Source organism: Ovis canadensis, chromosome 1, assembly GCF_042477335.2.
Source record: "Ovis canadensis isolate MfBH-ARS-UI-01 breed Bighorn chromosome 1, ARS-UI_OviCan_v2, whole genome shotgun sequence".
Lineage (NCBI taxonomy): Eukaryota > Metazoa > Chordata > Mammalia > Artiodactyla > Bovidae > Ovis > Ovis canadensis.
Window position 1 is genome coordinate 271362768 of NC_091245.1, and position 142540 is coordinate 271505307.

At 46.3% G+C, this 142540-nt stretch overlaps 5 protein-coding genes and 1 pseudogene across 12 annotated transcripts; 5 read left to right on the forward strand and 1 right to left on the reverse strand.

Annotated features, from left to right (window-relative positions):
• Positions 1-35214: 35214 nt before the first annotated feature.
• SETD4 (SET domain containing 4) lies at positions 35215-64870 on the reverse strand. Of its 8 annotated transcripts, none has more exons than XR_011252177.1 (11): positions 64394-64849; positions 61698-61867; positions 59305-59400; positions 54765-54802; positions 52311-52399; positions 50340-50769; positions 49367-49541; positions 47587-47668; positions 46252-46701; positions 36336-36459; positions 35215-35485 (listed from the first exon to the last, which is right to left on the reverse strand). XR_011252177.1 is itself a non-coding variant. In XM_069567683.1 (11 exons), exons 2-11 carry the CDS (start codon positions 61768-61770, stop codon positions 35354-35356), a joined length of 1320 nt encoding a protein of 439 aa, XP_069423784.1. In that variant the 5' UTR covers positions 61771-61867; positions 64394-64870; the 3' UTR covers positions 35215-35353. The 8 variants fall into 8 exon arrangements, 7 of the variants coding, with proteins under 7 accessions (XP_069423784.1, XP_069423802.1, XP_069423811.1 ...); XM_069567683.1 differs by having other exon boundaries at positions 46621-46701; positions 64394-64870; XM_069567701.1 differs by having other exon boundaries at positions 46621-46701; positions 64592-64852.
• A 4126-nt stretch (positions 64871-68996) lies between these two features.
• On the forward strand, positions 68997-89141 carry LOC138427788 (carbonyl reductase [NADPH] 1). The gene is made up of 4 exons (XM_069567758.1): positions 68997-69258; positions 82588-83122; positions 83634-83741; positions 88463-89141. Exons 2-4 carry the CDS (start codon positions 82834-82836, stop codon positions 88897-88899), a joined length of 834 nt encoding a protein of 277 aa, XP_069423859.1. The 5' UTR covers positions 68997-69258; positions 82588-82833; the 3' UTR covers positions 88900-89141.
• A 780-nt stretch (positions 89142-89921) lies between these two features.
• Positions 89922-91763, forward strand: LOC138444853 (carbonyl reductase [NADPH] 3-like). Its single transcript, XM_069598458.1, has 2 exons — positions 89922-90299; positions 91657-91763. Exons 1-2 carry the CDS (start codon positions 90014-90016, stop codon positions 91761-91763), a joined length of 393 nt encoding a protein of 130 aa, XP_069454559.1. The 5' UTR covers positions 89922-90013.
• A 2282-nt stretch (positions 91764-94045) lies between these two features.
• On the forward strand, positions 94046-98947 carry LOC138427791 (carbonyl reductase [NADPH] 1-like). Its single transcript, XM_069567774.1, has 3 exons — positions 94046-94577; positions 95065-95172; positions 98269-98947. The coding sequence occupies exons 1-3, from the start codon at positions 94289-94291 to the stop codon at positions 98703-98705; spliced, it is 834 nt and encodes a 277-aa protein (XP_069423875.1). The 5' UTR covers positions 94046-94288; the 3' UTR covers positions 98706-98947.
• An 881-nt stretch (positions 98948-99828) lies between these two features.
• Positions 99829-106247, forward strand: LOC138427800 (carbonyl reductase [NADPH] 1-like; annotated as a pseudogene).
• A 24002-nt stretch (positions 106248-130249) lies between these two features.
• Positions 130250-132533, forward strand: LOC138436545 (carbonyl reductase [NADPH] 1-like). The gene is made up of 3 exons (XM_069582219.1): positions 130250-130876; positions 131552-131659; positions 131857-132533. Exons 1-3 carry the CDS (start codon positions 130588-130590, stop codon positions 132318-132320), a joined length of 861 nt encoding a protein of 286 aa, XP_069438320.1. The 5' UTR covers positions 130250-130587; the 3' UTR covers positions 132321-132533.
• The last annotated feature ends 10007 nt before the right edge of the window (positions 132534-142540 follow it).

Sequence of the window (142540 nt, forward strand, 5' to 3'; positions counted from 1 at the left end):
AACCGCCAAAGGAAGAAAAGCTTCTTAAACTTCTCATCTTTTGCATATAGTCACTTTGATAATTCTATTTTCCAGTGTTTTTTTTTAATTATTCAAATGCAAATTACTGAAAGGAAAAGACATTTCCAGTAGGATAGGGGACTAGGTACTTGAATTGTGGCTTTGATCTGTCGGGGCATTTCCTGAGTCCTGATCCAACACTTATTTCCTTAAAGAGAGGACCTATTAGCCTGCTAGGTCTGCCATAACAAAATCCCACAGCCAGATGGCTTAAACAACAGACATTTATCATCTCACAGTTCTGAAGGTTGGACCTCCAAGATTACGGTGTTGGTAGGTTGGGCTTTTCCTATGGCCTTTCCCCTTGGCTTGCAGACACCTGTCTCCTCCCTGCGTCTCACATGACCTCTCTGTGTGCACACATCCCTGGTGTCTTTACCTCTTTTTAGGAAACCAGTCCAATTCGAATAGGACCTACCCTCCTGACTCTATTGTATTAGTGGAGCTCTACAGGGAAACAGAACTAATAGGATAGTAGCAGAGAGATTATAGGAATTGGCTTATGGTTACGGAGGCCAGAAATTCCCACAATCTTATCTACAAGCGGGAGAACCAAGAAAGCCAGTGGTATAATTCTGTTGAGTTCAAAAGTCTGAGAATCAAGGGGCTGGTGATCTGAGTCAGAGAACCAAGAGTGCCAGTGTCCAAGGTCAGGAGAAGATGAACAGAAAGTGAATTCACCCTTCCTCCATCTTTTAATTCTATTTAGGCCCTCAGTGAATTGGATAATGTGCACCCATGCTGCAGAGGGTATCCGCTTTACAGGGTCCACCAATTCAGATGCTAGTCTCCTCTAGAACACTCTCACACGCATCCAGAAAGAATGTTTTACCACCTATGCCTTCACCCAGTCAAGCTGACTTACAAACTTAGCTATCACACTCATTTCACCTTAATTATTCACTCAAGGTCCTATCTGCAAAGGCGGTCACATCGAAGGTTAGAGCTTCAACATGTGAATTTGTGGGAACATAGTGCAGACCATGACAGAGGATATGCCAGAAACATTAGCAGAACCAACTGTTAGAACTCTGTAGAGGGTACTTCGCTGGTGGTCCAGTGGGTAAGATTCTGCACTCCTAATGCAGGGAGCTGGGAGTCGATCCCTGGCTGGGGAACTATATCCCACATGCTGCAACTAAGACTCAGCACAGCCAAAGAAACAAATAAAAATATATTTTTTTAAACTCTGTAGAATGATGGAAAAGTTTAAGGTATTACTCTCTTTTAACTTGACCCATAAAATCATTAATGTACAAATACCATGAGTTAAACCATACCGCTAAAATAAATATTTATCTCTTTGTTGTTTAGTCACCAAGTTGTGTGTGACTCTTTGCAACCCTGTGGACTGTAGCCCACCAGGCTCCTCTGTCCATAGGATTTCCCAGGCAAGGACACTGGAGTGGATTGCCATTTCCTTCTCCAGCGGATCTTCCTGACCCAGGGATCAAACCCACGTCTCCTGCACTGGCAGGCGGATTCTTTACCACTGAGCCACCTGGGAAGTAAATTTATGATAATTTATTTATTATCTATCTATAATAAAACAAACACTGGGAAGTAAATTTATGGGAAGTAAATTTATGGGAAGTAAATTCTATTCCTAACCTTTATCTTTTAATATAATTTAAAGGGGCTTCCCCTCAATCAGAAACCCTTGGACATTCATTTCAGGTCAAAATGAAAAAATAAGTCAAAATAAATATCTTAGAAATCATCTGTAGTTAGCTTCTGATGGGGAAAAAATGTGGCTATAGCATTTAATAAATAAAAGACAACAACTTTTCACTCAATGTCCTTATGATCTGAAAAACCACTGTTGTTAAACTTAATGTCCATTACTGTTTCAATTAGCAATGAGACACAATCAAGAAGGGATTTAACCCAAGATCGTAAAATCTATGCAAATCATCAAATATGCGTAGCCAATGAGGGAGTTACAGCTTCCAGCACTGCAACACTATTGGCCCATGGTGTTTATTATTTTTCTTCACAAAGTGCCTGACTTTACAACTCCCTGAGGACTGGCACGTATCTGTTCTGTAAATGAACAGCCAAGGGGTAACTTACAACATGGGAACATTGAAAGGAAGGGTAAGGTCTTGGGAACAGTCTTAGGTTATACCAAACAGCATCTTAAAACACATTTAACCAAAACCTACAGAAAGAATTTTTCTGAACCTCAGAGTAACCAACATTTTTGGCAGCTCATGAAATTTCTATTAGCTGCCCCACACCTGACATCATCAAAGTAAAAATGCACCAGTGTCTTCTTTGCCTAATCAATATAGTTAGTTTAAATTTCCCATTTACTTTTCATTGTCATTTTCTGCCTGCCTCCAGCATTAGGTTCCTTTTGGTTAAGTCCCAAATCCATGCTATTATGTATGACTAAATCTTCAGGCAATGTGTCCAAACTTCCATGGAGGTTCTCTTTCAACTTCTCTGGTGCTGGAATACTAGAGTGATGAAGGCCTACTAATAATTATTAGCAAAATGGGATGGATTAGATGGTAGGATGGCATCACCGACTCAATGGACATGAGTTTGAGCAAACTCCAGGATGTGGTGAAGGACAGGGAAGCCTGGCGTGCTGTAGTCCATGGGGTTGCAAAGAGTCGGACACGACTGGGCGACTGAACAACAACAGCAAGAGAGAACAGTGCAACTGAGAAGGAAACGCAAGAAGGAATAGCCAGAGAACAGATTTCTTTGTAGTAAATGTATTTGTAGATTTATAACATATTTTACCATTAAGGTATTAATATCTGATTCAACACAAATATGGCTGATAACAGTGTCAGAACTGAGGAAACTCTCATTTTTGACACTTCCTCTAAAGTGAGAAGAACCAAGGCCAAGTTCTTTCTCTCAATGACACCAAAGTTCTGAAGAACTTCCACAGATAGGACTTACTATGGCCCATTTCTTTCCTGATTGCTGCTCCCAAGCCCAAAAAGTATACTATAGGTCAGGACCTATATTCTCCCATTGCTATAAAATAGCAAATTGTATGTTACTTCAGTAAGGAATATTAAAGATGAGTAGTACAAAGCATTATATTACATTAAATTCTCAAGATGGACAGGGAGGCTCAGCATGCTGCAGTCCATGGGGTCACAAAGAGTTGGACACGACTGAGCTGAACTGAACTGAACCATCTTCTCACTTGGTTTAGAGTAAAGATGGCCCTATTGGTCCCCCTAGCTTGACTTAAGTTTAGACAACCTAATTCTCCTTTCTAGCACTTAACTTCCTTTTACTTAGAGCATTTTTTTGTAGAAGGCTTGTCATCATAAATTCTGTCTGCCACTTTGAGATGTATATAAACTGTTATAAAGTCTACCGCTAGCTTTACAACCTAGGGGTGTCTTTCTCAAGGACATGGGAACCATGTTCTTAAAATGTAATCATCAAGGAAGAGAGCCCCCTATCTCCCAGTCCCTATAGGATGGTAGGAACCTAACTTGATGACCTTAATCACAGAGATTAAAATTAAGTATTTGCAAATTCAGGAAATAACTCCATGTGCTCAACACATCCCACTGATCAACCTCCCCTACCATCCTCCAGTATTTTTCCACTAGCTCCTCCCAGCCCTTAAAACACTCCCTGCCCTTTGCTACAGTAGATTTGAGCTCAAACTTTGTTCTAGCCTCTCGTTGTCCTATTGCAATAGCCTTCAATAGACTTTCCCTTGCCTGTTTAACTTCGACCACTGCAATTTCTGCTTTGGCAAGGGTTTATCATTTCCACAGCTCTGCCCTTCAAGGAATAAAAGGTAAAAGATCCTCTTCCTTCAGCTTCAAAGAGTTACTTTTTCACAATTATTCATAACAAAGGACCCACAATTCCTTCAGGGTATAATGTCTATAAGATATCTGCTGCAAATTGCTAGTGCTTGTTTATAGGGATTTCTACTAGTATTCTCCATCATCATCATTACTCAGTTCGGTTCAGTTCAGTTCAGTCACTCAGTCATGTCCAGCTCTTTGAGACTCCATGAATCACAGCACGCCAGGCCTCCCTGTCCATCACCAACTCCCAGAGTTCACTCAGACTCACGTCCATCGAGTCCGTGATGCCATCCAGCCATCTCATCCTCGGTCTCCCCCTTCTCCTCCTGCCCCCAATCCCTCCCAGCATCAGAGTCTTTTCCAATGAGTCAACTCTTCACATGAGGTGGCCAAAGTACTGGAGTTTCAGCTTGAGCATCATTCCTTGCAAAGAAATCCCAGGGCTGATCTCCTTCAGAATGGACTGGTTGGATCTCCTTGCAGTCCAAGGGATTCTCAAGAGTCTTCTCCAACACACAAATGCTTATTGGATTTTGGCCAGAAACTGCCTGGTCCTGGGAAAGCACTAGGAAGCATGCAGACACAATCCATGCTGGAAACTTTAGTCCAACATCAGTGTTACAAGGATAGACGTTTGCAAAGCATTAATATGCTTTTCTCTTTTGCTCCAGTCTTTGGAGACATGCCTTGGCTTGGGAGGGGAAAATGAGAATTATATAAGGAAAGCAAAGAGATAGACCAAGGTAGTATCAACTTCATGCAACTTTAGTCTGGCATCAGTGTTACAAGGGTAACCATTTGCAAAGCATTAGTATGTGTTTCTCTTTTGTTTTTCTCTTTGCTCTGATCTTTGGAGACATGCCACTGCTTGGAAGGGGAAATGAGAATTATATAAGAAAAGCAAAGAGGCAGAGGAAGGTAATTCTCACCTTCACGCACTAACAATAATGGTTTTTCAGCAAGAGATAGTCTTCCAGGCTGGGCTGGTGACCAGAGAAAGGATGCCCAGCTTTCCTTGTCTCTCCATTAGTGTATAAAAAGCAAGGCCTGGAAGACTAAACCATGTAGGGTTCATACAGGAGGAGAAGGGGACCCAGAGGCGGGAAGGAGGTCAAGACAAGTGCTTTGGGCCATTCTGGCTACTATGACAGAAATACCATAGACTGGGTGACGTAGTGAAAGTGAAAGTCGCTCAATTATATCCAACCCTTTGTGACCCCATGGACTATACAGTCCATGGAATTCTCCAGGCCAGAACACTGGAGTGGGTAGCCTTTCCCTTCTCCAGGGGATTTTCCAAGCCCAAGGATCGAACCCAGGTCTCCTACATTGCAGGTGGATTCTTTACCAGCTGAGCCACCAGGGAAGCCCTGGGGGGCTTAGGCAACAAACATTTAAGGCTCACAGTTCTAGAGGCTGGGAAGTCTGAGATCAGGATGATAGCAGAGTTTCTGGGGAGAACCCTCCTTCTGGTCTGCATCCATCATCTTCTTGCGTGTCCTCACATGGTGGAGGGAAAGAGAGGAAGCTCTGATCTATTGGTCTTACAAGCACACTAATCCCATTATGGGGGCTCCGTTCTCAGGACCTCATCTAGACTTACCCACTCCTCGAAGACCCAAAACCATCACTCTGGGGAGGTAAGGTTTCAACCTATGAAATTTGTGGGGAGGGACGCAAATATGCAGTCCAAACCTACAAGCCAACAGGTATACAATATTTCAAGTGAGGATACCCACCCAGGATGGAGTTCTGGCCTTACTACTGGGTCAGGATATGACAGAGTCAGCTTACAGGCTACTCCATATTCCAATCCTGGGTCCAGACACATGCTATAAAATTTGGTTGCACAAAAACATGGTCATTCTGAAGGACGCCTTGAAGGTCAGGTTTGTGGGGCCAGGGTGAGAATCAGGCTCAGGGATCTGCAGACAGCAAAACAGAGAGAGCAGATGTATCCCAGAGGTACTGCCTGGGCATGAAGAATAGACTGCCACTTTCCCAGTTCCAGGCCAGAGAACTCACAACCCAAAGCCATCTTAGGGGAAAAGCCAAGAGAGGCTATTGGAGCAAATTTCACTTTAAAGGAGTTATTTCAACACAACTGAGGCCTTTTCAACTAAATTGGATGGGACAAGATTTAAACTGGATAGAACCGGAAGCCAAATTTTGCCTAATAACCCACAGGTGGGTCCAGAGAAGGATCAGGTCACACAGCCGAAATGAAGGCATCACATTTTCTCTGCAGCAGGGGTTAAACCGATGCTGCTGTCCAGCAGCCAAGCCTGATTGCACACAGAAGTATGTTTCATCCTGACAACAGCTCTCAGGCATCAGTGCTTATCCACATTTACAAACGCGGAGGAGGAGGTACAAATAGATGTAAACTTTCCGTGGTCACAAAACTAGTGAGTGGTGGTGTACTAGGACCCAAACCCAGGTCAAGTTCAGTTCAGCTGCTCAGTCATGTCCGACTCTTTGAGAACCCATAGACTGCAGCACGCCAGGCCTCCCTGTCTATCACCAATCCCCGGAGTTTACTCAAAGTATGTCCATTGAGTCAGGGATGCCATCCAACCATCTCATCCTCTATCATCCCCTTCTCCTGCCCTCAATCTTTGCCAGCCTCAGGGTCTTTTCCAATGAGTTGGCTCTTTGAATCAGGTGGCCAAAGTATTGGAGTCTCATCTTCAACATCAGTCCTTCCAATGAATATTCAGAACTGATTTCCTGAGCTTCCTAAGCCTCTTATCAGTCTCCATCAGAGGGCAGACAGAATGAAAATAACAATCAAAAAATCACAATCACAGGTCAAGGTTAGGGCCCAATCTAGAACCCATGCCTGTAATCCATACCCCACATGGTCCCTGATCAGAGTATCAAAAAGCCCACATCATCAGGAGCCCATTAAAAATTAAAAGGAAGATACCATGTGAAGCTTCAGTATCAGAGTGTTGCAGGAAGGGGGACTCCCTTCCAGGGCCTGAGAGTGGGTCTTGTCTAACACATGGAGATGAATTGTCTGAGGAGACACACAGGCTGACATAGCAAGAGACTTTTCTGGGAAGGGGCACCCAGGCAGGATAACGAAACCCAGGAGAGCTGCTAGCCACGTGACTCACAGTCTCAGGGTTGACGGTATTGGGATTCGCTTCCAGGTTGTTTCTGGCCAGTCACCTTGCTTGGCCCACGTTTGGTCTGACTCAGGGTCCTTACTGGCGGCTCAGGCATCTCTCAGCAAATATGGATTCCAGCTTGAAGGATTCTGGAGGGCTGGTAGGACGTATGGACTGGTGTCTTCCCTCCTTGTGGCCCCTCCCAAATTCTCCCAGTTAGTTTCCAGTTGCAGCACCATGTTCGGGACCTCTTTTGGCGAGATAACTCATGCAAGTGGTTGTCATTGTGAATGGCCAAGGTGGGCAGTTTCAGTTCAAAGTTTCCCTAACAAATTTTCAAAAATACACTACCGGCTAGCAAAGCTACATAACTTCAAAGTGCCTCATGCCTGGTGACACAATCCAACCTAAGAACTGAAAAATTAAAACAAACCTAAAAAAAAATATATATATATATATTTATATATATAAACAGTGACAAAAATTAAAGATGAAATGAGAACAATGCAGAGAAAAGGAATGCTGGAAGAGGTTGCCTGCGAGAGTTGTATTTTTAGGGAAAGAAAGGGAAAATGATTTTTCTTCCCAAGACTGGATCAAACTCTGAGGTTTGAGTTAAGAAATGACCTTCAGCCATAGCAGAGAATAATAAAAGACAATTTCCAGTAAGTATGCTAGCTCGAATTAATGACTTACTTTTTATTTTTAAGCTCAATTCAGTAGAGATTTACATGCATTAGGTTACAATGATTAACATTTGAAATCTGACCTTGAAATAATCTTTACATTGTAAATTCTTAATGATCAAAACAATGTTCTCAGTGATTAAAACATATTAGAAATTAATTATTAAAAGAGAATAATTGCAAATACACATTCCTAAAATCTCAAGGCTTTTAAACCATTTATACAAATGACTGAACATTTTTTACATTTACAAAAAAAAAGCCTCCATCTGATTCTCATTTTCATTGTCAATCCAACAAGAAAAATAGTACCTCTCTGCCTCTTCTTTTCTATCATCTTGCAAACTAGAAATGAGCACAACTACTTTTGATCCCATCAAAGCCAAGGACAGAAAATTGTTCCATAAAAATCTGTAACATTAAGGAATAATCCCCAGAAGTTTCTTAAGATTAATAAAAGGTCAGCAGTCTTGATGATCATTTGTCTTTTTAATAAATCACTTTAAAAAACAAACAGTTTAATAACATACAGTCAGAACACAGTCTTCCTGCTATCAAACAACCACGATTGAGGCTCAAACTGGTAACAGAACAAGTGGAATTACTTAGCAAACTGCATTTGCCTGAACACTTTTTTCTAAGTAATAAGGTTTCAAGAAATAGTTATATCTCATTACACAGAGAAAAAAAATTCAACCAGATATTGGTTCCATGTATTTTAAGCAATCTTTCCCAATGCCATGGCTTTCCTTAACTTGAATATGCTTATCCCATATGGATTTCCTTTTGATAGAAGGAACCCCCGAATGTGTACAAACTGGTGCTGACTGTGGCTTCCACTGGCCAAGAACCAGAATGAGGGTCTCTCAGATGCGCTGACCTCCCAAGAGCTAGTCACACCTGGCCAACTCTCCTGGGGAGATGCAAGAACATCCCTTACACTCTCCTTGTCCGTGGGATCCCATCAGAAGTGACGAAGTTTAATGAAAAAAAAAAAAGAAAGAAAAGGTAATTTGCTGGGGCATTTGATATATGCCCTTTCCTGAGTTGTTAAACATTACTTTTAGTAGTTTACTTTATACTGATCATTAGCATATCTTTTCCAAAATAAAGGAGTGATATTTAAAATGCTACCTTTATTAATTTTTTATTGCTAAATAACAAATTATCCAAGCTTAGTGGCTTAAAGTAACACAGATGTATTATTTCACGGTTTCCATAAGCCAAGATTCAGCACATTTTAACTGTTTTTTTTTTTTGTTTTTTTTTTTTTGCTCAGGATTTCTGCTATGGACTGTTTCTGCCAGCTCAAAATTAATATGTTGAAACTCTAATCATCCGAGTGCTGGGATCTTTCTGAAGTAATTCGGATTAGAAGAGTTCAAGAGGGTGGGCCCCCATGACAGGATTAGTGCCTTAAAAGAAAAGGAAGCCTCTCTTTCTTGTGATAACACAGCAAGAAGGCAGCCACATGCAAACCAGGAACAGGGTCCTCACGGAATCCACCAGCACATGGATCCTGGACTCCGAGATCTTGAACAGTGAGAAACAAATGTTTGTTGTTTAAGCGACCCAGTCTCTGGTATTTTTGTTATAGCAGCGTGAGCTGACCAAGACAGCCTCGCAAGGCTGAAACCAACTTGTTAATTGATTAACCAGGTGCATCCTCATTTGGAGGTTCAGTGATGGAAAATCCACTTCTAAGCTACCACAGTGTGGTGGCAGAATTCATTGCCTTTCGGGTGTAGACATAAGGTCCTCATCTTCTTTCTTACTGCCAACTGGGGGCTACTCTCAGCTACTAGGGGCTATATTCAAGCCCTTGCCATGTGGCCTCCTCCACAGGACCCCTTACACTTCAAATCTACCTCTTCAGAAGGACTCCGTCCCCAGGCCTGATTAAGTCAGGCCCACTCAATAAGTTAACTGATTTGGAACCTTTAAAATTCCTTCACTTATGTCATATAGCATTACCCAACATGACATTCCGGAGAAGGCAATGGCACCCCACTCCAGTACTCTTGCCTGGAAAATCCCATGGACGGCAGAGCCTGGTAGGCTGCAGTCCATGGGTCGCTAAGAGTCAGACACGAATGAACAATTTCCCTTTCACTTTTCACTTTCACGCATTGGAGAAGGAAATGGCCACCCACTCCAGTGTTCTTGCCTGGAGAATCCCAGGGTCGGGGGAGCCTGGTGGGCTTCCGTCTACGGGGTCGCACAGAGTTGGACACGACTGAAGTGACTTAGCAGGAGCAGCAACATGATATTCATAGTCTTGTTCACACTTAAGAAGAGAGGGGTATTGGGACTTTCCTGGTGGTCCAGTGGCTAAGACTCTGCACTCCCAATGCAGAGGACTTGGGTTCAATCAACCCCTGGTCAGGGAACTGGATCCCACGAGCTGCAATTGAGAGTTTACATGCCGCAACTATGACCCAGCAAAAAGGTAATTTTTTGAAAAAGAGAGAGAGAGGGAGAGGGCTTGCCTGGTGGCTTAGCATTAAAAGAAAAAATCTGCCTGCCAATGCAGGAGACGTGGGTTCAATCCCTGGGTCAGGAAGATTGCCAAATAGAAATTTAAAAAAACAAAGAGAGAGAGAAGAGTGTTATATAGATTATGTACATCAGGGAGCAGGAATGTGGGACTGCCTCACAATTCTATGGTTTAGATTCTCTGGAGAACCTTAACTAATACACATGGTCATTGTATGAATTACAACTCAAGCCCCTCTGTATGTCACTCCAAACCCAATCAGTAACTTTATATTATCCACTGTCTTGCGGTGAGCAAAAATGGCAATCCCTTGAGGGTTTTTTAATGTCCATGACAGCTAAAGGGCCCCAGAAGAGCTATAGTCCACGTAACCTTGAGGCTGTACTTGATTTGTTTTACGCAGAATGCAGTGAATGTGTAGTCTCTCTTATGACACCTTACTATAGGTGTTCTTTTAGCCTGATGACATATAAAGTGGGAAAACAAGAGAAAACAGGGAATGCTCCTGTTGCAGATGATACAATAACTATCAGGTAGAAATTTTCGGCTGCAGATAACTGAAAACCTAGCCAAAGGGGCTTAAGCAATAATAAAGACGTGCGTTACTTCATATAATAAGAAACCTGGGGAGAGAAAGGGAGACTCCAGGATGGATCATTCAGTTGCTCATATGAATGTGGGTTCTTTCCTTCTTTATACTCTGCCATCCTCAGGGTGTTGACTTGGAATGACTCCCCTCACAGTCCCAAGGAAGTCGCATAAATCCAGGCATCATGCAGAGATGATAACATCTAGAAGCACAAAAGGACTATTCCTTCTTACTTGCCTCTTGTAACATTTTAGAATGAAAGCTGAGGAGATCTACATTCTGCTACAAATACAGTGAAAAGCACCCAATACTTTACAAGGTCTTAAGTTTTCCTAAGAAAAGAAGAGCAAACATTTCCAAACTCATTCCATGAGGTCAGTAGTACCCTGATACCGAAATCAGACAAAGATATTACAAGAAAACTATAAACCAATATCCCATACGAACAGAAAAACAAAAATCCTCAATAAGATATTAGCAACATATAAAAAGTATTATGCTCCATGATCAAGTGGGACTTATCAGGAAGGCAAGGTTCAGTTCAGTTCAGTCGCTTAGTTGTGTCTGACTCTTTGTGACCACATGAATTGCAGCACACCAGGCCGCCCTGTCCATCACCAACTCCCGGAGTTCACTCAGACTCACGTCCATCAAGTCGGTGATGCCATCCAGCCATCTCATCCTCTGTCGCCCCCTTCTCCTCTTGCCCCCAATCCCTCCCAGCATCAGAGTCTTTTCCAGTGAGTCAACTCTTCGCATGAGGTGCCCAAAGTACTGGAGTTTCAGCTTTAGCATCATTCCTTCCAAAGAAATCCCAGGGCTGATCTTCTTTAGAATGGACTGGTTGGATCTCCTTGCAGTCCATGGGACTCTCAAGAGTCTTCTCCAACACCACACTTCAAAAGCATCAATTCTTTGGTGCTCAGCCTTCTTCACAGTCCAACTCTCACATCCATACATGACAAATGGAAAAACCATAGCCTTGACTAGACGGACCTTTGTTAGCAAAGTAATGTCTCTGCTTTTGAATATGCTATCTAGGTTGGTCATAACTTTTCTTCCAAGGAGTAAGCGTCTTTTAATTTCATGGCTGCAATCACCATCTGCAGTGATTTTGGAGCCCCAAAAAAATAAAGCCTGACACTGTTTCCATTGTTTCCCCATCTATTTCCCATGAAGTGATGGGACCAGATGCCATGGTCTTTGTTTTCTGAATGTTGAGCTTTAAGCCAACTTTTTCGCTCTCCTCTTTCACTTTCATCAAGAGGCTTTTTAGTTCCTCTTCACTTTTTGCCATAAGGGTGATGTCATCTGCATATCTAAGGTTATTGATATTTCTCCCAGCAATCTTGCTTCCAGCTTGCGCTTCTTCCAGCCCAGTGTTTCTCATGATGTACTCTGCACATAAGTTAAATAAGCAGGGTGACAATATACAGCCTTGATGTACTCCTTTTCCTGTTTGGAACCAGTCTGTTGTTCCATGTCCAGTTCTAACTATTGTTTCCTGACCTGCATATAGGTTTCTCAAGAGGCAGGTCAGGTGCTCTGGTATTCCCATCTCTTGAAGAATTTTCCACAGTTTATTATGATCCACATAGTCAAAGGCTTCAGTGTAGTCAGTGAGGCAGAAGTAGGTGTTTTTCTCTGGAATTCTCTTGCTTTTTCTGTGATCCAACAGATGTTGGCAATTTGATCTCTGGTTCCTCTGCCTTTTCTAAAACCAGTTTGAACATCTGGAAGTTCATAGTTCACATATTGCTGAAGCCTGGCTTAGAGAATTTTGAGCTTTACTTTACTAGCATGTGAGATGAGTGCAATTGTGCGGTAGTTTGAGCATTCTTTGGCATTGCCTTGAAGGCAAGATTAGTTGATGTGAAAACCAATTTGTGATCCCATGGACTGTAGCCTGCAAGGCTCCTCTATCCATGGAATTCTCCAAGCAAGAATACTGGAGTGGGTTGCCATTCCCTTCTCCAGAGATCTTCCCTACCCATGGATCAAACCTGGGTCTCCTGCATTGCAAGTGGATTCTTTACTATCTGAGCCAGTAGGGAAGCCCACAACATAATACACACTATTAAGAGAATAAACGGATTGAAAGCAGGAGGAAAAGGGGGCAGCAGAGGATAAGATGGTTGAATGGCATCACCTACTCAATGGACATGAGTTTAAGCAAACTCTAGGAGATAGTGAAGGACAGGGAAGCCTGGCGAGCTGCAGTCCATGGGGTCATAAGAGTCAGACACAACTTTAGCAACTGAACAACAACAAGAGAATAAAAGACAAAAACCACATGATTAGACACGGGAAAGGCATTTGGAAAACCTTGATACACTTTTATAATAAAATCATTCAAAAATGTAGGAACAGAATGGAACTTTCTCAACCTAATAAATGCTCTATAAAAACCCATAGTTCACGTCAGGCTTAATGGAGAAAGACTGAAAACTTTGCCACTAATAGCAAAAACAAGTCAAGAATGTCCCCTCGCCACTTCTATTCCACAATGTACTGGAGGTTCTAGCCAGTGAAATTAGATAAGAAAAAGAAATAAAAGGCATCCAGATTAGAAAGAAGTAAAACTTTCTTTGCAGATGATATATAGAGAAAATCTTAAGAAATCCACAAAATAAACTGTTAGAGTTAATGAAGAGTTCAGAAGGCTGTGGGATACAAGATCAGTTTACAGAAATTAACTGTGTTTCTGTATATACAGGGTGATGAACAATCCCCAAAAAACCTTCCACTTGCAATAACATCAAAAAGAATAAAACAGGCAGGAATTAAATATAACAAAAGAAGTATAAGACATATACAGTGAAAACTACAAAACATCATTGAAAGAAATTTTTAAAGATCTAAACAAATGTAAAGACATTTCATATTCATAGATTGGAAGACTTAACATAGTCAAGATAGTCATAACAGTCAATCTTATGTGTCAGTTTGATCAGGCTATAGTTTCCACCTATTAAATCAAATAATAATCAAGGTGTTGCTATGAAGGTATTTTTTAATAAATGTGATAATTATCTATAAACAGTTAACTTTAAGTAAAGGAGATTATCTTAAATAATTTGGTGGGCCTGACTCAATCAGTTGAAAGTCCTAACAATATAACTGAGGTTTTCAAGTAGAAAACTGATTTCCTGGTGGCTCAGTGGTAAAGAATCTGTCTCCCAAAGCAGGAGACGAAGGTTCGATCCCTGGGTTGAGAAGATCCCCTGGAGAAGGAAATGGCAACCCACTCCACTATTCTTGCCTAGAGAATCCCATGGACAGAGGAGTCTGGTGGCTCCCAGGGACAGAGGGCTACATTCCATGGGGCTGCAAAAGAATCAGACATGACTTAGTGACTAAACAATAACAACATTCCAGGTAAAAAATATTCTACTGTGGTCTTCAGTTTCTGCTCATGTCCCAGGGTTCTACCCTGCCCTTTAGACACCCTGGCCTACAGATTTCAGATTTGCCTAACCAGCCCCAATTGCATGAGTCAATTTAGGGCTGTGTGTGAGTGTGTGTGCATGTGTGTGTGTGTGTGTGTGTGTGTCTTGTCAGTTCTTTTTCACTGATAGAACCCTAACTGATATAATGGTTATACCTCTTAAATTCTCTACAAATTCAACACACTCTCATTCTAAATCCTGGCTGGCTTTTTTTGCAGGAATTGACAAATTGATCCTAAAAATCATATAGAAATTCAGGAGACTCAAAATACCCAAAAAAATCTTGAAAAATAAAAAAAATTTGGAAGATTCACATTTTCCAATTTCAAAATGTACTACAAGGCTACAGTAATCAAAATAGTGTTATATTGGCATAAGGATAGACATTATAGATCAGTGGGAAAGAATTGAGAGTCCAGAAGTAGACCCATACACTTATGAGCAATTGACTTCCAACAGGGTGCCATGGCAATTCAACAGGGAAAGAACAGTCTTTTCAACAACTGGTTTTGAGACTGTTAGATATTCATACCCAGAAGAATGAAGCTGGACCCTTGCTTCACACTATATACAAAAAATTAGCTCAAAATGGATCAAAGATCTAAAAATAAAAGCTAATAAAACTATTAGAAGAAAACAGAGGTGTAAATCTTTGTGAGTTTCAATTAGACACTGGTTTCTAGGATATGGCATCAAAAACACAAGCAACTAAAGAAAAAAACTGATTGAACTTCATCAAAATCAAAAACTTTTGTGCTTCCAGTGAAAGCACTCAGTCATGCCCGACTCTTTGCGACCCCGTGGACTATACAGTCCATGAAATTCTCTAGGCCAGGATACTGGAGTGGGTAGCCTTTCCCTTAACCAGGAAATCTTTCCAACCCAGGGACTGAACCCAGGTCTCCTGCATTGCAGGTGGATTCTTTACCAGCTCAGCCACAAGGGAAGCCCTTGTGCTTCAAAGGAAAGTGAAAGTAGAATGGGAGAAGATATTTGTAAATTACATATCTGCTAAGGACTGAGTTTACAGGATATACAAAGAGAAGACTTATAGCTCAACAATAAAAAGACAAACAATCCAATTTAAAAATGGACAAATGACTTGAATAGATATTTCTCCATAGAAGATACACAATGGTCAATAAGAAACATGAAAATTTGCTCAACACCATGGTCATAAGGAAATGCAAACAGAAAGTACAATGAGATACTATTTCATATTTACTAAGATAGCTGTAATCAAAAAGACAGACAAAACAAGTGTTGGTGAGGATGCAGAGAAACTGTAACCCTCATACATTGCTGGTGGAAATTAAAATGATGCAACCACTTTTGAAAACAGTTTGGCAGCTCTGCAAAATTCCACTCTTCATATATATACCCAAGAGAATTAAAAACATATATTCACATAAAATGTTGTATGGAAATATTCATTGCAGACATATTCATAACAGCCCCAAATGAAAATAATACAAATGTCCAATTGATGAATGAATGAATAAACAAAAAGATGGTATATCCATCCCTATAATGGGATACTCTTCCACATAAAAATTAATAAAGTACTGTGTGTGTGCATGCTCAGTCACTCAGTTGCGTGCAACGCTTTGCAATCCTATGTACTAAAGCCTGCCGGGCTCCTCTGTCCATAGAATTTTCCAGACAAGAATACTGGAGTGAGTTGCCATTTCCTCCTCCAGGGAATTTTCCTGACCCATGGATTGAACCCTCATCTGCATTGGCAGGTGGGTTCTTCCCACTGACCCACCTGGCAAGCCCCAATGAAGCACTGATATATGCTAAACCATGGATGAACTTTGAAAACATTATGCTAAATAAAAGAAGCCAGTCACAGAAGGCCAGCTGCTATACGATTCCATTTGTATGCATGTCCAGAATAGGCAAGTCCATAGGAACAGAGCAGATTAATGGTTATAAGGGGCTGAAGGGAGAGGAGTGGGGAGTGACCGCTAAAGGACCAGGTGTTTCTTTTGAGGGTGAAGAAAACTTTCTGGGATTAGACAGCACTGATAGTTCTACAGATTTTGAATACACTAAAAACAACAGAATTGGATATTTTTAAAGGGTGAATTTTACACGTGAATTGTATCTAGTTTTTAAAAGTACAGCGAGAATTTGAAGTTCCTAAGAGTGTTCCCCCAAAAAGATATAAGGGGAAAGGGGTGGAGAGGACAAGTGTTGCTAAGGTAATGAGAAGCAGGGGCTTCTGTGTGGGTGTGGGGTGATGGGTGAGAAATGTTTGTTTTGCAGGAGAACTAGTGAAACGGAATCCAAGACAGAGGTCACAGAGAAACCAGGAAGGGGCCTTGGGGAAGGAAGGAGGAGTGGAAAGGTGTGAAAGCAACTTAGAAGGAAGAGAAAGGCACTTCTCAGAAGGGACAGGACCCTGGGGAGGGATCTGGTGGCCCAAGGACTCAGACCGGATAGAAAGCATGTTTGAGGAAGACAGTTCTTCTGGGCAAAAGAATGAGAGAAACAGATTTTTCTTAGGAGCCACCTTGAAGTATATTCTTGTATCCATTTAAGATTCTTCCAAAAGCTCTAATAAAGACACAAAGCCCTTTTGGGGCTGTGCTTCCTTACACAGCACAACTCAGGCCAGGATGTGAATACAAAGCTCCTCGAGGATGCACTCTATCTAAACTATTATGAGTCATAATTGATGGAATTTTACTGCACAAGTCATTTAGAAACAGTTTCTGGACTCACTGCTCTTCTGAAGGTGAGCAAATCAATCTCACTTACTAAATGTGTCAGATGTGCAAAATGACAAAATAAGAAATACAGATGAACTGACTCCCCGACAGGCCTGGCTGGGAATTCAATCCACGGTCTCTCCATCCTAAATTCATTGCGTTTCCACCCACTCTTTCTTTAAAATTGCTCAGTAAAATGTAGGACAACATTCCCCAAAGTCTCAAAGGTCTGCACACTCAACATCCATTTTAAAAATATGTAAGACATGGGCCTTTTTCTTTTCCTGTATTCAAAATATAGAGTTTATGCTCTTTATATATGGAGTCCAGAAAACCTGTACAGATGAACCTCTTGGCAGGGCAGGAATAGAGACGCAGATATAGAGAACTGACATGAAGACACCGTGGGGAGGGAAGGGTTAGACGGACTGGGAGAGCAGCGTGGACATGTGTACACTCCCATGTGTAACACAGACAGTGAGTGGGGAGCGGCTACACACCACAGGGGGCTCAGCTCGGGCCTCCGCGACGACCTCGAGGGGCGGGAGGGAGGCTCACGAGGGAGGGATATATGTATACATATAGCCGATTCACTTTGCTGTGTAGCAGAAACTGATGCAACACGGTAAAGCAGTCATATTCCAAAACAAAAGAAAACAAACCATGAAAGTATGCTCTTGCAATTAGAGGACTCAAAAAAGCGTGTTTCTCCTTGGTAGTCGCAGCGTCAATCCTGAGAATTCACACTTTTGTGTGCAAGGGTTTCTCATACGTGACAAATCACTTCATTTTTGTGTATTACTGGTTATTTTTTAGATACATTACAATGGTGGGAAATATCCATTAGTCAGTATTTATCAAAATTGTGTTGGAAAGGCTGATGCTGAAGCTGAAATTCCAATGCTTTGGCCACTTGATGCGAAGAGCTGATTCATTGGAAAAGACTCTGATGCTGGGAGGGATTGGGGGCAGGAGGAGAAGGGGACGACAGAGGATGAGATGGCTGGATGGCATCACAGACTCAATGGACATGAGTTTGGGTGAACTCCGGGAGTTGGTGATGGACAGGGAGGCCTGGGGTGCTGCGATTCATGGGTTCGCAAAGAGTCGGACACGACTGAGCGACTGAACTGAACTGAACTGAACTGAAGAGAACAGTAAACAAGAATTTGGGGCCACCTACTCCAGTCATTTGTTTTCTATGAGTTTACCAGTCAACTCCTCACTTTTACCTAAAAGCGATTCCAAACGCTGAAACAGTCATGGGGGAGTATGAATGCACTCTAACGGTGCAATAAAGATTGCCGCTTAGATTGTGCCTGTGGCCCATCTTTGCTTTTGGTTCCATCTTAATCTTTTCACCGGTGTCAGCACGCCTTTTCTAGGTATTCATAGTAAATATTTACTGCATTTACTGCTGAGCTTTGCAGGCCTGCGGGCCTTTGTTGCAACAATTCAACTCAGCCATTGTAAGAACAGTGCAGCCACAGACAATATAAAAATGGATGGGTATAGCTGTGCTCTTATAAAACATTTACCAAAAAACGAGCAAGAGGCCAGATTTGGTCCATGGCCCGCGGTTTGTCAGTCACTGGTTTACACTATGTTGTTGTCGTTCAGTCACCAAATCGTGTCCAACTCTTTGCAACCCCTTGAACGGCAGCACACCAGGCCTCCCTGTCCCTCACCGTTTCCCGGCAGAGTTTGCCCAAGCTCATGTCCATTGCATCGGTGATGTCGTCCAACCATCTCATCCTCTGTCACCCTCTCCTCCGCCTGCTTACGCTATACTGGAATCAAAAGTCATGATTTATGCTTTACAGTTGAGACAGCTGTTGATGAATGATTATATTTCATATTTCTCCCAGTTCAGGGAAGTCATTTTTTTCTTTTCTTTGCACATTGCCAAGTTATGTGGCAATGTTATGTCCCAGATTTGAAGGTGACACGTTTTAATGGGAAGCAAACATGGTGATATAAAGATAGACATTGCTCCAACTCTCCCCAACTCTGTACTACCAGCTTTCTCTGTCCCTCCAAGCTGTAGACACAGAGTTGAGCTCCCACAGAAATGAGATGATGGGGAAGGGTAGAACCACTTTTGGGTGGAAGCTGAGACATGATGATCCAGACCCTCCGCTTCTCTTCCGCAGTTCTTAGCTTCTGAGAGGATTCGGCGTGGTAAGATCTGGGGAGGCGTGTTCTGAAACTGAGTGTGCTTTGGATTGGGAGCCAAGGCGGGGACCCAGGACATGATGGGGGTGCTGGTTTCCCCCCCGTGTGATAGCAGGTCACAGGTCACAGGCCCTTCCCGTGTGCCATGCCATTTGGTGTGTGCTCGCCCCGCCCCTCCCTGATTACAGATGCTGGAGAGCCTGCTAGTTACCTTGAAGTCTTCTTATCCTAATCCTAACCTGTTCTCTTTCTCCACGATCCTCTCCAAAAGGCTCACCTAGAACTCCTGATGCTTGCTTTCCACCTCTCACAGGAAAGTCCTCTCCGCTTTGTTCTGCTCTCCCATCTCCAGAAAATGTAGCTGTAATTCCTGTTCCCACAGCTGTCTCTGGCTGGAGAAGACCCTTATTTTTCAACAGGGAGACGATCTTGCATATTTAAGTTCAACCTTCACATTATTCCAGGCAGCTCAAGTTGTGCACAAATAACTTGTTATTAATAAAAATTTAACAGCTCTGATATATAATTATTTTTCCATAATTTAGAGTGGACTTAATGTTAGCCCTGAAATACTGTCTTCTGGGTATTTTTGGCCATGCAATGTGACATGTGGGATCTTAATTCCCCAGCCAGGGATTGAACCCAGGCCCCCTGCATTCGAAGCAGGGACTCTTATCCACTGGACCACCATACCTGGTCCAATGTCAATTTTTTTGATCCCTGGATGGGGAAGATCCCCTGCAGGAGGGCATGGCAACCCACTCCAGTATTCTTGCCTGGAGAATCCCATGGACAGAGGAGCCTGGTGGGCTACAGTCCATGGGGTCGCAAAGAATCAGACACAATTGAAGCAACTTAGCATGCATGTGCGACCTTAAAAAGCCTCCAAACTATGGTGTTTACACTCTGCTGTGTACCTAAGGGAGCCTGTCTAATACAGTGTGAAGACTTACAGTTTGTGAGCTGGTGAACATTCATTTCCGGGCCCTCAGATGGTTCACTTCTGCTCTCTGGGCCCCAATGTGATCAGATGATTCTCATTTGCTAGTTACAAGACGCCCTGTACCAGAAAAACACATAGCCGCCAACGAGCCCTCAAGAGAGGGCATTCCTGCATACTGACAGCCACCACTATCCTCAGGCATATTTTCACCCAGAGGAATAAACATCCTAGTAGGAAGAGACATGAAATGTGAACCTTGAAGTCATAATTCAACGTCTAAGGACTCACAAACCAGTTCAGGTTTATTAGATGGCTAATAAAAATAAATCATGGTCATGTTTTTAAAATGACTTCCCATGTGTTGTGGTTACTTCTCAGGCACACTGTAAATTAGCTGTGAAGGGCTACTTCCTGCTGGGACATTTTTTTTTTTCTCCCTCAAATATAAAGGGTTATAAGGCTAAAGAATGCAGACGCGCATCATGTCTGCAGAAATCATTTAAAAAGATCAAATGTAATATGTACTTTCAACATGGACAACGGGCTTTGAGATTTTCCATTCAGGCATCCTCGAACACCGCCTCCAGCGTTTGCCAATTACTTCTGACAAATACCATTTGGGCCTGAGTGATGCTGTAAGTGAAATAAAACAGTGGGAGGAAAAAAAAAAACAGCATGATAAAAGGCATTTTTTTTGGTCTGCTGAGAACTTACTGTAAGTTATCCATTCACGGGGGAAGGCCTTGCTTCCTGCCAGGGACGGGCCCCATGTGATCCAGAGTTCTAAGGTGACTTTTGTTTGACAGTAATAGGAAGAGAAGACAAAACTCAGTTTTCAAGTCCCTTGAAAGGGAGTTCGCTCTTTTTTTCCCCCCTCACAAAGGAAAATATGTCTATAAACAAAGGAAGGGACGGCAGGCACTGCTGCAACCCCCATACTGCACAATATGAGCTAATGGATGAGAACAGTGTTGTGAAATCAACCTGGCTCGGATCTGAGAGTGGAGCATGTCAGAACCTGCAGGGCACCCAGGTCGGCATTTAGGGGGCAGCTGACTGGTCCTACCTGCAATGTATCCCTCCTGAAAGCTCCTCCACTTCTGAGGTCTTTCTGTCCCAGAACCCACGGGTGGCCTCTGACACGTGAGGACCACATCCACCCCCATGACCACCATCACCTTGGTCTTCAAGACTCCAAGGAAAGTCGACCTTAGCGCTAAGGGGAATCAGAAAGTAGCTCGTGGAAATGGCCAGAAAGAAGCTGGACGGATATAAAGGCTACCTGAAAGGGACTTCGCCTCCTACTCCCCTGGGCTGGGCTTTCCCCATGTATCAGAAGAACAGTGTCCGGTGGGGAAGAAATCCATTCACACGTGGCACCCGTCTGGTGCGGTGCTGGCCCCTAGGAAGCTTGCACTCCCTGGAATTCCTAAGTTAACGGTAGAGCCCAGTCTGAAAAATCCCCGGACTCTTCTAGTCCAAACCCCACAGCCCCCAGGCATCACAGTGGCTCAGTGAATTCAGAAGCACACCGCTGCACTGGGATCTATTTTTCCCCTGAGAAAGTGAACCTCAGAAATGTAAGAAAGGGAGACTGGGGTTCCGAGGCTGATTGCCCAGCTGCCCCCAGCAAGGGGTGTGGGTGAGGAGCTGGGTGGCTTCTATCAGGCCACCTCCCCTGGCACTTCACAGGTATTTGAGAACCTCCATCCCTCAAACTCAAAGGGGCAAAACTGTGATAATCACAGGAAATCTGGCCTCCGGGGTCCTCCCAGCAGAGTCCCAGGCCCCGCCTTACTGTCTGTAGGTGAGTGACTCCAACGGCAGCCTCGTGTCAAGGATGGGCATCCCCCAGCTGTGCCAAATATCTGCTGATGGTCAGGCCAACTGGTCCAGGAGACTGGGAATTCTCTACCAAAATGGGCTGAAGTCTGCATACAGCCACACTTCTGCTTTTGTTCTGGGTTTTTTTTTTGTTTTTTGTTTTTTGTTTTTTAATGTATTTATTTGGCTCTGCGGCATGTAGGGTCTAGTTCCCTGACCAGGGATCGAACCCAGGTCCCCTGTGTTGGGAACCCAGAGTCTTAACCACTGGACCCCCTGGGACGTCCCCAGTCACACTTTGAGGAACTGCTTCTCTAACTCTTAGTAGGTCCAGGGCAGGATCTGAGACTGAATTTCTCAAAAGCTCCTTGATGCTGTTGATCGGCAGATCACCTTTTAAGGAGCAGGGTCCTAAGGCAAGCAACCCCAGTAAAAGACGCTGAAAGAGCTTCTTTAGCTTCCTGAGGGACATTTTTGGTGGCAGAAGCCTCCCCAATAGATTCCTGCCAACAAGTAAACTATAAAAGATGATGAATCCCAACAGCTGCTCACTGCCAATATTTTGCTTCTACTAGAATGCGAGATGCTGCCTTCTAACTATAAGGGACAGAATATTTCTTCTTCCATACAATTTCTGCTGATGGCTGTGTCCATGTGAACCACAGCTCCCAAGCTGGGATACAGTGGGGCTCCCTAACCAGCGCTTGTCATCCCAACCTGAACACTGGGTGCAGGATAGGTTTCCCAAATAGCCAGCTACCTCTGATAAGGAAACTCCAATCAGAGACACTGTCATCTATAGTTTTCTCCACTCTTCCAATTAAGGGGGAAAGCTTCAATACCACAGTAAAGGCCTCACCAGGTCATGCTAGCATGCTGTAGGTGAAATGCCCAAGAGAAAGCAAACACCCACTCAAGACAAGGCTGTGTGTGTTAATCACTCAGTCCTGTTCAACTCTTTGTGACCCCATGGACTGCAGCCCACCAGGCTCCTCTGTCCATGCAGATTCTCCAGGCAAGAATACCGGAGTGGGTAGCCATTCCCTTCTCCAGGGGATCTTCCCAACCTAGGGATCGAACCCGGGACTCCTGCATTGCAGGCGGATTCTTTACCATCAGAACAACCATATACCACAAGGCTGGTATATGTATAAATAGCAAGGGGGGTGGAGGGAAAGAGGAGAAGGCAGAAACCATGACGATCGGAGCTCCCCTGATCTGCAAGTTGGATGAGTCTTGATGGAAGGACAGGTCATGGGTGCCCTAGGAAAGTCCAGCAAACCAAAGAGCTCATTTCAAATGAGACATTCCCTCCCCCGCCGCACCCCACCCCCACTGCGCAGTCACTAGGCGACGCTGTGCTGGGTCACGTCCCATGCCCGGCCTTTCGGGGGTCTGGAACCTGTCGGCCACCTGCAGACTCAGCAGTTCAAGGGCACCCTGGCGTTGTTTTCATTCCACTTTGAAGCTCTGTCCTCAGATCAAACGTGGGCCTGTAACAGCAGACGGGCAGCCCTCCCCTGCTCTGGGAGAAATGGCTCCTTTCCAGCTCTCTACCGAAGGGACCGCTTTCTAATTCGAGAAGCATCTGGCAGAAGAGGAGACACAGGAGTCACCATCGCCCTCCCCTTCCTTTGTGTGGGTGGTCAGCTTAAACTCCTTCAAAGGACCCTTGCTCTGTTGGGCTGCATGTCAGGACCTGTCTACCAGCCACCAATGATGGAAATTAAAACCTGTGACCCGGTGCATGAAAGATTCTTTCCTTCTCAAAACAAGTCCCAAATATCGACCTCTGTTTATAGCTTGTCTGTTGGCAGAGACCGGGCAGTTCCTGCCTCTTATCACAGGCCCCTCCTCTCACCCCCACCTGGCCAGGTCCTCTAGCAGCCCTCACCTTGAACTAAAGCTTATCTGCCTGTGTTTCCTCACCCAAGGAGATCCAGGGGCCCACAGGAGAATATGAAGTCTGACTTTATCCCAGAAGCAACGCACAGAGCAGTTTTTTGCTTTGTCTGGATCCTACTAACATCTGAGAAAAAAAAACACACACACACACATACAAACAAACACTGTTGCCCGATTTCCACGGTTGCCTCCATGACCTGAGTCAGCATTCTCAGTTGGGTGGGCCTCGTGTGCCATCTAGTGTTCAAAGATAGAAGTGTTTCAAAGTCATCACAAAGTCCCCTAGAATCAGAGATCCGGTTCATATTTTTCAGCCACCAACCACAACACTCGGGACCCTCACTGGTGTAGCTTTCTTTTAAAGGAGACGTGTGAAAAGAACTAAAGTGTACTGAGCGCTTGTTCTGATCTGACCACCCTATTTAACCCTACTGACTGAACCAAACGCTAAAACATTAGTGCTTTGGATCCATCTGCACTCCACGTGGACTGGTACTATATTTAAAAAATACTTAGGCAGCATAAACTTGTATAGCAGTACAGCAATCGGTACTCTCTGTCCTGCCTTCCCAGACTACTGCGGTTATAGGTTTGAAAATCCAGAATGTTCCAGCTGGGAGAAGTTGAAAGAGTTTGGTCCTGTAGCCAGCAGACCGAGGAGGAAGTTTGCTGACCATCAGAGCCACCTGGGAGCTTTAGGACCCCGAGGATCTCGGCACACTCCAGGCCAGTTTAGCCAGACCCTCTGGAGTGGGACCCCAGCCTCTGCAGTACTGAAAGGTCAACATGTGAGACGGCGGTGACATCAGCAAGAGGTGGGGCTAGGAGGCCCCAGTGTTTATCTCTTCATAAAAACAGTAAACAACTGCAAACCGACTAGCTCAGGAAAGCTCTGGAGCACAATGACAAAGCAGACAAAAGCCTGCAGAGCTCAAACACTGGGATGGCCACATGGACAAGAACAGGAAGTGTTTCATCTGTGTCACCCCATGCTCAAGAGCTCGAGTGCTCACCACATGCAGGACGGGAGCCACGGCGGCGCGGAGCCCTGCCCTCAGTCTCGGCCCAAGCCTTGCGCTGCCACGTCCAGGTCAGCCTCTGGGTCCCAGGTCACACATGACCATTCCCAGTCCCGCCCCGCTACGCCCTGGGCCCCACGCCCAGATCCCCGATCACCACTCTGAGCCATCACTGCCAAGACACACTGTCCATGCTCCCAGCCCTGCCCCTGGGGCCCAGGTCAAAGCTCTGAACTGTCCTTGCCAGAGGCCAACTGTCATTGCCCTGAGCCCTGCTCCCCGGATCCTACCGCCAGGTATTAACGGGCCAACACAGGTAGGTAGCCCTCCATGGCATGGTTTAGCAGAGACATCACTTTGCCAAAAAAGGTCCATCTAGTCAAGGCTATGGTTTTTCCAGTGGTCACGTATGGATGTGAGAGCTGGACTGTAAAGAAAGCTGAGCACAGAAGAATTGATGCTTTTGAACTGTGGTGTTGGAGAAGACTCTTGAGAGTCCCTTGGACTGCAAAGAGATCCAGCCAGTCCATCCTGTAGGAAATCAGTCCTGAATACTCATTGGAAGGACTGATGTTGAAGCTGAAACTCCAATACTTTGGCTATCTGATGCAAAGAGCTGACTCATTTGAAAAGACCCCGATGCTGGGAAAGATTGAAGGTGGGACGAGAAGAGGACGACAGAGGATGGGATGGTTGGATGGCATGATGGCATTATGGACATGAGCTTGGGTAGACTCCGGGAGTTGGTAATGGACTGGGAGGACTGGTGTGCTGCAGTCCACAGGGTTGCAAAGAATCAGACATGAGTCAGACACAACTGAGTGACTGAACTGAACTGAACTGACCCAGGTAGGTGCAATCACCATCCTACGACTGCCTCCCCAGCTGGAGCTAAAGCTGGGACTTTGACCCACCACCTGGAGGCTGGGTGGTGACCGCACCCTGCACCCCGGGGCCAGGGACCAAGCCACTGCTGCACCTTGTCACTTCAGGTGCTGAGCCTCTTCTGCACCACCACTACCACCCCTGCCAGAGTCACTGTGGTGAGACCCCAGAGACCCGGACTTGGGTCCACAGGTGATCTGCACACACGCCCACACCTTAGACAGCAGCACCTCTGCCTCAGCAAACGGCCCCAGGGCTCCAGGTCCACTCCAGGTCTGCCAGCACACCAGATCACAGCCAAGAGGGACCCTACTGGCTAGAAGTTCCTCCCAAGGGGAAAACAGAACAGAAGACCCAGCAACCTTCACCTCCAAGGCTCCCAAAAGCCTTCGTTGCCAAGGGTACCCGTAGGAGGACTTTCGCACAGAGGACTCTGGCCATTCGCGCCTCTCTGAACTCAGCCGACAGAGCTGCACAGGGATGACGCAGCTGGGCCCTCCAAGAAGGACAGACGCTGCAGCCTGCCAGGCTGGCACCCTTCCAGCCACCTCTCGGTGAAAGTCTTCTCCCACTAAAGGCAGTCCAAAAGGTGATGCGTGTGTGCTAAGTCACTTCCGTCGTGTCTGTGCGACCCCATGGACTGTAGCCCACCAGGCTTCTCTGTCCGTGGAATTCTCCAGGCAAGAATGCTGGAGTGGGTTGCTATTTCCTTTTCCAGGGGATCTTCCTGACCCAGGGATCGAACCCAGGTCTCCTGCACTTCAGGCAGATTCTTTACCATCTGAGTCACCAGGGAAGCCTTTAAAAAAAAAAAAAAAACAGAAACTCTGGAGCTGAAGACCATGAGTGAAATGAAAAAGTGCATCAGAGAGCTTCAGCAGGAGGCTCAATTAGGCAGAAGAAAAATATCCGTGTAGAAGGAGAGAAAAGTTCAATTGAAAAAGAGTGAAGAAAACGTATGTGAATCATGGGCTGTTGTTTTTGTTTAGTTGTTAAGTCATGTCCGACTCTTTGAGACTCCATGGACTATAGCCCACCAGGCTCCTCTGTCCATGGGATTCTCCAGGCCAGAATACTGGAGTGGGTTGCCATTTCCTTCCCCAGGGGATTTTCCCGGACCAGGGATTGAACCCACATCTCCTGCATTGGCAGGCAGATTCTTTATCACCGAGCCTGGGAAGCCCTCTACAAGGTGCAGGTATCTCAAGTCATCATGCTGTACACTTTAAATATATACAATTTATTTGTTGATTATTCCTCAATAAAGTTTAAAGCACACACATACACACACACAGGATTCCCATGAATGACTGAGGCCTTGAACCGCTGGCCCCACCTTCACTATCTGAGGCTGGGAGGCGGGCCACTCAGGACACTGGGTCCCAGAGATGACCTGAGGATTAAAGGTGTGCTGCCCGCCTCCAGCACACCCTGTACTTGACCTGTTTCCCTGGGGCATCCTGAATCCCACTTTCCTCTTCGTCAGCTTTGAATCTCCGTTTGTGAAAAGGGCAAAGTTAGAAATACAATTGTTTACTGTCCTAATAATTGCTAAGTACATGCTTTGCCTTCCTGGGTTTCGACCTACCTTCCGATTCAGCTAGTAAAGAATCCGCCTGCAAAGCAGGAGACCTGGGTTTGGTCTATGGGATGAGACGATCCCCTGGAGAAGGGAAAGGCTACCCACTCAAGTATGCTGACCTGGAGACTCTCACGGACTGTATTGTCCAAAGAGTCGGACACAACTGAGCGACTTTGACTTTCACTTTCCGATTCAAAAGGCTTCCAGGAGTTGGTGGCCAGAGCTGCAGAGCTGGACAAGGACCCTTAAGATCAACAGGGACCCCCACCCCCACCCCAAGACAAATTCCTCCAGGATGGGATAAGCCTGCCTGGTGGGACTACCCTCCCCTCCTGCTCCTCTGATCACACCTGCTGCCCTCCATGGAAGGTGGGTCTTCACAGTGCCTGGGAGGGGCTGGAAAACTGAAACTCCACCATAAAAAGTGAGGCTGCGGGGAGAGGGGTTGGCCCATAGGAACTTCCAGGCAGGCCTTCTCTCTCCTCAAACCTTGGTGCTGCCTGGTTCCTCATGGCCAGTGAAGTCACCCATTAGAACCCAAAAGCGAGACAAAACAGAACCAGCTGCTGAGTTGGCCCATCCCCACCCTGTCCCCTAGGCTGCCCATCTTTGGTGGTAGAAACATGTAACTGACAAGTGATGGCCTTGAACTCAGATGCTCCTGGGGTCAAACCCCAAGTCCCCTGGCCCTGCTACATCCCAGTGTCTTCATGTCTCATAAAGACGTAATATGTGCATCCGTGTGGCGCTGGTGGTGAGGAATCCACCCGCCACTGCAGGAGACGTAAGAGGTTCGATCCCTGAGTCAGGGAGATCTTCCGGGGATGGAAATGGCAAACCACTCCAGTGTTCTTGCCTGGAGCATCCCACGGACAGAGGTGCCCGGCAGGCTACAGTCCACGGGGTCCCAAAGAGTCAGACACGACTGAAGAGACTTAGCATGCACACAAGTGCGTCCAAGAGCAGAGGAGGGGCTGGGATGAGGGCAGAGGCCTCTGTGAGTCCCTGGACCCTTCAAGGCTGACGCTACCAATCCCCTTTCTCCTCCAATGCCTGGCTCCTCCTTTCTGGTTCTTCCCAGAATAATACAGTTCGGGGAGTTCCTCTGGGGCTGTGTCTGATCTGATACTCTGGAGGGAGGATGCAGGAAAGGGGAGAGAGCCTGCTAGAAATGACAAGAAAATGTGGCTGCAGATGCTAAGCCCACGGCCCAGAGCAAGCTCCTCACTGCTTGGGGGCTCCACCCACAAAATAAGGGGTCAGAGTGGATCACCCCGAGGATGTGTTGCACCCCAATCCCCTGATGCAACACGTATTCAGAGGCTCAGTGTTGGAGACACCCAATTTAGGGTCAGGTCTGCCCAACACAGGGCTTCTGTGATGGCTCAGATGATAAAGCATCTGCCTGCAACGCAGGAGACCCGGGTTCGATCCCTGGATCAGGAACATTCCCCTGGAGAAGGCAACGGCAACCCGCTCCAGTAGTCTTGCCTGGAAAACCCCGTGCATGGAGGAGACTGGTAGGCTACAGTCCATGGGGTCGCAAAATGTCAGACACGACTGAGCGACTTCACCGCCCAACACTTCACATCAGGAGTCCATAGAATGAAAACTGCAGGAAACCCTGGGAAGACCAGGGCTCAGGGTTAAGGGCACAGGCCTCCTCTGGTGTCTCAAGGTTAGCACTTTGCAGCCAACACCCCCTGAAATCCCCCAGGGGCTCAGCAAATACACATTCATGGAACCGCAACCCCTGGTCTCCTCGAGACTGACTCAGTGGGTTTGGGCTGGGCTCCTGCCCCCTGACTGTTCCTGACGTGAGTTGGGGGACCCATGCTGACAAATATGAGCCTCATAAAGGCCCTGCCTGCCTGTGGCGGAGGGCACATCACCCCTCGCTAACCTGTCCTCTGTCACGATCCTACTCTCCGCAGAGCCTGTTTCCTTTTCCATAGACGAAGCTGTGCCGTGTTCAGTCGTGTCCAGCTCTTTGCGATTCCCATGGACCATAGCCCGCCAGGCTCCTCTGTCCATGGAATTCTCCAGGCAAGAATACTGGAGTGGGGTTGCCATTTCCTCCTCCTCCAGGGGATCTTCCCGACCCAGGGGTGGAACCCGCATCGCCTCCATTTCCTGCATTGGTAGGCGGATTCTTTTCCACTGAGCCACCGGGGAAGCCCAGGTTTTCTAGAAAATGTGGCTCGTAACACACCCTCTTGGGGTCAGTGTGAAATCAGGGGCTCTGGTCTGAGCTTTCTTGTATTCAGGGCTCTCTGTCAAGGGGAAGTGGTGGTCCAAGCCAGGAGGGAAGGTGCTCAACGGCAGAACCGCAGGACCCAGCCATCCAAGTGTTCGTTCCAGGGAGACCATTCCAGCTGCACTTGGCTTGCAGGAGGTTCTGATCGGGCGAGGGGAGGTGCCCACGGAAGCCAGCCTGCGTCTCACCAACAGTCGTGCAGCAGGAACCTTAGGAGGGCGGGGGTGGAGGGACTCCTAGCTGTGTGACCCCAGCTGTGACCTCTCTGAACTTCCGCTTCCAGATTTACAAAACCAGGAAGGTATTACCTCACAGACGGTTTTAAGGATTAAAGAGGCTGGTAAATGTCACGCACGGGGCACAGGGCCTAACACTGCCAGGGGGTCACCATCATCCTCAGCTTGACAGGCTCTAGGCCTGGCTTCCCAGGTGGCTCTAGTGGTAAAGAACCCGCCTGTCAATGCAGGAGATGGGAGAGATGGGTCGGGAACGTCCCCTGGAGAAGGAAATGGCAACCCACTCCAGTATTCTGGCCTGGAAAATGCTATGGGCAGGGGAGCTTGGCAGGCTACAGTCCATGGGGCCTCAAAGAGTCAGATAGGACTGAAGCAACTTAGCACACACTCAGTCCGGCCTGTGAAAAAGTGTTAGCTAGGCATGAAAAGACGGACAGAATCTTCCAGCCAGTACTAAGCCTATATATATATGTATTGACTGTGCTGGGTCTGCATTGCTGCCCACGGGCTGCCCACAGCTCCAGCTGGGATGCTGCGGCTTCTCCCGTTGCAGAGCAGGCCTCAGTCACTGTGATGCACAGGCTTAGTCCCCTGGCACGTGGGATCCTCCCAGACCAAGGATCCAAAGTGTGCCCCCTGCATTGGCAGGCGGACGCTTAACCAGTGGACCACCAGCGAAGTCCCTAACCCTACATTTTTAAAAGTAGTTTTATTGAAATAGATAGCTTACATGCCATACAATTCACCCATTTAAAGTTTATAATTCAAGGGGTTTTAGTATATTTAGTTGTGCAATGATCACCACAATCAATTTTAGAATATTTTCATCACTGCAGAAAGGAACCCCGCACTCTTAGCTGTCGCCCTCCAATCCCTCCAGGACTCTGCCCCCGCCTTCAATCACTAGTCGACTTTCCACCTCTAGGTGGTGGTTTAGTCACTAAGTTGTGTCAAACTCTTGCGACCCCATGGACCGTAGCCCTCCAGGCTCCTCTGTCCATGGGATTTTCCAGACAAGAGTACTGGAGTGGGTTGCCATTCCCTTCTCCAGGGGATCTTCCTGACCCAGGGATCAAACCTGGGTCTTCTGCATGGAAGGCAGATTCTTTACGGAGTGAGCAACCAGGGAACTGCCCTCCACCTTGAGACTTGTGGCTGGATTCTTCTCTTCAGCATGATGTTAAGGTCCATCCATGTGGCCTGCGTGTCAGTGCTTCCCCACTTCTATGGTGAGTAACGTTCTGCTTGACGGGCAGGCCGCCTTTGTTCATCCATTCATCCACTGATGGACATTTGGGTTGGGGGCTGCTACGAATATTCATGCTCATGCTTTGACATAGACATACGTTCCCAATTCTCTTGGGTATGTACCTAAAAGGGGAAGTGTTGGGTCTGTACCCCTTTCCTTTCCACCAGCAGCGTACGAGGTCCCGGCTTCTCCACATCCTCCACACCTGTTGCTACCCACCCTTAACACTGCTGTGCTAGAGGGTGTGAAGCAGCACACTTACATTTTTACTAAACCGTACTCTACTTTTGTGAGCAGTTTCATTTTTAATTTAGTCATAGCGTAGTGTTAAAACTACATGGAACAGAAGGAAATTAAACAAGAAACCAACTCCTCAAGGAAAGGTTACAACAGAATGATAAAAGACAGAAATGTCCTCGGCAAGGTGAGAGGGAACAGTCCTGGAGAGAGCAGATGGCACTGCTGTACAGGGCACACCACACTGTTCCCTGGGGACCACACTCGTGTGCACGGCACACTGCATTGCTGTCTGTGGTGCAGTCACACCGGTGTGTGTGTGTGGCACACTGCATTGCTGTGTGTGGTGTCACATTATTGTATGTGATACGATGACACTGGTGTGTGTGGCACACTGCATTGTAGTATGTGGTATGGCGTTTCCCGTGGTACAGTCACACCGGTGTGTGTGTGTGGTGCGCTGCACTGCAGTGTCTAGTATGACATTACTGTAGGTGACACCGGTGTGTGTGTGTGTGTGTGTGTGTGTGTGGTGCACTGCACTGCAGTGTCTAGTATGACATTACTGTAGGTGACACCGGTGTGTGTGTGTGTGTGGTGCGCTGCACTGCAGTGTCTAGTATGACATTATCGTAGGCGACACCGGGGTGTGTGTGTGTGTGTGTGTGTGTGTGTGTGGTGCGCTGCACTGCAGTGTCTAGTATGACATTATTGTAGGTGACACCGGTGTGTGTGTGTGTGTGTGTGTGGTGCGCTGCACTGCAGCGTCTAGTATGACATTACTGTAGGCGACACCGGTGTGTGGCACACTGCTTTGCTGCCTGTGGTGCAACGACACTGCTGTGCGTGGTACCCTGGCAGGGATATAGAAAAGAACACCAGGCCTTCCTCCTAATCTCATTCCCTGTAACTCACACGTGACCTCCTGCATCTGCAAAACAAAGCTCTTTTCCAGTAAACTCACACGGTGCATTCCTGACAAAGCTCTACATTCAAACATCAGCTGATAAACCAGAGTAGGTTTTGTTATTCTTCCTCCTCAGGAAACTTACGCTAATCTATCACAGAATGTAGCTGCTGTTTACCAACCGAGGGGCTAAAATAAACCCCTCACTTCTGTGCCAACGGCTCCTTCGAGGGGGTGTCCAGGTGCTTCGACAAAAGCCGTCTTCAGGGAATCACAGCCCTGGTTTCCTGAAAGGTCATTCCCAGTCTCACCTTCAAGCAGCAGCAAAGTGCCCTGGTCTGAGGCAAGCCTCCTCTACATCTAGCTTGAAAGATTCGAGCAACGTCTCGAACCATCCTTAACCTTTCGACACCTGTCCCCTAGGGCCAGTCAGCAGCTGGAGCTTTACCAGCCACAAACTCTGGAACCAGACACCAACAAGGGCGGGTGTGTCAGGAACCTGAGGCCAGCCCAAGGTCTAGGAAAGAGAAAAAAAAGGGGGGTGGGCAGGAGGGAAATAGCGACAGGGGAGGGGCGGTGAGTGAGAGAAAGGCCCAGACAGCACCGCTGGTAGGAGACCCACCTGCTGAGGCCCTCACGGAGCCCAGCACGGTCGAGCCCAGGGAGGTGGTGCGTGGCCTGCCTGCGATCCACCCTGTGGGCCGCACTGTCCACAGGAGCCACTCTTGCAAGGGGTCGGAATACATTTACACGCCAAGCATCACCTGCAAACTGAGAGTCTTATAATACTGGGGTTTTTTCAATTACTTTTCATTGGAGTATAGCTGGTTTACAATGTCATGTTGGTTCCTGCTGTACAGCAAAGCAAACCAGTGACAAGCATACATGCATACATATATGTATTCTTTTTTTTAAGATTCTTTTCCCGTAATAGTCAGTACAGAGGATTGAGGAGAGGTCCCTGTGTCCCCAGGAGGTTCCTATTAGACTACTGTTTTCTTTTCAAACAAGGGTAGATCTGTTGCAGATGATGAAACAGTTCTCATTTGCAAATGTTTGAGTGGTTATTTCTTGTCACTGTCCATTTTTTCTAATCACGGACAACGAAAGCACACAATTACCACATGGGTCTATCAAGTTTTTCTTGTCAAGGGGAGGCTTTAGTTTCAAAAGGTGTAAAGCATCTACCAGCAGGAATTAACATGTGTGCGCTCACTCACTCAGTCGGGTCCAACTCCTTGCAACCCCATGGACTGCAGCCCAACAGGCTCCTCTGTCCACGGGATTTGCCGGGCAAGAATACTGGCGTGGGTTGCCATTCCCATCTCCAGGGGGGTCTTCCCAACTCAGGGATCAAACCCACATCTTTTATGTCTCCTGCATTGGCAGGCAGGTTCTTTACCCACTTGGGAAGCCCAAGAATTAACATATTTAGGTCCTAAATGTCCATAAAGATGGAACAGGAAAATAAATGATGGTGCAGCGCAGGGTCAGTGCACCGCGCCCCGTGGCCTGAGTGGTGAATCAAGCTTCACCAGGACACACCATGCATTTCTGTCTGCACACCGTCTATGACTGCTGTGTCCTACAGCTTAGACAAATGCCCCGAAAGCGTAACTATTTACTATTTCACAGAAATATTTACAATTTTACAGAAAAAGTTGGCAAATGCATGGTAGAGCGTGTCCTGAAACATGCTGCAGCTATTAAAAACAAACTCAACACCAACATCTATGAACAGGGAAAGGGGTTCACGATACAACAGTGAAGATGTTTTATTTCTAACGCTGACTCCCAAGGTGCCCGGCACAGTGGTGGCAGAGGTGGGTAGCGTCCCTCCCCAACCTCGGGACCCCAGCTTCTCTGCATGTCCCCCCTCCTCTGACTTATCCAGGGCTCCCTGAGACCGAAGACTGCCGAGGCCTGAGGAGGAGATACGTCCCCTTCCTACCCCAGTCCTAAAAAGGCTAAGAAATACTGTTTGGTAAGGATTAAGGCTAAAGCATGCCCATTTTGCCCTAGGTCAGTCTCCCTACTCAGAGTCCCAGAACCAAGCAGAGGGCCCCACTGAGGCTGGGCTGTGCTGGGTGGGGCCGGGACCCCCAGGGAGAGCTGCAGAGGGAAGATCCCGGGAGCAGAGCTTAAAGAGCTGTGTGGGGTGAGCCCCAAGCACAAAACTTGATCTCTGATTCCTCGCAACACCCCTATTACAACGAAGAAAAGCAGCAGAAGAGTCAAAACCCCACCGCAAACAATGGGCTTCCCTGGTGGCTCAAATGGTAAAGAATCTGTCTGTGTTGTAGGAGACCCGGGTTCAACCCCTGGGTCAGGAAGATCCCCCGGAGAAGGGAATGGCCACCCACTCCAGTATTCTTCTCGCCTGGAGAATCCCATCGACAGAGGAGCCTGGTGGACTGCAGTCCATGGGGTCACACAGAGTTGGACACGATGGAGGAACTGACACACAAAGGATGGCGAAGGGAGGACACGGGCTGAGCAGAAATTCAACACATTCTGGAAAAAAACTGTAAATAGAGGGAAGACTGGAGAGGGGGAGGGGAGAGGAGGAGGGGAGAGGGAAAGGGGGAGGGAGGGGGAGCACCCCGCGCCAGCTCCTCCACCCCACTGCTCGGTGGCAGCACAGGGAAACCACCTTCCCCATCCCAGTCCAACAACCTCATTTTCAAATGTGCAATCAAGGGTGAAAAACTCAAAGTGAGTCATTCCAGCTCAAGGCGGCCAAGACTTGGGAGGGCTGTGCGTCCCCCACAACCCCACTTCAAAAGCCAGAATGGTGAGGGGGTGGTGGGGGGCTCTGAGCATAAAGCAGCACAGCCTCTTGTTACCACACACAGAGCCCCGGGCCGACCCTGGCCCCGTCCAAGCCTCCCCTCCCTATTCCAGGTCACACTTTGCTCAGACTCCTCCTCCAGGACTGACTGCAAGTTACCCTGAGGGCATAAGAAGGGCTGCTGGCACCGACAGCTCCAGGGTCCCCTGGAACCACCTGGCCTGTGCAGAGCGCCTCCACGTCCCCAAGCAGCCACCACTTGCCCCTACAGACAGACAGAAGCAGAAGGATGGGACTGAGCAGATAACTGTTTAATAGAAACTCTTCGTTGACTCTCAGTGAGTCCATATAAAATAAACCTGAGTTTAAAAATGTTTAAAGAAGCCACACCCACCAGAGGAGGTGACCTTACGCACTTGGTGAAGTGCGTTACGTAAAAGCTGTCTGCAAGGCGGTCAGGGCCTTGGCAGAGGCCTGGAGAATCTTCAGCTCTTCCGTCCGCAGTGTTTCTACCAAAGTCAACTGGTTCATCAAAGCCACTTCATCCTTCATGCGAGAAACCTGCAAGTTATTTTTAAATTTTTTTTTTTTCAGTGTAGTAAAATACAGCTAAGATTTAAGACTCTGACTGGTTTTAAATGTGCAATTCAGTGGCACTAAGTACAGTCACAGTGTTGTGAAACCACAGCCACCACCAATCTCCAGGACTTTTGCATCTTCCCAAAGAGAAACCGCACCCATTAAACATTAACTCCCCACTTCCCCCTCCCCAAATCCCTGGGAACCTCTAGTCTGGAATACTAGACTTCTCATTTAATTTGAATCATGCAGTATCTGTCTTTTCATGTCCTGGTTTATTTCATGCAACACAATGTCTCCAAGGTTCAATAAAATCATTTATTAATCCCAGTAATGTTTTCATTCAAATGAGCTGAACCCTCATTTAATTAAAACATTCACTACACAAACGGGGAAAAAGTACCTTAAAAATCTATGAAAAAGAATTCATGCACTAATTTACCTACTAAAAGGTGTCTGTGTGCTGTGTGCTAAGTCGCTCAGTCATGTCCGACTCTGTGACCCTATGAACTGTAGCCTGCTAGGCTCCTCTGTCCATGGGAAGAATATGGGAGTGGGTTGCCAGGCCCTTCTCCAGGGATCTTCCCCACCCACGGGTTGAACCCGTGTCTCTTACATCTCCTGCACTGGCAGGTGGGTTCTAAAACTAGGGCCACCTGGGAAGCCCACTAAACAGTATAAACACATGTTAATAGTCAAAAACACAGATTACGTCAGTGTTTATTTATTAAGGCATTAACAGCACCCCAATAAGGTGGACTATTCCTATCCAACAAGTACAAAACAACTTCTCAATCAAAACACTTAAGAATGAGATATTCTAGAATCATACCTTTCGAAGCACAGCATGAGTCTCCTCTATGAAATAACAGCATATTTTCTGGGCTACGTCCAAACTTGTCTTCTCATTTGTATCAGAAATTATTTCCCCAAGAAGTACTTTTTTCCAGCACATACTAGAAGCAAAAACGTTCAAGAAGGTCATTTCAGCTGGTTCTCAGAAATAAAGGCTTTTTCCACTTCAACACAACACTTGTCCTATTTTTCCAAAAACATAATAAAACTCATTCCATCAGCACATTCCCTCAAACCTCCTGCCAACGTGCAGGTCCTGTGCTGAAGCAGACACAGCAGACAAGATGGAAGGAACCCTGGGGATGAGAAGCAAGGGGCTGAGTTTTCTAGCATCACAGTCCTTTGGCTCACAAGCAAGCGGAGCCACGGCCACCGACCACAGGGAGGGAACAGAGGACAGACGAGAAGGCAAGCCCACAGCCAGAAGACCACAGACTAAGGAGTAAAGGCGGCGGGTTTTGTTTTCTTCAAATAACAGCATCTCCTTTAAAAAAAAAAAAAAAAAGACAAACGCAACACAGGACGTGTTTCAGAAAGTCAAGTGCTCTACAGATGGAAAAGCAGAATCTACCATGAAGTCTTTTTCATCATGGAGGTCATGCCAATTTATACAAGAAAGTCTGTAGGAACAGGGACTCCATGGGCTGGTGGGAACAACTTTCTGCAGGCACAACAGTGCTGCTGTGCCCGGGTAGGCAAGACGCCGAGCAGGAGGGGGCCAGGCCAAAATCGACACAAAGAGGAAGGAAGCGGGGTGGAGGACAGGTCTGGATGCGGAGAATGTGGATGTCGACTCGGCCGAGGAGGAAGAGGCAGGCGAGGACTGCACCTTCTGAATGCAGGGCACAGAAGTCGATGAGAAATTCCCCACAGCCCCCAAGCCACAGCGTATAAAGTCTCAGACGTCTCTAGCTTTAGAGACGACGGTGACAACCTCAGGAGCAGAAGGGTTCTTAGGAAAGGAGGGAGGGGAGGGAGAGAGGGGGAGCAAAGAAGAAAAGACATTCCTTTGCGCTGGGCTGTTTTAACGGCTATCTGTTTTAACCCACACGACTGCCCAGCAAAGAAAGCATTATTATCCCCACCTTTTAGACAAAAAGAAACTGAGAATCCGGAACAGTGAAGAACTGAGCCTAAGTGAGAGAGCTAGTGAGAGGCAGAAATAAGTGTGCAAACACCAGTCAGGCACAATCCCAAACGCACGCTTCCTCTGCCACACCGCTCCAGTCAGAAAGAACTCCAAGGGAGGGCTTCCCTGGTGGTCCAGGAATTAAGAATCCGCCTGACAATGCAGGGGACATAGGTTCGATCCCAGGGCTGGGAAGATCCCACGTGCCTCTAGGCAGCTATGCCTGTGTAGCACAACTACTGAGCCCACGCTCTAGCGCCCGAGTCACAACTGTTAGGGACCAAACGATGGTCTCTAGGACCTGAGTCATGTTTACCAGAAAGAGACAGGATATGCGCTCATCCTGCCTGGCCAATCATGTAACGCCAGCTACTCCTGTAACTGAGACAAAGAACTGCCTGTATATAAGCCGCCATACTCCTTTGTTTGGGGCTCTTGTCGGATTCCCTTGTGTGGGATGAGACTTGAGCCCTAGCGCGCTAGAGATAAACTCCCTTCTTGTTTTTGCATTACTGTGGTGGACTTGCTCTGTCAGTCGGTTTGGAGATACGGGCTCGGAGCATAACATTTGGGGGCTCGTCCGGGATCTCCATCCCGCCGGGGAGGACAACTCTCCTGGTAGAAGGGAGTAACCTCGTTAGGAGATAAGAGCTCTGAGCACCGGTGCTAATGTTGCAGAAGCCCAGATTAAGTCCGGGGCCGGGTATCATACTGGGGAGGCATCTGGCTATAAAGTGCAGAGGCAAGTCAGCGTAAGGCCGGGGCCTGGTTTTGTGCTGGGGAGGCAGCTGGCTCTGGTTACTGGATTAAGTCAGCGTAAGGCCGGGGCATGGTTTCATGCTGAGGAGGCAGCTGGCTCTGGTTACTGGATTAAGTCAGCGTAAGGCTGGGGCCTAGTTTCATGCTGGGGAGGCAGCTGGCTCTGGTTACTGGATTAAGTCAGCGTAAGGCCAGGGCCTGGTTTCATGCTGAGGAGGCAGCTGGCTCTGGTTACTGGATTAAGCCAGCATAAGGCCGGGGCCCAGTTTCGTGCTGGGGAGGCGGCTGGCTCTGTGAACATCCTGCAGGTAAGATTGAGTGCATTGTCGGGGGCCACCTTGTGTTTGTTCTTTGTTTGTCTATTTGTGGTGTCTGCGTTGCTCTTTGTGTGCTCTGTTGGCTCCCAGTGTACTTTTCTGTGATCATGGGACAAACAACTTCTACTCCTTTATCTCTTATGATTAACCACTTCTCTGATTTCAAGTCTAGAGCACAGAATCTATCATTGCTGGTGAAAAAAAGCAAGTTAGTAACTTTTTGTTCTGCCGAGTGGCCTGCTTTTGATGTCAGCTGGCCACAAGAAGGCACCTTCAGCCTGCCTACTATTCAAGCGGTCAGAGAGAAGGTGCTCACCCCCTACCCTTCAGGACACCCAGCCAGACCAAACTCCCTACATTTTAGACAGGACCTGGTGGAAAACCCCCTGGCCTGGCTAAAACCTTTTGTTTTTCAGCCCCTCACTTCCCTTCCCTCTTCCCCGCCCTTGCTTCCACAGGTTCCACAGGTTTCATCGGGAGAAGCCAAAAAGAGAACCAAGCCTTCAGCTCCTCCCAGAAAAAGGGGCCCCACCTAGGGAACTCGGAAAAAGGCAAAAAAAAAAAAAAAAAGGCCGGCGTAGCAGAAAAAGACCCGGAGGTTCCCTCCTCCACCATTCATGTGTTTCCGGTCCGGGCGGGGCCAGCCAGAGAGGGTAGAAAATGGACATATCAGTATTGGCCCTTCTCCACTAGTGATTTGTACAATTGGAAAACCCAGACTCCCTCCTTCTCTGAAAAACCGCAGGGTCTTATTGATCTTTTAGAGTCTATCCTGTTTACTCACAATCCCACTTGAGATGATTGTCAGCAACTGTTACAGGTACTTTTTACTACAGAGGAGCACTAACGGATCCTGTCAAAAGCCCGGAAAAATGTGCCAGGGGTGGATGGGAGGCCCACAATACAGCCTCACCTCATTGAGGAGGGGTTCCCCTTGGTGCGACCCAACTGGGACTTCGAATGCGCTGAAGGTAGGGAGCGTCTCCGAGTGTACCGTCAGACTCTCATGGCTGGCCTTAGAGCGGCCGCCAGAAAGCCAACTAATTTGGCCAAAATAAATCAGTGAGACAACAGCCAAATGAGAGCCCAGCAGCCTTCCTGAAAAGGATAATGAAAGCTTTTAGACAGTATACCCCTATAGACCCACAGGCAGATGAGTCATGAGCGGCAATTATGTTAGCATTTGTAAATCAAGCAGCCCCCGATATTAAAAAAAAAGTTAAAAAAGATAGAGAGGTTAAATGAACAATCCTTGCAAGATCTAGTGAGGGCAGCCGAGAGAGTTTTTAATCATAGAGAGACCCCAGAAGAGAGAGAGGACCGCATGAGGAAAAAAAAAAAGAAAATTTAGAGCTGAAGAAAACCGTAAAAATCAAAAAGAGCTGGCCCAGATATTTTTTGCTGGGGTTAAAAACAAAAACAGGTTCCAAAAAGGGGAAAAAATTGGACTCAAAAACTAAAAAAAAAAATGACAAGGCGTAAGCTTGAAAAAAACCAATGTGCGTTTTGTAAAGAGTTTGGACATTGGAAAAATAAATGCCCCCCAAAAAATCTAAGAGGGGCCCAAGAACCCCAAGAACGAGACTCCCTCTCCAGACAGTCATATCCTCTATGCGGGTGAGGATAGCGACTAGGGGGGTCAGGGCTCAAAGCCCCTCCCCGAGTCCTGGGTAACTATAAATGTGGAGGGGAAACCGGTTGGCTTCATGGTGGACACGGGAGCCCAATACTCAGTCTTAAACCAAAAAGATGCACCCATGTCTAAAAAAAGTAGCTGGGTGCAGGGAGCAACCGGGACTAAACGATATGGATGGACTACAAAATGGCATGTGAACTCGGGGGCCCACCAGGTGACCCATTCTTTTCTGGTGATACCTGAGTGTCCAGCGCCCTTGTTGGGGAAGGGATTTACTGTCTAAAGTAAATGCCCAAATTCATTTTGACCACGGACAAGTGTCGGTTTTAGATGGGACCGGGCATCCTCTTCAGGTCCTGTATCTGGCATTAAAAGATAAATACAGACTCTACTTGCCAGAGGCCCCAGCGACAATAAGCCCCAAAGTACAACCATGGGTTCAAAGATACCCTCAGGCCTGGGCTAAAACTGCAGAAATGGGACTAGCCAAACAGAGGCCCCCTATCATTGTGGAACTGAAAGCCAGTGCTTCCCCGGTGAGGGTACGACAGTATCCCATGAGTCAAGAGGCTCGACAAGGAATTACTCCTCCTATACAACGCCTCATAGATGCTGGGGTCCTGAAAAGGTGCCGGTCCCCATGGAACACTCCCCTGTTGCCTGTGAAAAAGCCTGGGGGAACTGATTTTAGACCGGTTCAGGATCTATGAAAAGTCAACAAATGGGTGAATGATATTCATCCTATGGTTCCTAACCCTTATACATTGCTAAGCAACTTGCCTCCAAACTACATTTGGTACACTGTTTTAGATTTAAAAGATGCCTTTTTCAGTTTGCCTCTTGCCCCCGCAAGCCAAGAGATCTTTGCCTTCGAATGGCAGGAAGACGGTGGTCAGACCCCTGTGCAGCTGACATGGACTCGCTTACCACAGGGTTTCAAAAACTCGCCCACGTTATTTAATGAGGCCCTGGATGAAGACCTCCGTGAGTATCGGGTTGAACACCCTACCATTGTTTTATTACAATATGTTGATGACCGTATGCTGGCAGCGGCTACAGAAAAAGAGTGCCAAGAGGCAACAGGTGACCTTCTCCAAACCTTGGGGACTTTAGGTTACCGGGCTAGTGCCAAAAAGGCCCAGATTGTCAAGCAAGAGGTTACATACCTCGGTTATAAGATAAAACAGGGCCAGAGGTGGCTAACACAGACTATGAAAAAAACCATCCTCCAGATCCCTGAGCCGGCTAGCCCTAGACAAGTGAGAAAATTTCTGGAAACGGTGGGATATTGCCGGTTATGGATCTTGGGGTTTACAAAAAAGGCCAGACCCCTATATGGGGGGACCAAAAAAAAAAAACAAAGACTGAAAATGGACTGAGCCAATAAAAGAGGCCTTCCAAGAGCTCAGGCGAGCCTTGCTAGAAGCTCCTGCCCTTGCCCTCCCTGATCCACCTAAGCCTTTCCAATTATTTGTAGATGAAAAGCGGGGGATAAAAAAAGGGGTACTAACACAGAGATGGCGACCATAAAAGCGACCTGTAGCTTACCTTTCCAAGAGACTGGACCCAGTGGCAGCCGGATGGCCACCTTGCCTCCGTATCACTGCGGCCACCGCGCTCTTAGTCCACAATGCTGAGAAACTGACTTATGGACAGAGACTCTTGGTCTACACTCCTCATGCCATAGAGAGAGTTTTAAAGCAACCCCCAGGTAAATAGATTTCTAATGCCCGCTTGACGCACTACCAGGCCTTGCTACTTGACACCCCACGGATTCATTTCCAAACGCCCTGCACTCTAAAGCTGGCCACTCTTTTGCCCAATCCGGAGAAAAATAGCCCCCTCCATGATTGTGATGAGATACTGGCCGGGGTAACAACAATGCGAAAGGACTTAACTGATACTCCACTGGATAACAGTGAGCTAAAATGGTTCACCGACGGCAGCAGTTATGTAAAAGATGGACAGAGAGGGGCGGGAGCCGCAATAGTAGATTACTCTGGACAGACGATATGGGCAGAGGCCCTTCCCCCGGATACCTCAGCACAAAAGGCAGAGTTAATTGCCCTGATTCAAGCATTAGAGAGAGCCAAAGAAAAAAAAATAACTATTTTCACTGACAGTCGCTATGCTTTTGACACGGTACACATCCAGGGCCCAATATATCGGGAACGGGGGTTTTTGACAGCTAAAAAAAAAAAAAAATTAAAAACTTGCCTAAAATCCGTAGACTTTTAGAGGCTGTACAGATGCCTCGGGCTGTGTCAATAGTACACATACCTGGACATCAGAAGGGTGACAGCCCCACGGCACGAGGAAATCGTGCCACAGACCTGGCAGCTCAAAAAGTAGCTGATGAAGATTTCATCACCCCTGTGTTGGCGATCGGACTTCCACCTCCAGGTATGGGAACTCTGCCCCCAACCCCTGAGTATTCATCCACAGACTTTGCTTGGATCCAAAAACACACCAACCTTCAAAAAGATAAAGATAGATGGTACCGAGACTCAGACGGCTACTTGATACTCCCTGCTCAGTTGGGACGGCAACTATGTGAGCATTTGCACTTGTCTACTCATCTGGGAAAAAAGAAGACTCTGATGCTCTTTCAAACTGCGCGCCTGCGATTTCCCCGGCACCAAACAACTGTAAAGAACATAGTGCATGCTTGTAAGGCGTGTCAACAGATGAGGTCAGGAAAAGGACTACATGCAGGACTGAGGTATCGGGGAGAAGGACCAGGGCAACACTGGGAAATAGATTTCACCGAGGTAAGGCCAGGCAAGTATGGTTACCGGTACTTGTTAGTGTTGGTGGATACCTTCTCAGGGTGGGTGGAAGCTTTTCCTACAAAGGGAAAAACCGTGATGATAGTGGCAAAAAAAAAAAAAGATTAAAAAAAAATAGTTCCCAGGTTTGGCCTGCCAGTGACCATCGGCTCTGATAATGGACCTGCTTTTGTGAGTCGAATATTTCAGAGCCTTGTCCTAGCCCTGGGGACTAAATGGAAGTTACATTGTGAATACAGTCCACAGAGCTCAGGGCAAGTAGAAAAAATGAATCAGACTCTAAAAGAAACTTTAACTAAATTGGCTATAGAGACTGGCGGGGACTGGGTGACCTCCTTCCCTTCGCCCTCTTCCGTGCGCGTAATACTCCTTATCAACTTAATCTGACCCCATTTGAGATTCTGTATGGGAGACCTCCCCCTGTATGTCCAATATTTGAAGGAAAAAAACTACTGCCTCCCACGTTGGGGCAACTCCAAGAGGCCTTGATGGCCTTAAGCAAGGTGCACTCTCGTGTCTGAAAACTGCTCCGGAAAATACACGTGGGTCAAAATAAGGGAACTATTCCCTCACATGACATTGGCCCAGGAGACTGGGTATGGGTCAAAAGGCACCAAACCAAGGCACTAGAACCCAAATGGAAGGGTCCTTATGTTGTTCTTCTTACCACCCCAACTGCCCTAAAGGTTGACGGTATCGGGCCTTGGGTGCATTGCAACCACGTACGCCCAGCTGCTTCAGCAGAGCAAGAAGACGCTAAAAAAAAAATGGGAAGCATCTCTGCACCCGTCCAACCCCTTGAGGCTAAAGCTTCGAAGGCGCCAACAGGACCAGGACAACTCGACTGGGCCCTCTTATAGATGACCCAGTTACTCTGCTCCGGAGTTGCCAGCGTGAACCCGCATCAACCCGTCAAAATCACCGGGAAGCTGCAAAATGGACTAACACGAGAGGTGCTAAACTCCACTACCGCAATACATCCACCAAACACATAGTGGTCAGACTTATACTTTGACCTTAAGCCGATGGTAAATGTGCCTTGGGCTAGGGGTTATCTCTGAGAACAAGGGTTCTGGGCATGCCCAGGCGCACCCAGGCATGACTGGAAGACCTGTGGGGGGGCACAAGACTCATTGTAAAACTTGGGATTGTGTTACTTCTAATGACGGACCTCGGTGCTGAGAAGTAGAAAATCTAGATTTACTTAATTTTTCATTCGCCAAGCCCCTCCCTAGGGTCCTCGGAGATTCAACTTTTAGCTGTAAATGTTACAATTATGCACAAGTCAGAATAAGGTTCAATCCAGAAAAAAGCAAACAGGAGGAGATTAGATCTGCTCTTTCTGCAACAAGGGGGACTCTGTGCTGCCCTAGGAAAAGAGTGCTGTTTCTATGCGGATCATACAGAAACAGAAAATCTATGGCCAAAGTAAAAAAAGGACTAGCCCAACGTAAACAAGAAAGTGAGGCTCATCAGGGATGGTTTAAATCTTGGTTTCAACAATCCCCTTGGCTGACCACCCTAATCTCCACCTTGCTGGGACCCCTGCTAATACTTCTGATGCTTACCTTTGGCCCATGTATTATCAATAGACTTATAGACTTTGTAAAGGAATGCATAAATACAGTACAGCTGTTTGTGCTTTGACAACAATATCAAACTGTGTCTCAGGACCGAGAGGAAGATTCCTCTATATGATCTAAGGACAGGGGGGAATGTTAGGGACCAAACGACGGTCTCTAGGACCTGAGTCATGTTTACCAGAAAGAGACAGGATATGCGCTCATCCTGCCTGGCCAATCATGTAACGCCAGCTACTCCTGTAACTGAGACAAAGAACTGCCTGTATATAAGCCGCCATACTCCTTTGTTCGGGGCTCTTGTCGGATTCCCTTGTGTGGGATGAGACTTGAGCCCTAGCGCGCTAGAGATAAACTCCCTTCTTGGTTTTGCATTACTGTGGTGGACTTGCTCTGTCGGTCGGTTTGGAGATACGGGCTCGGAGCATAACAACAACTACTGAGACCGTGCACCACAACTATGCAAACCCGAGGGCCCTAGAACCCGTGCTCCGCAACAAGAGAAGCCGCCCCGATGAGAAGTCCATGCACCTCAACTAGAAAGAGCAACCCCTGCTCTCCTCAACTGCAGCAACGGAGACCCAGAACAGCCAACAGTTAAATAAATAATTTTAGATTAAAAAAAAAAGAACTCCAAGGGAAGCAAAGAGGCCTCAGCAGGACCCCTGGGAAACACCCAGTTGCTTTTTTTAACCCGAGGTTAACGTCTTGAAAAGGCACTCGTACCTTTTTCCAAGGAAGATGCAAAGAAACTTACGTGGTGGGTACACATGAGATAAAATGAAATGGAAGACAAATGGATGGGCAAAACAAGACAAAGGAAAGACACGGGGAGGAAAAATGAGATGAAGACTCAGGGATGAGTCTGTGATGACTCGCATGCCTTAAAATCCGGCACACTTAGACGGACCACAGATTAAGTTGCCTGAGTGTTCTAGCAAGCAACAAGATGAAGGAAGTGTGTCGGATACAGAATTCAGCCTCTGCTAAGAAGAAATACGCACGATTTCTGGCATGGAGACCCAAAGGGAGTTTTTTCCTCCGAGAGTCCCTACGGAAACGTAGGCAACGTCGCGAACAGGAACGTCGCAGGCGTGACGGAAGGAGCGCCAGCCGCTTCCGGGCGCCGAGCTGGGGGCTACGTCTCGGCGCTGACGTACCGACTCCCTCCCACAGCTCAAGGATGGGCTCCGCCACCTCCAGGATGTGGTCACTCCGGTTTCCCTCAGCTGAGCTTCTGCTGAGTAGCGGACATTATTCCTCCCGAGTCCCTCTGGCTAAGGGGAGGACGGGCAGCCTCTCGGGAGTGCTGAGGACCCAGCCTGGACGCGTGGCCCCAGCGGGGGCTCCTCTACCCGCCTGCCCTCCGGAGAGACCCAGGCCTCTCCTCAGCGGGAGTCGGGGTCTGCCCTCAAGACGGAACCGGGGGCCCGCGCTCCGGAGCCCTGTCTGCTTCTGGGGAAAAACCTCCCTACTCAAGAGACTCTCCTGTGACCAGCGTCAGTGCGCACACTTTCTGAAGTGTTCACCCTGAACGGCGAACTGCAGGTCACCCGGGACACGGGGGTAGAAATATCTGAGGAGAGGCCAGTTCTCAGGACCATGCACTCAGATTGTGACTCTAAAACCAGACACTTCCAGAAACCGTAGAAAGCTAGACATTCCCCACGTGGGGCAACTTACACAAAGACTGTGCGTGCTAAGTCGCTTCAGTCGTGTCTGACTCTTCGCGACCCCATGGACTGTAGCCCACCAGGCTCCTCGGTCCATGGGATTCTCCAGGCAAGAACACTGGAGTGGGTTGTCATGCCCTCCTCCAGGGGATCTTCCGGACCCTGGGATTGAATCCGCGTCCCTTACGATCTCCTGCATTGGCAGGTGGGCTCGTTACCACTAGCGCCACCTGGGAAGCCCACACGAAAAATAAGCAGCCCCAGTAATGCAAGGGCATTTCTTTCTCTGAAATGGGGCGTTTGAGTGTCGGCCAAACCAAAAGCCCCAGTTATGTCCAAACTGTAGCGGCAGCTGGTGACCAACAGACAGGGGACTTACAATTCTTCAGCTTCCAGACATAACAACTTAAGAGCTGTGAGCAACCGCCATGACGGTCCATCCCATCCAAAAGTCAGATTCCTAAAGCAGAAAAAGGACAGGTGCATGCATCGATCACTGAATCTTGTGTCCTGCACAGGAAACTAACTCAACAGTGTAAATCAACTACACTCCCATACAAACTAACCCTAACCGTAAAATTAAGTTTTAAAAATGACAAATCTCACTGTGACACTTCATTACACCCCAGTAAATGGCTCAAGGGCCACACACTTTTTTAAAGGGGCCGTTCAACGTGGTGCAGCCAGTAGTCTTAGTCATAAAGACAGAAGAGAAAAGTGGGCCTGCAAATGCTTAAGGAGAAAGCTCTTCTGATCAGGTAAGAAGCTGAAGCTGAGTGAGGAGGCCACAGTGAGACGGATGGAGAAAAGTCTGGGTTATCCTGAGGATCGAACCAACGGTGGCATCACAGCTAGCTGTCCCTCACTCTGCCGCTGGACTATTGAGAACTCAGTTTTATCTAAAGAAGAAAATCTGCAAGGGAGAGAAGGGAAGGTCTCAAACCCAGTTTATCCCATTTGGTGTGGAATCACCTCAGCACCTCCCATCCCAAGAGCCTGCACCCGGTTGCTGGGTGACTGACGGCCAGGCTGGCTTGCAGGAGTAATGCCACGCTGCCTGACCACATGTCAGCAACAAGCACACAGGGCCACCAGTCAGTACATACAATCATTTAAGACGTCAAGTTCCTATCTCAGGTCCCCAGAAAAGTCTCTTGACAAGTATCTTCCCCTCTTTGTGTGCCCCACCACACATCAAGCACAATGTACTATATACAGTAAGAGCTCAATAAATAGCTGTCTGTCACCAGATCTGAGCCAGGAGGCCTCTCGCACCTTTCAAAACCTGAACTCTTAATTTTTCATCAAGATTTCCTAAAGAAAAAATTTCGAGAGAAACACTTACTCTATGAAGTCATGATCCTCCAAAATGGAAATCTTTTTGTTCATCTGTTTAGCAGTGGATGGAAGATATTTAACAAGTATATCTGCATTAAAAAAAAAAAAAAAGAAATCAGGCTGATGTAGAGCATAAAATTCAGGCAAAAAGGAAGACCCTTCTCAGCTTACTTTCCATCCCATCAGTAATTAAGACACATGTAAACAATTTTACCTCTTTCACATTAAAAAAAAAAAATCTAGTCTTTTGGTCCAACTCAATGAGGTCACAACTTAACCCTTGAAAGGCTACAAGAATTACCAGACAGCAGACAAAACATCCACTACCTCAGCTCCTGCTCCCACAAAGCAAATCAACCCACAAAATCGGGGAATGAAGACATGACAGGACCAGTGGGAAGCCACACCCACTGAAGCACAGGCTCCAGACAATCAGGAGGAAATGTTTCCAGGCTTCAGGTTTTTAAAACTCAGAATTCAAAACTATCTGGATATTAGTGATTATAATCATAAAACAACTGAAAATGATGATGTAAAAATTAACAAAGCTTTTTGGGATAATAGGATACTGAAGGATTTTTCTTTTTTTTTTATAAAATTTCTTTTTATTTTTTCTTACATGCAAAAATAAAGTGTAAATTTTGTTCAAAGTATTTAACAAATCGATACTGCATGGTCATCAATATTAAAAGTTATTCTGACAATACAATGCTAGTCTCAAAGCCAGCTTTCTAAGAGACCCAGCAAGACCCAGTTTTTGCTGTTCTATTTCTTTTTGAAAAAAGGCATTATTACTTTAGCTAGAGGATGGAGTGGTAGCACTTTGACCAAGTTTCTATTTCCACTAGAACTTATATTAAAATTACTTCAAATTATATACTCAGTAAACCTCCAGCCATTTCTTCAGCGCCTAGAAAACTGCTTCTCTGCTGCTTGAAGGGAAGGGGGAATAAATCAGCCTTCCATGTATTATTTTTAATACTATATTTGGAATTTTTACAACTTTAATACGTAAAGTATTTTTAAAATATGATTACGATGCTAAGTAACAAAAGAACACAAACGGAATCCATTTTTTTTCATGGCCTTAAACCCCTTCAAACAAGGGCTGTGTGTAACATATTTATCCTGTGATTGGTGCAGTGTGATTACACACAATGGGTGTTTCGTAAGTCCTTTTTACTTGGAACTCTCTCATCCTGCACTTTATTTTTTAGAGTGCTTCCATTCTTTCTTCAGTATTCATTTACTTATTGAGCTGCACAAAGTCTTGGTTGTGGCACACAGCATCTTCAGTGTGTCATGCGGGGTCTTTAGGTGTGGCACGCAGGCCTAGTTGCCCTGCAGCAGGTGGGATCTTAGTTCCCCAATCAGGGATCGAACCTGTACAGTCCCTGGCATTGCAAGGCAAATTCTTAGCCACTGGGCCGCCATGGCAGTCAAGTGCCCCCACTGATCTATCTTTACTGACCATGTCTCAGTACAAAATTCCCATTTCTTGTCATCTACAGGTACTCTATTTCCCTAGGAGTTTTCCTTTGCTTTCATTCTACTGTCTGACCTAACGCAATAAAACTTTTCTCAGTTCTTAACCTCAATATGGATCAAAGCTATGTTGCTTTTACTTCAACACTGAAATGACGTGGTCAATAAGAATTAGGGTAGCCCTACCTAGGAGAAAGTAACTCTTACACATTTTAAGGTTTTGTCATTTTTATAAAAAAAAGAACCAGATTGGTGGCAGGGAATCCAATTATCTTAGTGATAAAACCAAAGTCAGTTCCAACCTTTTGAGACATAAACACAAGCGTGAGGATTGCTGACAGAGACAAATCCGTACTCCAGGAGCAGGCGGTGGTTATCGTGGGGGCCGTAGCAGATGAAAACCTCCTTGTGTTTGCCACAGCGTGTAGCCGTTCTAATTTCATAACAGCGAGTTTCCTCATTAAATGCTGCTTTTACCTAGAAAAAAAACAAATTGCAAAACATGTCTCTTAAAGCAAAGCAGAAAACCAAAAAGATTAACTGGTTATATTCATTTAAGCTAGATGCAGCTTTCAAGTCCTCAGCACAGAATGTACCCACATGAAGAAAAAAATGCCACATCTGAACTTCAGCCTCTTTGGTTTGCCTCGATCTCACTCCACTGGGGATATAATCATCTCCTTTAGGAGAGGGCAGAAGCCTGGGGATGAAGAGGTCTCTAGCTGACTCCCAAAGTGGGATCCCTTCTCGATTTCCCACAAACATCCATCCAGTCAGAAACTGTTGGCTGAACACCGCCTCCGTGCCAGGCCCTGTGCTAAGCACTGCGGTTACTCCAAGTGCAAGGTAAAAGCCCTGTCCTCTAAGGCTGCAGAGCTCCAAGGGAAAGGAGCAAGACCCTCAGCGATCACAGCTAAACCCTGAGAGCGATGCCACCAAGTGTGGAAGGGAAAGAGACAGGAAAGCAAGTGAGGCTTTGGTCCCAGGTCTGAAAGGATGAAAGATGCTGCTCCCTGGGGAGCTGCTTGTTTAGACCCTCCAGGGGACACAGCACCAGGCTCTGTGGGTCTGGAGAGCAGAGTCGGGAAATGGGGCAAACGAAAAGGATGCCAGGATGGGGAGACAGGGTCAGGAGGAAAGACAGGAGCCTACCAGACCTGACGGCAGGGAGGCTGACCAGCTGCACCGTTCCCTGGGGCTCTGCTCACTACTCCGGTCGCAGGTTCTACACGGCCCTGTTGAAACCGAACCCGGGTCCCCCAGTGGATGTCTCACCTGGACGTCAGGGCTGTGGTTCAGCAGATCCAGGTAGGGGGCGAGTGCGCAGGTGTCTGGCTCCGGGGAAAGGCACAGCTGCGGCGGGCGCTTCATGTACACAGCCCTGGTGTTGATGGTGCACCAGGCCCACCGCAGGGCGCGGTAGCTAAAGATGGTCTCAATGGCCTCAGAAAACAGAGGCTGCAGGGAGGAGAAAAAGCCTCGAGAAGAAGAAAAGAACTCCTGCACATGGCTTCTCTGCTCCCAGGCCTTTGTTTTCAAAGGGTTGGGAAGAAGATTCACCACTTCTGGCTCCAAACAAACTGGGCAGGTGTAGGCCTTTGGTAAAACCTCCAGGTAAGGCTTCCAGGGAGACCGATCCCCAGCATGCTTCTCTGACACTAAAAAGGTGCACAGAGCCAACAGAGGAGATGGAGGAGGCTGCCACCTTTTAAAATGAAAATCCAGATTGGAGGAGTTACTTTCATTCAAAATATGGAATAAGCAAGAGATGCAGACATCTGAGGGCTTAGTTCTGCTTCCAGAGGGGCTGTGGCCAAGTGGTGAGTACACTCCATGTTCACTGAATGCATCCAAGAGAGGGTCTTCCTTCCTCAACGGCCTCCTCCCGGGACCACACCCCAGTACAAAGGCCATGAACAAGCCACAGGCACGCAAGAACTGGCTCGGTGACCTGAGTTCCAGCTTTGTTTGCAAGAGATTACTTTCTGCAAAGACCTCTTTGCTTCCAACTCTTTTCTCCAGTTTCAAAGCTGTTGCTGGAATTTCACTTGTTCCACTTTAGTAAGGATATAAAATTGGGGGAGATGGGGAGCAATTGATAGAAAGAACTTAGACGTTCCCCATTCGACACAGTACCCGCTGGGCACCAGTAGCTATTCCAATTCTTGCTTTTTAGTTAAATAATATTGAAAATTCAATTCCCCAGTCATAGGAGCCACATTCCAAGTGCTCGTCGGCCATATGTGGCTACCATACAGGAGAACTCAACATGAAACATTTCTATCACTGCAGAAAGTTCTATTGTGCAATAATAACCAGGCAGAAAAATGAATAAGCTCGTTATATACCTGTACAGTTCTGAAGTTTTTGGTCTTAAACTCACCCATTCTATTGCAAATTATATACTGCAGTATTTTTGTTTATTACCAATAAAAAGAGCTCATGTGGCATGGGTGTACTTAGAAAAGTTTTCATTAATCCTTCAAAGTTCAGGTTCCTATATGACCGTGCATTCTACTCAAAACTCCAGAAGCATACAGAAAATGTTAATACCAAGAGCATCCTTGCCTCTACTCAGGCTCATGAAAATATATCAGCCTTCTTACAAAAAGTAAGCCAGAGGGGCTTACCATGGGCTGAGAAACAACACAATTTTTCTTTCTTTATCATTTAGAAACCTCTTATGCTGAGGACCTTCCTCAATCTGTCCTGGAAAACCCACCCAAAAGGAAGAGAGACGCCCTTATAACATAAGCCAGAAAACAGTCTTCAGCTCCTATGTTGGCCTCTTCTCTTCTATGCCAAATCTAACCAGCTCCTTCATATCGTCAACAGCTCTTCATAGCTGAAGCAGAATTCAAGCAAGTACAGTAACGATAAAAATAAAAGCATAAATAACATTTGTCAAGACCTACAACAGTGGAAGAGGTGTGGAGTGCTGTGAGTCAAGGCATTCAGTTATGGTGTGTTATGTCTATGCTCCCACTTAATCCTCATTTTTTGGTAAGGTCAGCTCAGAATTCAAATCCACTTCCCAAGCAGCCTATCAAAAACCTTGAAAATGCAATTTACCATGAATTAAGAGCCAACTTCATAGAATCAACTTTTCACATCACTTCTGACATATACCAGCCATAAGAAGGGACTGGGTCCTAAGGGACTGTGTCTTAGCTGACATACTTGCTGACGATATAAACTTGAAAGGAGAAACACTCGCGCCAGATGAGCTGGTGAGCGGTCACTTACTTAGCAATGTACGCCCCTAAGTAGCTTCTTATCACTGTGTCCGTGGTGAGCAGGCAGCTCTCAGGCAACGAGATAATCGTCTGTCCCTCCTTACCAGAAAGAAAGTAAAGTTTAGAACATCCGTGCTTGGGGGAGGGCCTGAGTGAATCTCCCGAAGTCCCTGATTCCACAGTCATCTACTAAGAACCCAGTGGAGCCCAGCCATAGCCGACCAAAGAGCTTCCAGCGGATGGGCTCCCCAGGCCGAGTCAGCAGACACCAGCAGGACTGCTCCCACGCCGGGCACTACAGCCCCAATGAGAGTCAGAGGTTAACGGTGTGACTGACACCCACCACCAGTCAACCTCCCATCAGAAAGGAATGCGGAAACACTCCCGCACCTCAAGGTCTAGTGTTCCTTCTTGTTCTTACACCAGGAAATAGTGCCACCTATAGGCAACAGACAGAAACCACGCCAAAAATTTCTTCCAGTGAAATGCACGTGCCTGGTCATTCATTCCCAGTAATGACCTATTCACCATATAACCTGTAACAAGTAGCTGAAGAAAGGGCAAGGGTGCCCCCCACCCCCAGCACAAGAATCTCACTTGATCACCTGCAAAAGTAGAGTTTTCAGTTTCTCCCACTGAGACAGAAACACAGGAAGGAAAATTAAGACACCAAGGAACAGACCAGTAGAAATAAAGCACTAAGAAGCCAGATAAAAGATCCTGCTTTCATCATAACTGACACCTAAGTTTGGGTTAAACATCTCGGCCAAAAACCTCGTTTCAGTTTCTGGTCTCCTCATCTGTCAATCAAGACTGAGCTGGGACTTTCCCTGTGGTCCAGTGGTTAAGAATATGCCTGCCAGTGCAGGAGACTCGGGTTCGGCCCCTGGTCCGGGAGGATCCCCCACACCATGGAGCAACTAAGCTCGTGCACCACAACGGCTGAAGCCACCACACCATACAAGGAGTGGGCCCTGCTCGCTGCAACTAGAGAAAGCCCATGCACAGCAACAAAGACTCAAAAATTAAAAAAGAAAGACCAAAGACCAAAAATTTAAAAAAAAAATTTAAAGAACAATTATCCTCACACAAAAAAAGACTGAGTTGGTATGGTCACTAAAATCCCTTCCTGCTCTGACATCCCATGTCAACAAAAAACCAAACAAACAAACAAAAAAACCCAACCCTCTGAATACAAGGTTCTATATCTTGATTGAGATAAATGTCTTCATCATCAAAACCCTATCAAACTGGACACTTAAAATGTGTGTATTTCACTATGTGTAAAATATGTCTCAATTTTCAAAGTTTTCGCAAAAAAGCCACAATTGAAAGTACGTGTAATATAACTGCCAAATATCATTTCCTGATCCAAAACTACCCATAGTCACGACTATCTTCATGAGAGGTACAGAGGTACAAAGTCTGCTACAGAATAGTCATATACCTCCCCTCAAAAAGAAAGATCCTGCACAACAATGTGAATGGTGAATGTACTTAAGACTATTCAACTGCACACTTAGAAATAGTTATGATAGTAAATTTTATGTTGTGTGTATTTTACCACAGTTAAAAATGAAAAAAGAAATTATGATAGCATAATAGAATTACAACATTAAAAGCTACCATTCTTTAGGTTAAAGACACAGACACAGCTAGGTTTAATCTAAATCAAGGAGTAAATATAAAACAATTTTTAAACAGAAAATTCAAATAATTACAAATAAGGAATTCATGTCTAGCTCCACAGAAAACCGTGCATTGGATGCCCTTTAAATGGCACGGAAGAACTAAAACAGACCTTCAAGAGCAGCTATGTCATTTACTTGCTCGCTGTCCAGCCTCGGAGACCGAAGCTGGCTCAGGGGGTCAGGGGCCTCGCTTGGCAGAAGGAGACCCCGGGACAGGCTGAGAGGTCCCCTTCCCTGCCTGCTGGGTTCTACCTACTACGGAGGCTCAGATTTGAGCGGCTCCCCTCCAGCCCCAACCCACCCTCAGCACATTTAAAACATGATCAGCCTTACAAACCTGCTGCAGCGAAGACGGCTAATCGTGCACCCCGACACACTTTCCCTGCTTGCCCTCCCCGGGCGCTGGCAGGTGAGATGCGGCTGGAACTTTGTGGATGAGCAGAAGCCTGCCCCTCCTCACCCTCTGCTCCCTCCTGCTACACCCTGGATCTACACCCTGGAGCTGAGCTGATGGAGCCTGGACCACCACACAGCTCAGGACCACCTACCCAGGCTGGTTGACCTGACGACCGAAGAAACGTGCGCTCCGTGACGCTGGCTTTGTTTCTTGCACACAGCAAACAATTCTAACTGACAGAACTGTATTCAAACCCATCCATTAAGTTAAAAAAAAAAAAAAGTATGTCTAAAATATTTTTAATTCATTTGACTTGAACCCCAAAACCAAGCAGAAAAACCCACTTTGGGTTTCAAGGTGAGAGAGAAATTCTCACCTGCAGGGACGTCTTGCTCATCAGTCCTCTTCCTGTACCTACAAACGCAAAGAGAGAAAAAAGATAAATCCTATGACAGCTTCAAGGTCTTAGAGATACTATTCTGCATATGTGGGTGAACTTCAAAATAACACAAAGCGAAAGCAGAGTGTCTCACATCCTTTGACTCCCCGGGGAAACCGAAGATCAAGAAGCTATTCGGGACGATGTCTCAACCTCCTTTTGGGTTTATGATCCTTGAAGGGCATAGTCCGCCTTAGAGGCGACACCTAAAGATGATCGCCTTCAGGCAGCTCAGGTGCTGGGTCTCAGACGGGCCACCTGAAGCTGGACTCTCTCCCCTGGGGTCTCCTGGCCGAGGTGGGGGACCAACTCCCCAGGATGCCCACCCAACTTCGGAGGCTGGACCCACAGGTTACTTCTACCCATTACCAGACCCAGCATTCCACAGGAATGATCTCCAGTGTTTGGCTGAATGACCACTAAAGCCCATTCAGGTGCCACAACGCCTGGGGCTGTGCCCTCCCCTCTCCAGACAGGCAAGCCACGAGCTGCACTCTCCTAGACAGGACAAGCCACGAGCCATGCTCTCTGACCAGACAGGCTCGGCGCGGTAGAGCTAGAACCAGCTGCTCTGACCAGCTGCTCTGGCCCGTCATGACCAGGGCACAGTCATGACACTAGCTTCCCCAGTGGCTCTGGCAACACCACCAACATCCATAAGTTTACCCCTCCGTGCCCAGCACTCCCCTCCTGCCAGTCAGCTAACAGCTTTTCTCGAAGAGATGGGCACGATATGACCTGTAATCATTGTATGAACTCTCTCTAGTCGTCTTCTCAAAACCACAGTTTCTGACTTTTTTCTCTCAGCTAGTTGTTGTGGTTGTTCAGTCACTAAGTCATATCCGACTCTTTGTGACCCCACGGACGGCAACACACCACGCTTCACGTCCTCCACTGTCTCCCGAAGTTCGCTCAAACTCGCAGATAGGAGGGAATATAATATAGCAAGCCTGTGGGCCTACTGGGAGGTTCTGGATCATGAAGAGAATTCTTGACTCGAGTCCGGAATCAGGTGTCTGGCAAGTTTAATTTAATGAGTAGTCCTTCCTACCTAGAAGCATACTGTCTGCTCGAGCACCTGGTTCTGATTTTAAGAACTTAATTTCTTCTGTGTGTCCCACAGTAAAGTTAATCATCCCTGTGGGCCAGAACCTTTAAAAACCCTTAAATGGGAGGAATTTTTTCCTGTGGAGTCCCTGGTGGCTCAGCTGGTAAAGAATCCACCTGCAATGTGGGACAGCTCGGTTAGATCCCTGGGTTGGGAAGATCCCCTAGAGAATGGAATGACTACTCACTCCAGTATTGTGGCCTGGAGAATTCTCCGGACTGCACAGTCCATAGGGTCGCAAAGAGTCAGACAAGACTGAGCAACTTTCACTTTCATCCTTTAAAAAAATTCATGTGCTAATTTAAGTGGAAATTCCTCTCTAAACATATATGAACAGAACTAAGCGGATGGAATTAATCCAGAAGGTACTTTACCTATATGTCCACAACACAGTGGTCAACAGACCAGAAAACAGGTCACAGTAACTTGTACTTACTAAGGCAAGGTAGGAAGTGGTCATTAGAATGTTATTACACTACTCACTGCCTTATAATTTCTGCTGCTATCTATCCAAAAGGCCCAGATTTGGACAGTGCTTTTAGTGGTAAAAGGAAATATTGGAAAAAATAAAAATAAAAGGAAATACCAGGGTCCGCTCCCAAAGCATAAATCAGATCAAAGTCTAAAGACTGAATCCTGCTTTTAACTTGGAATCCTGCCCTGACGCTCCACAAACTAATTCCCCAGAATTTCACACATTCTGACAGAATCCCATGAGCTTTCTCTGCTATCCTACACTGATTAAGAGCTAACGATATAGAAAACACTTAGGGAAGGTGTTGTGGACTGAATGCTTGTGTCCCCTTAAATTCATATGTTGATTTCTTAACCCCCAATGCAATGGGTTTGGAGGTGGGACTTCTGGTAAGTGACTAGGCCACAAGGGTGGAGCCCTCGTGAATGGAATTTGTGCCCTTGTAGGAAAAGAGAAGAGAGTTCCTCAAGTGAGGACACGAGAAGATGGCAATTCACAAAGCAGGAATCAGTCCTCACTAGATGGTGAATCTGCCCAAACCACAGTTTTAGACTTCTCAAACTCCAGAACTGTCTGAAGTAAGTTGCTGTTTAAGCCACTGGGTCTATGGTAATTGGTTACAGCAGCCCATACTGATGAAGGTTCCTTGCCCCCAGAATTATAACTGCTGGGTTCTGCTCACTGCCAAACCACTTTGCTTTAGCTCGGCCATCACCATGAATCTGGACACAGACCCAGAGGAAGTTGTTGCCACTTTTAAAACTGATAAATCACACTGCTCTAAATCACAGACAGATTACTTATTTTCAGGCATTCGATTGAAACCATATGCCAATTCCAGCTTGATCATTTTAAATCTATCCTTCTTAAGGCAAAGTGACACTCAAGGAGTAGGCAGGCCTTAGGCACAGCAAGTCCACTCTGGACACTGCTTTTCTCTTGATCATCTTGAAGAATTCCATCCGGGACGCCCCTGGTGGCCAGCGGTTTCAGGCTCCGCCTGCTGATGTAGGGGACACAGGTTCAATCCTTGATCCGGGAAGGTCCACATGCCCTGAAGCAACTGAGCCCACGCACCACAGCTACCGAGCCAGCGCACGGAGAGCCGGTGCTGCGCAAGGAGAAGCCTGTGCCCGCGGCTACAAAGTAGCCCCCCAGCCCTGCTCGGTGCAGCCAGAGAAAGCCCACAGGCAGCAACGGAGACCCAGCACAGCCAAAAATAAATACATTTTTTAAACACATTTATTAAGGGGACAAAAAACAAAACTCTATTCAGTAAAATCTAAGGGTATGTTTTTTTACTAGGCATTCCCTGACACACAGCAACAGAAAATTAAACAGTGTTAGAGGCTAATAAATATGGTTCATCTTCATAAAAAAGGGAGCAATCCTAACAGAGAATGGTTCAAAATCAAGTATTTTAGCCCAAAGTCATCATGTATTACTGACACATAGGGAACAACTTCACACACATCCCCTCACTAGACCAGGAGCACATGAGGTAAACAGTTTATCTTGAGGGCGTATAAGGAAGTCAGTGTGCTCCAAGTTAAATTACCTAATGGGTACCTGAAGGATCATTTTAAGGGCCAAGGGGAACCTTCCAAGGCTTACGACTTAAGCATTCTATCAGGTGAAACATCTGCACCTGCCCTGTGACACTGAGCTTCGAGGCCCTCGGCTCACAACTGTCTCTGTGCTACGGCAAACCCGAAACCCATTTGAGGAGCACATCGGTCCTCTCGCTGGTGACCACAAGCCCACTTGTGGACAAAGCTGGGTGGTCTTGTACACAGGCACATGCCCATAGCCACCAGCTCCCCAACTTCTGTGACAGAATGTTCCGGAAGAGCACACTGACCCAAACTTCACGGCAAGATCCTCAATTTTCGGTAAATGCTAATACAACCTCCACAGGGAAACACCTCAACTTTCAGAAAAGAATATTTACCCATTCCTGTTCAGGTGGCTGTGGACACCAGGGCCACAGAGGGGGCTCCTCCTCAGTTAAGGCTACCCTCAGGGCTCCTCTCCTCAAGCCACCCACCCAGGGAACAAGCCCCCCTGCTGGTTCTCTGGAACCTGCTGGACTGAGAAAACTCCTGGGATGCACCCAAGCTAGGAGATAATCCCATCAGCTGCATGGGCTTGAAAATCTCACGAAACCACCACGAGCAGGTTGATGGGGTCACCAGCCCCCATGTTACACAGCGTCTTCCCTACAAAAACCCAGTGAAGACATTTCCCTCACATCTACATTCCAGAAATACCTATAGCTCTGATGAGTAAACAATTTAGTTGTGCTTACAGAACGCTAAGATTCAGATAACTGACCATGTACACTGGGCTGCTGGACAGAGGAGTCAAATTGGCAGCCCACCTCTGACAGGTTCAGTTCAGTTCAGTCGCTCAGTTGTGTCCGACTCTTTGCGACCCCATGAATCGCAACACGCCAGGCCTCCCTGTCCATCACCAACTCCCAGAGTTCACTCAGACTCATGTCCATTGAGTCAGTGATGCCATCCAGCCATCTCATCCTCTGTCGTCCCCTTCTCCTCTCGCCTTCAATAGGGGGTGCAAGATGTCGTAATTATGGCTTTTAGGTGTTATCCTTATCCCTGCCTTCATCTTATTTTTCTATTCTCATCTCCCTTTTCTAACTTTTAATTTTATTTCACCATTTTGGAATTTCTGTCCACAAGCCCCTTAAAACTCATTTTCCAAATAAGGTAACGTGTAAATAAATATCGCACCTACAGGACAGCGTGCCTGCCACACAACATGAGACGTGCGCCCAGAAAGAGCACAGCCCACCTGCGAGAATCGCCCTGGTTCTCCCATGACCTGGGCCCACGTGTCTCTCAGGAGACAGGTGAATGAAAGCCAGATCTTACCTGGAAAACGAGCAGGTATCAAGGTTGCATCTTCAAACCTCCTGTCTTTCAGCCACTTCTTAAGCTCTATAAATTCAGGCTTGTAGCTCTCATTCACTAATCAAGAGAGGAAAGAAAACCTGGTGACTAAAATCACTATATAATTGGATCACTCCAAACGGACAAGATGACTTTAAAATTCATATGGAAATATGGAAGACCTGGGATAGCCAGAAACACTTTGAAATACTGACCTCAAAACTTTTTATCACTCAAAATGACAGTAACTAAGATTGTGTGATACCATCATCAGGACAGGAAAAGAAATCAATGGAATAGAAAAGAAAGCCCAAAACAGACCTACACATATACTGACAACTGTGTTTGTTTTTTTAATGCAAAGGCAATTCCATGGAGAAAGGACAGTTTTGTTTTGTTTTGTTTTTTAATAAATACTGCTAGAACATTTGGAATAAACATATCATGGACTATAATTCATGTTAAAACAAAGTCCTATTGATACACATTAACAACACAGAATTATCTCAAAATAATTATGCTGAGTAAAAGAAGACAGATTTTTAAAAATGCATACTATATAATTAAATAAAACCATAAAACACAAATCAATAGTGAAAGCAAATCAGTGGTTATCTGAAGATGGAGGAAAGGAGGGTTCAAAGAGGTGCCAGATGAAAGGATTACCAAGGGAAATGAGCAACTTCTTAGGGTGATAAATAACGTTCATATCTTGACTTTGGCAATGGCCTCCTGTGTGTATACATATGTCAAATTCTATCAAATATGTGACATTCATTGTGGGTCAGTTATACCTCAATGAAAGTGTTTTCTTAAGAAACATATGATCTAAAATACAAGGCTCCTAAAATAGGTTATCACAACCTAAACAGTTCACAGTAAGAGCACTGAATAAGCAACTACTAAAGGAAATGGCAACCCACTCCAGTATCCTTGCCGGGAAAATCTCATGGACAGAGGGGCCTGGAGGGCTGCAGTCCATGAGGTCGCAAAGAGTCAGGCACGACTGAGCGACTAACACACACTCCCAGCACTGCTAACCACTGTGGAGGACGTCCAACATGCTCTTCACACTCGAGAAGTTAATGTTCTGGTTGGGGAAACAAGACTCCCACAGAAAACCAACTGGAAAACCAGAAGGTCCTGAAGAGTAATACCCTAGAAGCCTGGAAAGCGGGTGGCATTAGTGAGAACTGGAAATGGCATTACCGAAAACATAAGACCTCAACTCAGTCTCAAAGGTTAGAGAGAAAGGCGACGAGCTGGGAGAAGGGAAGAAAGCGGGTTTGGCTGGAGAAAGACTATGGGGAATGGCAGATGTGGGGGAGGTTGGTAGAGAACCTACTTTCAGCCCAGGGAGAGGTGGGGGGGTGGAGGGGGGCGCACTTCGAAAGGGAGCTCATGGCAAACAGCATACAAAAGACAATGAGGCTGGACCTCCCTGGTGGTCCCGTGGCTAAGACGTCACAGCTTCCTCTGCAGGTGGCATGGGTTCCATCCCTAGCACAGGAAAGCTCCTACATACTACACAGTGCGACCAAAAAAAAAGAAGAGGAAGACAGAGGGTAATAGGTCTTTAAAATAAAAATAAAGACAGTGAAGATCCTGGAGGCTCCTAAACCAAAGAGGCAACAACCCTTTAGGAAAAGTCAGACTGACGGTGGCAACTGGAACTACCAACAGGAAAGAAAAACAGCGATGTGATGAAGAGCCAGCTGAGGTCACCTCTGGGTACAACAGAGAGGCAGAAGTTAACCTAAGAAAGACCAGGTGAGAGTGAGTGGGACATGGCCTGCAGGGCAGAGAAAACTTCGTAGGCAAAGACAACCTCCAATGGTGCTGAGGTGCTGCAGGTCAGCGGGGAGACATTTTGCTGTCATCAAAAACAACAAGTGCACTTATGTAGTCCTCTCCAGTGGGCCAAGTACCTTCACATACAGTATCTCGCTCAGACTGGGTTACACTGAACTTGAAATGATAAACTTATGTCCAAACACTGATAACCTATAGGTAGTGAGAGGTCAGGCCAAGAAACAGAAACCTGGGAGTCATCCCCAGAGAAGATAGAGCAGAAGCGATACATCTGTAATCCCATAAGGGTTTAAAAGAATAAAATGGCACTATTACAAAACAGGATTCTCTTAGAAGAGGGCTTCCCTGGAGGCTCAAATGGTAAACAATCTGCCTGCAGGGCAGGAGATCCAGGTTGGGAAGATCCCCTGGAGAAGGGAACGGCTACCCACTCCAGTATTCGAAGTATTCTCTATGAACACTGCTTATGTGCCTTTGAGAAAAGCTCTGTCTATCTGTTAATATCAACCAGCAAAGGATTCCTTTTGTCATCACTTGCACCAAAAGAATCAAAAAAACTGTACCTCCTCTTGATTCAGAACTTCTGAAGAGTTTTCGTCTTCTGATCCGGCTTGTTCTTCCTCCTCCGTTCTTCATATTAAAAATGCAGTTTCTGTTTAATTGTCCGAACTAAAACAAACAGCATTTTCTTTGCTTTTCTTTCCAGTTGTATGACAATCACTGTTCTTTGTACCTGTAAGGACATAAATATAGAAACCATTTCTCTAAAATGTTTTTGTATACAAATTGTTTATACTATGAGCTAAATCATGATCCCTGTGCAGTAACAGAATTACCATTATACAGTTTTATCTCAACTTCCTACCAAATGCTGATTAATCATGGAAATTCTTATTATCGCGTTCATAATTGTGTGCACATCTCAATGCTAATCAATGTTTACTAAGCAACAGCCTAACTGTACTCTGAATAAACAGTAGCCACACACATGAAAAGATGCTCAACATTGCTAATTATTAGAGAAATGCAAATCTACAATGAGGTACACCATCTCACACCAACAACAAATGCTGGAGAGGGTGTGGAGAAGAGGGAGCCCTCCTACACTGTTGGTGGGAATATAAATTGGTGCAGCCACTACAGAAAACAGTATGGGAGGTTTCTCCAGAAACTAAAAGCAGAGTTGCTATAGGATCCAGCAATCCCATTCCTGTGCATATAGCTGAACAAAACTATAATTCAAAAAGATACGTGCACCCCTATGTTTAAAACAGAGTTATACACAATAGCCAAAGCATGGAAACAAGCTAAATGTCCATCTACAGATATGGTGCATATATACAATGGAGTACTATCCACCCATTCAAAAAAAGGACAGAATAATGCCATTTGCAGCACCATGGACGGAACCAGAGGTTATCTAAGTGAAGTGAGCCAGAAAGGGAAAGACAAATACCATACAACGCCACTTATACGGTGATCTAAAATATGACAGAAACGAACCTACCTATGAAACAGAAACAGCCACAGACAGAGAGAACAGACTTGCAGCTGCCTGGGGAGGGAGGCGAGGAGGATGGACTGCATTGAGATGCAAACTATTATATACAGAGTGAATGAAGAGGGCTTACTGCATAGCACAGGGAACGATATGCAATATCCCGGATAAACTATCATGGAAAGGAATATAAAAAAGAATGTATATGTGCATTTATACATATAACTATATATATAGAATCACTGTGCCATACAGCAGAAATTAACACAACACTGTAAATCAACTATACTTTGAAAAAAAAAAAAGGCAACGAAGCCCCTAACTGCCAGGAAGTTGTACACGAAAAAAAAAAAAAAAAAAAAGGATTCTCTTTCAGTGTGAAGTAATAATTTGTTCTTAAAACCAGGATCCTGAAACATAAACTAAGTAGGTGGTTGCCAGAGATTAGGGAGAAAATGAGAACCAGGAGAGCAGACAAAGCAAAGAGATGATTATAAAATCTACAGTGACCACTACAGTTTCTACATGTTAGTTCCTCAGAAATGTAAAAATGAAATCCATGAATCACACTGGCATGATACAGGTAATGGAGTATTATTAAGCCATGAGTTGAAAGTACCTACGAAGACAGAATATACAAGATATATTAAGTGAAAAAATAAAGTTGTGGAACAAATTCAAATACCCCTTATTGGTCTCCGTTGGGCACACTTTATGTTTACAAAACAAGAGGATTTAGGAAAATATTCAAAAACGTACAAGGGGAGGGGGCTTTTACTCTTCCTTCTGTAACTGCCTATTCTGACGTATATATGTGCGTATATATATATATGAGCACATAGTGACATAACTCTAATATTACGTATGTGCATATTATGTACACTTTAAGACTTCCCTGTAGCTCAGACGGTAAAGAATCTGCCTGCAACCCAAGAACCCCAGATCAATCCCTGGGTCAAGAAGATCCCCTGGAGAAGGAAAGAAACAGCAACCCACTCCGGTACTCTTGCCTGGAGAATCCCAGGGACAGAGGAGCCCGGTGGGCTACAGTCCATGGGGTCGCAAAGGGTCGGACACGACTGAGCGACCAACGCTACTTTAACCAAACCACTGTTTTTCTTAAATTACTAAAAATTACCAGGCAGCCCATGAATAACGAGACACGAACCCCAGCCTCTATTACTGTACTATTACTTCCCAGCGATGGAAGGTTCCGTGTTTGATCGACCCGAAGGTGGAGTCGGGCCCCAGGGCCCACCCCGGCTCGTCCCCTCGGCGTCCCCAGCGCCACTGCAGCGCGCGGGCCGGGACGCCTCCGCGCGGACCCCCAAGACCCGTGGTCCGGGGAGCGAGGTGTGCGCGTGGCGCCAGGGTGACCCCACGGCTGGCGGCACCGTGCTCGCCCCCCGTTCTCATACGCCAGAATGGAGGCCGCCCCTCCGTTGGCACACCCTCCGCACCTACCCCGCCCCGCCCCACAGCTCTGCCGCCGCCGCAGGACACAGGGCTGAGTCCCCGGCCGCTTTACAAACGCCCTGACTTAGGGCCCTTCGCGCCGAGGATACTCGGGTCGACTTTCGATAAAAGAACGAGCCCCCAGTACTGGGGGGCGTTAAGTGTAAAGCGCAGAGGCATGGCAGGGGGTAAACAATCTGAATTCAGCTCTCTTTTTTAAATAAAAATAGAAGAGGAGCCCAGGAGGAAGCCGAGCCCCGTTACCCCGGCAACCGGAGGCCCCGCCCCGGAAGTTTGCCAGCGCACCTTGATGCAGCTCCAAGATGGCGGTGGGCGGACCCGAAGCGCGTAAACACTCGGAGCAGCACGCCAGTTGCTCGCGAGTTAAAGCGGGCCGCAGCAGCAGGGGGAACAGCCGAGCGCCGCCAGGCCCGCCTCTAGGCCCCACTGACCCAAGTCCCTGGTCGCCAGGCCGAGCTCTCGGCACCGTGGGCCTCTGCCTACCGGCTTGCACATGCGCGTTCTTCCGGGGGGGGGGGGGGTGGAAGGGGACGGCGCAGCTGACAGAGCTAGCTAGGGTCGTTTGTGGATGGACTGCAGGTCCAGGAATAAGAAAACCCTGTGGCCTGTGGACCAGGAGTCTACGCTCTGAAAGCCGAGCTGGAGCGTGTTTCCTTCCGTAGTTCCAAGGGGGGAGCAGCCAAGTGTATGTCTGCCAGGGCATCCGCCCGGCCCTCTCTGTGGCCTGCTCACTTCCGCCTTGCTGGGCGGGGCGGAGGCCTTGCAAGGCCAGGCCATCCCCCATTTCCGGGCTGACTTTGCTTTGACCCCCGCCCCCCCACGCCTGTCCGTGGGCCAGAGTGCCTCGCTGCGTTCCTCTTCAGCCTAAGGGCACTTCAGGTCATCTGGCCCAGTTGGGTGTCCCAGGAACAGCGTAACTTCTCCCTTCAGAATGTCACGAGAGTGTATGTTCCTCTGTTCTTTGTCTCATCACAACAAAGATTTGGAGCGACGGACATTAAAGCCCTCGCTGTGTCACAGCTCTCAGGTCTTGGACGAACCGTGTTATAGCTCTTAGGCAAATCAGTGTTACCGCTCTATTTTATTTAGAAGATAGCAGGAGAATCCATCCTCGAAACGTGAGGGCATGCCGACCCAAAGACTTGAAGGGATGAGAGTGGAGGAGCACGTCGGGGAGGAGGAGGGGGGGGGGGGAGAGAGCACGCCCACATGGGAGAGAAAGAGAGACAGCGCTTTGGCTCCTCCTTTTATATGTTTTTTCCTCCACCTGGGCCTGCTCTATGCAAATTGGGCTTAGGAGTGCTGATGGTTCTACCTGAAGTCTTCACTCTGGTCTTTGGACCTTCCTTGGTTTTTTTTAGCCACCGCCATTTTGGATTCCTTTTCCCTATTCTACCTACCTAACATTCCCCACTCAAGAGATGGGAGGCCCAAGGCAATGGCAACACACTCCAGTAATCTTGCCTGGAAAATCTCGTGGACGGAGGAGCCTGGAAGGCTGCAGTCCACGGGATCGCTGAGGGTCGGATACGACCGAGCGACTTTACTTTCACTTTAAGGAAATGGCAACCCACTCCAGTGTTCTTGCCTGGAGAGAGTCCTTATAGCGGTGTCCATCTAAGGGTGTGTGATATTTTTCATGGTCGGCTGTAGTTTTATATCTTTGTTGAACTGGCACTGCATGTTGTAGCTTGTTGACCTGGGCAGAGACAAAACAGGTTAGACAATTGACAGTACATGGAATAGTCATAAGCATCATCAATGTAGCATAACAAGGACTAGTAGGGGCATTAGTCATTTTAAATTCACATTGCCAGGATGGCTCAAGTCCCTCCTTGTTCAAGGATCAGAAGATCTATCTCCTGTCTGTTTTGGAGTACAATCTCTGTCAAGCTGTGTTGGCTATTTAGAGCTGTCCTGAGAAATCTTACCCCAGAAACTAGATTTTGGGGGTGTTCATTAGAATGGCACTTATTGGTAGTCCTGAACAGGTATCTGAGATCTCCCAGGGGCTCACAGGTGTATTGAGTGTCCTCTTCTGTTTTCTTCCACGGCTTGACTCGTGAGTAGTGAATCCAGGTGTCATGTCCTGTTACCTTGACTGCTGTGGGGGTAGAAAGTATTACAGGGCAGGGTAGGGGCCCTTCCATGTGGACTGGAGTTGAGCTTTTGGGGACCCATCTTTCCAGACTTTGATTAGGACTTGAGTCCCTAGAGCATATAGTGGTGACTCCTTAGAATCTTCTGGGTCCTGGTTCACACCACACAAGCGTATATCCTGTTGGAATTGCCCAGTGGCCATGGTATAAGACTGGAGGGTCTGAACCTCTGGATCTAGGAAGAGGTCATTGACATAAACAAAAGGTCTCTGATATAGCATCTCATAAGGAATAAGACCAAGCTGTTCCTGAGGGGCCATGCGGGTGCGGAGGAGAGCTATTGATAAAGCCTCCTTCCATCCAGGGAGGTCTCCTGGGTTCTTTTTTATTGCTGATTTTAAGAATTGATTGGCTCTTTCTACTTTTCCTGAAGATTGAGGCCTCCAGGCACAATGGAGATAAGTAATGCCCAATGCTTTTGAGACCCCTTGGGTGACCTTGGAAGTAAATGATGTCCCATTGTCACTTTGTAATGACCTGGGCAGACCAAATCTTGGAATGATTTCATGAAGCAGTTTTTTTACCACCTCCTCAGCCTTCTTAGGCCAGGTGGGAAAGCCTTCAATCCATCCTGTGAATGTATCTATCATGACTAATAGGTATTTATACCCTTAAGAAACTGGCATCTGGGTGAAGTCCATCTGCCAGTCCTCTCCTGGGTAGGCCCCATGTCGTTAGATGGGCTGGGCCAGCTGGGGTCTTTGAGCTCCTTGGGGGTTGTTTAATTGGCAAAGTGGGACAAAAGGAGACCACCTGTCTTATAGTTGTTTGGAAGCCTGTTCTTCTGAAGGACCTTTCTAGTAATCTTTGGAAGGCCTTTTCTCCTAAATGAGTAGTGGCGTGTAAGGAGTTAACCAACTTCCATTGGAGGTTCTCAGGCAGAAAAAGGAGTCCCTCCTTTTGGAACCACCCCATATGATCTTGAAAGCCCTTGCTCTTAGCTTTAAGAGTCTCACCTTCAGTATATGAAGGAGTTTCTGGCAAATTAGTCTGTGGAACTAAGGTGGCAATCTCTATTAGGTCATGTTTCTGTAATGCTGTTCTCCTAGCTGCCTGATGAGCTGCTTAGTTCCCTCGTGCCACTTCTGTGTTCCCTTTTTGGTGTCCTTTACAGTGGGAAACTGAAACCTCGGTGGGCAGAGGAACTGCCTCCAAGAGTCGAAGAATCTGATCACCATATTTGATTGGGGACCCTCGGGTGGTCAAGTGGCCCCTTTCTTTCCAAATAGTCGCATGTGCATGTAGCACCAGAAAGGCATACTTGGAATCAGTGTAAATGGCTATTCTTTTTCCTTTTCCCAGCTCTAAAGCGCGAGTCAGGGCTATGAGCTCAGCTAATTGGGCTGAAGTACCTGGTGGCAGAGGCTTAGCCTCTATGGTCTCAAAATTGGAGACTACTGCATACCCGGCTCTTCTTTTTCCATCCAAGACAAAGCTGCTTCCATCAGTGTACCAGATTTCCTCAGGACTGGTCAGAGGATCTTCTGACAATCCCTCTCGGGGTTTTGTCCAGTGGTCCGAGGTTTCTAGACAACAGTGAAAGGGGAGAGAGCCCTCGGGGGTAGGCAGGAGGGTGGCTGGGTTAAGAACCTCACAAGGGGATATGGTGAGGCCTGGATTTTCCATCAGCATTACTTGATATCTGAGGATTCTTTGATCAGACATCCATAAATGGCCTTTCCCATTTAGGAGTTGTTTTACTTGGTGGCTGGTAAAAAGTTTGCCCCCAAAGGAGAGTTTTAAAGCATCTTCTATCATGATTGCAATAGCTGCAAGATTTTGAAGGCAGGGGGGCCAGCCTTGGGTAGTTGGATCGAGTTTTTGGATAAGTCAGCTACAGGCTGAGGCTCAGTTCCCAACCTTTGAGTTAACACTCCCAAAGCTATTCCCTCTTTAATGGACATAAAGTTGGAATGCTTTTTCTGGGTCTGGCAACCTCTAGGCAGGTTGCCTGAGTTAAGGCCTGTTTTAGTGTAGCCTCTGCCTTCTTTTGAGGAGTTCCCCACATCAGTGGGATTGAATCATCTCGTCCCTTTAAGCTTTCATATAAGGGCTGGGCAATTAGACCATAGTCACCACCCTTATGGCAGAAAGTGAAGAGGAGCTAAAAAGCCTCTTGATGAAAGTGAAAGAGGAGAGCGAAAAAGTTGGCCTAAATCTCAACATTCAGAAAACGAAGATCATGGCATCCGGTCCCATCATTTCATGGGAAATAGATGGGGAAACAGTGGAAACGGTGTCAGACTTTATTTTTTGGGCTCCAGAATCACTGCAGATGGTGACTGCAGCCATGAAATTAAAAGACACTTACTCCTTGGAAGAAAAGTTATGACCAACCTAGATAACATATTGAAAAGCAGAGACATTACTTTGCCGACTAAGGTCTGTCTAGTCAAGGCTATGGTTTTTCCTGTGGTCATGTATGGATGTGAGAGTTGGACTGTGAAGAAAGCTGAGCGCCGAAGAATTGATGCTTTTGAACTGTGGTGCTGGAGAAGACTCTTGAGAGTCCCTTGGACTGCAAGGAGATCCAACCAGTCCATTCTGAAGGAGATCAGCTCTGGGTGTTCTTTGGAAGGAATGATGCTAAAGCTGAAGCTCCAGTACTTTGGCCACCTCATGAGAAGAACTGACTCATTGGAAAAAACTCTGATGCTGGGAGGGGTTGGGGGCAGGAGGAGAAGGGGACCACCCAGGATGAGATGGCTGGATGGCATCACTGACTCGATGGACGTGAGTCTGAGTGAACTCCGGGAGATGGTGATGGACAGGGAGGCCTGGTGTGCTGAGATTCATGGGGTCGCAAAGAGTCGGACACGACTGAGCGACCAAACTGAACTGAACTGAACTGGATATCCAGATTCCACAATATCCAGTTAGTCCCAGGAAAGCTCGCAATTGTTTTCGAGTCGTGGGGGAGGGCAACTGGAGGATTCCTTGTACCCGATCAGAGGACAGCCTCCTGGACCCGTGTGTAATCTGAACTCCCAGGTAAGTGACATTTGTCTCAACCATCTATGCCTTAGCACGGGAGACTTTATATCCCCTTTCTGCCAAGAAGTTTAGAACCTGAATTGCATGTTGTTGGGCACTTTTCTCATCTGGAGAGCAGATTAGTAGGTCATCTATGTATTGTAATATTTTTCCATGAGGTCCCAGGTCCAGATCTAGGAGATCCCGGCTAAGGGCCTGTCCAAACAGGTGGGGGCTATCTCTGAACCCCTGAGGTAATACTGTCCAAGTCATCTGTTGGTGTTTTTCTCCTGGGGCCTCCCACTCAAAGGCAAAAAGATATTGGGATTCTTTAGCCAGTGGTATGCAAAAAAATGCATCTTTGAGATCCAAGACTGTAAACCACTTGGCACTGGGTGGGATTTCTCCCAAGATTACATAGGGATTGGGTACCATGGGATGGAGGGGGACTACAGCTTCATTTATGATCTGGAGATCTTGAACCATTCGCCAGGTTCCATCTTTTTTTCCTTACTGAGCGGATTGGGGTGTTACATGGTGAACTGGTGGGGACCAATAGCCCACAAGTAAGGAATTTATTTATTAAAGGCTGTAGTCCCTCCCGAGCCTCTCTTTTGAGAGGGTGTTGTTTCCGGTTAGGAAACCGAGTGGGATCTCAGAGGACAATGATGACCGGTTCAGCTCGGTGGGCTCTTCCAGGAATCCCCTGGTCCCACACCTGGGGGTTAATTTTGTCTTCCCATAGTTTTTGGTCCCTCTCTATTGAAGGTGTAATGGGTTATTCAGTAGTAACCAGGAGCTGTAGAGCTCTAGGGGCTGAAAAACTTCCCATCACAAGGGTGGTCCCCAGTTTAGTGAGTATATCTCTTCCCAATAAGGGAGTAGGACACTCAAGGACCACTAGAAACTGGTGGGAAAATATTTGTCCATCGCAGCAACAAAGAAGTGCTCAGGTGAATCTTTTAGTAGTTGCTTTTCCTGTAGCACCCAAAATGGTACAGGTTTGGGAGGAGAAGGCTCCGGAGTAGGAGATCAAGACAGAGTAGGTAGCCCCTGTGTCAACCAAGAAATTTTCGGACCTACTTGCCACATCCGGATGCACCCTTGGCTCCAGCCCTGTGATGGTTATCTGTGACAGGTGGGCTGGCTGGAGCAGGCCACTTCAGTCCTCTTGAACCATCATGAGAGTAGGCTTGGCGCTTGACCTGAGGCTCTTAGGTCCCAAGGGCAGAGTGCCACCCAGTGTCCCAGTTTATGGCATTTGTGGCAAGCCAGTTCTAGGTCACAGTTTGGACACTCTTTGGCCCAATGCCCCGCCTGTCTACAGATCAGGCATTTGTCTTGTGCCTTGTCCTCCAAGGACTCGGGGTTTGCCATAGGGCTTCTCTGAAGGGCGGTCAGCATCTGGGCATGCCTTGTCTCTTTCCTTCTCTCCTTCTCCTGGGCCTTGGCCTCCTCCTGTTCTCTGTTATAAAAGGTATTGGTGGCTGTCTGGACCATCTCATCTAAAGAGGCAGCAGGGTCCTACTGCTGTAGCTGTTGTAACTTAATTCTGATATCTGATGCACGTTGGGACAGGAATTTGTCCTTTAAAATCACCTGTCCTTCATAAGAGTCTAAGTCCAGATTGGTAAACTTTTGGAGTGCCTCTTTTAGCCTTTCCAGAAAGGCAATGGGGTTCTCACTGGGTTCCTTCGTTATTGCTGAGACTGGGCACAGTCCCACAAGTAATAGGCTTCCTTCTGTTTCCATAGGTGGACTTCCTTAGGGGTGAGTCTTTCTGAAGCTTATCCTACCCAGAACTGTTGCAACCTGAGAGCCAGGAGTCCCCGGGTCAGGGTGCAGATCCCCAAGCAGGCTGAGGCGTGACAGCCTTCTAGAGATAAAATCCCTGGGCAGGGCGAGGCGTGACAGCCTCTGGAGAATTGGGTCCCTGGGTAGGTCGAGGCATGACGACCTCCTGGGACCCCTGGGACTGGCGATCCCCGAGCAAGTTGAGGCGTGACAACCTTTCGAGGACCAGATCCCTAGGCAGGTCAAGGCGTGATGACCTCCTGGGTCCCCCGGACTGGAGTTTGGGCATCCCCAAGGTCTCCAGCATGACAGGGGGTTGGATATTATAGAGTATTTCCCTGCCAAGGCCAGCTATTTTCTGGTTGTCTCTCCAGAAGATTGTAGAGGCAGGCTTGTGGGTCTGGATGGGGCTCAGGCAAACAGCATGAAACAGGAGGGAAGCGGGCAGAGCACAACCTTTGAAAGAATGACAGAGCACAAGGGTATAATATAAACCAATTAAAATCAGTTGGGTCCAAGATGACAAGTCAAATTCAAGTACTTAATCCCCAATCTATAAGCCAACAGACACACCCAGAGGTGGCAGGACAGCTCCAAGGCATGGTCAAAAGAGGGAGGAGTGGGTGGTTCCCCAATGGTAGGGATGATCCTCCCACTCATTAGCATATGAATTCTACCCCCTCACAAAACCTAGCCAGGCCTAATTCCGTGGCCCCAGCCCTTGCCCTTGGCAATGGTTCACACCCTGAAGAGTGGCTTCTTTCTGGATCCTAACAAATCCACCTCTTATCTGTCTCTCAATGAATTTTTGCAATGAGACATCAGTTCAGTTCAGTTCAGTTGCTCAGTTGTGTCTTTGCGACACCATGAATCATAGCATGCCAGGCCTCCCTGTCCATCACCAACCCCCGGAGTTCACTCACGTCCATCGAGTCCATGATGCCACCCAGCCATCTCATCCTGGGTCGTCCCCTTTTCCTCCTGCCCCCAAACCCTCCCAGTATCAGAGTCTTTTCCAATGAGTCAACTCTTCGCATAAGGTGGCCAAAGTACTGGAGCTTCAGCCTTAGCATCATTCCTTACAAAGAAATCCCAGGGTTGATCTCCTTCAGAATGGACTGGTTGATGAGACATCAGGGCCTGAGTTTCATTAGTTTTGGCCAAGCTTGAGTCCCGGGAGAGAGCTGAAGAACAGGAGAAAAAAGCAGTGGGGAAAACGTGCCAAGGAATCCCCTTCATAGCCTGCGGACAATTTGCTAAATATCTGACCAGTGCTTACAATTTAATTGGTCTGATCCTTGGCACAGAGAAGAGAAAGGACAAAAGAACCCCCACCGGCTTGTGTAACAGCTACTGGGGCTCAGCAGATAGCGCCTTTGGGACATACTGAGAAGTAGCCTCTCCAGAGTCCCTCAGTTGTGCCCCCTGCTGCCCGCCTGTTCGCAGGAGGTTGGAGGGAACAAGAAAAAAGAGATTGTAAAGGAATTAAGATTTCGTTAGGCATGTCCCTCCTGCCATAGGAGCGAGGACTTCTTACCTTAATCGGAGGTCTTCTGGAATCTGAGTCTGGGCTGCGTGACCTTTCTGTTGAGTTTGTTTTTTGCTGTCCCGGTTTGCAGCACAATGGGCCTTCCCCTGCGCTGGGTTTCTTCGCCTTCCGCTTCTAGCGAGGGAGTTTCGCTGAGTTGGGCTCCTGCTGTGCTTGGCCTCTTCTGGCCGCATAGATGTAACACGAGTGTATGTTCCTCGGTTCTTTGTCTTGTCACCACAAAGATTTGGAGCGATGGACATTAAAGCCCTTGGCGCGTCACAGTTCTCAGGTCTTGGACAAACCGTGTTAGAGCTCTTAGGCAAATCAGTGTTACACCTCTATTTTATTTAGAAGATAGCAGGAGAATCCATCCTCAAAGTGTGAGGGCATGCCAACCCAAAGACTTGAAGGGAAGATGGTGGAGGAGCACATGGGAGAGGGCGAGAGAGAGAGAAAGCACTTTGGCTCCTCCTTTTATATGTTTTTTCCTCCACCTGGGCCTGCCCTATGCAAATTGGGCTTAGCCAGGAGTGTTGTTTGTTCTACCTGAAGTCTTCACTCTGGTCCTCGGACCTTCCTTGTTTTTTTAGCCACCGCCATTTTGGATTCCTTTTCCCTATTCTATGACTTCCCTGGTGGCTCAGATGGTAAAGCGTCTGCCTACAACATGGGAGACCTGGGTTTGATCCCTGGGTTGGGAAGATCTCCTGGAGAAGGAAATGGCAACCCACTCCAGTATTCTTGCCTGGAAAATCCCATGAATGGAGGAACCTGGTAGGCTACAGTCCATGGGGTCGCAAAGAGTCGGACACAACTGAGCAACTTAGCTTTACCTCCCTATTCTACCTACCTAACAAGAAGACGGACTTCAATTGCTGCCCTACCCACTATTCAGTTCAGTCGCTCATTAGTGTGCTACTTTTTGCAACTGCATGGACTGCAGCATGCCAGGCCTCCCTGTCCAACACCAACTCCCAGAACTTGCTCAAACTCATGTCCATGGAGTCCGTGTTGACATCTAAACATCTCATACTCTGCCAGCCCCTTCTCCTCCTGCCTTCAATCTTTCCCAGCATCAGGGTCTTTTCCAATGAGTCAGTTCTTTGCATCAGGTGGCCAAAGTATTGGAGTTTCAGGTTGAGCATCAGTACTTCCAATGAATATTCAGGACTGATTTCCTTTAGGATGGACTGGTTGGATCTCCTGGCTGTCCAAGGGACTCTCAAGAGCCTTCTCCGACACCACAAATCAAGCACATCAATTCTTTGGTGCTCAGCTTTCTTTGTGGTCTGTCACATCCATACATGACTACTGGAAAAACCTTAGCTTTTGGTTTTTACAGACTATGGGGACTTTTGTCCACAAAGTAATGGCTCTGCTTTTTATTATGCTGTCTAGGTTGGTCATAGCTTTTCTTCCAAGAAGCAAGTGTCTTTTAATTTCATGGCTGCAGTCACCGTCTGCAGTGATTTTGGAGCCCAAGAAAATACAGTCTGTCACTGTTTCCATTGTTTCCCCATCTATTTGCAATGAAGTTATGGGGTTGATACAATGATCAGAGTTTTTTGAATGTTGAATTTTAAGCCAGCTTTTTCACTCTCCTCTTTCACTTTCATCAAGAGGCTTTTTAGTTCTTCTTTGCTTTCTGCCACAAGGGTGGTGTCATCTACACATCTGAGGTTATTGATATTTCTCCCGGCAATCTTGATTCCAGCTTGTGCTTCATCCAGCCCAGCATTTCCACGACGTACTCTGCATAGAAGTTAAATACGCAGGGTGAGAGTATACAGCCTTGACTACTCCTTTCCCAATTTGGAACCAGTCTGTTGGTCCATGTCCAGTTCTAACGGTTGCTCCTTGACATGCATACAGATTTCTTAGGAGGCAGGTAAGGTGGTCTGGTAAGAATACACAGAAGACTACAAAAAAGAGCTTCATGACCCAGATAATCACGATGGTGTGATCACTCATCTAGAGCCAGACATCCTGGAATGTGAAGTCAAGTGGGCCTTAGAAAGCATCACTACGAACAAAGCTAGTAGAGGTAATGGAATTCCAGTTGAGCTATTTCAAATCCTGAAAGATGATGCTGTGAAAGTGCTGCACTCAATATGCCAGCGAATTTGGAAAACTCAGCAGTGGCCACAGGACTGGAAAAGGTCAGTTTTCATTCCAATCCCAAAAGAATGCTCAAACTACTGCACACTTGCACTCATCTCACACGCTAGTAAAGTAATGCTCAAAATTCTCCAAGCCAGGCTTCAGCAATATGTGAACTGTGAACTTCCTGATGTTTAAGCTGGTTTTAGAAAAAGGCAGAGGAACCAGAGATCAAATTGCCAACATCTGCTGGATCATGGAAAAAGCAAAAGAATTCCAGAAAAACATCTATTTCTGCTTTATTGACTATGCCAAAGCCTTTGACAGTGTGGATAACAATAAACTGTGGAAAATCCTGAGAGAGATGGGAATACCAGACCACCTAACCTGCCTCTTGAGAAATCTGTATGCAGGTCAGGAAGCAACAGTTAGAACTGGACATGGAACAACAGACTGGTTCCAAATAGGAAAAGGAGTTCGTCAAGGCTGTATATTGTCACCCTGCTTATTTAACTTATATGCAGAAATGCTGGACTGGAAGAAACACAAGCTGGAATCAAGATTGCCGGGAGAAATATCAATAACCTCAGATATGCAGATGACACCACCCTTATGGCAGAAAGTGAAGAGGAACTCAAAAGCCTCTTGATGAAAGTGAAAGAGGAGAGTGAAAAAGTTGGCTTAAAGCTCAACATTCAGAAAACGAAGATCATGGCATCTGGTCCCATCTCTTCATGGGAAATAGATGGGGAAACAGTGGAAACAGTGTTAGACTTTATTTTGGGGGGCTCCAGAATCACTGCAGATGGTGACTGCAGCCATGAAATTAAAAGACGCTTACTCCTTGGAAGAAAAGTTATGACCAACCTAGATAGCATATTCAAAAGCAGAGACATTACTTTGCTGACTAAGGTCGGTCTAGTCAAGGCTATGGTTTTTCCAGTAGTCATGTATGGATGTGAGAGTTGGACTGTGAAGAAAGCTGAGCGCCGAAGAATTGATGCTTTTGAACTGTGGTGCTGGAGAAGACTCTTGAGAGTCCCTTGGACTGCAAGGAGATCCAACCAGTCCATTCTGAAGATCAGCCCTGGGATTTCTTTGGAAGGAATGATGCTAAAGCTGAAACTCCAGTACTTTGGCCACCTCATGTGAAGAGTTGACTCATTGGAAAAGACTTTGATGCTGGGAGGGATTGGGGGCAGGAGGAGAAGGGGACGACCGAGGATGAGATGGCTGGATGGCATCACGGACTCGATGGACGTGAGTCTGAGTGAACTCCGGGAGTTGGTGATGGACAGGGAGGCCTGTCGTGCTGCGATTCATGGGGTCGCAAAGAGTCAGACACGACTGAACGACTGAACTGAACTGAACTGAAGGTGGTCTGGTATTCCCATCTCTTGAAGAATTTTCCAGTTTGCTGTGATCCACACAGTCAAAGGCTTTGACATGGTCAGTAAAGCAGAAGCAGATGTTTTTCTGGAACTCTCTTGCTTTTTTGATGATCCAAAGGATGTTGGCAATTTGATCTCTGGTTCCTCTGCCTTTTCTAAATCCACCTTGAACATCTGGAAGTTCTTGGGTCATGTACTGTTGAAACCTGCTTGGAGAATTTTGAGCATTACTCTGCTAGCATATGAGATGAGTGCAGTTGTGCAGTAGTTTGAACATCTTAGGTATTGCCCTTCTTTGAGATTGAAATGAAAACTGGCCTTTTCCAGTAGCCACTGCTGAGTTTTCCAAATTTGTTAGCATATTGAGTGCAGAACTTAAATAACATCATCTTTAGAATTTGAAATAGCTCAACGGGAATTCCATTACCTCACTAACTTTGTTCATAGTGATGCCTCCTAAGGGCCACTTGACTTCACATTCCAGGATGTCTGGCTTTAGGTGAGTGATCACACTGTCTTGGTTATCTGGGTCATGAAGATCTTTTTTGTATAGTTCTGTGTATTCTTGCCACCTCTTAATATCTTCTGCTTCTGTTAGGTCCATACCATTTCTATCCTGTATTGTGCCCATCTTTGCATGAAATGTGTCCTTGTTATCTCTAATTTTCTTCAAGACATCGCTAGTGTTTCCCCATCTATTGTTTTCCTCTATTTCTTTGCATTGATCACTGAGAAAGGCTTTCTTATCTCTCCTTGTTATTCTTGGGAACTCTGCATTCAATGGGTATATCTTTCCTTTTCTCCTTTGCCTTCAGCTTCTCTTCTTTTCTCAGCTATTTATAAGGCCTCCTCAGACAACCATTTTGCCTTTCTGCATTTCTTTTTCTTAGGGATGGTTTTGATCACTGTCTCCTGTACAATATCATGAACCTCTGTCCATAGTTCTTCAGGCACTCTATCAGATCTAATCCTTTGAATCTATTTGTCACTTCCACTGTATAATCATAAGGGATTTGATTTAGGTCATACCTGAATGGTCTAGTGGTTTTCCCTACTTTCATCAGTTTAAGTCTGAATTTTGCAATGAGTTCATGATCTGAGCCCCACCCACCCCACCCTTTTTATCAGCTAGCCTCCAAAAGAGCCCAATATGGATAAGAGGGGAAGGTAGTATTAACTTTGTAGTGGAGAAAGTTGGCCAATGCTTCATTGGCTGAGTAATGAGGAATGATAGCAGTGATAAGTCATGTTGATTGCAGGTTTCCCATCTATAGGAAAGGTACTTGACCTCTGTGATATTACCATGCAAAACCTGTAACCTTAGTTCAGTAACAGAACAGCCTGGTTCTATGTTGGGTGTGTCCCTTTAAGGCTGTTTGTATTGTTGCCTGTGCTTAGTCATGCTGGCTCTGCACTTTTGTGTTGTTGAACAGAGAAAGAACTTTGTCCATAGCCTGAAATATACATAATAGCCCTTTCCCAAGGCCCTGTCTCCCAGGCTTGAATTTTAAAGGCATAACACTTTCCTTTATGTAGAGATAAAATTGCAGAATTTGTTAAAGGTTATGTATAACTGCAAAAGCAAAGGATTATATCCCCCCTCCAAGTCCAGCTGAACAACTTCCCTTTCTCTTTTCACTTGCATGCACTGGAGAAGGAAATGGCAACCCACTCCAGTATTCTTGCCTGGAGAATCCCAGGGACAGGGGAGCCTGGTGGGCTGCCATCTATGAGGTCGCACAGAGTCGGACAAGACTGAAGCAACTTAGCAGCAGCAGTAGCTAAGTCTGGCAAGTACCAAGAGATCTGCAACAACCAGATACATCCCCTCCCCTTTTAGTATAAAAGAAGCCTGAATTCTAACTCAGGTAAGATGGCTCCCTAGGACACTAGGCCTCTATCTTCTCTGCCTGCTAACTTTCCAGATAGTCACTATTCATTGCCCCAAAACCTCATTTCTCAATTTATTTGTAGTGTCCCCAGCAATATGAACTTGGACTCAGTTCTTCCTTGATAATATCAGAAACACCCCCCCCCCCAAAAAAAAAAAAAAAACTGTCTGGCCAATACAGCCAGTGCTCCATATCCATGGATTCCATATCTGTGGATTCAACCAACTGTGGATCCAAAATATTAGAGAAAAAAAAAAAAGCAGAAAATTTCAAAAGCAAAACTTGAACTTGTTATACACTTATAACACTTACATGGCATTTACATTGTATTAAATATTCTAAGTAATCTAGAGATAATTTAAAGTATATGGGAGAATGTGCCTAGGCAAATACTAGACCATTTTATATGAAGACTTGAACATCCTAGGATGTTGGCCTCCAAAGCGGTGTCTTGGATACCAAGGGGTGACTGTAGTCCTAAAAGCTGAAAAAGGTCATGGAAAACAAGTAAGCTCTGTAAGAATCAGTCACAAATCAGAGGAAGCTAAGGAGACATGACAGTTAAAGGAACTGTGGCATTCTGAAGAGAATCTTGGACTAGAAAGGGGATATCAGAGGGGAAAAACGAGTGAAATCCACAAAATCACAGAACTTAGTGAATACTGCTGTTCCAGTGTTACTTCTTGTTGTTGTTCTTCAGTCACTAAGCTCTTCCTAATTTTCCACAGTACCGTCCTAAGGGAGTCGGCTATTTACCTCTTAGTTTGTTTCCTCATGATCTCAAGATAGTTGCTGAAGCTCCAGGCATCACATTCTCCATAAATGCATTCAAGACAGAAGAAAAAGGGCAGATGAAACAGGTGTTTTCCTTTTATGAGGGAGAAAAATAATGTATACTCCCATCTTCTAGATGGGAATTGGTAGATTCTCTTCTTGACCAAACTCTAGGCAGACTACACTCAGCCCTCTTCTCAGTTATGCCTCAGCCTGGGCCTATAAAATTTACTGTCTCGGCACTAATGATTTCATCCACTCCTCTCTCCCTGCATGAAAAAGACATTAACATAGTTTCTAATAGCTCAAGGCTGCATGCCTAGGATGACCTTAGTACCTCGCCCCCCTTAATGAGCTCCAGGCTGCCAAAAGGATTTACTATTTGTTTTAGCCAACACCTGACAAATAGGTCCCTTACTACCCTTTCTTACAGCATTTACTAAAAGAGGACTTAAAATTTGTGAATTCTTTCTCTGTCCATTTGAGATATATATGTATCTCCTGTAACTCAGGATTGAGTCTTTCTCAAGGACCTTAAAACCATTCCTTTGAAATGTAATCAGCAGAAAGGATAGGACCTCTGTCTCCCAGTCTCTTTGTAGCCCTGATGGGCATTTACACTTAGCAGCCCTTTGTAATTTTCCCCTAACTCTACACAGGGCCTTCCATTGCCCCTGCCTACTCCCTCAACTTCTCTTTAAAACATCCAGTCACCTCTGTACAAATCCAAGTTGAGTTCAGTTCAAGTCTATAGGGTTGCAAAGAGTCGGACTCAACTGAAGCAACTTAGCATGCATGCATGCAATAATACAACACTGATTAAAATCTGTTCTTACCACTTTAGGGAATTCAAGCTGGTGCAGCCACTATGGAAAACATCGGGAAAGTACCATATTTCACAAATTTATGCAGAGTTAAAGTTAATTTAACTATCAGATTTATGGTCAATGACCTATATCCAGTACTTCTTGGTTACCTTGGTGGATTTCTTCACTCCCAGGCTCTAATTGGAAGGCCCTTAGGAAACTGAAAGAGGTTAGAGTTCTCTTTGGGCCACAGCTGATATTGCTAGAGTAGACTCCATCACTTAGTTAATAATACCTGCTCTGACCCTGGCCTTTTTTTTTTTTTTTTTTTTTTGAGTAATGCAAGCTCAATCAGAACAGCCAACTGAATCTCACTCAAAAATCATAACCTTCCTCAGTCATGGGATGGACTTATGTGGTTAACACCAAGCTATGGTCATTAAAGTTTAAAGACCCCTTTATGTTGTGTTTGTGACATTGTACTATAGCTTTGTAAAAATATTACCATTGAGGAAACTGGGTGAAGTACAAGGAATTTCTGTATTATTTCTCACTACTGTTCATGAATCTACAATCATCTCAATAAAGTTTTGTCAAAAAGCAGAGGTCTTTCCCTGATTATTAGTTTTGTTTTTTGCAACTGATTAGAAAAATTCCTTGAAGTTGTGATATAATTGGAAACTGTCTAAAGCATAGCTGTTCAAAGGAAGTTTCTGCTTTGATGGAAAGCGATACAGCCATCACTAACACATGTGACTCCTCAGCCCTTGAAATGTGGTTAGTGGAACTAACAGACTGAATTTTAATTGTATTATTTTGATTAACATTACATTTAAGTAGCCGTAAGAGTGTGGACAAAGAACGTTACCTACCATTTCAGTAAACAGCCCACCCCAACGGTGCACCCAGAAAGGAATTCACAGCAGACAAAAAAACAGGATACTGGCCCTAGATAGAGTTCAAGGGCACATCAAAGGAATAATTTCAGTAAGCCCAAACACTTATCATACACTGAAAACTGCTAACTTCATTAATTTGAGTTTTTTTTTCTTTAATTAGCAGTAATTGATGTTCCAGGACCTGGGTTTTTTGGGTTATTTTTGCAAAAACTCCTGCATATCCTGGCTCCTCCCTTACCTCTCCAGAACAATCCTTCAGAGGTATCTGAAGAGGCCATGCTGCTGCTGCTGCTAAGTCACTTCAGTCGTGTCCGACTCTGTGTGACCCCATAGACGGCAGCCCACCAGGCTCCACCATCCCTGGGTTCTCCAGGCAAGAACACTGGAGTGGGTTGCCATTTCCTTCTCCAAGAAGAGGCTATATCCCAGGCTTAAATCCTCAGTTCAGTTCAGTCACTCAGTCCCGTCCAGCTCTTTGCGACCCCATAAACCACAGCACACCAGGCCTCCCTGTCCATCACCAACTCCTGGAGTCCACCCAAACCCAAGTCCACTGAGTCAGTGATGCCATCCGACCATCTCATCCTCTGTCTTCCCCTCCTCCTCCTGCCCTCAATCTTTCCCAGCATCAGGGTCTTTTCAAATGAGTCAGCTCTTTGAATCAGGTGGCCAAAGTATTGGAATTTCAGCTTCAAAATCAGTCCTACCAATGAACACCCAGGACTTATCTCCCTTAGGATGGACTGGTTGGATCTCCTTGCAGTCCAAGGGACTCTCAAGAGTCTTCTCCAACACCACAGTTCAAAAGCATCAATTCTTCGGCACTCAGCTTTCTTTATAGTCCAACTCTCACATCCATGTAAGCTCGCCAAATAAAATGTAATTCTCAACTTTTGTGCTTAGTCACCTAGTCGTGTCCAAATCTTTGTGACCCCATAGCCTGCCAGGCTCCTCTGTCCATAGGATTCTCCAGGAAAGAATACTGGAGTGGGTTGTCATGCCCTCCTGCCAGGGGATCTTCCCAACCCAGGGATGGAACCCAGGTCTTGCACATTGCAGGTGGATTCTTTCCCATCTGAGCCACCAGGCAAGCCCAATATAACAATATTTGACATATTAAACCTGGGCACAATGAAAATATTATGCTTAATGTTGATGACTCTTAACATGCCTGTATTACTTAGATCAACAAAGCAAACATTAACACTAGGTATTTAATAGTGAATAATTCCCAGTTCATATGAACCTGAAATTCATTTAGGTTAATTTCTCTTGCATTTAGAATTATTTGCTTTGTAAGCATTTAGTTTTCTGTAGGCCAATTAGATTAGAACTCATTTACAAACCAGTCATAACAATATTATCAAAAAATATCTGAACTTTTAGTTTGTGCTTTTTCTTTCAGTGGACAGGACACAGCACAGAAATGAAAATTATATCATAGCCCCCTAATTCCTCTATTTTAAGCACTAACTGGTAAGGAAGAAAATTAATTTCCCACCACTGAACTAATTTATGAACCTTCTCAGTCTCCATTTCCTTACTTTAAAAATGTAAATAAAAAGATGAATCCTAAGGCGTTATTTTGAGTGGGAGAAAGGGCTGCAACGCCCCTTTGCACCTGTGCACTTCACGAACTGCAAACAAGTAACCTGACAACCTTGTGAATAAACAGTGATTTAGTGAACACTCCTCACCGAGAGGTGAAAATCAGCCAAGGCTGTGCCAGTAGCTTTGCTTTCATATTTAGGGGAGAAACCAACAAACACTTGATCTCTACCATTTTCATCCAACTTATTCCACAACTCGAGGTTCCTAAGACTTCAGTTACAGTGATATTTTTCAAACACCAGGAAAAATAAAGTTAGTACATATGATTCATTTCTGCAAGCGCAACCGTGAACACGGGTGAACAGGAGGAATTCTGAGTTCAGCTCAGTTCAGTCGCTCAGTCGTGTCCGACTCTTTGCGACTCCATGAACTCCAGAACGCCAGGCCTCCCTGTCCATCACCAACTCCCAGAGTTTACTCCAATACATGCCCATTGAGTCGGTGATACCATGCAACCATAAGGATGGGGTTCAGTTTTAACTGAACGTTTAACGTTCTCTACGTTTAACGTAGAGAACACGACCAATAAGAATGACTCTCTGCCTCCAGGCCTGAAATCGCCAGCAGCAGCTTTTCAGGAGGGCTGTTCTTAAACCTCCGCAGAAGTCACCTCTCTACACCGCTGAGGGTCCGCAGGCAGCCGGGCCCCGAGGGGCGGAGCCTGAGTCTGCGCCTGCGCGCTAGCCCAGGCGCCCCAGGATAATTCAAGGCGGTGATCGCTCCGCGCACTTCTCGCGCAGACGCTGAGACGCGCAGCTCCCTGTTGAAGGCAACCCAAAGCCCTGCACACCGGCCATGTCGTCCTCCAACCGCGTGGCGCTGGTCACCGGGGCCAACAAGGGCATCGGCTTCGCCATCGTGCGTGACCTGTGCCGGCAGTTCCAGGGGGACGTGGTGCTCACGGCGCGGGACGAGGCGCGGGGTCGGGCGGCTGTGCAGCAGCTGCAGGCGGAGGGCCTGAGCCCCCGTTTCCACCAGCTGGACATCGATGACCGGCAGAGCATCCGCGCCGTGCGCGACTTCCTGCGCAAGGAGTACGGAGGCCTCGACGTGCTGGTCAACAACGCCGGCATCGCCTTCAAGAGTAAGAATCGGCTGGGTGCTCCAGGAAAGGCGGTCACCCGCTCTGAGCATCTCGGTCCAGAATGGACCAAATCTGTCGGGGAATCGCTGTAGAGGGGCTTCTCCCGCCTGTGGGGTCCAGAATGACTCCCTAGAGAAGGAGAAAGGAAGGGGGAAGGGGAGCGGCTAGAGGAATTGCAAGGAATTGGATGTTCTCTACCTGAGAGAACTGTTTCTCTGGCTCAGAATCCTGGGCACCTTTTCCAGGTTATTCCACAGCCCCTTTCTGATCCACAGAGGTCCCATGCGTGCACCCTTTGTACAGGGCCGTGCCAGTGGTGCGTTCTTACAAAACTATGCTTCATTATCAAACTGGGAAATTCACACGGGTGCAATACTGACTGTATTGTGCACAAAATTCAACCGGTTTTTACCTTCACTAGTTGTACACAAAACTCAAGAAATGAATCTTCTTATGCAGTGTTACCGCGCGAGAACTGTTTCTTGACTCCACTTTGCTCTTCTCTTGAAAGCTGCTGATACCACACCATTTCACATTCAAGCAGAGGTGACTATGAAAACAAACTTCTTTGCCACCAGAGATGTGTGCACAGAGCTACTGCCTCTTATAAAACCGCAAGGTGAGTCTGACTGGACCCTAGACTGCAGTGCTTCTGGCAAGATCTGGGTCCACCTGGCCCTAGTCTCATCTACAGGCTCCTGCCGCTCCTGCTCAGCCTCACTAGCCTCCACCGTGTCTCCACCCAGACGGGTGTCCTGCACCCTGAGGTCCCTCGACATACTGCCCAGGTCCTTGGTGCTGTCTGTCCACCTGCTTTTTGCTCATCTGGCTCTTTCTTCTCTTTCCCATCTGAGCTCAGAGGTTTCCTCCTCCAAGAGGCCCTTAGGTTGCTCTGTGCCCGTCACAGGGGCAGTCCCGTCAGGAGTCCTTCCCAGACCTTCCCTCTCCCCTGTCCCCCTCTTACTCAGCCTAGTGGAGCCTGCACCACCACCAGTTCATTAGTCCCCTTCCCCCCAAAGACTCTCCCTTTCCCCAAAACATCTTGGTAACTAAGCCCATCATTCACCCACCAGGAACCTGGAGGGCACCCTGCCCATAAGTGGGAGGTAAGCCTGCCCGCTTATTGTCACTACCAGTTCCTAAATTCATCCAGCTGAGTTTGTCCCCAGCTGTCTGGCCCATCCCAGCTCTACAAACAGGCCCTCAGCTGTTGTTTCTAAACATTTGTAAACCCTCCTAAGGGACCCCCTGCCCTTCTTGAATCCTTTTCTTTCTTGGCAGGTTCACTGCCCCTCCCAAAAATCCTGCAAGTATAAAGTTCAAGCCCTTAGTGTGGCTAATAGAGATCTCTAATCTGATAACTGCCCTGCAGTGTGCTCGGTGTTCTGGACAAAACAAACTCATTCCTATAGGGTAAACTACTGTAATGTTTACCCTGAAGTAAGGGGCCAGGAGGGGAACCTCCACCCATTAAACACACAAAGTAAGACAAGCAGATACTTTAAAAAGGATTCAGAGAGTGCCTAGAGATTGAGTAAGGGTGTTTACAGTTTACACTCAGCTTCTAACCTGTCTCCCGTCCGCTTGTTCTGGGAGGTGCTGCTTCTTCAAAGACTTGGTTCACTAGGACGTCATAAGTCAGCTCCTATGTGTCCCCTGATTCTCCGAAGTGATATCTTTGCTTTCTAACAGCCTGTCTGCATTTGTCATAGCTTTCTTCCCAAGCAGCTCTCATCTGATTTCATGGCTGCCTTCAGCATCCTCAGTGGTTTCAGAGCCCAGGAAGAGGAGCTCTGCCACTGCTTCTTCCTCTTGCCCTCCTATTTGCCATGAGCTAATGGGACCAGACGGAGAAGGCAGTGGCACCCCACTCCAGTACTCTTGCCTGGAAAATTCCATGGACGGAGGAACCTGGAAGGCTGCCATCCATGGGGTCGCTGAGGGTTGGACACGACTGAGCAACTTCACTTTCACTTTTCACTTTCGTGCATTGGAGAAGGAAATGGCAACCCACTCCAGTGTTCTTGCCTGGAGCATCCCAGGGATGGGGGAGCCTGGTGGGCTGCTGTCTATGGGGTCACACAGAGTCAGACATGACTGGAGCGACTTAGCAGCAGCAGCAGCAGCAGCAATGGGACCAGATGCCACGATCTTCGTTTTTTAATACTGAGTGTTAAGCGGGCCCTTTCACTCCCTCCTTCACCCTCATCAAGAGGCTCTTTAGTTCCGCTTTGCTTTCTACCATTAGAGACCATCTGCATATCTGAGGTTGTTAATATTTCTCCCACAATCTTGATTTCCAACTTGTTAACTCGTCCAGCCCAGCATTTCACATGAAGTGCTCTGCGTAAAAGTTAAACACACTGACAATACCCTTTCTGTTGTTTTCCTCTATTTCTTTGCATTGTTCATGGAAAAAGGCCTTCTTGTCTCTCCTTGCTATTCTCTGGAACTCTGCATTCACTTGGGTGATCCTTTCCCTTTCTCCCTTGCTTTTCGCTTCTCTTCTTTCCTCAGTTACTTGGAAAGCCTCCTCAGACAACCACTTTGCCTTCTTGAATTTCTTCTTCTTTAGGATGGTTTTGTTCCCTGCCTCCAGTGCACTATTAGGGGCATCTGTCCATAGTTCCTCAGGAACTCTGTTTACTAGATCGAATCACTTGAATCTATTCATTAGCTGCACTGTATATTCATGGGGAACTGGACTTAAGTCATGGCTGACCGGCCTAATGGTTATCCCCACTTTCTTTAGTCAAAGCCTGAATTTTGCTATGAAGAGCTGATGGTTTGAGCCCCGGTCAGCTCCAGGTCTTGTTATTGCTAACTGTTACAAAGAATGTAATCACTCTGAATTCGGTATTGACCAGTCATTTGGTGATGTCCATGTGTCTTGTGCTTTTAAAAAAGGGTGTTTGCTATGACCAGTGATAGTCTCAGGGCATTCTCAGGATGCCCAGCCTGAGGTTAGAGCTTTGGTCCCACGAGCGAAGACTGGGTTGGAGAAGGAAGTCCTAACCTCCTAGGTACACTTACCAGCAACTGAACCTCTGCAGCAGGTAGCTGAGGAACAGGATGAGAAACGCTGATGTCATCCCCATCGTGGGAAGATCCCACAGCCCTTGGCAGGGAGGGAGCCCTGCGTCTCAGATGCAGCACCGCAGAGTGAAGTTTCCATTGTTATGGTCAGAAAGGAGGAAAGGAAGGAGCAGTCACGGCTGAACTAGATGCTCTCTGTTTTCACCTGAGTTCTTGGAGAGGGTCTGGAAGAAGAGGTTCATTTGCTGTATGCCCTCGGGACCATTTCCAGAGACTTTAAATGGTTGAGTTTTGAAAATAATTTTCACAAGTCATTCTGGGTAGTAGATTCACAGACTTCTTCCTTCATGACTTATTTATTGAGTTTCAGGGAAATATTTCATTCTTGTAATTTCTAAGAAGATTCCGTTCAGTTCCGACTCCTTGCATGTCCTACTCTTAGTCGTGTCCGACTCTTTGCGACCCCATGAACTGCAGCACTCCAGGCCTCCCTGTCTATCACCAGTTCCCGGAGTTCACTCAAACTCATGTCCATCGAGTCAGTGATGCCATACAGCCATCTCATCCTCGGTTGTCCCCTTCTCCTCCTGCCCCCTATCCCTCCCAGCATCAAAGTCTTTTCCAATGAGTTAACTCTTTGCATGCGGTGGCCAAAGTATTGGAGTTTCAGCTTTAGCATCATTCCTTCCAAAGAACACCCAGGACTGATCTCTTTTAGGATGGACTGGTTGGATCTCCTTGCAGTTCAAGGGACTCTCAAGAGTCTTCTCCAACACCACAGTTCAAAAGCATCAATTCTTCGGCACTCAGCTTTCTTCACAGTCCAACTCTCACACCCATACATGACCACTGGAAAAACCATAGCCTTGACTAGACAGACCTTTGTTGGCAAAGTAATGTCTCTGCTCTTTCATATGCTATCTATGTTGGTCATAACTTTTCTTCCAAGGAGCAAGCGTCTTTTAATTTCATGGCTGCAGTCACTATCTGCAGTGATTCTGGAGCCCCAAAAAATCAAGTCTGACAGTATTTCCACTGTTTCCCCATCTATTTCCCATGAAGTGATGGGACCGGATGCCACGATCTTCGTTTTCTGAGCTTTAAGCCAACTTTTTCGCTCTCCTCTTTCACTTTCATCAAGAGGCTTTTTAGCTCCTCTTCACTTTCTACCATAAGGGTGGTGTCATCTGCATATCTGAGGTTATTGATATTTCTCCCAGCAATCTTGATTCCAGCTTGTGCTTCTTCCAGCCCAGCGTTTCTCATGATGTACTCTGCATATAAGTTAAATAAGCAGGGTGACAATATACAGCCTTGACGAACTCCTTTTCCTATTTGGAAACCGTCTGTTGTTCCATGTCCAGTTCTAACTGTTGCTTCCTGACCAGCATATAGGTTTCTGAAGAGGCAGGTCAGGTGGTCTCGTATTCCCAACTCTTTCAGAATTTTCCACAGTTTATTGTGATCCACACTGTTAAAGGCTTTGGCATAGTCAATAAAGCAGAAATAGATTTTCTCTGTAACTCTGTTGCTTTTTCCATGATCTAGTGGATGTTGACAATTTGATCTCAGGTTCCTCTGCCTTTTCTAAAACCAACTTGAACATCTGGAAGTTCATGGTTCACGTATTGCTGAAGCCTAGCTTGGAGATTTTTGAGCATTACTTTACTAGCTTGTGAGATGAGTGCAATTGTGCGGTAGTTTGAGCATTCTTTGGCATTGCCTTTCTTTGGGATTGGAATGAAAGCGGACCTTTTCCAGTCAGTGGCCACTGCTGAGTTTTCCAAATTTGCTGGCATATTGAGTGCACCACTTTCACAGCATCATCTTTCAGGATTTGAAGGAGCTCAACTGGAATTCCATCACCTCCACTAGCTTTGTTCGTAGTGATGCTTTCTAGGACCCACTTGACTTCACATTCCAAGATGTCTGGCTCTAGGTGAGTGATCACACCATCGTGATTATCTTGGTCGTGAAGATCTTTTTTGTACAGTCTTCTGTGTATTCTTGCCACCTCTTCTTAATATCTTCTGCTTCTGTTAAATTCATACCATTTCTGTCCTTTATTGAGCTGATATTTCCATGAAATGTTCCCTTTAGATGTAGCTTACTTTTGAAAAACATTAGCAATAACATGTTGTCACTTATAATAATAAAACAGATAAAACCCTTTGAGCAAACCCCTTCGAAAATACATTCCCTTCCTTCCCTAATGTCCTCTTTCAAGAGGTCAGTCCTGTCCCCAGTAGGGATTCATCCTTCTTGTGCTCACCTTTCTGTGCACTGATCTATGTTGTATTTTAGGCAGAGTGGTGAATGTATCCAGCTTTGTCAGTGTCAACTCTCTAAAGAAATGCAGCCCTGAACTGCAGCAGAAGTTTCAAAGTGAGACCATCACGGAGGAGGAGCTCGTGAGGCTCATGAACAAGTTCGTGGAAGACACAAAGAACGGGGTGCACAGGAAGGAGGGCTGGCCCGATACCGCATATGGAGTGTCAAAAATCGGAGTCACGGTCCTGTCCAGAATCCACGCCAGGAAACTGAGTGAGCAGAGAGGAGGGGACAAGATCCTCCTGAATGCCTGCTGCCCAGGGTGGGTGAGAACCGACATGGCAGGACCCAAAGCCCCCAAAAGCCCAGAAGAAGGAGCAGAGACCCCCGTGTACTTGGCCCTTCTGCCCTCGGATGCCGAGGGGCCTCATGGAGAGTTTGTTTCCGAGAAAAAAGTTGTGCAGTGGTGAGCTCACTCACAGCTCCACCCATGGGTCTCTTTATATTGCTATCCCAGATTCACCAAACATACACTGACAAAATTATCCCTATGCAGAACAAAAGAAAAAGGAATCAAAATTTGCAGATCAAGTTCTCACTGGGAGACGGCTGCTAATGTTGTAAAGAGTTTTCTGATTTCTTCTGTGATCCCAGGGGAGGAAAAGTGGGATGGACGACAAATAATAAAAATAAACAATTCTTTATAAATGTGCACTTGTGCAAACTTTTACATGGTGAATCTGCTCCATTATTCATAATAGCTGAAGCTAGTTTGGTGGACATGTGGGTGTCTAGTATTAGTTCCATTTTTCTATTTAAAATTTTTCAGGACAAACATCTGAAACCAGAGAGTCCTGGCTCTGCCCCCTTCCTGGATGACCTAGAGCCAAAATCCAACAGGATACTACTCCCTAACACAGGGAAACATGCTCAGTGTTATGTGGCAGCCTGGGAGGGAGGGGAGATTGTAGAGAACCAATACATGAAGATGTGTGGTTGAACCCCTGTGCTGTCCACATGAAACTGTGGTGACAGCTGACAGCGTTGTCAATCAGCTATGAAGGTGTTAGTCGCCCAGTCCTGTCTAGCTCTTTGCAGTTCCATGGACAGCTGTCTGCAGTTCCATGGACTGTGGCCTACTGGGCTCCTCTGTCCATGGGATTTCCCAGGCAAGAATACTTGCCATTTATTTCTCCAGGGGATCCTGCCAACCCAGGGATCAAACCTGGGTCTCCCCCCATTGCAGGCAGATTCTTTACTGTCCCAGCCACCAGGGAAGCCCTGTCCTCCAATATAAAATAAAAGTTTAAAGAAAAAGAGCGCTGGGTCCTTTTTTTGGCTCAGGATACAGCACAAGGAAAGATGTGGAGCCTGGAGTGGTGTTTAGTAACCTTATGGAACATTTGATCCCTCCTTAAGCAGGAGAAGAAGGCAGGGCCTCCTCCTTCTCAACTAGTCACCTCACTGGATCCTAGGACACAGTTCTTTGCCTTCTGGACTGACGGGCCTCCCCGTCCCACACCACGCCACCTTGTGGGTCTCCAGCCTTGTCAGCTCTACTCCAAAGGGCCCTGCACACCGGGCATGTCCTCTACCCGCTTGGCCCTGGTCACCGGGGCCATCGAGGGCCTCGGTTTTGCCATCGTGCGTGACCTCTGTTGGCGGTTCCCGGGGGACGTGGTGCTCACAGCGCAGGACGAGGCGCGGGGTCGGACGGCTGTGCAGCAGCTACAGGCCAAGGGCCTGAGCCCCCGTTTCCACCAGCTGGACATCACTGACCTGCAGAGCATCCGCGCCCTGCGCGACTTCCTGCACAAGGAGTACGGGGGCCTCAATGTGCTGGTCAACAACGCGGGCATTGCCTTCAAGAGTAAGTGGGTGGGATCTGGCGGGGTGTGTGTTGGGGGGTGGTTACAGCCACTGTGAGGGGAGCCAGGCAGGGCGGGGCGGGGCAAGGCTACAGCCTGAACCTCCGCTGTGGGATCTAGAACCCCCTCCCTAGGGATGGAGCACAGGCCAGAGGTCACAGGGAGAGCAGGTCCTCCACAATTACAAGCTTTTCCAGCAAGAAGGCCTTGCAATAGCTTTGACCAGGGTAAAGGACAGTGCCCAGATTTTCGCAGTATTGATTTCACTGAACTTTGGTTGAGTTGGGTGAATTTTTAACTTCTGAAACCAATTTAAAATTGCAGAGTGGTACACAGGAGGTCATATGGGTTTCTTTCACTCAGCCTCCCCTGATGATGCCATCTTATGTAACTATACAGCATTATCAAACCACAAAACACCCATTGGTGCAGTACCGTTCACTAACACCAAACATTACTAGACAAAAACAGAGTTCATGGAAAAAGTACTGTGTCAAGTAAGCATTTTTACCATATGGCTTGTGGTTATTAGCCCTATTCTTTTTCTATCCTAAAAGCTGGTGATCCCACAGATTGCAATTCAGGCAGAAGTGACCCTGAAAACAACGTCCCTGGTACCCGAGATAGGTGCACAGAGCTCTTACCTCTGATAAAAAGCCGAGGTTGAGTCCGATTGAGCCCAAACTGCAGGTTTCTGGCAAGATCGGCGCCCACCTGCATCTGGTCTCATCCTTCTCAGCTGCACTGACTTCCCCCTGTGTGCTCGCTCGGCAGGTTGCCCTATGGCCTCTGGGCCCGCTACACCCTGCCTGAGTCGTTGGTGCTCTCTGTCCATGCACATTTGGCTCGCTCTTCTCTTTCCCATCTTAGTTCAAAGGTCTCCTCCAAGAGGCCCTTCACGTGCTCCATGCCCATCACGGTGGCGGCGGGGGGGGGTGGTGGGGAGGGTGTCCTCTCAGGAGTCTTTCCCAGACCTTCTCTCTCCCGTGTCCCTCTCAGAGTGACCTGATTTGGGTTTGTGGTGCTCATACTACCACATTCATTAGACCCCTGAAGACTTCTCTGCTCCCGGCCACCAGAGTGTTTCTCCTATGGCACTGATGTGGTGTATTAGCAATACTGGTTTCTAGATGCTAAACCAAGTATACATACTTCAGTCATTAAGGTTCAGGAAGTCCCCAGAGCATCCTCAATTCAATAATTCACTGTAAGGACCGAGAACTCGCAAAAAGCTATTATATTCAAAAGGACACGATGTTAGAAAAGTGGACAGCTACTCATTTCAGCAGTGGTTAAGGTCTCATGGCCCAGGGTCTACGAAAGCCCAGTATGGAGCAGTGACTTGACGTCTCCCTGCAGATCCTTGGGCCACCACGTATTTCTCCCCCAAAGAGCCGGTGTCAGACACAAGGGGTTTTACCAAGCAGCAGGCTCGACCCAGCATTGATGTCCAGGGTTCTCGGTGAGGGGTGGTCACGCAGGCATGGCCCACTGCCCTCGTGGCTGGACCTGCTCTCCGGCCCCTCCAGGGGTCCAGCTGATATCAGGTAGGCCTAGGCCCCCACCATACTCATACGTGAACATGAATTAGGTAACCTGACCCTCGAACAAGTAATTGAGGACAGTCTTCTCAGGCAAGGACAGTCAGGCTTCACTAACACCTCCCAGATGTCCTGGAATAGGGCTGAAGCTTCCTCTGGCCAAGCTTAGCCCTTTACTTATGGAGAACACCCTCTGGACCTTCACTAAGGCTCCCTTACATCAAAGGGATCATCAAGCATCTAAGTTTAGCATAGATTTTATTTAACAGATACAGAAAGAGTGCAGAAATAACATCTCTCATTGGGAGCAGCCAGAGTGGGGTTGGAGGATTTGAGAGCAACAGATATTCGGGCTTCTAAAGCCACTACTTCCATTTCCATGTGTTTCTATTGATACTAATTTGTTTTCAATTTTTATCAGAAGATAGTTGCTTTGCAGTATGGTGCTGGTTTCTGCCATACATCAACATGAATCAGCTACAGGGGTACATATGTCCCCCCCTTCCTGAACCTCTCCCACCTCCCACCCCATCCACCCCTCTAGTTTACGCAGAGCACTGGCTTGATCTCCCTGAGTCACACAGCAAATGCCCCCGGCTATGTATTTTGCATGTGGCAATGTGTGTGTTTCCGTGATCCTCTCTCAGCTCCTCCCACCCTCTCCTTCCCCCACTGTGTGCACAAGTCTGTTCTCTACGTCCACGTCTCCACTGCTGCCCTGCAAATAGGCTCATCAGTACCACCTTTCTACTTTCCATACACAATATTCATCTTTCCCTTTCTGACTTACTTCACTCTGTACAGTAGGCTCTAGGTTCAACCACCTTAGTGATATAACTTGATTCTCGCCTTGATCAACTGCTACTTGTACCTTCAGTTCAGTCGCTCAGTCGTGTCTGACTCTTTGCGACCCCATGGACCACAGCCCGCCAGGCCTCCCTGTCCATCACCACCTCCCGAAGTTTACCCAAACTCATGTCCATTGAGTTGGTGATGCCAGCCAACCATCTCATCCTCTGGCGTCCCCTTCACCTCTTGCCCTCAATCTTTCCCAGTATCAGGGTCTTTCCAAATGAATCAGCTCTTCGCATCAGGTGGCCAAAGTATTGGAGTTTCAGCTTCAGCATCAGTCCTATCAATGAACACTCAGGACTGATCTCCTTTAGGATGGACTGGATGGATCTCCTTGCCCTACAAGGGACTCTCAAGAGTCTTCTCCAACACCACATTTCAAAAGCCTCAGTTCTTCAGCGCTCAGCTTTTTATTTAGCATAAAACTGTTTGTGCAGTCTATTTAGTATTGTTAAGAGAGAAAAAGAGGCAACACACAAAAAAATTATTTCAGTTTAAGACAAAAAACTCTTTGAATGGGAAATCACCAGACCAGAATTAGTGAGGATGGCCCGCCTGACAGGCACTCAGGAAGAGACTATTGTGGAGAAAAGGCTGAAGCAAAGTAAGGAAACTGTGGACTGTCTTCAGCTTCTGGCCCAGGTGGCTCTTTGTGACTCTCAGTCCTTAGGTTCCCATTTTGTCACCTTGAGGCATTTTCAGGCTTCCATCTTGGTTTGCTTACAGAGGCCACCAAGGAATTAGAGCCAGCTCAGCCTAATGACCTCTGCGTTTAACTCATTTACAGCATGGAAACTGGCTCATGGTTAGCTATGCCGAGTTCTTCATCCACTAGTTATTTTCCATCAGTAGTACACCCTGCAGAGACTTTACCTCCATCTCCCATCACACTTGATCATCTGTATCAGTATCTTCCTATGGCTCCTTTACATGTGAGAGTTGAATATTACCAGCAAGGCCAGTGATAACCCATATCACAGGACAGTAGGTAGAACATGTGACCTGGAAACTAACACTCAACAGATGCTGGCACCTGGCAAGAGAAACACTCAGTGATTAATGATTGGTTCAGTCCATCACCACATCTTACAAAAATATCCCACAGACATCCCAGGGCTTCTCCTTGACTTCAGTTCCGTTCATTTCAGTTCAGTTAGTCAGTGATGTCCGACTCTTTGCGACCCCACAGGCTGCAGCCCGTCGGGCCTCCCTGTCCATCACCAACTCCCCGAGTTTACTCAAACTCATGCCCATTGAGTCGGTGATGCCTTCCAACCATGAGGATGGGTCTGTTTAAACGTAGAGAACATGACCAATCAGAATGATGCTCTGCTTCCAGGCTGCAAATTGCCAGCAGCAACTTTTCAGCAGGACTGCTCTGAAAACTCTGCAGGTGGCCCCGCTCTAAGTGCCCTGCCCCGCCTAGGGTCAGGAGCGAGCCCAGCCCCGAAGGGCGGAGCCTGCATCTGCGCTTGAGCGCTCAGCCCAGGCGCCCCGGGGTGATTCCTGCGGGTGATCACTCGGTGCACTGCGTCTAGCTCAGAGACCGAGAGGCGCGGTTCCCTTCTGAAGGCACCCCGAAGTCCTGCACACCGCCCATGTCGTCCTCCACCCGCGTAGCACTGGTCACCGGGGCCAGCAAGGGCGTCGGCTTCGCCATCGTGCGTGAACTGTGCCGGCAGTTCCAGGGGGATGTGGTGCTCACGGCGCCGGACGAGGCGCAGGGTCGGGCGGCCGTGCAGCAGCTGCAGGCAGAGGGCCTGAGCCCCCGTTTCCACCAGCTGGACATCGATGACCGGCAGAGCATCCGCGCCGTGCGCGACTTCCTGAGCAAGGAGTACGGGGGCCTCGACGTGCTGGTCAACAACGCGGGCGTCGCCTTCAAGAGTAAGAAGCGGCTGGGCGCTCCAGGAGACGCGGTCACCCGCTCTGAGCATCTCGGTCCAGTCTGTAGAGGGGCTTCTCCCGCCTGTGGGGTCCAGAATGACTCCCTAGAGAAGGAGAAAGGAAAGGGGAAGGGGAGCGGCTAGAGGAACTGCGAGGAATTGGCTGCTCTCTGGAAGGAGAGAACTTTCAGTTTCTCTGGCCCAGAATCCTGGGCCCCTTTTCCAGGTTACGCCACAGCCCCTTTCTATCCACAGAGGTCCCATGCGTGCACCCTTTGTACAGGGCCGTGCCAGTGGTGCGTTCCTACAAAACTATGCTTCGCTATCAAACTGGGAAATTCACACGGGTACAATACTGACTGTATTGTGCACAAAATTCAACCGGTTTTTACCTTCACTAGTTGTACACAAAATTCATGAGAGATATCTTATGGAATGTTACCGGGAGAGAACTGTTTCTTGACTCCACTTTGCTCTTCTCTTGAAAGCTGCTGATACCACACCATTTCACATTCAAGCAGAGGTGACTATGAAAACAAACTTCTTTGGCACCAGAGATGTGTGCACAGAGCTCCTGCCTCTGATAAAACCTCAAGGTGAGTCTGATTGGACCCTAGACTGCAGTGCTTCTGGCAAGATCTGGGTCCACCTGGCTCTGGTCTCATCTACAGGCTCCTGCCGCTCCTGCTCAGCCTCACTGGCCTCCACCATGTCTCCACCCAGACGGGTGTCCTGTACCCTGAGGTCCCTCGACATACTGCCCAGGTCCTTGGTGCTGTCTGTCCACCTGCTTTTTGCTCATCTGGCTCTTTCTTCTCTTTCCCATCTGAGCTCAGAGGTTTCCTCCTCCAAGAGGCCCTTAGGTTGCTCTGTGCCCATCACAGGGGCAGTTCCGTCAGGAGTCCTTCCCAGACCTTCCCTCTCCCCTGTCCCCCTCTTACTCAGCCTAGTGGAGCCTGCACCACCACCAGTTCATTAGTCCCCTTCCTCCCAAAGACTCACCCTTTCCCCAAAACATCTTGGTAACTAATCCCATCATTCACCCACCAGGAACCTGGAGGGCACCCTGCCCATAAGTGGGAGGTAAGCCTGCCCACTTATTGTCACTACCAGTTCCTAAATTCGTCCAGCTGAGTTTCTCCCCAGCCGTCTGGCCCATCCCAGCTCTACAAACAGGCCCTCAGCTGTTGTTTCTAGACATTTGTAAACCCTCCTAAGGGACCCCCTGCCCTTCTTGAATCCTTTTCTTTCTTGGCAGGTTCACTGCCCCTCCCATAAATCCTGCAAGTGTGAAGTTCAAGCCCTAGTGTGGCTAATAGAGATCTCTAATCTGATAACTGCCCTGCAGTGTGCTTGGTGTTCTGGACAAAACAAACTCATTCCTATAGGGTAAACTACTGTAATGTTTACCCTGAAGTAAGGGGCCAGGAGGGGAACCTCCACCCATTAAACACACAAAGTAAGACAAGCAGATACTTTAAAAAGGATTCAGAGAGTGCCTAGAGATTGAGTAAGGGTGTTTACAGTTTACACTCAGCTTCTAACCTGTCTCCCGTCCGCTTGTTCTGGGAGGTGCTGCTTCTTCAAAGACTTGGTTCACTAGGACGTCATAAGTCAGCTCCTAAGTGTCCCCTGATTCTCCGAGGTGATATCTTTGCTTTCTAACAGCCTGTCTACGTTTGTCATAGCTTTCTTCCCAAGCAGCTCTCATCTGATTTCATGGCTGCCTTCAGCATCCTCAGTGGTTTCAGAGCCCAGGAAGAGGAGCTCTGCCACTGCTTCTTCCTCTTGCCTTCCTATTTGCCATGAGCTAATGGGACCAGATGCCACGATCTTCATTTTTTAAATACTGAGTGTTAAGCGGGCTCTTTCAAGCTCCTCCTTCACCCTCATCAAGAGGCTCTTTAGTTCCGCTTCGCTTTCTACCATTAGAGACCATCTGCATATCTGAGGTTGTTAATATTTCTCCCACAATCTTGATTTCCAGCTTGTTAACTTGTCCAGCCCGGAATTTCACATGAAGTGCTCTGGGTAAAAGTTAAACACGCTGACAATAGGGAGCCTTGTCGTATTCCTTTCTCAACCAGTCAGTTGTTCCATACAGGGTTCTAACTGCTGCTTCATAGCCCGCAAACAGGTTTCTCAGGACACAGGTAAAGTCTGGTATTCCTGTCTCTTTAAGAGCTTTCCGCAGTTTGTTATGACCCACACAGTCACAGGCTTTAGTGTAGTCAGTGAAGCAGAGGTGGATATTCTTCTGGTGCTTTCTCTTCAGCTTCTGTTAGTCTTTACCACTTCTGTCCTTTATTATACCCATCTTTGGATGAAATGTTCCTTTGATATTTCTGATTTTCTTGGAGAGATCTCTAGTCTTACCCTTTCTGTTGTTTTCCTCTATTTCTTTGCATTGTTCATGGAAGAAGGCCTTCTTGTCTCTCCTTGCTATTCTCTGGAACTCTGCATTCACTTGGGTGATCCTTTCCCTTTCTCCCTTGCTTTTCGCTTCTCTTCTTTCCTCAGTTACTTGGAAAGCCTCCTCAGACAACCACTTTGCCTTCTTGAATTTCTTCTTCTTTAGGATGGTTTTGTTCCCTGCCTCCAGTGCACTATTAGGGGCATCTGTCCATAGTTCCTCAGGAACTCTGTTTACTAGATCGAATCACTTGAATCTATTCATTGGCTGCACTGTATATTCATGGGAAACTGGACTTAAGTCATGGTTGACCGGCCTAATGGTTATCCCCACTTTCTTTAGTCAAAGCCTGAATTTTGATATGAAGAGTTGATGGTCTGAGCCTCAGTCAGCTCAAGGTCTTGTTTGTGCTGACTGTATACAGTTTCTCCATCTTTGGCTGCAAAGAATGTCATCAATTTGATTTCAGTATTGACCAGCCATTTGGTGATGTCCAAATGGTGTAGAGTCGTCTCTTGTGCTGTTAAAAGAGGGTGTTTGCTATGACCAGTGATAGTCTCGGGGCATTCTCAGGATGCCCAGCTCGAGGTTAGAGCCTTGGTCCCACGAGTGAAGACTGGGTTGGAGAAGGAAGTCCTAACCTCCTAGGTACACTTACCAGCAACTGAACCTCTGCAGCAGGTAGCTGAGGAACAGGATGAGAAACGCTGATGTCATCCCCATCGTGGGAAGATCCCACAGCCCTTGGCAGGGAGGGAGCCCTGCGTCTCAGATGCAGCACCGCAGAGTGAAGTTTCCATTGTTATGGTCAGAAAGGAGGATAGGAAGGAGCAGTCACGGCTGAACTAGATGCTCTCTGTTTTCACCTGAGTTCTTGGAGAGAGTCTGGAAGAAGAGGTTCATTTGCTGTATGCCCTAGGGAGCATTTCCAAAGACTTGAAGTGGTTGAGTTTTGAAAATAATTTTCACAAGTCATTCTGCATAGTAGATTCACAGACTTCTTCCTTTGGTCATGACTTATTTATTGAGTTTGAGTGAAATATTTCATTCCGGTAATTTCTAATATAATTAGATGTATCTTGATTTTTAAAAACATTACAAGTCACATGTTGTTCCTTATACTAATGAAACAGATGAAACCCACTCAGCAACCCCCTCCCAAGTACATTCCCTTCTTTCCCTAACGTCCTCTTTCAAGAGGGCAGTCCTGTCCCCAGTAGGGATTCATCCTTCTTGTGCTCACTCACCTTTCTGTGCACTGCTCTGTGTTGTATTTTAGGCAGAGTGGTGAATGTATCCAGCTCTGTCAGTGTCAGCTCTCTAAAGAAATGCAGCCCTGAACTGCAGCAGAAGTTTCGAAGTGAGACCATCACAGAGGAGGAGCTGGTGGGGCTCATGAACAAGTTTGTGGAAGACACAAAGAACGGGGTGCACAGGAAGGAGGGCTGGCCCGATACCGCATATGGAGTGACGAAAATCGGAGTCACGGTCCTGTCCAGAATCCACGCCAGGAAACTGAGTGAGCAGAGAGGAGACGACAAGATCCTTCTGAATGCCTGTTGCCCAGGGTGGGTGAGAACTGACATGGGGGGACCCAAAGCCCCCAAAAGCCCAGAAGAAGGAGCAGAGACCCCCGTGTACTTGGCCCTTCTGCCCTCAGATGCCAAAGGGCCTCATGGACAGTTTGTCCATGAGAAAGAAGTTGTGCAGTGGTGAGCTCACTCACAGCTCCACCCATGGGTCTGTTTATATTGCTGTCCCGGATTCACCAAACATACACTGACAAAATTATCCCTATGCAGAACAAAAGAAAAAGGAATCAAAATTTGCAGATCAAGTTCTCACTGGGAGATGGCTGCTAATGTTGTAAAGAGTTTTCTGATTTCTTCTGTGATCCCAGGGGAGGAAAAGTGGGATGGATGACAAATAATAAAAATAAACAATTCTTTATAAATGTGCACTTGTGCAAACTTTTACATGGTGAATCTGCTCCATTATTCATAATAGCTGAAGCTAGTTTGGTGGACATGTGGGTGTCTAGTATTAGTTCCATTTTTCTATTTAAAATTTTTCAGGACAAACATCTGGAACCAGAGAGTCCTGGCTCTGCCCCCTTCCTGGATGACCTAGAGCCAAAATCCAACAGGATACTACTCCCTAACACAGGGAAACATGCTCAGTGTTATGTGACAGTCTAGGAAGGAGGGGAGATAGTAAAGAACCAATACATGAAGATGTGTGGCTGAGTCCCTGTGCTGTCCACATGAAACTGTGGTGACAGCTGACAGCGTTGTCAATCAGCTATGAAGGTGTTAGTCGCCCAGTCCTGTCTAGCTCTTTGCAGTTCCATGGACAGCTGTCTGCAGTTCCATGGACTGTGGCCCACTGGGCTCCTCTGTCCATGGGATTTCCCAGGCAAGAATACTGGAGTCAGTTGCCATTTATTTCTCCAGGGCATCCTGCCAACCCAGGGATCAAACCTGGGTCTCCCCCCATTGCAGGCAGATTCTTTACTGTCCCAGCCACCAGGGAAGCCCTGTCCTCCAATATAAAATAAAAGTTTAAAGAAAAAGAGCGCTGGGTCCTCTTTTTTGGCTCAGGATACAGCACAAGGAAAGATGTGGAGCCCGGAGTGGTGTTTAGTAACCTTATGGAACATTTGATCCCTCCTTAAGCAGGAGAAGACAGGGCCTCCTCCTTCTCAACTAGTCACCTCACTGGATCCTAGGACACAGTTCTTTGCCTTCTGGACTGTGACGGGTGTCCACATCCCACGCCGCGCCACCTTGTGGGTCTCCAGCCTTGTCAGCTCTACTCCAAAGGGCCCTGTTCACCAGGCATGTCCTCAACCTGCGGGGCGCTGGTCACCGGGGCCAACAAGGGCCTCATTTTGCCATTGTGTGTGACTTGTGTTGGCGGTTCCCTGGAGGGACATGGTGCTCACGGCGCGGGACAAGGCGTGGGGTCGGGTGGCCATGTAGCAGCTGCAGGCGGAGGGCCTGAGCCCCCGTTTCCACCAGCTGGACATCACTGACCTGCAGAGCATCCGCACCCTGTGCGACTTTCTGCACAAGGAGTATGGGGGCCTCAACGTGCTGGTCAACAACACAGCCATTGCCTTCAAGAGTAAGTGGGTGGGAGCTGGGGGGAGGTTACAGCCACTGTTGGGCGAGCCAGATGGGGCAGGGCAGGGCTACTGCCTGAACCTCCGCTGAGGGATCTAGAACCCCCTCCCTAGGGATGGAGCACAGGCCAGAGGTCACAGGGAGAGCAGGTCCTCCATGATTACAAGCTTTTCCAGCAAGAAGGCCTTGCAATAGCTTTGACCAGGGTAAAGGACAGTGCCCAGATTTTCGCAGTATTGATTTCACTGAACTTTGGTTGAGTTGGGTGAATTTTTAACTTCTGAAACCAATTTAAAATTGCAGAGTGGTACACAGGAGGTCATATGGGCTTCTTTCACTCAGCCTCCCCTGATGATGCCATCTTATGTAACTATACAGCATTATCAAACCACGAAACACCCATTGGTGCAATACCGTTCACTAACACCAAACATTACTAGATGAAAACAGAGTTCACGGACAAAGCACTGTGTCAAGTAAGCATTTTTACCTTATGGCTTGTGGTTATTCAGTTCAGTTCTGTTCAGTCGCTCAGTCGACTCCGACTCTTTGCGACCCCATGAATGGCAGCACGCCAGGCCTCCCTGTCCATCACCGTCTCCCGGAGTTCACTCAGACTCACATCCATCGAGTCGGTGATGCCATCCAGCCATCTCATCCTCGGTTGTCCCCTTCTCCTCCTGCCCCCAATCCCTCCCAGCATCAGAGTCTTTTCCAGTGAGTCAATACTTCGCATGAGGAGGCCAAAGTACTGGAGCTTCAGCTTTAGCATCATTCCTTCAAAAGAAATCCCAGGGTTGATCTCCGTCAGAATGGACTGGTTGGATCTCCTTTCAGTCCAAGGGACTCTCAAGAGTCTTCTCCAACACCACAGTTCAAAAGCATCAATTCTTCGGTGCTCAGCCTTCTTCACAGTCCAACTCTCACATCCATACATGACCACAGGAAAAACCATAGCCTTGACAAGACGGATCTTAGTCGGCAAAGTAATGTCTCTGCTTTTGAATATACTATCTAGGTTGGTCATAACTTTTCTTCCAAGGAGTAAGTGTCTTTTAATTTCATGGATGCAGTCACCATCTGCAGTGATTTTGGAGCCCCCAAAAATCAAGTCTGACATTGTTTCTACTGTTTTCCCATCTATTTCCCATGAAGTGATGGAACCAGATGCCACAATCTTCATTTTCTGAATGTTGAGCTTTAAGCCAACTTTTTTGCTCTCCTCTTTCACTTTCATCAAGAGGCTTTTTAGCTCCTCTTCACTTTCTTCCATAAGGGTGGTGTCAAGCCCTATTCCTTTTCTATCCTAAAAGTTGGTGATCCCATACCGATTGCAATTCAGGCAGAAGTGACCATGAAAACAAACATCCTTGGTACCCGAGATGTGTGCACAGAGCTCTTGCCTCTGATAAAAAGCCGAGGTTGAGTCCGATTGAGCTACATATTTTGCATGTGGCAATGTGTGTGTTTCTGTGATCCTCTCTCAGCTCCTCCCACCCTCTCCTTCCCCTACTGTATGCACAAGTCTGTTCTCTACGTCCACGTCTCCACTGCTGCCCTGCAAATAGGCTCATCAGTACCACCTTTCTACTTTCCATACACCTGCCTTAATACACAATATTCATCTTTCCCTTTTTGACTTACTTCACTCTGTACAGTAGGCTCTAGGTTCAACCACCTTAGTGATATAACTTGATTCTTGCCTTGATCAACAGCTACTTGTACCTTCAGTTCAGTTCAGTCGCTCAGTCGTGTCTGACCCTTTGTGACCCCATGGACCACAGCCTGCCAGGCCTCCCTGTCCATCACCACCTCCCGAAGTTTACCCAAACCCATGTCCATTGAGTTGGTGATGCCAGCCAACCATCTCATCCTCTGGCATCCCCTTCACCTCTTGCCCTCAATCTTTCCCAGTATCAGGGTCTTTCCAAATGAATCAGCTCTTCGCATCAGGTGGCCAAAGTATTGGAGTTTCAGCTTCAGCATCAGTCCTATCAATGAACACTCAGGACTGATCTCCTTTAGGATGGACTGGATGGATCTCCTTGCCCTACAAGGGACTCTCAAGAGTCTTCTCCAACACCACATTTCAAAAGCCTCAGTTCTTCAGCGCTCAGCTTTTTATTTAGCATAAAACTGTTTGTGCAGTCTATTTAGTATTGTTAAGAGAGAAAAAGAGGCAACACACAAAAAAATTATTTCAGTTTAAGACAAAGAACTCTTTGAATGGGAAATCACCAAACCAGAATTAGTGAGGATGGCCCACCTGACAGGCACTCAGGAAGAGACTATTGTGGAGAAAAGGCTGAAGCAAAGTAAGGAAACTGTGGACTGTCTTCAGCTTCTGGCCCAGGTGGCTCTTTGTGACTCTCCGTCCTTAGGTTCCCATTTTGTCACCTTGAGGCATTTTCAGGCTTCCATCTTGGTTTGCTTACAGAGGCCACCAAGGAATTAGAGCCAGCTCAGCCTAATGACCTCTGCGTTTAACTCATTTACAGCATGGAAACTGGCTCATGGTTAGCTATGCCGAGTTCTTCATCCACTAGTTATTTTCCATCAGTAGTACACCCTGCAGAGACTTTACCTCCATCTCCCATCACATTTGATCATCCATATCAGTATCTTCCTATGGCTCCTTTACATGTGAGAGTTGAATATTACCAGCAAGGCCAGTGATAACCCATATCACAGGACAGTAGGTAGAACATGTGACCTGAAAACTAACACTCAACTCTCTTGCACCTGGCAAGAGAAACACTGAGTGATTAACGATTGGTTCAATCCATCACCACGTCTTACAAAAATATCCCACAGACATCCCAGGGCTTCTCCTTGACTTTCAGTTCAGTCCACTTGCTCAGTTGTTTCCAACTCTTTGTGACCGCATGGACTGCAGCATCCCAGGCCTCCCTGTTCATCACCCACTCCCGGAGTTTACTCAAATTCATGTCCATTGAGTCAGTGAAGCCATCCAGTCATCTCATCCTCTGTTATCCCCTTCTCCCACCTTCAATCTTTCCCAGCATCAGGGTCTTTTCAGATAAGTCAGTTCTTCACATCAAAATATTGAAGTTTCAGGTTCAGCATCAGTACTTCCAATGAATATTCAGGACTGATTTCCTTTGGATGGACTGGTTGGATCTCCTTGCAGTCCAAGGGACTCTCAACAGTCTTCTCCAACGCCACAGTTTAAAAGCATCAATTCTTCGGCATTCAGCTTTCTTTATATTCCAACTCTTACATCCATGCTTGACTTTGGCAGGTCCTAAAGCAGGAGTGACCTTGACTGCAGGTTGCTTCACTCTATCAGGCATCTGGGATAAGTGAGCTAAAAGAGGATATCACCTCCTGCTCTCAGCATAATACTGATGTCTCTTATTGCATAACCCATTTAAACATCCTCAATTCCATTCTGCCTACTCCCCACATGTCATCAACTTTTACCCATACTTTCTCATCCTTCAGAGAGATGTTAAGTTCCGTCACTGCTCATGCTGACTGCCCTTATCAATACTCGCCTAACAAGTGCCTCCCCTTAGTCTACCCCCAGCACACAGGTCGGGTTACACAGGCCCAGACTGGCGGACTCTCTAAGCTGCTGACTAGACAATATAGCTGCAGTTGCTGTTTCTCCAAATTGGCCAGATAGGTGAAGACACAGTCCATCTCATTGGGCCATTTGGAATTTAAATTTATACTTTAAATTTATAGTTAACTTTCTTGCTTACCAGTTATCCCCTGACTTCCAGATCATAAATTGCAGCCGGGTCCCAGAACTACAGTATGGCCAGAAAAACGAAGGTTGAAATGAAGTAGGGAAAAGACTGTAGAGTCACCCTGGCATCCTCCACACCCCTTCTTCCCCACAGGAGAGAGGAATCTATCCGGGGGCTTCTTCCAAGGCTCCTATCATGCTGATTGTGGGCATAAGCTCACGAATGTCTGTAAGCCAATATTTGAGACAACCAGAGTTTCATTTCCTGTCCCAATTCTGTATCAAACCTCTACTCTGAGCATGAACGTGTGTTCCCTGGCCTGAGGAATATAGCTCATCAGTCCAAATCGTGCAGTGTCCTCTGCTCCAGTACCATAATACAATTTGGGCCCAAGGATCTACTGCTGGCTACACGGAGCCATGCCCACAGACAGCATCTCACCTCATCGGGACATTTTCTACCTTCCCAGGGCTACTACCTGCAACTCACCTGCTCTGTGCCCATCCTTTGGCTCAAAGAATATGACTCATACCATGCAGAGACTTTTTCTCTCACCCTGTCAGATACAGCAGGAATGGGAGAGGCACGGATAAACAAGGATCCCATCTCTGCATTCCTGCAGCACCCCATTTGCACTCATCTCATGGGGCCAGGCCCCAGTTCGATTCCTGGGCTGGGAAGAGCCACTGGAGAAGGGATAGGCTACCCACTCCAATATTCTGGCCTGGAGAATTCCATGGACTGTATAGTCCATGGGGTTGCAAAGAGTCAGACACGACTGAGCGACTTTCACTTTCATGGGGCCAGGTAGCACTTCAAATAAGCACACCTGAAAACACTCAGTGGTTCCACTGCCTTCCAGTTTTGGAAGTGATTCTTCCGATGAGCCTTAAGTAGTTGTACTTTAATTCCTCCTAACTTCCCATCTGACACCCAGAGTATCATGTGACCGTCCCTTAAATAGTCTAGTTTCTGCTGCCCACCTCTGTCATCATACATCCAGGACTTGAGTCACCACTCCCGAGCTGATATATAAACCTGAACCCAGAGAAATGAGCATCAGTTCAGCCCTCTGAACTGAGTTAATTTCACCATCCTTCAACCTGATGCTCTCTGGTCAACTTGGAACTACCATCCACAAACCCATCAGCCCTTTGCTGGTCAACAGAGGCCTGGCATAGAGCCCTGCCCAAGTGACCTAAGGTCCTCAGCTGGTTCCAGAGGAGGCCTTGGAGAAAAAGATGCTGTCTGCTCCTGAGTGCAGTAAGGACTCCTCCAACCTTTGGAGCTCTTTCCTCGATATACCATTTTCATTTTCTTATGGAAATCTGGGCACTGCCCTCCCCTTTATACCATGTCTTTCTCTTTAGTTACCCTAGAATCATGGTTAGGGCAGGTTACAAGACTGCCTAATGCCCTTCACTCGTAGTGAAGTGAAAGTCACTCAGCTGTGTCCGACTCTTTGCAACCCCATGGACTATACAGTCCCTGGAATTCTCCAGACAAGAATACTGGAGTGGGTGGCCGTTCCCTTCTCCAGGGGATCTTCCCAACCCAGGGATCGAACCCAGGTCTCCCACACTGCAGGTGGATACTTCACTCACAGATACAGTCTTAATTCATCTCATAGGAAACTGGTAACTGCCTCTCCAGGGGGAATCAAGTCCAACATCTCAGCAAATTGGGTATTCATTATTCTCATACATACCTTCCCAAGTAATGGTTTGTGTTGCATTTTAGGCAGAGTGGTGAACATGTCTAGTGGATGGGGCTTCAAAGCTCTTGAAAGCTGCAGCCCTGAACTGCAGCAGAAATTGAGAAGTGAGACCATCATGGAGGAGGAGCTGGTGGGGCTCATGAACAAGTTCGTGGAAGACACAAAGAACGGGGTGCACACGAAGGAGGGCTGGCCGGATAATAATACATATGGAGTGGCGAAAATTGGCATCACAGCCCTGTCCAGAATCCAAGCCAGGAAACTGAGTGAGCAGAGAGGAGGAGACAAGATCCTCCTGAATGCCTGCTGCCCAGGGTGGGTGAGAACCGACATGGGGGGATCCAAAGCCCCCAAAAGCCTAGAAGAAGGAATAGAGACCCCCGTGTACTTGGCCTTTCTGCCCTCGGATGTCGAGGGGCCCCATGGACAGTTTGTCCATGAGAAAAAAGTTGCAAAATGGCAATTCATGCCTGAGTTCTACCCATAGGCCCCACTTGCTTACCTGTCCTGATTAGACTAAGAAAACACAGTGTTCAAAATATCTCCTCATAAAAAAAATCAAGCATGCCTACCTCTATGTAAATTTCAAAGCCACTTTGAAATGGCTACTGTTCTGTGAGATCTTTTGTGATTTCTTATGTGATCCCAGGGAATAAAAGAAGAATGGATGACAAATAATCAATAAACATTAATAGCTGAATACATGGTTCTTTATCAATGTCTGTTTGTTCCAACTGATTATATGCCGAACCAGCTCAGAAGTCTAATAGACCAAAATGTAGGTCAAGGAAAGTGAGAGTACTACTTGGGGAAAGAATTCTCATCAATAGGGCCAGATGGGAAATACTGTTAGTTTTCGGGTTCAAGTGGTCTCTGTGAGAACTGTTCACCTCCCCTCTTTTACCAAGAAAGTAGCCAGAGACAATATATAAGCCGATGAGCATGGCCACATTGGGTCTGCCAGCTTTAGCTGACCAGCCTCTAGGATGACATGGACCACACCATGAGGGCAAAACCTCTGCTCTGGTGCCTGTAAACACCAAACTCACTGGGAAAAAAACAATTTTATGTGTGAAATGTGAGGGGGTGCTGGTATGAAAGATAACATCCTACAAGAATCTGAGACAATGGGGAAATTGAGAACGGGTGGGCATGAGTGGGTATGAGAGATCACTGTCAAATCTCTTCAGGGTGAATGTGTCGTTTTTGTGGGATGAGGTGTCAGGAGGTCTGCAACATTAGCACGGTTATGCAAAATACACACAGAAGTGGAACACATAACTAGAGTAACATAACAGTTGAACCTAGTTGGGAGGACACCTGGTCGACCACTTTATCATGCTTTCAACTTTCTGTTTAAAATCTTTGAACTGAAACAGCCTGGTTCTGCCCTTTCCTGTGCAACTTTGAGCAAAATCCTACATCTACTGTATCTCCTATATTGTAAAATGAAGAGAACAGTCATAGGATTGCTGTAAATTGTCCATATATCTGTGATAGTGCTGAAAATACACTGGAGGTGCTAACTGTCCTATGTCATGAGTCCCTGTAAGAGGGGCACAGCTGCACCCAGGGCACTGATGAGAAACTTCCTGCTGCCCAGAACTACGTCTGGCTCCCCAAGGCCCCAAAGACTGTCACAGAAGCTCCATGTGGTACTGATGCCCCTTCTGCCATGGTGACCTATCACTGTCCACCTCTCATTGTCAGCCCTGGGGAAGTAAAAAGTGACAGCCCCTGAAGGCAAAGGCAGGGCCCTTCCTGAAGTCAGGTTGACTTCACAGCTGTAGGCCTTCAACTACTCTGGTATTTTCCTCCCCCTGCACCCTGCACCATATGACAGCAGAGGATCATCAGTGTCTAGATCGACAGTCAGCATCCCACCGGCCAGTCTGGAAATGGATAGTGGAATCACAATGATCATGCACCTAGTTCCAGAAAAATAAAGCTCACGTGATAAACCAGTTGTTAACTGTGACCTAAGACAAATCAAAATGTATGCACTTTCAACAAACCTAAGGATATGTAACTTTTAAATACAGCATTCCAATTATGACCCTGCACAGTAAGAGGTTCATAAACAACCCTTCAATATGGGACACACTGAATTCCGGAGTCAGATAGCCTGCCCACACAGAAAGTCTAATCACAGGACCTATTGTCAAAAGCCAAGTTTCTATCAAGAGAGCAGGCAGACCTATGTCCTTAGAAGTAGTTTACTGTTGTTCAGTCACTCAGTTATGTCCAGCTCTTTGCGTCCCCATGGACTGCAGCACGCCAGGCTTCCCTGTCCTTCTCCACCTCCTAGAGCTTGCTCAGACTCATGTCCATTGAGTCAGTGATGCCATCCAACATTTCATCTTCTGTCGCCCCCTTCTCCTCTTGCCTTCAGTCTTTCCCAGCATCAGGGTCTGTTCCAATAAGTCAGCTCTTTGCATCAGGTGACCAAAGTATTGGAGCTACAGCTTCAACATCAGTCCTTCCAATGAATATTCAGTGTTGAATTCCTTTAAGATGGACCGGTTTGACCTCCTTGTTGTCCAAGGGACTCTTAAGAGTCTTCTACAACACCACAGTTCGAAGCAGTTACCCTAAGGAATTTCACTGCATCTTAGGAAGAAGCAACCATTCCAATTCTGAGGGTTTGATGGACCTGAAAAGGCAAAATGATAGGATACTAAAAGAGGAACTCCTCAGGTCATTAGGTGCCCAATATGCTACAGGAGATCAGTGGAGAAATAACTCCAGAAAGAATGAAGGGATGAAGCCAAAGCAAAAACAATACCAGTTGTGGATGTGACTGGTGATAGAAGCAAGGTCCGATGCTGTAAAGAGCAATATTGCATAAACCTGGAATGTCAGGTCCATGAATCAAGGCAAATTGGAAGTGGTCAAACAAGAGATGGCAAGGGCGAACATCGACATTCTAGGAATCAGCGAACTAAAATGGACTGGAATGGGTGAATTTAACTCAGATGACCATTATATCTACTACTGCGGGCAGGAATCCCTCAGAAGAAATGGAGTAGCCATCATGGTCAACAAAAGAGTCCAAATACAGTACTTGGATGCAATCTCAAAAATGACAGAATGATCTCTGTTCATCTCCAAGGCAAACCATTCAATATCACAGTTATCCAAGTCTATGCCCCAACCAGTAACGCTGAAGAAACTGAAGTTGAACAGTTTTATGAAGACCTACAAGACCTTTTAGAATTAACACCCAAAAAAGATGTCCTTTTCATTATAGGGGACTGGAATGCAAAAGTAGGAAGTCAAGAAACACCTGGAATAACAGGCAAATTTGTCCGTGGAATATGGAATGAAGCAGGGCAAAGACTAATAGAGTTTTGCCAAGAAAATGCACTGGTCATAGCAAACACCCTCTTCCAACAACACAAGAGAAGACTCTACACATGGACATCACCAGATGGTCAACAATGAAATCAGATTGATTATATTCTTTGCAGTCAAAGATGGAGAAGCTCTATACAGTCAACAAAAACAAGACCAGGAGCAGACTATGGCTCAGATCATGAACTCCTTATTACCAAATTCAGACTCAAAATGAAGAACGTAGGGAAAACCACTAGATCATTCAGGTATGACCTAAATCAAATCCCTTATGATTATACATTGGAAGTGAGAAATAGATTTAAGGACCTAGGTCTAATAGATAGAGTGCCTGATGAACAATGGAATGAGGTTCGTGACATTGTACAGGAGACAGGGATCAAGACCATCTCCATGGAAAAGAAATGCAAAAAAGCAAAATGGCTGTCTGGGGAGGCCTTACAAATGCTGTGAAAAGAAGAGAGGCGAAAAGCAAAGGAGGAAAGGAAAGATATAAGCATCTGAATGCAGAGTTCCAAAGAATAGCAAGAGGAGATAAGAAAGCCTTCTTCAGCAATCAATGCAAAGAAATAGAGGAAAACAGCAGAATGGGAAAGACTAGAGATCTCTTCAAGAAAATTAGAGATACCAAGGGAACATTTCATGCAAAGATGGGCTCGATAAAGGACAGAAATGGTATGGACCTAACAGAAGCAGAAGATATTAAGAAGAGGTGGCAAGAATACATGGAAGAACTGTACAAAAAAGATCTTCACAACCCAGATAATCATGATGATGTGATCACTAATCTAGAGCCAGAACATCTTGGAATGTGAAGTCAAGTGGGCCTTAGAAAGCATCACTATGAACAAAGCTAGTGGAGGTGATGGAATTCCAGTTGAGCTGTTTCAAATCCTGAAAGATGATGCTGTGAAAGTGCTGCACTCAATATGCCAGCAAATTTGGAAAACTCAACAGTGGCCACAGGACTGGAAAAGGTCCGTTTTCATTCCAATTCCAAAGAAAGGCAATGCCAAAGAATGCTCAAACTACCGCACAATTGCACTCATCTCACATGCTAGTAAAGTAATGCTCAAAATTCTCCAAGCCAGGCTTCAGCAATACGTGAACTGTGAACTCCCTGATGTTCAAGCTGGTTTTAGAAAAGGCAGAGGAACCAGAGATCAAATTGCCAACATCTTCTGGATCATGGGAAAAGCAAGAGAGTTCCAGAAAAATATCTATTTCTGCGTTATTGACTATGCCAAAGCCTTTGACTGTGTGGATCACAATAAACTGTGGAAAATTCTGAAAGAGATGGGAATACCAGACCACCTGACCTGCCTCTTGAGAAATCTGTATGCAGGTCAGAAAGCAACAGTTAGAACTGGACCTGGAACAACAGACTGGTTCCAAATAGGAAAAGGAGTACGTCAAGGCTGTATATTGTCACCCTGCTTATTTAACTTCTATGCAGAGTACATCATGAGAAACGCTAGACTGGAAGAAACATAAGCTGGAATCAAGATTGCCGGGAGGAATATTAATAACTTCAGATATGCAGATGACACCACCCTTATGGCAGAAAGTGAAGAGGAGCTAAAAAGCCTCTTGATGAAAGTGAAAGAGGAGAGTGAAAAAGTTGGCTTAGAGCTCAACATTCAGAAAACGAAGATCATGGCATCTGGTCCCATCACTTCATGGGAAATAGATGGGGAAACAGTAGAAACAGTGTTAGACTTTATTTTGGGGGGCTCCAGAATCACTGCAGATGGTGACTGCAGCCATGAATTTAAAGGACGCTTACTCCTTGCAAGAAAAGTTATGACCAACCTAGATAGTATATTCAAAAGCAGAGACATTACTTTGCCGACTAAGGTTCGTCTAGTCAAGGCTATGGTTTTTCCTGTGGTCATGTACGGATGTGAGAGTTGGACTGTGAAAAAAGCTGAGCGCCGAAGAATTGATGCTTTTGAACTGTAGTTTTGGAGAAGACTCTTGAGAGTCCCTTGGACTGCCAGGAGATCAACCCTGGGATTTCTTTGGAAGGAATGATGCTAAAGCTGAAGCTCCAGTACTTTGGCCACCTCATGTGAAGAGTTGACTCATTGGCAAAGACTCTGATTTTGGGAGGGATTGGGGGCAGGAGGTGAAGGGGATGACCGAGGATGAGATGGCTGGATGGCATCTTGGACTCGATGGACGTGAGTCTGAGTGAATTCCGGGAGATGGTGATGGACAGGGAGGCCTGGCGTGCTGCAATTCATGGGGTCGCAAAGAGTCGGACATGACTGAGCGACTGAACTGAACTGAACTGATGGACCCAGCACAAGATAGTAACTGTACTCCTTCCTCTTTTTGGAGACCTACAGGTGCATGCATGTAGCACCTCTAATGATTTTTATTCCTCTGCCAGGAATCCCTAGTCCCCTAATGACCATTCACCAAGCAGTTTTGTTTGGAGGACGCTCACCACTCCACCCTGTAAACCACAGTGTATCTCAGAGGTGGGATCAAAAGAGGGCTGTGTCCTGGTTTGGCTCAGGATGCTGCACCAGAAAGGGGTACAGTCAGGAGTGGTCATTAGGAACCTTCTGGAACATCTGGCCCCTCCTAGGAGGGAGGGAAAGGGGCAGGTTCTCCTCAAGTAGTCACAGCACTGGACCTGGCAACACAGTTCTTGGCTTTTCTGCCTGTGATGGGCCTCTGCATCCCACTCTGCCCCACTATGGGTGGCCACCAGCCTGGTAAGCTCTACTAACTGGAAAGGACCCCGTGCACCCTGCCATGTCCATGTCCAGTACCCCCATAGCGCTGGTCACTGGAGGCAACAAGGGCATCGGCCTTGCTGTCGTGCATGACCTGTGCTGGCAGTTCCTGGCCTGCTACCTGACATGCTGTCTCCCGGGCCGCAGTCCTCGTTTTGCCCCAAATAAAACTTAACTCGCAACTCTCACATTGTGCATCTTTTTCAGTTTAGGTTCAAACGCATCTTTATTAATCAAAATAGGAACCATTACAATCAATATGTTTTTGCCAATGAGAAATAAGTTTGTTTATTCCTGTAGCATAATGCCATGCTTCAGGATTCAGTGAACTCTTGGAAAGCATTTTCTGCCTCTTCTGGTTGTGGAAGCATCTCCTGTCTGATATTTCAGCCATGTACATGAAGTGCATTAAAGTGAAAAGGAATTGGTGAAATTACTGTTCACATATTTTATTTAACCCACCACAACCAGAACATCATCCCTGTAATATGTAATGAGAATGGAATTAGTGAGATAATTTATAATTTGTTGTAGTGAGTCTTAACTTTTTTTCTTTTTTTGGATGTGCTGTGAGTTCCTTGTTTCTCTCGCTGCGGTGCTCAGGTTTCTCACTGCAGTGGCTTCTCTTGTTGCAGAGCACAGGCTCCTGAGCACAGATTCCTGAGCACAGGCTCAGTAGTTGTAGCGCATGGACTTAGTTGTCCCTCAGCATGTGGGATCTTCCCATACCGGGGATCAAACCCATGTCCCCTCCATTGGCAGGCAGATTCTCAACCACTGGACCACAAAGGAAGTCCTGTCTTGACATTTTAAGAGTTACAGCACATCACAGTTTAGACTGTTTACATGTCAAGGGCTTGGTGACTACCAAACTAGGCAGCATGGTTTTTTTTGTTTTTTTTTTTGTTTTTTTTTTTTTCAAAATAATGATGCAGTCTTTCCTCAATCATGTGAAGATGTTACTCTACTAATTACAATTCTCCTTCAGGATTCAATTTATAAGACTGACTAGTGATTGCTAGTATACAATTTCTAATTTTCTTTTCAAAAGTTGAATTTTTGCCTTAAATGCACAAACTTTTAAAACATAGCTCAGTTGGTAAAGAATCTGCCTGCAATGCAGGAGACCCCAGTTCGATTTCTGGGTCTGGCAGATCCCCTGGAGAAGGGAAAGGCTACCCACTCCACTATTCTGGCCTGGAGAATTCCATTGACTATATAGTCCATGGGGTTGCAAAGAGTTGGACACGACTGAGTGACTTTCACTTTCGTACACACACATACACACATTGGAAACCAAAATCTCAGAAACAAAGACCTGAAATAAGGAAAGATTTATTAATCTTTTGGGTTTATTAGGACTGCATCCGGGAGACATAGATCCAAGAAGTACTTTAATTGTGTGCCACTAGACTACAAAATAGAAGGAAGCATATAAAGGCAAAAAAAAAGTAAGGTCACAGTTACAGAAGTTGTTTGCCAAGAATTATAATTGGAGCTGGCAAAAAACTAAAGGTTTTTTTTTTTCCCATTAAACAAGGGTTGGTTCAGTTCTGCAGTGTTTACAAAGGTGCAAGTGGGAATCTGAGAAAACGAGGTTGAGGGTAGCAGGTGTTCCTTTGGATTTTATACAGTTCCGAAAGATTCAGTTCTTAGTGATACAGGGACATGTCAGAGCCCAACCTCATTATGTTTGTGTGAACTATGATTATTCCACTAGGACTCAAATCTGTCATCCACACACAGATATAAAATGTATTGTCAGGTCTTTCCTGGTGGTCCAGTGGTTAAGACTTCAAGCTGTCAATGAAGGGAACACGAGTTCCATCCCCGGTTGATGATGTTCCACATAGCACACACCCAAAAAATGTATTTTCATATGGTCTGTGCCATATTCTTTAAGTTCACACGTGCAAATATTAAAAATACATATAAGACCAGAGTTGACCTAATCCTTACCTGATGATTGACGTATTATATTGGGACTGTCAGTCTGGGGAGTCAGACAACTTTCCAACTCACAGTAGCCAGCCAAGATGGTCCCTTGACCCCCGCCGCCTATTCAAACCCTTTGTAGTCTCCTCCCATATTAGACCAGAATTGGCCTGTGTGACCAACAGTCATGGCAGAGTAGTGGTATGTAATTTATGAAACTAGGTCATAAAAGACCCTTTTTGCCTTCTGTTTTCTCACTGTCCCCTGGATCACTCACTCTGGAGGAAGCCAGCAGCTACATCTTGAGGATGCCCAAGGAGCCTACAGAAAGGTCCACTTGGCTAAGAAGTGAAGCCTCCAACCAAGAGCCACATGAGCCAATAACCTTGGAAGGGATCCTCCAGCTGAGGTCGGGCCTTTAGAAGATGCACCCCAACTGACATCTTGACTGCAACCTCACGAGCCTTGAGCCAGAACTGCCCAGCTAAGACAATATCAAATTCCTCATCCATGGAAACTGGGAAAACAAATGTTTCTTGGTTTAATCACTAAGTTTGACTAATCTGTAATGGAACAAAAAGTTACCAATACACAGCTTTAATTTTAAAATTAAAATTGGCAATGGGGAATCTATATCTGTAAAATTTTGTTTAGATATGAATTACTTAAGGTACTGAAGACTTTTATAGCTTCACAAACTTGGTATTACAGAATATATACTTTTTCGGTTCAGTTCAGTTGCTCAGTTGTGTCCGACTCTTTGCGACCCCATGAACTGCAGCATACCAGGCCTCCCTGTCCATCACCACCTCCCGGAGTCCACCCAAACCCATATCCGTTGAGTCAGTGATGCCATCCAACCATCTCATCCTCTGTTGTCCCCTTCCCCTCCTGCCCTCAATCTTTCCCAGCCTCAGGGTCTTTTCAAATGAGTCAGCTCTTCGCATCAGGTGGCCAAAGCATTGGAGTTTCAGTTTCAACATTAGTACTTCCAATGAACACCCAGGACTGATCTCCTTTAGGATGGATTGGTTGGATCTCCTTGCAGTCCAAAGGACTCTCAAGAGTATATATTTTACACCAACCATTTCTTAGCACTTTAAAACAAAATTTTTATATTAAGTATTGATGAGCAAAATAGAACACTGAAATGTTTTACTAAGTAAAAATTCTGAAGACTGAAATGTTTTCAGTTCAGTTCAGTTCAGTTTAGTCACTCAGTTGTGTCCGACTCTTTGCAACCCCATGAATTGCAGCACGCCAGGCCTCCCTGTCCATCACCATCACCCGGAGTTCACTCAGACTCACGTCCATCGAGTCCGTGATGCCATCCAGCCATCTCATTGTCGGTCATCCCCTTCTCCTCCTGCCCCCAATCCCTCCCAGCATCAGAGTCTTTGCCAATGAGTCAACTCTTCGCATGAGGTGGCCAAAGTACTGGAGCTCCAGCTTTAGCATCATTCCCTCCAAAGAAATCCCAGGGCTGATCTCCTTCAGAATGGACTGTTTGGATCTCCTTGCAGTCCAAGGGACTCTCAAGAGTCTTCTCCAACACCACAGTTCAAAAGCATCAATTCTTTGGCGCTCAGCCTTCTTCACAGTCCAACTCTCACATCCATACATGACCACAGGAAAAACCATAGCCTTGACTAGACGGACCTTAGTCGGCAAAGTAATGTCTCTGCTTTTGAATGTGCTATTTATGTTGGTCATAACTTTTCTTCCAATGAGTAAGCGTCTTTTAATTTCATGGCTGCAGTCACCATCTGCAGTGATTTTGGAACCCAAAAAAATAAAGTCTGACACTGTTTCTACTGTTTCCCCATCTATTTCCCATGCAGTGATGGGACCGGTTGCCATGATCTTCGTTTTCTGAATGTTGAGCTTTAAGCCAACTTTTTCGCTCTCCTCTTTCACTTTCATCAAGAGGCTTTTTAGCTCCTCCTCACTTTCTGCCATAAGGGTGGTGTCATCTGCATATCTGAAGTTATTGATATTTCTCCCGGCAATCTTGATTCTAGCTTGTGTTTCTTCCAACCCAGCAATTATAATGACTTATAATTTTTAAAAAGTGACTTCTAAAGCCAATATTCTATCAATTTCATAATGTTCAATTAATACCTGCAGAAATAAACATTTCTGCAAACTAAAAGTTCAATATAAAATATCATCAAAAATCAGACTTGCTAAATGTGAAGTTCAGAAGCCAATGAGATACTACAAAACAAGTAAACCTTAAAACACAATGTGAAATAAATCAGTTAGTCACAAAGAGCACATATCTTATGACTCCATCCATATGAAGTGTTCCATATAGGCATAACAACAGACCGAAATTAGATCAGTGGTTGCCTAGGGCTGGGGGGAAAGGATGCAACTACCAATAGGTATGGGATATCTGCGAGGAGGGGGCGGGGAACAGGCGGGGTCATGAAACTGTTCTAAAACTGTGGTGATGGTTGCACAATTACTTGAACATATCAAAACCATTGAAATGTATGCTTTAAATGGGTGTATTATTCAGTATTACCTCATAATAAAGGGAAGGTTCAAAGAATAAGAGTTGCTAAAAAGCAAGGGACAAATACATCTTTTGACAGCAGCACAGAGATTTTTTCCCAAGGAATATAATGTCTCTGGAAAGTGCTAAAACAATCTTCTTTTGATGAACCACTGATAACGGGGAGCACCCATCACCAGCTGAAATGGAGAGGAGCAGAAAACAGTGGAAAGCTGTAAAGAACATTAGTGTGGCTCCCGAGATGCTTTCACGTCTGCTGCCGAAAGGGGTCCCTCAGGTGTGGCCCCACTATAGAAAGCCTCCTGTCGTAATATGTTGAGCTGCAGTATTAAATGCTGGTCAAGAATCCACCTGCAAAGCAGGAGACACGAGAGACCTGGGTTCGATCTCTGGGCCAGGAAGATCCCCTGGAGGAGGGCATGGCAGCCGACTTCAGTATTCTTGCCTGGAGAAACCCATGGACAGAGGGGCCTGGCGGGCTACAGTCCAAAGTGTCTCAAAGAGGTGGACATGACTACGCAACTCAGCATACACACATTAAATGCTGAGAACAGGAACTCAATATAAGATTATCTACCTTTTTTTTCTTTTTAAGCCAGGAAGGGAGGGAAGGGAAAGAAAGCTAACGATCCAATCAGGTTTCTTTAGAGACACTGACTAATATCAGATAACAAAAAACATAAAGTTATCATACATAATTGCTATGATGATAGAAAACATGTAAGAGCAAATGATAGAAAAAGAAAACCAAACATTATATATGTAAGCAAGAATCTTTATTTGTGAACCAAAATCACAACTAGCTCTTGAACAACCAACGACAGGAAGATACTAAAGTGAAGGGAAGTGAAAGTCACTCAGTCGTGTCCGACTCTTTGCCACCCCATGGACTATAGAGTCCATGGAATTCTCCTGGCCTCAATACTGGAGTGGGTAGCCTTTCCCTTTTCCAAGGGATCTTCCCAAACCAGGGATCGAACCCAGTTCTCCCACATTGCAGACAGATTCTTTACCAGCTGAGCCAACAGGGAAGCCCAGAAGGATGCTGGAACCTACCAAAAAAAGGATACCCCGTGTCCAAAGACAAAGAAAAAGCAGCAGCAAGATGGTAGGAGGAGAACAATTATGATAAAATCAAGTCCCATACCCATCAGGTAGGCAACCAACAAACTGGAGAACGATGATACCAAAGAAATTCTCACACTGTTGTGAAGGTTCTGAACCCCATATCAGGTTTCCCAGCCTGGGGATCCAACAAAGGGACTGGGAATCCCCTGAGAATCTGGCCTTGAAGACCAGAGGATTTGATTACAAGACTTTCACAGGACTGGGGGAAACAGAGATTCCAGTCTTGGAGGGTGCAACAAAACCTTGCCTGAACCAAGACTCAGAGGAAAAGAGCAGTGACCCCCACAGGAGAGTGAACCTGTGGAGGCATGGCTTGGCAGGGGTTCACCACTGGGATGGGACTACCAGTCTGGGAAGGTCCCCTTTGGCATAAACCCTCTTGGCAGTCACCATTGATGACACAGCCTGTAAACCTAAGGTTTGGGTCACCTCAAGCCAAAAAAAATACCAGGAAGGGACCACAATACCACCTCAGTTCAGTTCAGTTGTGTCCGACTATTTCTAACCCTAAGAACTGCAGCACACCAGGCCTCCCTATCCATCACCATCTCCCAGAGCTTGCTCAGACTCATGTCCATTGAGTCAGGGATGCCATCCAACCATCTCATCCTCTGTCATCCCCTTCTCCTCCCTTCAATCTTTCCCAGCATCAGGGTCTTTTTCAGTGAGTCAGTTATTCGCTTCAGGTGGCCAAAGTATTGGAGTTTCAGCTTCAGCATCAGTCCTACCAATGAATATTCAAGACTGATTTCCTTTAGGATGGACTGGTTGGATCTTCTTGCAGTCCCAGGGACTCTCAAGAGTCTTCTCCAACACCACAGTTCAAAAGCATAAATTCTTCGGCACTCAGCTTTCTTTATAGTCCACCTCTCACATCCATACATAACTACTGGAAAAACCATAGCCTTAACTAGATGGCAAAAAGTAATGTCTCTGCTTTTTAATATGCTGTCTAGGCTGCTCATGACTTTTCTTCCAAGGAGCATGCGTCTTTTAATTTCATGGAACATGCGTCCTTTAATTTCAGTCACCATCTGCAGTGATTTTAGAGCCCCCCAAAATAGTCTCTCACTGTTTCCATTGTTTGCCCATCTATTTACCATGAAGTGATGGGACCAGATGCCATAATCTTTGTTTTCTGAATGTTGAGCTTTAAGCCAACTTTTTTCACTCTTCTCTTTCACTTTCAATAAGAGGCTTTTTAGTTCCTCTTTGCTTTCTGCCATATGGGTGGTGTCATCTGCGTATCTGAGCTTATTGATATTTCTCCCAGCAATCTTGATTCCAGCTTGTGCTTCATCCAGCCCAGCATTTCACTTGATGTACTCTGCATATAAGTTAAATAAGCAAGGTGACAACATACAGCCTTGATGTACTCCTTTTCCAATTTGGAACCAGTCTATTGTTCCATGATCGGTTCTAACTGTTCCTGGTTGACCTGCATACAGATTTCTCAGGAGGTGGGTCAGGTGGTCTGGAATTCTCATCTCTTTCAGAATTTTCCACAGTTTGTTGTGATCCATACAGACAAAGGCTTTGGCATAGTCAATAAAGCAGAAGTAGATGTTTTTCTAGAATTCTCTTGCTTTTTCGATCATCCAGTGGATGTTGGCAGTTTGATCTCTGGTTCCCCTGCCTTTTATAAATCCAGCTTGAACATCTGGAAGTTTATGGTTCACATACTGTTGAAGCCTGGCTTGGAGAATTTTGAGCATTACTTTGCTAGCATGTGAGATGAGTGCAATTGTGTGGTAGTCTGAACATTCTTTGTCATTGCCCTTCTTTGGGATTGGAATGAAAACTGCCCTTTTCCAGTCTTGTGGCCATTGCAGAGTTTTCCAAATTTGCTGACATATTGAGTGTGGCACTTTCACAGCATCATATTTTAGGATTCAAAATAGCTCAACTGGAATTCCATCACCTCCTCTAGCTTTGTTCGTAGTGATGCTTCCTAAGGCCCACTTGACTTCACAATCCAGGATGTCTGGCTCAAGGTGAGTGAGCACACCATCGTGGTTGTCTGGGTCATGAAGATTTTTTTTTTGTATAGTTCTTCTATGTATTCTTGCCACCTCTTAATGTCTTCTGTTTCTGTTAGGTCCATACAATTTCTGTCCTTTATTGTGCCCATCTTTGTATGAAATATTCCCTTGGTATCTCTAATTTTCCTGAAGAGATCTCTAGTCTTCCCCCATTCTATTGTTTTCCTCTATTTCTTTGCATTGATCACTGAGGAAGGCTTTCTTATCTCTCCTTGCTATTCTCTGGAACTCTGCATTCAGATGGGTATATCTTTCCTTTTCTCCTTTATCTTTTGCTTCTCTTCTTTTCTCAGCTATTTGTAAGACCTCCTTAGACAACCATTTTGCCTTTTTGCATTTCTTTTTCTTGGGGATGGTTTTGATCACTGCCTTCTGTACAGTGTCAAGAACCTCCATCTATAGTTCTTCAGGCCCTCTGTCTATCAGATCTAATCCTTTGAATCTATTTGTCACTTTCACTGTATAATCGTTAAGGGATTAGATTTAGGTCATACCTGAATGGTCTAGTGGTTTTCCCTACTTTCTTCAATTTAAGTCTGAATTTGCCAAAAAGGAGTTCATGATCTGAGCTACAGTCAGCTCCCGGTCTTGTTTTTGCTGACTGTATACAGCTTCTCCATCTTTGGCTGCAAAGAGTATAATCAATCAGATTTTGGTATTGACCATCTGGTGATGTCCATGTGTAGAGTCTTCTCTGTTAGAAGAGGGTGTTTGCTATGACCAGTGCATTCTCTTGGCAAAACTCTGTTAGCCTTTGACCTGCTTTATCTTATACTCCAAGGGCTAATTTGCCTGTTAATCCAGGTGTCTCTTGACTCCTACTTCTGCATTCCAGTCTCCTATAATGAAAAGGACACCTTTTGAGAGTGTTCCTATTACCATTTCTTAATTGTTTGGGGTTTATTTTCAATAGGTAGGTCTTATCCTTCTCTTGTTTCCTGGCTAGAGAAGCTCCTTTAGCATTTGTTGTAAAGCTGGTTTGGTGGTGCTGAATTCTCTTAACTTTTGCTTGTCTGGAAAGCTTTTGATTTCTCCATCAAATGTGAAGGAGAGTCTTGCTGAGTAGGGTATTCTTGGTTGTAAGTTCTTCCCTTTCATCACTTTAAATATATCATGCCATTCCCTTCTGGCTTGTAGAGTGTCTGTTGAAAAATCAGTTGATAGCCTGATGGGAGTTCCCTTGTATGTTATGTGTCATTTTTCTCTTGCTGCTTTTGATATTTTATCTCTCTCTTTAATTTTTGTCAGTTTGATTACTATGTGTCTCAGTGTATTCCTCCTTCCTGGGACACTGTGCTTCCTAAGCTTGGTTGACTGTTTGCTTTCTCTTGCTTTCAGGAAGTTTTCAGCTATTAGCGCTTCAAATATTTTCTCAGGTCCTTTGTCTCTCTCTTCTCCTTCTGGGACCCCTATAAAGTGAATGCTGATGTGTTTAATGTTGTCTCAGAGGTCTCTTAGGCTGTCTTCATTTCTTTTCATTCTTTCCTGTGTCTTCTGTTCTGAAGCAGTGGGATTTCCACCAATTTATCCTCTAGGTCATTTATCCATTCTTCTGCCTCTGTTATTCTACTTATTAATTCTTGTGTATTAATTCACCTCTGTTTGTTTGTTCTGTGATTCTTCTAAGTCTTTAGTAAACTTTCCTTGCATCCTCTGGATCTTTGCCTCCATTCTTGGCAGCTCTGCCAAGCTGTGCCTGGGAAAAGCTGAGTCATGATGAGATCACAGCTCTGCATAAATCTGAAAGTCACTAATCAAACACACTTGGATTAAATGCACTGAAATTACACTAAAGAAGGTGGGTGGGAGAGTTCTATTTGTCCACCCCATACACACTTTGGAGATTGATTCATTTTCAGTTGACCTTTGTGAGCACAGATTTCACTGAGAGCAAAAAAAGAACATATATGTATCCTCCTTGGACAAACCTAAAATTACACACTTAGCACCCAAGGGAGTTATGCAAGATGAATAAAAACATTCCGGCAAGAGGCTTGGCACACAAGGAGAGTTTCATAAACACATTCGCCCACGTGGGGGCGCACTGGGATCCCACAGAGCTCAGTACCGGGCCCACACTTGGAAACCTGCTTTTGGGACCTTTTCTCTCTCAATCCCTCTCTTGAGTTTCTCTGAAGTAAGGAAGTAAATCTAGGTCCTGAGAAGCAGGTACCCTGCCGAAATCATTTCACTGTATTAAAGAAAAAAGCAAGCATCCTCATTTTGCAGAGGATGACAGGCGCATGCCCAAGAAAATTGTCAACACTTGTTTTTCTCCTTTGGGGTTTCTCCTGCACTAGTTTCTTCATTCAAACTGCTCTAAATCTTCAGACCATTTCAACTCACCACCGTCTGGTTTTGCTCTGGGGAAACCCCCTCTCCATCCCCGCAGACCTCCGCTTGGCTCATGTATGGCTCAGAGGTGGCATCAACAACAGTGGGCACAACACGGGGAGGGGTACGCTCAGGATGCGGTGTTTCTAAACCTTCAGAAACAGACTGCCCCTCCTAAGGGAAAACTGGGGACCGAAGCCTCTTTCCCTGCAAATCACAGTGCCGGAGCTTAGAAGCCAGTTCTTGCTGGCTTCTCTGCCTGTGGACCAGCCTCCACAGCGCGCGCTGCCAGTGACTTTCGGTCGGTTCTGCACTCCACCCAAGCGCCCGGAGCGCCCCTGCCCTCAGCTATGTCATCCAACACCCACATGACGCTGGTCACTGGGGCCCACAAGGGCATCGCCTTCAAAGGTAAGGATCTGGGAACATGCGCTCTAGCCAGAGGGAACTTTGTGTTTCTTTGGCTCAGAATCCTGGGCCCCTTTTCCTGGTAGTTCCGCAGCCTCTTTCTGATTGAACTTTAGGCAGCTGGGTTATTTTTTTAATACAATCTTACATAAACCACAAGACGGCAAAATGATCCAGAGGTCCCAAATCTTCACACGTGGTGCAGCCTCCCCCAGTGGTGCCATCTTATTACAAAACTATAAGGCATTATCAAACTGGGAAATTCACACTGGCATAATATACCAATTTTACTATCGTTTGTATCTTCTTATGGAATACCACCACATGAGTACTATTTATTCATGCCACTTTCCTTTTCTCCTGAAAGCTGCTGCTACCACACCATTTCATATTCAAGCAGAGGTGACTATGAAAACAAACTTCTTTGGCTCCAGAGTTGTGTGCCCAGAGCTCCTGCCTCTAATAAAGCCCCAAGGTGAGTCTGACTGGAGCCCAGACTGCAGTGCTTCTGGCAAGATCTAGGTCCACCTGGCTCTGGTCTCATCTACAGCACCCCCTGCCGCTCCTGCTCGGCCTTACTGGCCTCTACCATGTCTCCACCCAGCCGGGTGTCCTGCACCCTAAGGTCCCTCGACACACTGCCCAGGTCCTTGGTGCTGTCTGTCCACCTGCTTTTTGCACATCTGGCTCTTTCTTCTCTTTCCCATCTGAGCTCAGAGGTTTCCATCTCAAGAGGCCCTTGACTTGCTCTGTGCCCGTCACAGGGAGAGTTCCCTCAGGAGTCCTTCCCAGACCTTCCCTCTCCCCTGTCCCCCTCTTACGGAGGCTAGTGGAGCCTGCACCACCACCAGTTCATTAGCACACCACTCCCCCACCCCCCACCACCATCTGTCCACTGCCTAGAAAATTCCCAGAGTTCCAGGCACACATTCTGTCTTCTTACCTCCCTGTCCTCTGCAGATTTCCCCTCCCTCCCCTGATTTCCTCCATCTAAAACACATATTTCCAAAGACTCATCCTTTCCCTGAGTCATCTTGGCCATGGATACCCTCATCCACCCACCAGGCACCAGGAGGCCACCTTGCCTGCCCGCTTATTGTCATTTAGCAGGTCTCAAGAGTTGTCTGAGTTTCTTTCCAGCCTTCTCCCCCAACCCAGCTCTACAAACAGGCCTTCAGCTGTCATTTCTAGACAACTGTAAACCCTTCTAAGGGAACCCCTGCCCGTCCTGAGTCTCTTGCTTTCTGAGCAAGCTCACTGCCCCTCTCAAAAATCCTGAAGTGAAGTCCAAGCCCTTAGCATGGCTAGTAGAGATCCCTATAATCCGATAACTGACTTTCAGTGTGCTCAGTGTTCTGAACAAAACAAACTCATATTCCTTTGGGTTAAACTACTGCAATGTTTACATTGAAGTAAGGAGCCAGGTGGGTTCCTGGGCTTCCTGGTGGCTCAGAGGTTAAAGCCTCTGCCTGCTTCTCCCTGCAATGCAGGAGACCTGGGTTGGGAAGATCCCCTGGAGAAGGAAATGGCAACCCACTCCAGTATTCTTGCCTGGACAATCCCATGGACAAAGGAGCCTGGTGGGCTGCAGTCCACAGGGTCGCAAAGAGTCCCACAGGACTGAGCTCACTTTCACTTCCAAGGGGCCAGGAGGGGAACAACACCCATTATACAGACCCTTTTAGAAAGATTAAGAGTTGGCCTAGGGATCAGTAGACATGTTTACAAGTTACACTCAGCTTCTGCCCTGTTTCCCTGTCGGGTCCTCCTGGAAAGTTCTACCACTTCTAAGACTTGGCCCACTAGAGCTCAGAAGTCCACTCCTTAGCCTGTCATGTGACTCTCCAGCCATCCCAGCACTTGAGGGCAGCTGTGGAGTTCCCTGTGTCAGCTGCACGGTGTCCCTGTCTGCCTCTTGGACCTCGTGCTGATGACTCCTGCGTGATTACTCTTCTTACTTAACTGGGCTGTTCCTTGCTGTGTTCCACAAGGAGGAATGAATACTCTCTGGATTTGCTAAGGCGGCCTCTGTTTAACACTTTGTTTTGCCTCACTAAAGCTTAGAGTACATGGAGATTTAAGTACGGAGTATATTCTCAGGTGAGTGCAAGGTTTACTTGCCTTTTGACGGGGGAGAAGTCTTCTGTTTTGTTGGGGAAAGCTATAGTAGATCATCTTATCATGACTTAATCCAGGGTATGATTCTGCTTGAGGAGTCTACAGTCTCACTGAGCTTGGGGGCGGGAGTGGGGTGCCGGGAGAGGGCTCCAGGTGACTGGCTCCAATCCCTGGGGACCTGGTCAGTGGGCAGGGCTGGCATGGAATACATTGGGAAGAGGAGGCAGGCACTTTCAGGAGTTTATTATCTGGAGAGACCTTTGGATCTCAGGGTCAAGCTTCCTAGGTAGGTATTTTCAACATTGAGGTAGACTAGCTAATACCGAATAAAAAAGAGACTGTCCTTTGAGTATCGATTATAACCAACCTAGAAGTTAATAGCTTTTCTTGCTACTGTGAGATGGAAGACATGTGAAAAAGTAACAAGGCACAGCATAAATTGGGCTTCCCAGCTGGCACTTGTGTTAAAGAACCAGCAGGACACATAAAAGACATGGATTTGATCCCTGGGACAGGAAGATCCCCTGGAGAAGGGCATGGCAACTCACTCCAGTATTCTTGCCTGGAGAATCTCATGGACAAAGGAGCCTGGCAGGTCACACAGAGTTGGACATTACTGAAGCGACTTAACACACACATGCACAGCATAAACTGCTCCACCGACTGATCTTGATCCAAGTTAATTCAGGCTCTTTTGAAGGGCTAACGCTAACTTTTTGTGGTCTGTTCTGAACCAAAAAGGGCTCTCATCCTTAACTTTCTCTAGCCACCTTACTGATGCAAATGATTTAGTCAAAGCTACCAGTCTCTTCCTAATTGCTTTTTAGCACAGCTTTCACATTCTTTGTTTTTTCACTCAAACAAGGAAGAAAATGAGCATTGGACAAAAAGTACAGTGGTACAGTATAAGAGTATGAAGCCATTTATGTACATTTTAAGTGAATATAAAAATAATATCATTAAGTGTTCAGAAATAAAAGTAATGGTTTAGGTTTCATCACCCTCCCACCCCTCTTCCTAATCTTCTCCTCCCTTTCCTCATGAATAGACCCAGTTTTTGATATCATAGCTGTGTTCTTCAGTCACTCAGTCCTGTCCGACTCTCTGTGACTCCATGAACTGCAGCACATCAGCCTTCTCTGTCCTTCACCATCTCCCGGAGTCTGCTGAAACTCATGTCCATTGAGTCCGTGATGCCATCCAACCATCTCATTTTCTGTCGTCCCCTCCTGATATCATAGTGGTCCCTGCTTTTTTTAATTCTGAGCTGTCAGCCATTAGCCAAGCTGTAACAGGACAATGTTCAACATCTAAGTTACTTCTAGTTTTTGGAAATTATTAACAGAGCTGCTATAAACATCTCTGCATGGGTTTTCATGTAACAATAAAATTTCTTTAATCTAAGGTAGATATCCTAAATGTCCATTTTTTCAACTCCGTTTGTTAAAAGGACTTTTTAAAATAAAATTGACCACAAAATGATGGGCAACTGATAATTTACAGAGGTGTGCCTCTCTCTTGATTGTGTACCACGTCAAGATTATTCTAGCATCATAATAATTCTTGAATATTTCTCTTTTCCAAAAGTATTTTGGCTATTCTAGTTCTTTTGCAATTGCACATAACTTTTCAAATGTTAGTCTGGATGTACACAAAAAAATCGTCCTGAGATTTTGATTGAAATTGCATTAAATCATACAGCAATATGAGAACAATTGACATTTTACCTGAGTCTGTCAACTCATGAATGCACCGTGTCCCTCCATTTCGGTCTTTCTTTGTAGCACCATCCAGCGGATGCTCCAGGCAAGAATACTAAAGTGGGTTGCCATGTCCTCCTCCAGAGGATCTTCCCCACTCATGGATGGAACCCGAGACTCTAATGTCTCCTGCTTTGGCAGGCGGGGTCTTTGCCACTAGAGCCACCTGGGAAGCCCCCACACTCTGATTCAAAGAAATCACATCCTTTTGGAGGAACTTTGGACCTCTTGGTTTTTATGTCCTATCTTTTCCCCTTTCTTGTGCTAAATCTCTAAGCCACAGGTCTGAAGGTGGGGGCAGGGATGGTGACACGTCTGAAAGGTTGCTGCTGCGAGCCATGAGTTATGTCTGGATTCGTGACCTCCCCAGGAGAGGATTTCAATTCAGGTCAGAGATGAGGCTTGACACATGGAGCTTCTTATGTAGCAAAGTCTTACTGAACTATAATAGAGATAGTGCAAGCTTCTGACATAGACTCAGAAGGGGACAGAAAGAGTGCTTTCTTGCTAGTTTTTCGCAAGGTGTTTTGTCTCTTAGCAAGCTATTAATCAGATAGGAGAGATACCTCAAGGCTGCAGGAGTTTCACCAGGCCCCTAACACACCGTATGCACTTTTGAGATAGCGTGGCGAGAGGTGCGTCATCCACCCACCCTCCACCGCCTCCCCCCACCGGCAACAGGCGGCACCATTTGAAGAAAGGCAAATTCCAAAGGAAATACATAGTTTCATTGACACAGCCTAAGAAAAACATTTCCATAAGAAAAACCCCTTGGTTACCTCAAGGCAGAACCACCTGTCCTCAGCACAGAATTGAAAGATGCCTCTTTTAATTTTCTGTAGAGAAGGAAAAAAAGTCTGCCACTTGCAGTTTGTTTCCTCTTACCACCTGGGGACTCCTGGCCTTTCTACCTGTTCAGATCAGTCTCTCAGTCGTGTCCAACTCTGCCACCCCATGGAGTGCAGCACGCCAGGCCTCCCTGTCCATCACCAACTACCAGAGTTTACTCAAACTCACATCCATTAAGTCAGTGATGCCATCCAACCATCTCATCCTCTGGCGTTCCCTTCTCCTCCTGCCCGCAATCTTTCCCAGCATCAGGGTCTTTTCTAATGAGTCAGTTCGTCGCGTCAAATGGCCAAAGTATTGGAGTTTCAGGTTCAACATCAGTCCTACCAATAGGATGGACTGGTTGGATCTCCTTGCAGTTCAAGAGACTCTCAAGAGTCTTCTCCAACAACACAGTTCAAAAGCATCAATTCTTCTGCGCTCAGCTTTCTTTATAGTCCAACTCTCACATCCATACATGACTATCAGAAAAACCATAACCTTGACTAGACGGACCTTTGTTGGCAAAGTAATGTCTCTGCTTTTGAATATTCTGTGTAGGTTGGTCATAACTTTTCTTCCAAAGAGTAAGCGTCTTTTAGTTTCATGGCTGCAGTCACCATCTGCAGTGATTTTGGAGCCCAAGAAAATAAAGTCTGCCAGTGTTTCCTCAGTGGGGCTTCCCTCATAGCTCACTTGGTAAATCATCTGCCTGCAATGCAGGAGACCTGGGTTCAATTCCTGTGTTGAGAAGATCCCCTGGAGAAGGAAATGGCAACCCACTCCAGTATTCTTGCCTGGAGAATCCCCTGGAAAGAAGAACCTGACAGGCTACAGTCCATGGGATCCCAAGAGTCTGACACGACTTAGTGACTGAACCACTACTGTTTCCACTGTTTCTCCATCTATTTGCCATGAAGTGATGGGACCGGATGCCATGATCTTAATTTTCTGAATGTTGAGCTTTAAGCCAACTTTTTCACTCTCCTCTTTCACTTTCATCAAGAGGCTCTTTCTTCTTCACTTTCTGCCATAAGGGTGGTATCATCTGCATATCTAAGGTTATTGATATTTCTTCTGACATCCTTGATTCCAGCTTGTTCTTCATCCAGCCCAGGATTTCTTATGATATACTCTGCATAGAAATTAAATACAAAGGGTAACAATATATAGTCTTGATATACTCCTTTTCCTATTTAGAACCAGTCTGTTTTTCCATGTCCAGTTCTAACTGCTGCTTCCTGACCTGCATACAGATTTCTCAAGAGGCAGGTCAGGTGGTCTGGTATTCCCATCTCTTTCAGAATTTTCCAGTTTGTTGTGATCCACACAGTCAAAGGCTTTGGCATAGTCAATAAAGCAGAAATATATTTTTTCTGAAACTCTCTTGTTTTTTGATGATCCAGCAGATGTTGGCAATTTGATCTCTGGTTCCTCTGCCTTTTCTAAAACCAGCTTGAACATCTGGCAGGGTTCACATACTGTTGAAGCCTGGCTTGGATAATTTTGAGCATTTCTTTGCTAGCATGTGAGATAAGTGCAATTGTGTGGTAGTTTGAACATTTGGCATTGCCTTTCTTTGGGATTGAAATGAAAACGGACCTTTTCCAGTCCTGTGGCCACTGCTGAGTTTTCCAAATGTGCTGGCATATTGAGTGCAGCACTTTCACAGCATCATCTTTCAGGATTTGAAATAGCTCCACTGGAATTCCATCACTTCCACTAGCTTCATTCCTAGTGATTATTCTTAAGGCCCACTTGACTTCACATTCCAGAATGTCTGGCTCTAGGTGAGTGATTACACCATCGTGATTATCTGAGTAGTGAAGATCTTTTTTGTACGGTTCTTTTGTGTGTTCTTGCCACCTCTTCTTAATATCTTCTGCTTCTGCTAGGTCCATACCATTTCTTTCCTTTATAATTACCCTCCTACCTGTTACCCTCTCACTTTTCTTTCAATGACACTCCTATGTTAGGAGCTGGGAGAGGGGGCTGTAGCCCCTGGTCTTCCCAGCATGTTACTTCCCTTTGCATGCTATTTCTGCCTCACAAACAAGGGCAGTCTAGGCTCCAGCATTCTCAGGATGCCCAGCCTTGGTCCCACAAGTGAGGGCTGGGTTGGAGAAGGAAGTCCTAACCTCCGAGATACACTTGCCAGGAACTGAACCTCAGCAGCAGGTAGCTGAGGAACAGGATGAGAAACACTGATGTCATCTGCCTGGTGGGAAGATACCACAGCCCCTGGGCAGGGAGGGAGGGAGCCCTGCGTCTCAGATGCATCATCCCAGAGTGAAGTTTCCGTTGTTATGGTCAGAAAGGAGGTAAGGAAGGAGCAGTCATGGTTGAAATAGATTATTTCTGTTCTCACCTGAGTTATTGGAGAGTCTGGAAAAAAAATGTTTCTTCACTTGCTGCACACATTCGGGACCATTTCCAGAGATTTTAAATAGTTCAGTTTTGAAAATAATTTTCACAAGTCATGCTGGGTAATAGGTTCACAGACTTCTTCCTCTGGTCATGACTTACTTATTGAGTTTGAGTGAAATAGTTCACTCCTGTAATTTCTAAAATAATTAGATATAGCTTAATTTTTAAAAACATTAGAAGTATCATGTTGTTACTTATAATAATAAAACAGATAAAACTCATTGAGGAACCCCTTCCCAAGTACATTCCCTTCCTTCCCTAATGTCCTCTTTCAAGAGGTCCGTCCTGTCCCCAGTAGGGATTCATCCTTCTCGTGCTCGCCTTTCTGTGCACTGATTTGTGTTGTATTTTAGGCAGAGTGGTGAATGTATCCAGCTCTGTCAGTGTCAGCTCTCTAAAGAAATGCAGCCCTGAACTGCAGCAGAAGTTTCAAAGTGAGACCATCACAGAGGAGGAGCTGGTGGGGCTCATGAACAAGTTTGTGGAAGACACAAAGAATGGGGTGCACAGGAAGGAGGGCGCGCCGGATAATATAAACGGAGTGAGGAAAATCGGCGTCACGGTCCTGTCCGGAATTCAAGCCAGGAAACTGAGTGGGTGGACAGAGAGGAAGAGAGAAAATCCTCCTGAATGCCTGCTGCCCAGGGTGGGTGAGAACTGACAAGGGTGGAGGCAGTCACAAAGCCTTAAGAGCCCCAAAAGAAGGAGCAGAGACCCCTTGGCTCTTTTGCCCTCGGATGCCGAGGGGCTCCAGTCAGTTCATTTTCGAGAGAAGAGTTGTGTGTGCGCTCACTCACAGCTGTACCCATGGGTCTGATTATGTTCCTATCCCAGGTTTGCCAATCAGACTTTTACACCTTCGCAAATATCCCTACACGGACAAAAGAAAGAAAAAAGAATCAAAAGTATCCCCATCAGGTTCCCACTGGGAGGTGGCTGCTAATTTTGTGAAGAGTTTTTGCCGCCTTGCGGATGGTAGCACAGGAGGCTTCTCTGTCCGTGGGATTCCGCAGGCAAGAACACTGGATGGGTAGCCACTCCCCTCTCTAGGGGCTCTTCGGAAGCCAGGGATCAAAGCCGGGTCTCCAGCACTGCAGGCAGATCTTTACCTTTTGAGCCACCAGGGAAGCCCTATGCTCCAACATAGAATAAAAATTTTAAAGAAAAAAACAGGGCTGTGCCCTGGCTTAACTGAGAATACAGTAAGCGCGGAAAGAGGTGGAGCCAGGAGTGGTGTTGAGCAACCTTACGTAACATTTGATCCCTCCTTAAGAGGATAGAAGGCAGGGCCTCCTCCTTCTTAACTACTCACTGCACTGGATCCTAGGACACAGTTCTTTGCCTTCTGGACTGTGACGGGTCTCCACGTCCCACGCCGCGCCACTCCGTCGGTCTCCAGCCTTGTCAGCTCTACTCCAAAGGGCCCTGCACACCGGCCATGTCGTCCTCCACCCGCATAGCGCTGGTCACTGGGGCCAACAAGGGCCTTGGCTTTGCCATCGTGCGTGACCTGTGTCGGCGGTTCCCGGGGGACGTGGTGCTCACAGCGCGGGACGAGGCGCGGGGTCGGGCGGCCGTGCAGCAGCTGCAGGCCGAGGGCCTGAGCCCCCGTTTCCACCAGTTGGACATCACTGACCTGCAGAGCATCCGCGCCGTGCGCGACTTCCTGCTCAAGGAGTACGGGGGCCTCGACGTGCTGGTCAACAACGCGGCCATCGCCTTCCCGTGTGAGTGGGAGCTGGCGGGGATACAGCCACTGTGGAGAAAGCCAGACCGGGCGGGTCGGGGCCACTGCCTGAACCTCCGCTGTGGGATCTAGAACCCCCTCCCTAGGCTGGAGGTCACAGGGAGAGCAGGTCCTCAGAGATTACAAGCTTTTCCAGCAAGAAGGCTTTGCAATAGCTTTGGTATCAGTGTTAAGGACAATGCCCGGGATTTTTGCAGTATTGATTTCGTTGAACTTTGGACCAGTTTGGTAAATCTTTAACTTGCTTTGAAACCAATAAATAGTTGTAAAGAGGGGTACAGTGAGAGATTGTGTGAGCTGTCTTCATTCAGTCTCCCCTGATGATGCCATCTTACATAAATACACAGCATTATCAAACTGTAACCGGCTTCTTCCCTGGAGAAGGAAATGGCAACCCACTCCAGTATTCTTACCTGGAAAATCCCATGGGCAGAGGAGCCTGGAGGGCTGCAGTTCATGGGGTCCCTAGGAGTCAGACGGGACTGAGCACACATCAAACCGCAAAATTCCCACTGGCACAATACTGTTCACTAACTCCACCCACCTCTTAGACTAAAACAGATTTCACAGGAAAAAATACTGTATCAAGTAAGCATTTTTACCGTATGGCTTATATTTATTAATCCTGTTTTGTTTTGTTTTTCTGCTCTGAAAGTTAGTGATCCCACGCCAACTCCAATTAAGGCAGAAGTGACCATGAAAACAAATTTTTTTGGGACCCGGGATATATGCACAGAACTCCTGCCTCTAATGAAACCCCAAGGTGAGTCTGACTGAGTCCGAACTGCAGTGTTTCTGACAAGATCTAGGCTCACCTGCCTCTAATCCCCAGACCCTCTACGTCCCATAGGAAACTGGTAACTGGCTCTCCAGTGGGAATCGAGTCCAACATCTCAGCAAATTGGGTATTCATTATTCTCATACATACCTTCCCAAGTAATGGTTTGTGTTGCATTTTAGGCAGAGTGGTGAACATGTCTAGTGGATGGGGCTTCAAAGCTCTTGAAAGCTGCAGCCCTGAACTGCAGCAGAAATTGAGAAGTGAGACCATCACGGAGGAGGAGCTGGTGGGGCTCATGAACAAGTTCGTGGAAGACACAAAGAACGGGGTGCACAGGAAGGAGGGCTGGCCGGATAATAATATTTATGGAGTGGCGAAAATTGGCATCACAGCCCTGTCCAGAATCCAAGCCAGGAAACTGAGTGAGCAGAGAGGAGGAGACAAGATCCTCCTGAATGCCTGCTGCCCAGGGTGGGTGAGAACCGACATGGGGGGATCCAAAGCCCCCAAAAGCCTAGAAGAAGGAATAGAGACCCCCGTGTACTTGGCCCTTCTGCCCTCGGATGCCGAGGGGCCCCATGGACAGTTTGTCCATGAGAAAAAAGTTGCAAAATGGCAATTCATGCCTGAGTTCTACCCATAGGCCCCACTTGCTTACCTGTCCTGATTAGACTAAGAAAACACAGTGTTCAAAATATCTCCTCATAAAAAAAATCAAGCATGCCTACCTCTATGTAAATTTCAAAGCCACTTTGAAATGGCTACTGTTCTGTGAGATCTTTTGTGATTTCTTATGTGATCCCAGGGAATAAAAGAAGAATGGATGACAAATAATCAATAAACATTAATAGCTGAATACATGGTTCTTTATCAATGTCTGTTTGTTCCAACTGATTATATGCCGAACCAGCTCAGAAGTCTAATAGACCAAAATGTAGGTCAAGGAAAGTGAGAGTACTACTTGGGGAAAGAATTCTCATCAATAGGGCCAGATGGGAAATACTGTTAGTTTTCGGGTTCAAGTGGTCTCTGTGAGAACTGTTCACCTCCCCTCTTTTACCAAGAAAGTAGCCAGAGACAATATATAAGCCGATGAGCATGGCCACATTGGGTCTGCCAGCTTTAGCTGACCAGCCTCTAGGATGACATGGACCACACCATGAGGGCAAAACCTCTGCTCTGGTGCCTGTAAACACCAAACTCACTGGGAAAAAAACAATTTTATGTGTGAAATGTGAGGGGGTGCTGGTATGAAAGATAACATCCTACAAGAATCTGAGACAATGGGGAAATTGAGAACGGGTGGGCATGAGTGGGTATGAGAGATCACTGTCAAATCTCTTCAGGGTGAATGTGTCATTTTTGTGGGATGAGGTGTCAGGAGGTCTGCAACATTAGCACGGTTATGCAAAATACACACAGAAGTGGAACACATAACTAGAGTAACATATTCATAACAGTTGAACCTAGTTGGGAGGACACATGGGTATCCATTATTATGCTTTCAACTTTCTACTTAAAATCTTTCAAGATAAACATCTTGAACCAAAAAAGCCTGGCTCTGCAACTTTCCTGTGTGACCTTGAGCAAAATCCCACATCTGCTGTATCCCCTCAATTATAAAATGAGAACTGTCATAGGATTGTGGTACTGTAAAGGTTAACTGTCTGGATATAGATGACAGTGCTGAAAATAGATTGGAAGTGCTAGGTATCTTATATCATGAGCCCCTGAAAGAGGGGCCCAGCTGCACCCAGGCCAGCTTCCTGCTTCCCTGTCACGGTCTTTGTAGACTGGGACCTGGGGACTGGAGTTGATGAGAAGAGGGACGCAGGGGATCCAAGTCTCAAGTGAAACAAGGGTGCTTTATTTGCAGAAGTGCACGTTTATATATCTTCATACAAGGCAGCTTTAGGCAGTAAAAAAAATTAGCAAAAACAAGGCCAAGCAAATAACAATCTTAAAAGGGCCAGAAAGCATTCCATATCCTGAGTAAGAGGGGCATAACTGAATAGACTACCTTTAAGTAAATGGTCACTGAAGGGAGTCACTGAAAGGAATCCAAGCAGGTGCCTTTTCTCATGATCTCAGTCCTGAGGACTGTGTGCAGCTTTGCTCGTTCCTGTTTTCCAGGAACTGATAAGGAATAGAGTCCTTGAGAAATGGCACACAAAAGAAGAAAATAATATATTGGATCCCTTAAAGCTGAACGTCCCCTGACACTTCCCAACACCACATCCGGCTCCCCAAGGCCCCAAAGACTGTCCGCCACATCGCCTCTTCACAGAAGCTCCATGTGGTACAGATGCCCCTTACTGTCATGGTTACCTGTCACTGTCCACCTCTGATTGTCAGCCCTGGTGAAGCAACAGCCCCTGAAGGCAAAGGCAGGACCCTTCCCTGAAGAGTCAGGTTGACTTCACAACTGTAGTAGGCCTTCAACTATTCTGTTATTTTCCTCCTCCCCCTACACCCCACACCATATGACAGCAGAGGATCATCAATGTTTAAATCAACAGTCAGCATCACACCTGCTAGTTTGGAAATGGATAGTGGAATCACAATGATCACGCACCCTTAGTTCCAGAAAAATAAAGCCCAGGTGATACACCAGTTGTTAACTATGACCTAAGACAAATCAAAATGTACACATTTTCAACAAACCTAGGGATATGTAACTTTTAAATACAACATTCCTGTCAATGGCCCTGAACACAGTAAAAGTTTCATAAACAGTCCTTCCATATGCGACAGATTGAATTCCACAGAGTCAGGTAGCCTGCCCACACTGAAAGTCTAATCACAGGACCAAAGTCTTTAACAAGCTGAGTTTCTATCAAGAGAGCAAGCAGAGCTATGTCCTCAGAAGTAGTCGTTGTTGTTTTTCAGTTGCTCAGTTGTGTCCAACTCTTTGCGACCCCATGGACTGCAGAACGCCAGGCTTCCCTGCCCTTCACCATCTCCTGGAGCTTGCTCAGACTCATGTACATTGAGTCAGTGATGCCATCCAACCATCTCACCCTCTGTTGCCCCCTTCTCCTCTTGCCTTCAGTCTTTCCCAGGATCAGGGTCTTTTCCAATGAGTCAGATTTGCATCAGGTGGCCAAAGTATTAGAGCTTCAGCTTTAGCATCAGTCCTTCCAGTGAATATTCAGGGTTGATCTCCTTTAGGATGGACTGGTTTGATCTCCTTGTTGTCCAAGGGACTCTCAAGAGTCTTCTCCAACACCACAGTTCGAAGCAGTTACCCTAAGTAATTTCATTGCATCTTAGGAAGAAGCAACCATTCCAATTCTGCAGGCTTGATGGAGCCAGCACAAGATAATAACTGTACTCCTTCCTCTTTTGGAGACCTACACATACATGCATGTAGCACCTCTAATGATTTTCATTCCTCTGCCAGGAATCCCTAGTCCCATTCACCAAGCAGTTTTATTTGGAGGACGTTCACCACTCCACCCTGCAAACCACAGTGTATCTCAGAGGTGGGATCAAAAAAGGGTTGTGTCCTGGTTTGGCTCAGGATGCTGCACCAGCAAGAGGTGCAGTCAGGAGTGATCATTAGGAACCTTCTGGAACATCTGGCCCCTCCTAGGAAGGAAGGAAAGGGGCAGGGCCTCCTTCTCAAGTAGTCACAGCACTGGACCCGGGAACACAGTCCTTGGCTTTTCTGACTGTGACAGACTCCCCCCCCCCCCCCGCCCCATCCCATGCTATCCCACCACTGCTGGCCCCCAGCCTGGTCAGCTCTGCTTAAAAAGCCCCTTCACACCCCGCGCCTGGCCATGTTCAACAGGTTCAGTTCATCACCATGTCCTATGACCATATCCCATAGATGTTCCCAAGGCTTCTGCTGACCTTGTCAAGTTTCAAGCAGGAGTAGTCTTGACAGCATGTAGCTTCACCTTACAGGCATCTGGGATAAGTGAGCTAAGAGAGGATGTCACCGCCTGTGCTCAGACCCTCCAGGCACCAGTAAATCTGGACACTGACCTCCCCATTGGAGCATTTCTTTCTCTGTTATCATCCTAGACATCATGGCTATGACAGGCCAACAGGCTGTTTCATGTACCTCTATTGTATAAGCAGTCTTAACTAATCTCACAGAAACTGGTAATTGGCCATCAAATGGAAGTTTGAGATCCAACACCCCAGCAAATTGGGTATTCATCATGTTTGTGCTCACCCTTCTAGGCAATGATCTGTATTGTGTTTTAGGCAGAGTGGTGCACGTGTCAAGCAGAGTGAGCTTTGTAGCTTTTAAAACCTGCCCATCAAAAACTGCAGCAGAAACCGAGGAGTGAGACCATCACGGAGGAGGGGCTGGTGGGGCTCATGAACAAGTTTGTGGAAGACACAAAGAACGGGGTGCACAGGAAGGAGGGCGGGCCCAATACCGCATATGGAGTGATGAAAATTGGAGTCACAGTCCTGTCCAGAATCCAGGCCAGGAAACTGAGTGAGCAGAGAGGAGGGGACAAGATCCTCCTGAATGCCTGCTGCCCAGGGTGGGTGAGAACTGACCTGGGGGGACCCAAAGCCCGCAGAAGTCCAGAAGAAGGAACAGAGACCCCCATGTACTTGGCCCTTCTGCCCTTGGATGCAAAGGGCTGTCATGGAGAGTTTGTTTCCAAGAAAAAAGTTGTGCAGTGGTGAGCTCACTCACAGCTCCACCCATTTATATTGCTATCCCAGATTCACCAGGCAGACACTTACACTGTCACAAATATCCCTAAGCAGGCAAAAGAAAGAAAAAAGAATCAAAGTATCCCTTTCAAGTTCTCACCGGGAAATGGCTGCTAATTTTGTGAACCCTTCTGCGATGTCTCCTGTGATCTCAGGGGAGGAAAAGTGGGATGGATGATAAATAATAAAGAGAAATCAATAAATGAATAAATAGGTCTTTATAAATGTCCATTTGTGCGGATTGTTTATATGCTGAACCAGTTCAGAAGTGTGTTGTTTTTTTAAAATACTTATTCATTTGGTGGCACCCGGTCTTAGTTGCAACGCATGGGATCTTCTTTGCCACATGTGAGATCCTTAGCTGTGGCACATGTCCTCTTTGGTCAGGGCACGTGGGATCTAATCAAGGATTGAACCTGGGCCCCACTGCATTGGAGTCTGGAGTCTTAGCCACTGGACCACCAGGGGAATCCCCATCTTCCCTGGTGTAATATATTACATGTAATATACCAAAAGGTAGAAAAGAGAGTAAAACTCAGGTGTACAACCTTTAAAGACAGGGCCGGTAGGAAATATTTTCAGCTTTTCAGGTTGAAATGGTCTCTGTGGGAACTGCTCAGATCTGCTCTTACACCATGAAAGTAGCAAGAGACAATATGTAAGTCAACGACCGTGGCCAGACTGGGTCAGACTGGGCCTGCCAGCGATTCTCTCAGCTTTCCTGTTAGAAATTTTACAAGACAAACGCCTGGTAGAGTCCTGGCTCTACCGCCTTCCTGCACGACCTTGAGCCAAACGTGGCCTTCAACTATAAAATGGGGTAATAGGATAGCACAGATGCATAGATTAATTTTCTGGATATAGGTGATAGTGCTGAAAAGAAGTTGGAAGCGCCAAGTGTCCTATATCATGAGTCCCCGTAAGAGGAGCTCGGCTGCACCCGGGGCGATGACGAGAAGCTTCGTGCTGCCCAGAACCACACCCAGCTCCCCCAAGGCCCCAGGAATTGCCCAGCACACCCCCTCCCCCCACAAAGCACTCCATGCCGCATAGATGCCTCTACTGTCACGTTTATTTGTCACTTCTCAGGTATGATTTTCAACCCTGGGGAAGTGGAAAGTGACAGACCCTGAAAGCAAGTGTGGGACCCTTATTTGAAGAGTAAGGTCTACTTTACAATTGTTACCCCTCAACTAAGCTGTTACTTTGCTCCCTATGATTATGTTTTTCTAAACATACACCAGAGGAACATCAATGCCTAAATCAACATCACAGAATCTTATCAGCTAGTTTTGAAGTACACACTGGACTCACAAAGATCTTTTCTTTCTTAATTCTGTAAAATAATACCTAACTATATACACCACTTAATCACTAGGATACAGGGCAATACCAATACTAGGATACAGGACAGGCATATTTAGCAATCCTAAGGATGAGGTAACCATCAAATCATAAGTTCTGGTCAATGACTTTGCACTCAATAGAAGCTTCATAAACAAATGTCCCGCCTGGAAGCATACTGGGAATGCCACACAGTTAGGAACCCTGCCCGCTCTGAAAGTCTAATCATAGGATCATTTTTTTCTAACTCTGTCGCGAGGCTTTTAAGTGAGCAACGAGAGCTATGTCTTCAGAAGCAATTAATCTAAGTAATTTCCTTTCATCTTAGGAAATAGCAACCATTGCCATTCTGCCGTGGATAATGGTCCCAGCAGATAACAATTACTACTTCCTTCTTATCTGTTCAGGATTCTTTTTTTTCTTTCCATGCAAGAAAATGGTTTTTGCTCATCTACCAGGAATCCCTAACCACCACCCCACCCCCGACCCCGACCCTTCAATAGCAGTTTTCCTTGAAGGAAGCAAACCTCTTTGCCTTGTAAACCATTGTATTTCTCAGAGACGGTATCAAAAGAGGGCTATGTCCAGACGTGGCACACAGAGCAGCGTCAGGAATGGGGTGGACCCAGTAACTTAGAAGCCTTCTGGTACATTTGGCCTTTCCTTGCAGGGAAAGAAGGAGGTAGCAGATGGGGTCTGGAGCAATCATAACCAGGGTAAAAAACCTACTGTGGGACACAGGTGACCCAGTTCCAGGGTAGAGCCTGGGTGAGGTGCCAATAGCCATTGTTGGCACTTATTCAAGCAGCACACCAAAGCATCCCAGAACTCCAATGGCAGTCACTCACAATACAAGAATCTCTGTGGGTCCCAACTACCCTGCTCTGTGGCTCCATAAAAGTGCAGGGAGTCAGGCGGAAGGTCTAGTGTCAGGGATGACCTGTGAGGGACAAAGTGAACTTACACCCAAGGCTGAGTCTGAGCAGAGTGAAGGAAACAATCGCAGGCACCTGCACCGGCAGCACACTGAAGGCAGCAAGGGGCCTCTGTCTGCAGCCCACATGACACAGGAACCCACACAGGCCCGTGGCTACAGCACTTCGTCCCTCTGGGCAAGGATTCTGGTGTGGGGAGAAGCGAATACATACACTTAAAGGGAAGAGAACCAGCTTGGGCCAGACTCTCAAGGCTTCTGTTGCAGGAACTTGGGATCAGAACCTGCTCCCAGTAGTGCAGTGACGGTCACTGAGCAGAGTGGAAGGCCCACCTCACTCCAGCTGTACCTCTAGACTCTTCATCTCCAGCCGCACTCAGCACCAAGGTGAGAAATGCCAGCATACTATGAAGAAAAATGTGACTTACGTTCACCTAATTCCAGCCCTCCCATTTAAGGCACTGGGCACACATAGCCTACACAGGGACACTCCCACATAAGAACATTACTTCAAGACTATCGTACATAACTGTATAACCTGATTGACAGAGGCAGAGAAAGTTAACCAAAATGAAAAAGGCAAAGGAAATACCCTCAACTGAAATAGCAAGAGAAATCCCAGAAAAAAATAATGAAGCATAAATAAACAATTTTCCAAATAGAGAGTTCAAGGCATTGGTTATAAAAATGTTAACTGAATTAGGGAAAGAAAAGATCTACTGAAAAAATGTCACATGCAAGTAGAAAATAAGGGCTTCCCTAGTGGCTCAGACGGTAAAGAATCTGCCTGCAATGCAGGAGACTCGAGTTTGGTATGTAAAAAGACCCAATCAGAAATGAAATAAAAATACAGAAAAGGAATGATTAGAAGACTAGGTGATACAGAAGAAAATATGACTTATCTGGAAGATAGAATAATGGAAATCACCCAATCAGAACAGTAAAAAGAGACACAAATTTTAGGGAATTCCTTAGCAGTCCATTGGTTGGGATTCCACACATCCACTGCAGAGGGCATGGGTCTGATCCTGCTTGCCTCAAAGCACAGTCAAAAGAGAAAGAAGAAGAAAGAAACACAAATTTTAAAAAATGAAAACAGCTTAAGAGGTTTTTGGGGTAACATTAAGCATACAAACATTCACATTATAAGGATCCCAGAAGGACAAGAGACAGAGAAGGGGATGGCAACTGTTTTTGACAAAGTTATTGTTGAAAATATCTTGAATCTGAGGAAGGAAACATATATCCAAGTACAGGAAGTATAGAGGGCTCCAAAAAAGATAAACAACCTCATACCAAAACATATCAGAATTAAGATAGCAGTAGTAAAGATGGCACCCCACTCCTGTACTCTTGCCTGGAAAATCCCATGGATGGAGGAGCCTGGTAGGCTGCAGTCTACGGAGTCTCTAAGAGTCAGACACGACTGAGTGACTTCACTTTCACTTTTCACTTTCATGCATTGGAGAAGGAAATGGCAACCCACTCCAGTGTTCTTGCCTGGAGAATCCCAGCGATGGGGGAGCCTGGTGGGCTGCCATCTGTGGGGCCACACAGAGTCGGACATGACTGAAGTGACTTAGCAGCAGTGGCAGCAGTAAAGATAAGAAAATTCTAAAGTCAGCAAGAGAATAAAGAGTCATATACAAGAGAACCTCCATAGGGCTATCAGCTGATTTCTCAGTAGAAACACTGCAGGTCATAAGGGAGTAGCATGATATATTCAAAGTGCTAAAAGCTGAAAACCCTGCAACCTAGGACACCCAGCAAGATTATCATTTAGAGTAGGAGAGATAAAGAACTTCTCAGATAAGCAAAAACTAAGGAAGTTTGTCAAGAGTAAACTCACTCTTTAAGAAATGTTAAAGGGACTTCCCTAAGTGGAATGGAAGTAAGAATATTTAAGAAAGAGAAAATTCCACCAGAAAAGGCAAACACATAGTAAACACTGGGGATCAACCACTGAAACAAGCTAGTATGAAGATGAGAAAACAAAAATTGCAAAAGGAATTATAAATACTACACATATTAAGGGATAAGCATGAAGATGCAAAATATGACATTTAAAAAATGTGGGGAAGGGAAGCAAAAATTTGAATTTAAATGACTGCCAGCTTAAAATGAGTAGGATGTAGTTATAGGTCAACATATACGAACCCCATGATTATCACAAATGAAAAACCTACAACAGAGAGTTTTCATACCAATCCCAAAGAAAGAAAATGCCAAAGAATGTTCAAACTACTGCACAATTGCACTCATGCCACACACTAATAAAGTAATGTTCAAAATTCTCCAATTCTTCCTAAACAGTGAACTTTCAGATGTTCAAGCTGGTTTTAGAAAAGGAAGAGGAACCAGAGATCAAATTGCCAACATCTGTTGGATCACAGAAAAAGCAAAAGAATTCCAGAGAAAAACATCTACTTCTGCTTCACTGACTACACTGAAGCCTTTGACTGTGTGGATCACAAGAAACTTTGGGAAATTCTTCAAGATATAGGAATACCAGACCACCTGACCTGCCTCCTGAGAATCTGTATGCAGGTCAAGAAGCAACAGTTAGAACTGGACATGGAACAACAGACTGGTTCCAAATTGGGAAAGGAGTACAACAAGGCTGTATATTGTCACCCTGCTTATTTAACTTATATGCAGAGTACATCATGTGAAATGCTGGGTTGGATGAAGCACAAACAAGAATCAAGACTGTTGGGAGAAATATCGACAACCTCAGATATGCAGATGACACCACACTTATGGCAGAAAGCAAAGAGGAACTGAAGAGCCTCTTGATGAGAGTGAAAAAGTTGGCTTAAAACTCAACATTCAGAAAACTAAGATCATGGCATCCGGCCCCATCACTTCATGGCAAATAGATGGGGAAACAATGGAAACAGTGACAGACATTATTTTCTTGGGCTCCAAAATCACTGCAAATGGTGACTACAGCCATGAAATTAAAAGACACCTGCTCCTTGGAAGAAAAGCTATGACAAACCTGTGCTTAGTTGCTCAGTCATGTCCAATTCTTTGCAACCCCATGGGCCCACCAGGCCCTTCTGTCCACAGGGATTCATTCTCCAGGCAAGAATACTGGAGTGGGTTGCCATGCCATCCTCCAGGATGACAAACCTAGACAGCATATTAAAAAACAGAGACATTACTTTGCTGACAAATGTTCATCTAGTAAAAGCTATGGTTTTTCCAGTAGTCATGTATGGATGTGAGAGTTGGCCTATAAAAACAAGCTGAGCACCAAAGAATTGATGCTTTTGAACTGTGGTGTTGGAGAAGACTCTTGAGAGTCCCTTTGACTGCAAGGAGATCCAACCAGTCCATCCTAAAGGAAATCAGTCCTGAATATTCATTGGAAGGACTGGTGCTGAAGCTGAAACTCCAATACTTTGGCCACCTGATACAAAGAACTGACTCATTGGTAAAGACCCTGATGCTGGAAAAGATTGAAGGCAGGAGGAGAAGGGGATGACAGAGGATAACATGGTTGGATGGCATCACCGACTCAATGGATACAAGTTTGAGTAAACTCCGGGAGATGGTGACAAACGGAGGCCTGGTGTGCTGCAGTCCACGGGCTCGCAAAGAGTCAGACACAACTGAGTGACTGAATTGAACTGAAAGGCTAGAAAACTAGGACACAACTAGGAGAGTTAGTGGGAAAACAGCCTAACCAGGGAAGCGGATGTTAATATCAATAGCTAACATTTACCCAGCGCTTAACTAGGTGTGTCTTTTTAGACATGTTTATGCGGATTCTTGCTTAGTCTTCCTAATATCACTTCCATGAGTTGGCACCTTTATAACCCCTATTTTACAGAGGAGGAAACAGGCTTCAAATGTAATAGGATGGCAAAGAAATTTATGAAACTGAATGCAAG

What these genes read in the sequence shown, in the direction of transcription:
- SETD4 (XM_069567683.1), bottom strand. Translation starts at nt 61,770, where the DNA reads ATGAAGAACGGAGGAGGAAGAACAAGCCGGATCAGAAGACGAAAACTC. An exon ending in TTAGGGGCGTACATTGCTAA is followed by an intron (nt 50,770 to 52,310) that starts GTAAGTGACCGC and finishes TCATTTTAAAAG; the next exon opens with GTGGCAGCCTCCTCCATCTC. An exon ending in TGTCTGGAAGCTGAAGAATT is followed by an intron (nt 36,460 to 46,620) that starts GTAAGTCCCCTG and finishes TTTTGCTTCTAG; the next exon opens with TATGTGCTGGAAAAAAGTAC.
- LOC138427788 (XM_069567758.1), top strand. Translation starts at nt 82,834, where the DNA reads ATGTCGTCCTCCAACCGCGTGGCGCTGGTCACCGGGGCCAACAAGGGC. An exon ending in CGCCGGCATCGCCTTCAAGA is followed by an intron (nt 83,123 to 83,633) that starts GTAAGAATCGGC and finishes TTCTCTTGAAAG; the next exon opens with CTGCTGATACCACACCATTT. An exon ending in GCCTCTTATAAAACCGCAAG is followed by an intron (nt 83,742 to 88,462) that starts GTGAGTCTGACT and finishes GTTGTATTTTAG; the next exon opens with GCAGAGTGGTGAATGTATCC.
- LOC138444853 (XM_069598458.1), top strand. Translation starts at nt 90,014, where the DNA reads ATGTCCTCTACCCGCTTGGCCCTGGTCACCGGGGCCATCGAGGGCCTC. An exon ending in CGCGGGCATTGCCTTCAAGA is followed by an intron (nt 90,300 to 91,656) that starts GTAAGTGGGTGG and finishes GTCTCCCTGCAG; the next exon opens with ATCCTTGGGCCACCACGTAT.
- LOC138427791 (XM_069567774.1), top strand. Translation starts at nt 94,289, where the DNA reads ATGTCGTCCTCCACCCGCGTAGCACTGGTCACCGGGGCCAGCAAGGGC. An exon ending in CGCGGGCGTCGCCTTCAAGA is followed by an intron (nt 94,578 to 95,064) that starts GTAAGAAGCGGC and finishes TTCTCTTGAAAG; the next exon opens with CTGCTGATACCACACCATTT. An exon ending in GCCTCTGATAAAACCTCAAG is followed by an intron (nt 95,173 to 98,268) that starts GTGAGTCTGATT and finishes GTTGTATTTTAG; the next exon opens with GCAGAGTGGTGAATGTATCC.
- LOC138436545 (XM_069582219.1), top strand. Translation starts at nt 130,588, where the DNA reads ATGTCGTCCTCCACCCGCATAGCGCTGGTCACTGGGGCCAACAAGGGC. An exon ending in CGCGGCCATCGCCTTCCCGT is followed by an intron (nt 130,877 to 131,551) that starts GTGAGTGGGAGC and finishes CTGCTCTGAAAG; the next exon opens with TTAGTGATCCCACGCCAACT. An exon ending in GCCTCTAATGAAACCCCAAG is followed by an intron (nt 131,660 to 131,856) that starts GTGAGTCTGACT and finishes GTTGCATTTTAG; the next exon opens with GCAGAGTGGTGAACATGTCT.